This window comes from Eleutherodactylus coqui, chromosome 13 (assembly GCF_035609145.1).
Source record: "Eleutherodactylus coqui strain aEleCoq1 chromosome 13, aEleCoq1.hap1, whole genome shotgun sequence".
NCBI lineage: Eukaryota > Metazoa > Chordata > Amphibia > Anura > Eleutherodactylidae > Eleutherodactylus > Eleutherodactylus coqui.
The window spans coordinates 40523797-40667975 of record NC_089849.1 but is presented as its reverse complement, the minus strand read 5'-3'; the positions used below and the strand labels follow the sequence as shown (position 1 = coordinate 40667975).

The following is a 144179-nucleotide window of genomic DNA, read 5'->3' as shown; positions in this document are numbered from 1 at the left end:
AGTGGGGAGCCTTGTAACGATTGGGAATTGAAAGCCAAAGCCAGAATCCATATGCAGACGACTGTTTCGGGGTGTTTGCCCCTCATTAGTGTGCAGTAGGTTTCTGGCTTGGCTAGCGAGAGGCTTGTGATGTGGGTCCTCACCCCCTAACTCTTCTTTTACACTGGTGGCTTCAGTGTTGAACCATCGGTAAATCCCACGCTGTTTTACTATTTAGGCCGTATTCACTCGCGATGGTTGACGTGCAGTTAAAAACCTTACACGGTTTTGCAGCAGTTTTCTAGGTAGTTACGTTGTTTTACTGAAATCCGATCATAACGGTGGTAAAAATTGATGCGGTTTTGCCTGTGCGGTTGTCACCAAACGCCCCTGTGTGAATACAGGCTGAAGACGTTCACACATGGCAATATGTAGCGTGCCGACAGCAGAAAAAAATGCCTATTTCTAGAGCTGTACATGGGCTGCACGGCACATCTGCCTGTTTATCCCAATGTGAAGGATCCAATTCACTTTCTAATAAGGTCATTTGGGTTCCGGGGAGGCACGTAGTGTTATTCGTTCCCCAATAAATACAAGTAAATCTCTGCTGGAGGGTCTTGCAGAGTCTCCATCCCGGATGTGAAGGTAGCCTTACAGTATATTCAGACGGTGTGGTTGTGTCGTGGTCCCACACTTGGCACAGGTGAAGGTTATTAAAACTGCGGCAGAACCGCGCCGCCTGAATAGACTATATACCCTGACTTGATGGTGTCCCACCTTTTATTGCTGGATTTGCATCACAAAAAGGTAAGTAATAAACCGGAGTCTTGGATTAGTATCCAAATGACTTAGATGTTGGTGGTAATGGCTATGAATTTACAATAAGTGCTTATTTAGTGTAAGTTTCCTTTTTAAAAGGTTATGCCAAGTTCTGAAGTTATCCGCTGTCTACAAGATAGGTGGCGGTCAAACTGCTGGGACCACCATGATCCTGAGATCGGGGGTCTCGACGGTCTGCTCTATTCATTTTAATGGAATTGCCGAAGATTACCAAGTGCTTCTACTCAGCAATTTCTGATGCTCTCATTGAAACTAACGGAGTTTGACTTTGTATGAGGAGACTTTTTGGAACCCCGTTCTTGGGATTGATGGGGGAGTCCCCGCTGATTATAAAGTTATCCCCTATACTGTTGGTTACAGAGAACCTGTCATGTCATATAAGCACCATAAACTAAGTTACAATGTTATTAGGATGGGGGCCGAGGAGTGCAGGTGTGTATTTATACTTACCTTGCTCCCGTTCTTGCGCTTTCACACTGGGAAGTCAGCGCCCGGTCTATCAGTGTGGCCCTTTTCTTCCGTTAGTACGTCTGCACTCCCACTTTTCCCTATGGGTGAGCGCACATATTGACTGAAGAAAGGGGTCACAATGACAGACCGGTCGCCAACTTCGCCGGTTGCGAGAACATGGTAAGTATAATGAGTACACGCTTGCACTTCTTGGCCCCTGTCCTATAAACATCGTAATTTAGTTGCTGGTGCTTATGACACAACGGGGTCTCTGTAAGGTAGTTGGTGGTCAATGATCGGCTATGCAGTTTAGGGTGCTAATATAAATGTGGGAGTCTGTTCCAAACCCTCTCAATCAGTGGCTTGCTGCAGTTTATGTTGGCGAGCATGGCTTTAACTCTTACTTAACATATAATTACCCTTCTTCACAGCTCCACTGTCTAATGTTGTGAATCGCATAGATAATTACGTACATGTATAATCTTGATCTGCCCTGCTGTTTAGTCTGTTGATGAGGTGATACTAGATAGTCTGCAGTGAAACAGCGCCTCTTGTGGCTGAAATAGAAAAAAGCTGGTGGGAATTAAAATACATATTGGGAAGGGTGGTTTCACATCTGCGTTTGATCCTCCGGTTGGAGGTTTTGTCGCAGATACAACACAAAATACCGGAAGAAAGGGTGCTGCATCCAGTGCTGCTGCTTCCGGGTAAAAGCCGGTCACCTGAGCGGGAAGCGAACTGACTCCATTATAGTCAATGGGGTCCTATCAGCACTGTTTATTTCTGTCCCAAGACGAAGACGTTCCGCACGGGGATTCCTCTTTCCTGCTCCCCGAACGAAGCAGGAAACGGGAACCCCCCCCCAACACAGAAGTGAAGCCACCTTTACTCTCTCAGCTCACCTGTGGGACACAATATATGCGTATTCACAAGTCTGTCATGTATGTTATACAGATGTCTCAAACGTTGTCCTTGCATTATTCTTTTCCCAGTCCCTTCATGGAGAGAGCATCCAATAGAACCTCTTCAGGACTTGAACGCATCAGACGTACCAGAGGTAAGATCTATAGGTGTCTGTAAGAGTCAGCTTTGATAATGGGTTACAGCTGTGTTCCCTGCTTTCTGCACATATGTTGCAGGCTTTGCAACAGTTAAAGGGACCGTAACCCAATGTGCTACGCTGTTTGCCTAAAACGGGAGTTACACGAATGGCGTAATGTGCTGCGCTACACTGCTTCGTAACTCCCATTCACTTCAGTGGAAGATACGGAAATGGCGTAAGACTGCTGCGCTGAGCTGTATCCTTTAGCGAGGTGATCGGGAATCCAACCGGGGGTTTCTCCTCTCAGCCAGGAAGTGCAGAACTAGAAATATCCCCTCCATAAACTTGAACCACAAGATGTGGACATGGTGGTGGAAATGACAGCACTATTATTTGTTAATTCGGCACTGGAAAAATCTGATTTTCTTTTCCACAAATCCCATGTGGTATGCAAATACCTGGTGAAGAGTCCAATGGTCGCTTCACCTCTACAGCTCGTTTGGGCTCTTTCCACCCCTTTCTTTTAGTAAACATTTCCATCTTGATTGACATGTCTGGCTCAGGCAGGCGGAGACGCCGTGTATTATAGTTCTTCTGTGCCGCACAGAGAATGGCAAATGATGCCATTTATGACGCGCATGCATGAGAAGAGGTCATCGTACAGGAGCCGTCCTCTGTGTAACACAGGTGCAAAAGATCTGGAACACACGTCGGCTGCCATCAATCAAGATGATAGCGTTTGTCTTATACTGAAAAAGGTGAGAGAGAGCCCAGGCGAGTAGGAGAGGCGACTCGCTCATCGGATGGTTTACCAGGAGTCCACATACCGTGCAGAAAAGAGGATACGTCAGCACAGAGGGAATCTGATAAAATAACGTTACTGCCATTTTCCTTATGTCCCACATCTTATGGTAGAAGTACACTTTGTCAAAAAAAAAAAAACATCCCCTAGAAGGAGTTGTTTTGCTACAAAACTCGGCATGCAGTTCCATCTCAGGCAGACATGCAAAAGATTAGAGTTGTGGTGTGATTAGATGAACTGTCTTGCCACCAGAGGCCCTAAGATGTGTTTCCCCCCCCCCTTGGCCTAGAAGAGGCTCTCAGAGGTTCCTTGTATGTAGTGACCTCTTCTTCCACTTGTGTAGAGCTTGTTGACCACTAGACGCTTCTGCGACGCAGAGAAGAGATTTCGCCCCGTTACCAGAGTCTGGGAGGGGAGCATTTTTTTTTTCTTTCTTCCATTAACTGTTTGGAGTTATTAATGGTTGGCAAGTCCATTTTTATTAGCAGGCACTTTTTAGAAAAAGTGATGTGTGGCATAAATGTTTACCTCATTAAAGGAAATTGGGATTGCTGTGATTAAGATGACATTTGAGAAACCTCCTCCACATCCTGTGCTCTCCCTTCCTAGAATCTGGACGATGCAGTGTTTGCCAAGAGGCATGCCAAGTTAGAGCTAGATGAGAAGAGGAGAAAGAGGTGAGGATTATAGACTTTTGTTCGTGAATTAATGCCAGGGACATCCTGTTGGCCTTCTGTTCATTCTGTCATGCCTCTTCCATTAGGTGGGACATTCAGAGGATTCGTGAGCAGCGAATCTTGCAGCGACTGCAGCTGAGGATGTACAAGAAAAAGGGGAGTCAAGAGAGTGAGCCAGAGGTCACCTCCTTCTTTCCTGAACCCGATGATGGTAGGTCCGGCTTGGCCTGTTAAATTGCTCTGAGTTGGTAAACCTTTAGTCATGCGTTGTGTTCTTAGAAAGCCTAAGGCCGCCTGCACACGTTCGGGTTGGATTCTGCATTCAGGATCCCACCCTGTGTCCGGCTGGCGACCCCCGCGTACCTGTCCGCAGTCTACGTAATCTGTGCTGTGGATGTTCCGGCTGGCTCACATGGGCAGTGCAGATTACACCACGCCGTTGCTAGGCGATGATGCGGATTCCGTGACCTTTCTGCAATGATGATTGCAAAAGGAATCGTGGGACGCAATCTATTTCTACTCTTGTAGAGGAAATTGCATTTTGCCATAGCATGTTATGGGTGGTATTTGCTGCGGAAGCCTGCTCTGGATTCTGCAATGCAAATCTGCCCATGTGCAGGCGCGCTTAGGGTCAGTTGTTGCGAAATGCAGACCAAAATTCTACATCTATGTATAGTATAAGGTAAATTAGTGGGGTTTAAAAAAAAAAAAAAAAAAAAAAAAAAAAAACACCGATGCACTAACAGTAGAAAACTCCAGAGCGGAATTTAGTTATACTGCAGATTTCAAATGCACGGCATAGTTTATCTGTAGCAGAAAAGCAACTGATTTTCATTGCACGTGGATTTGGGTGCAGATTTAATCTAATGTATGATCGTAACCTTAGGTTGCTTTTTTTGGGTCTGATCCCCATAGTCATCAGCAGATCCCCAAGATGAGGATAAATGACTTCTCCCTAAGATGTATCAACTGGTAACTTAAAAGGATATTCTAATTTTATGGAATGTAAACCGAATATTATGTCTGATAGATATGGTCCTGCCTCTGGGACTAACACTTATCTCCAGAATATGGAGGGGGGGGGGGGGTCTTCTGACCTCCTGTCCCACTTCAACCAGGCTGAGAATAGAGAGCAGAGCCTTAAATATGCGCAGCTTTCTCTTTTCACTTCTATGGGAGTAATCTGAGCAAGTGTGTTTAGCTGTTATTCAGTCCATAGAAATGAATGAAGAACCGTGCAGATTTATGGCCAGCCCTCCATACATTCTCTACCTGGAGGCTGCAGCCAGTGTCCACCTCACCAGATGGTAGTGAGTCCAGAGACTCCTGTACCAGGCGTAGCTGTGGTTCCAACTTTTGAGACCTGCATCTGAGACAATTATGGCATATCCTGTGGGCATGTCATACAGGTCTAAGATGGGAATAAGCCTTCAAACATAGCCAAGTGTAATCAAACCTCATCTTTTGCCCCATGTCTTAAAATTGCTCCACAGTGCACTTAACTACATTTTCTTCTCCCCAGTGGAGTCTGTGATGATCACCCCCTACCTCCCTGTTGTGGCATTTGGACGGTCCTTGCCGACAATTACCCCACAGTAAGTATGCAGAGAACTGTATAGACCTATACACACTTTAAGGCCTTTTTACGTGGGATGACTGTCAAGCTCTTCAGCCCCCGACAGTCATCCCAACGATCCTCGCTCTCACACAGGAGCAATAATCGTTGACTGAACACAGGTGGAGTGCGCTGGAGATCTCTTTCGGCCGTCCGCCTCCATTCAGAGTAAACAGGCAGCCGTTTCTAGATGAATGACTGCCTGTTTACACAGACCAAGTATACTGTTTTACAAATATTAGTAACAGAAACATTATTTATGCTGAAGACAAAAATTACATTGAAAATGCCTGATTGGTTCTTGTTTTGAAGTTGGAAGGTGAAAACAAAAAAAAAAATCAAAACACTGAAAATTTAAAAATTGCAGTATTTTGGGGATTTAAACCACTTCTCTCCCCGTATTTATTTAGTGGTACTATAGCAGGACTACACAAATTTCTGTTTTCTCGTCTGTCACGTATACCTTGGGTAAAGTGACTGCCACTGGGAAGTGGACCCTAAGCAAAAAAAAAAAAAGTGTTGGCTCCTCCAACCAGCTATGTGTCTTCTGCAGGCATTAAGCTAAATCCGTTTTAGCATGGTATCCGTAGGAGGCAGACCTCCTGATCTGCAGGTCTACTGTCCTTTTGGTGTATTATTTTACCTTCTTTCTCCTCTAGCCGAGAATGTGATCTAACTTTCTGATTGTCCCTAAGTGGGGAGGGCAAACAGTGCTGCTTAAATAATAATAATTTTAAAAAAAATCTTATTTGGATAGCACCAATTTATTCCACAGCACTTTCAGATAATTTATCTATTACCTCCCAGCAAGCTGGGTACTCATTTTACCGCCCTCAGAAGGATGCTAGGCTGAGTCAACCTTGAACTGAGTACCTGAACCACGTGGAGATTGAACTTGCAACCTTCAGGTCGTGAGTGCTTAGGACTGCATTCTGCTGCCGTAACACTTTGCACCACACGAGGCTCTGAGACGCACTATTACTCCCTCCTTCAAGAAGACAAAGTGGACCAGAGCAGCACTAACTGCTCTGTATTTCGCCACCCATGGAGGTCACCTGAGATTCCTGCCTGCTCCTCCAATTCCAGCGATCTCTCAGCACTAAGTGATGCTAGCTGAGGAGGTGACTATGTGGTGCTCAGGGGGAGCCAAAGAGAAGAGGATGAAAACAAGGTAAGTAGGGCAGCATCATCCCTCACCTCTACACTTTCTTCATCACTCCTTGAATGTACCCCTTCCTCCTCTCTCAGGCCAAAATAACTAGGGGACTCTTCTCTTACCGCCATTTTCTACGGTTACTAGCCTCCCAAACCCCCCTCGCCCTGCAGGCGCCCACCTGTGCTAGGAAAGATAATTCCTGTCTGCCTGGGATGGCTCTGTTCCGGATTAGTGCAGTGCCCAACACCTCTGGATGGACCAGCCCTTCTAATCTAGGTCCTGGTTTCTGGGTCTTCATAGGCTGAAGTTGGAAGGTGGGACTTCCGTCACATTGGACAGAACCAGCTCCTTTTGAGTTTCTTGGCTTCTAGTCTGCTGCGAGAGATGGCACTTCTGGTTGGTGTGCTGCTGGGGGTGGGACTCTCTCTGTTACTGTGTATCACTATAGGCCGTCATCTACCTCCAACCCCTCTTCCGGCCCTAGAACCCTCCCTTCTAATCCACAACTACCTACAGCAGCCCTCCCTCTATGGTAGGATACACAGAAGGATAGATATGTGGTCCAAAATCACCCTATGCAGCCAGCCTCCTTCAGCAGCATCCCAAGTGAACTCCGAGCAGGATTGACTAAGGGCAGCATGGATCTCTACGGTTGTAACCATCACCATTCCTCCTTCCCTCAGCCTACCTTGTTGCCAGGCAATCAACATGGTGCCTACTGCTGAGGGCCACTGGGCTCTCATCCGAAGTGGGCAGGCTACCCCTTTGATGGTATCACACTGCACAAGGTGGCCATGGTCATGCTTGGCATGTTTTCCAAGGTGCTGCACCAGTCTCCTCCTGGTCCCATATATTTTGCAGAAGATGAACCAGGTATACAGATGGAAAATCTCCATCCATCACCCATTCCTCTTTGAGAGACAGAGTTAGCGAGGAAAAACATAAACCGCCCAGGACACAGGTATCTCTGTACACTGTACTTGGCATGGCGGAGGAGCTAACACCTACACTCTGCATTTCTTGTAGTGAATAAACTATGCCCCTAGACCCGTTTTGATGCTCCCCGTGATCCTAGTTGCCTTGGCAGCAGCTGCCTGACACTGGTTGCTTTAGTTAAGCTTATGGTTAATTAAAATCCCCAAGTCCTTTTCCATGTCATTATTACCCAGTGATTTCCCATTTAGTGTGTAATGGTGACATGTATTTCCTCTGCCCATGTGCAGAACATTACATGTATCAGTGTTATACCTTATTTGCCATTTTTCTGCCCAATCCCCCAACTTATCCAGATCCTCTTACAGCTGCCTTGCGTCCGCTCTTGTGGTAATTACTTTACATAGTTTTGTATCATCTGTAAATATTGATATTTTACTGCACAATCCTTCTACCAGGTCATTACTAAGTATATTAAAAAGAACAGGGCCCAGTACTGCCCCCTGTGGTCCCCCACTAGTAACGGTGACCCCTCCAATACTGACCCCTGTGGTACCCCACTAGTAACCCTTGCTATACTGCTCTCTGTGGTACCCGACTAGTAACGGTGACCCAATCAGAGTAGGTACCATTTCCAGTCTAACCCCCCTCTGCTTTCTATCACTGAGCTACCCTTCATGAAGTAGTAGCTGTATTACCTCAGGACATTGTAGGTACATGGTATACAGTACTACCTTCCATAGGAGACGGAACGATGTTGCTGCTAGATTCTGCGTAGTATGACTAACCATCGGAGGAGCTTCAGGTTATATCATCACATTCCATGAAGCATTATGGTATATTGCGAGATTCCCTACTTGGATGTAATTATGCTAAACGGCTAGAGGTGTAACTGCAATTGGGTAGTCTATAATTAACTTGATTATATAATACTCACACACATTGGGCATCCACGTGATGGTTCTTAACCTCAGACATCCCATTTCCTCCTGCCACAGAACAGATATTATGTTGTATTACTAGTTCACGCTGCCATGGTTGCAGCATTGTATCGGCCATCATACTGCTTCATTAACCTCCTCCATAGGGGAGTAATTACTTATGGTTAAACTTTGTACCGTATGTAATTACAGAGCTCCTTTAAGCATGTGCCTTGTCGCGCGCCCCCCCCAAAGATGGAGCAGTTTTGTGATTGCAGATTGCCCTCCTCTTTTGGTGCTAGTAGTTATCGAAAACCTTTCATTCCCTCTATGGACTGCATACCATTCCAGCAACCTGATTGGTGATTGTTGCAGAAGTGGGGAAGAAGATGTTAATATGCCTGCTTGGCGGGGTATAGCTGATAGGAGGAGCTAACTTTTTTGCTTGGTGTCCGCCTCCTGGTGGCAGCAGCTATATCCACAGTCTTGCTGTCCCACTCCAATGAACAAGATGAGAAATGTTTTTTACGGTAAGTAACAAAAATCCTGTGAATGAGACCGTTGTGCTAGAATAAATCATTACAAGGATGACGGGTCTCGGCAATCACTGACACTCAATTCTTCTGGCTTGGTGTATTAATCGCCTATCACACTGGGTAAAGTCATCCTTCCATACCAACTTAGTAAACTTAGACTCCTGAAACTGTGTGTGAAGGCTTTCCGTAGGAACAGTGATACATTAACCTATTTGTGTCGGCTAGTTCTGGGCATAATATCACTGCAGAGACAATCAAGGGGGGATATTTATTGGTCCCCACATCAGACAACTTCAGAACGGCATCTCCTCTATTGCCATTTAGATGCGGTTCACTCAGTGACAATTATAGGTAGCGTCCTCACCGGGATAGCGCAGCCATTGAGCAGTGTTATAAAGGTATATGGTGCCCTGCAAGGTTGGCAGATTACTGGATGATCAGAAGAGACTCTCCAGAGATGGAATACAAGAGGCAAACAAAAAGACGTCGTAGCTAAAGCTCGAACATGCATTTCATTCTAATAGAAAATCTTATTAAACTCGTCATTCTTTCCTATTATTTCCCTCTCTAACGTCCAAACAAGAACCAATCGTGCATTTTCAATGGCATTTTTAGGTTCATCATTCAAAATTTAGGCAAGATTAGTTAATCCTATCGGTCAAAAAACCTGCATTGCACAGTGCTACGAGCAGGTTTTTATGTCCACACTGAATCGTTCAGTTTCGCACGATTAACCGAATGATATACATTCCATGTAAAATGGCCCTTCATGGATCCAGGCAAGGAAAAGCCGGCAGGGAAAGGATCCTTGATGATGATACTTCTCCTTCTTCTCTCGGAAATGAGCAGCAATTCAAAGAAAACTTTGTAATATTAGTGCTTATCTGGATTTCTTGACCGGGGTAACATGAAGCTCTTGAGTTTTCTTTTAGGCCGCTTTCACACGGGCTACAAAATCACACGATGTGACAGGGCTACAGATCGCATGTATGTAAAGGCCATGCGTTCCAATAGGTTCCTTCACATTAGCGATGATATGTTTATTTATTTTTTACATTTTTTTTTACTGATGCTATGTTGCTAAAAAAAAAAATTAAAAAAAATTGCTCTATCTTTCTGTGATGTGCTGTTTTTTTTTTTTGTTTTTTTTTTGTAGCCCACGTTTCCCTATGGAGCTTCCTTGTTTATTGCATCGTATAGCAGAAACTTGCGATTTTCGTGCTACGCGATTCATTTTTAACATTAGAAACGTCTGTTAACAGTCTCGCGATAAAGTTGTGTTAGGAGCGATGCACGATTTTTCACAAGAAAAAGCATCCCTGATGCTACAAAATTGCGCGTACAAAGCTGCGATATCACTGTCACCTGTGTGAACGAGGCCTTAAGCAGATTCGTAAGTAATTATATATTCCTGGAAGAGCAATTTGCTCCTCTGTTCTTTGTATACTGCATCAGAAATATATATATTTTTTAAATTTTTTTTCCCCATTATTGCAAAAATTTCCAAATAAGTAATTCTAATACTGGGGATGTATATTTGTGCACCAATTCCTTAATAATAGAAGTAAAGGTTCACATTGAAATATTTGCCATGAATTCCGTCTTTGTTGCCTTGTTTGCTGACCTTGGATTTCCTCTTCCCTCCAGGAGTTTTGAGCTCCCCTGGCTGGATGAGCGGAGTCGATGTCGTATCGAAATGCAGAAAAAGCAGACTCCACATAGGACACCTCGTAAATAAGCCGGGGACCCCTGTCTTGTGACAACCTATAAATATTGAATAAAATGCACTGCAAGTTGATGTATTCAGAATCCAAGGGGTTTATGCTGCCTTTCTCTTTAACCTCAAGTGTGGCCTCCAATGTGTATCAGACCCCACTGGCTTTGAAGTTGTTCACGCTCAACGGAATCGGATCGCCCTTCTCTTTTAGTGGTGTCTTTGACCAAGTTCCCAACCGAATTCATTCTTCAGTGTGGAGCAGACATGCCGGCGCTGGTTTTTTTTTTTTTTGCTTGAATTTGTCGAGTTCATGGCTTGTTTGTATTGTATGTACTATGTGGTCTATGCAGACTATCATATTTGTTTATCCTCATTTCAACGTCAAGCTTCTCTAACCTTGCATTTCCGCACTTGTTTACATGCTCTGTCTTTCAATTGGCAATAGGAATTCCAAGGACAGAAGAGGGACTCCACATGCTGGGATAGTCAGGCCATTAAAACCTGTAATTGCCTCTTACATGATGCCAAAAGTCATAGTTAAAGGGGTTCTCCTGCCTTTTAAAATTTGATGGCCTATCGATATCTGATCCGTGAAGGTCCTATTGCTTGCACCCATACCAATCGGTTTTTTTTTGAAGGGGCCGCAGTGATCTCGTGGAGTGGAACGGACAACGTGGCAATACTCAGAACAGTACCTATAAAAAGTACAGCATTCTGAGAACGAGCCTGCGGTAGATACAGCTGATTGGCTGGGGGAGAAGGAAGTTGGACCCCACTCATCAGATCTTGATATCCTATCCTAAGGCTATGCCATCAATTGTAATAGATGGGATAACCCTTTTATACGATTTAATTAACTTGGGTGAAGCAACTGTATGAGTTTTGGGTAAAATGTACTTTTATTTCACCCCTTCACGTAAAGAAAAAGTCAGATTAAATAGAGGATCTGACGTGTTCTTTGAGCAGCGGGGTGGGCTACATACCTTTACAACTGCTGGCTTCATCTCCCATTACATACTGAGCCCAACAGTAGTCTTGCCAAGTGTGTGGTTGCCACCGCTCAGTGTCAATCAAACGTGATGTCGTCCATTGACAATGAGTGGTGGAGATGGTCTACGTGACAGAAGACAAGGGTCGGGCATGAACAAATGGGGGCAAAAAAGAAAAGTGGCAATGGTTAATAGGCCAGCGCCTGTAAACCTATGCAGCCTGCCCGGCTCTTCCCGAATATCTCCAACATTTTCTCCGACCTTCTTATTTTGCTGCTATGGCTCCCATTTCATCCCTATTCCTACTCCTAATAAATAGCTCCAGTATAAACAGAAAGACTTCTGTTATTGTGGACCTCCAATATACCCCCCCGTGTGTTACTAATATTTCATAGTAACATGTATGTCCTACCATCCTCAGAATCCGACTGGCATTCCTGTACCTACTTGCACCCATTTGCCCGTCTCTCTGCTCCTTGCAGTAGCTTTTTGTCAGCCTATATTCTCACCTTATAGAATAGCTCCCCCTACCTGTGATCCGTTGCATACGTTACGACAGCTCGTCTACCATGCTTTATAAGTATAGACTAGTGTGAAATGTGTCCCATCTCTGTCTCTTATACAGTTAGTACATTTCCACATTTTGGTTTCCTGCAATTTCAAGTCAAATGAGCTTAGATGGTCTCTAGTGCTTTGCATGTTATGTGCATGTATGTAGGAGAAGCCGCCATCTTGTACTTCTTGGATACAACCCTATTAGCAAGGTCATCAAAAACTAGGACCTTCACCAATGTCAAAATTGAGGAGTTCGATTCCCTAAAACCAGGGAAGCAACTTGTACAAATGCGTACTTATTCTTGGTTGGTTCAGAGTACACAATGGCCGCTTCCATGCCTGACTGTTCAAAGAAAAAAAAATGGCTACCAGCAGAAGAAGTAAGTCTCCTGACCTACAAGCAAAAAGGGTATAAGGTCCGTATACATATTGTCACCTTCAGTATGTAATAGACAAAGGATCTGAAACGATCTTTACCTCATTCAAAGCGAAAAACTGTCTGCTCAAGATGCGCGCCGACCCGGCCCACCGCCCCGTCCGCGAGACGAGCGGCGGGTGTCAGCACTGTGAAAGGAAACGTCCCATACCGTTCTCTGCCAGCGGGGCCTGCATCGCATTGATCTCAAGATATCGGGGTGTTGCCTGAACTCTACGTCCTCACAGTGCAAAAACAGTTTACATTTTCACAAACTCTTCACCTTTCTCACAGTTCGATTATTTTTTGTTTTTCTAATGTGTAAAATATTTTTGTTTCCGTGTAAATATTTTAAGATGAGTAATGTCTTGGGAGAAATTGTCTTTTCTTTTTTTTTTTTTTGTAAATAAAGCTTGGGGAGATTAAAGTGGAGTATTTTCCAGGTTAGATCGGTGTTTACGGGAGGGCTGCGGGATATGTTACAGGCTTGTTATGTTTTTGAGCATTGAGAACCTTCATTTCCTTTTTTTTTTTTTTTTAATTTAATTTTTTTTTTTCTTCCTTTTTTTTTTTTTTGTAACAATAAAACTGGAAAATTTCTTTTGGGGAATATTTCCCTTGTAACCGGTTTGTCTTGTATTATAGTGTTGCAGTTTTTTGTTTCTTTTTAATTTCAGCTCCTGAAGCCTCCTTTTTGGAGTAAGGGTGCGTTCACACATTGCTGATTTTCACCCTTTTAATTAAAATTGAGGGGTGAAATCTGCAGCTAAGCAGCAGCATGAGAATGCACCCTGAAGGAAGGATAGTGGCTGTTGGCCAGCAGGACATTAGTGGGGTCAGGGGGTTCCCTACTTGGGTCCATTGTCTGGGAAGCTCAGCAGAGACCTGTGAAGGGTGGTTTTGATCATCTGCCCGACGAACTAGGAACAGGTCAGCTGATTGGGGACATATTCACATGGCCCAGTGATCAGGTAAGATGAAAGTTATGAATATTCGTTTCCAATTATTGCCCTGTGTAAATAGGGCGTCGATCAGTCAACAAATGAGAAAATACTTGTTTGTTAGTTAATCACAATTTTTGTGCAGGCCAAAATCGGCAGCACATCCCTGTGTAAGGCGAAGGTCACAGTAGGCCTGTGTTCATGTTGGCAACCAAATCTGAGACCTTCAGTTGTCCAATTTGTGCAGAAGCACCACCTTGAGATGCATTGGTATGTCCCATTTCTCATTCTTGAAACAGACCGGAATAGGACATGCCATGAGTTTCTTACATGGACCATGTGTCCTTATGAAAAACGTCATATAGATGTAATGGGGTGGTTTGGTGTCCGTGGATTAGCACAGACTGCACATGGCCCCAAAATAACCTAGTATGTAGGGGGCATCAATTGGATGTGCTACTGTGTTTCCCTAAAAATAAGACCCTGTCTTATTAATGTTTGTATCAAAGTGGTGCTAGGTCTTATTTTTAGGGGATGTCTTACTATACTTACCTAGGAGGCTCAGTCCAGGTCCCTCCTGCTGCTTTGCCGGAATTCCGACGAACTTCTTGCAGTCCTCAGCTGCCCACAGAAGATCCCTTCCTGGTTACGAGATTTATAAATCTCGCCTCTAGAAAGCGATGGCTCTGATTGGTTTTCGAGCACTGCTCGCCCAAGCAATGCAGCGCTCGATGAACCAATCGGCATCGCATTGGTTCATTGAGCACTGCATTGCTTGGCTGAGCAGTGCTTGAGAACAAATCAGCGCGATCGCTTCCTGGAAGTGATCTTCTGTGGGCAGCCCAAGGACTGCAAAAAGGGTTTCGTAGCTCCGTAGAGCAGCAGCTGGGACCTGGATCGAGTCTGCCAGGTACTGCGTATGTATAAATGTGTGTATATATACACATATATAATTTTTTTAATGTAATGCGGGTAGGGCTTATTTTCAGGGTAGGGCTTATATGTAAAACCCCCGAAAAATGTAAAAAAAAAATCAGGAGGTCTTATTTTCGGGGAAAAGGTAATATAACAATCTCTATGCAACCCAAGCGATTGGTCATCCCCATACTGTTGATGGAGGCAGGGTGCAGTCCATATTACCATGGCGTGCGGCCATACAACGGGGCGGATGTAACTGCGGGCATTGTGTACCTCTTGGATGTGATTTCAGTTGGTCAGCGTTAAGCGTGCCTTTGCACAGGGTGGCGCCCGACAGGCGCCCCAAGACTTATCGCTCCAGGACTTTCATATAGAGATGATAGTCGGTCATTGAATAGAGGGCGGAGCAGGCTGAAGATCTCTTCTGGCCATCCACTCCATCATTCAAGGGTAAGCAGCTGTCTGCTCACTCAGAGCACGAATTCGCTCATCTCTTCAGTGGTCAGCTGAAACAAAGTAACTAGCCACTACTGAACAATTTCTCGTTCAGCACGTTTGGGTCCCATGTTTGCACTGGACGACGCTGGCTGAAGATGGCTCGTTTGAGTGATTTTTAAGCCACCCGAGGGTGAGTCTCACTGCACTGCTCTTCCGTCCAACATAATGCAATCTTGTTTTGTGCTGATGCGTATTGGGGACCTTTCACATGTGCGGCTAAAGGCGCAGATTTCTGCTCCGGAGCCCGCAGTGTATACATGTAGATTTTAGGGCAGAATTTTCAGAATCTTTAGCTGTGTCTTGCAAATATTCTGCATGCGTGAAAGGTCCCTTAGGCTTCATTCACACGAGCGCATAAACGGCGACGTTTCTACAGCTGCCCTATATACGCGACCATCTGAGGCATTGGTTTCCAATTCATTCACACAGGCGAATATACGGTGCATAAAAATGTTTGGACTGTCTCAAAAATGACCGAAATACAGCTGACGTATATACGGCGGCTAAAAAGATAGTTCTGGAACTATCTTTTGACCGCTATACAGCGGCAGCTCCCATAGACTCCAATAGGAGCTAAGGGAGGGGGAGGCATTTTAGCAGCGTCCAGCGCTGCGAAAAGCTTACAGGTGCCTCTATATAGGCAGTGGAAGGCATCCCGAGGATTTTAGCAGAGCGAAGGTTTTCTGGGGTGCGGAGTATTTTTTCGCTAAAAACGTCGATCCCAGTTGTGTGAATGGTCGAGAAAATGCTAGCCATGAACGCGGAAAAACATCCGTCTATGCAATTTTGCGGCGCGGTCGAGAGAATGCATGCGCTTGTGTGATAGACCCCTTGGAGTGGTTTCTAAGCCTTCCATATGAGTGTCGAAGCAGTATATGTGTTGCAGTGGGGTACATTCACACACAGTTGGTGTATTTTTGGTCTCTCTTACAATCACAATGGGTGCTAATTAGAGATGAGCGAACGTACTCGGTAAGGCCGATTTCGCAATCGAGCACCGCGATTTTCGAGTACTTCACTACTCGGGTGAAAAGATTCGGAGGGCGGGGCGTGGTGGAGCGGGGGGTAGCGGCGTGGAACAGGTGGGAGCTCTCTCTCTCCCTCTCCCCCCCACTCCCCTCTGCAACCCCCCGCTCACCCACAGCGTCCTCGAGTACTTTTCACCCGAGTAGTGAAGTACTCGAAAATCGCGGTGCTCGATTGTGAAATCGCCCTTACCGAGTACGTTCGCTCATCTCTACTGCTAATCCTTTTGGTATAATGTAAGTTGGGAGGGGTGGGTTAGGGGTAATATTTTCCTGAGGTTGCTCTCACATGAATGCTACAAAGCACCACGATTTGAAACACGGCACCTTGCTACGATTTTACTTTTGCTTTCGTCCGCAACCCCCTGCAGCTGACAGCGTGCTTTAGCACACCCAATCATTGTGATGGGTGATGGGGTGCCCTAAACGGACAAATATAGAACAGACTCTGCTCGAAAATCGCGGCGCTGGAAAGCACCGTCCAGCGCTGCGTTCCAGCGCATGTCTGTGAGGCCCCATTGATTTCAATGAGAGAGTTATACCATGATTAATGCGGCATTCAAAACCGCCTGTGTGACAGAGGCCTTATGGAGAGCACCACAAGGATGTAGGGAGTATTTTAGACCACGCAATGCTCCTTGGGAAAAAGCTATGCAAATGAGCGATGGAATAATGCCTCAACTACTACCTTCCAATAGTTGGTGATGTGGAGGTATTATTCCATCACTCATTCACATAGAATGTGAGAAACACTGGTGGGATCCTTTCCTGTACTGTAGCAAGAAATACAATGGGGGAACATGGACTGTGTGAATATATTTTTAAATGGACAATAACGTGTTCTTATATGATAGTCAGTGTGATATCCAGCAAAACTGCTACTTTACTTACCTAAAATGAAGTTTTTATGTCAAAAAATCACTTAAAAGTGCTCACCTTTACAGGGCTTCAGACTAAACATATTACATAGGAGCCATTGGCTCCCAAACTGAAAAATTGAAAGCGACCATCTGGGCTTGGAGAAACAAAAATGGCTGCACCGTTTCCCAGACTACCTGATGAACACTGTATTACAGTAGTATTTATTGGTAGTCTAAGACACTACATGCTGCTCTGATTGGACAACACTGGTTAAGCATAGCTCTCCGCCTGTCCCGTAGAAGTGAATGGAACGGCAGTTGAGCTGTCAGGGAAATTTCTGCGTACAGCACCAATCAGGCCCACCCCAATGCCCCACTGCCAGCGGTAAAGAAGAGACACCACACACGGAGGTCTGGTATAGTTCCTCACACGGGGACATGACTGCGCACTTTATTACAGATTGCATGGGGTCTTATACCCTTTGGTCACATAACTAGGAATGGTTAATGGTCTCATTGGCTCAAATTCACCGCATAACCATATATGTAAAGTCCAGATTTCCGGCTGAGACAGTGAAAGTTATATACATAGTTGAACAGTCGTTATCTAGATACGGCGCTTCTGGGAAAACAGCCAAGCACGCGGCCTTCGTGTACGGTTCTTCCTTGCGGTGTTTAAGATACATTTTGTCTTCGCCTTGCAAGGCCCTTGGAATATCTGATGTAAGGCGACAGATTAAGTTTTTCTCATTTTTACTTTGAATAGAACTTGCATACAGGTATAAAAGCATAAAAAAACATATGGCAATATATACATATACCCTCACAAACCCCCCTAAAAACTTATATGGAGATCAATCACCAGGCCTTGCACTCTTCCTCGGTCGCCTCTCCCTTGCGTCAGGGTTTCCCCACTGCCCGTAAGTCCCTACTCCTAGGAGGGGGGATCCCTACCTCACCTCAGAAGGAGGCCATGGATTCCCTGGGCTCATTTCCGCGCATCCATACCCTCTATCTGTACAAGTTAACACCCCGCAGAGTGTGCCCTCGCTCGAACCTAAGGTCTTCTGCACTAACCCATGGCAAATGGGAATTCCACTGACAGTCCATCTTATGAGACCGGGGCAGACACAGTACTAGTACATTTCTCCATTCTTCTGGTAACGTATCTGGTTGGCATTATCGGAACTGGCTCTTCATCTTTTTCAAACAAGAGAAATGTTGGTGTCACATTGTCCAGTCCCTCACTCATACTCTTTTTGATCAAAGGGATAATACACGTACAGGAAGTTACACACCCCACCTCTTTCTGCTAAAATCATATCCAGGGCCAGTCTATTTTGGAACGCCATGGATGCAGTGGGCCCTAACTGGTCAGCTAACCCTTGCAAAGCATCTCTGGTGTAGTTTACAAACCTCTGCTGATTGTAATAGATATAATTCATCCAATCTACATTATTATTAACAGTGACAATAGCAAATAAGGACTCAAAACCTGCTTTAACCTGATCTCTAGAATTAAATTAATCTGGCACCCCCCTTGGCACTCCTCTTGCATCTATGTATACATGTGGATCAAAGTTACCACCTGGAGCGTCAACTTCTCTCTTAGCACGATGCGGTGTTGGATTCTCACCCTCAGTGTAGTCTTCATATTGCACATTTGATTGTATCAATTTGTTCTGATCCCTGAAACAGGGGGCTAGTGTACAGTAGTCAATGGTGTGTGTTAGAGGAATTGTACCACGTTATAGCATGTAAAGGATATGCAGGATCATGAGTTCTGTGCTCCGGGACCCAGGGCCTTTTTGCAGTGCGAGGTGTGGATCCAAGTGGGCTTTCCTTCGAGCTTGACTGCAGTTGGGGTGGTGAGCAACATCTGGTAAGGACCTTCAAACCGGGTTTCTCTCTCAAACTTTTTCACATAGACCCTGTCACCTGGTTTCAGATTGTGACGTGGGAGAAAAGCAGAGACTGCAGAATGCGTTATTGACAATTCCTTGGAGAGGCCTATGACAAAATTAACAAGAAAATCATTCCCCAAACTCAACTACTGTGGCATGTATCCTCCTGGAAAAGAACTAATGAAAGACACTCAATTCAAGATTTGCCCGTTTCCTCCATTGGCTTTTGTATCTACTTTCCCCCTACTCCATGGATGGTAGGGTGTGTGAAAAGCCTGGGATATACCCAGAGAAGACATGATGTGTTGCATTATTTCACCTGTGAAGTGTGTACCTTTGTTTGACTCAATTACTTCCGGTACTCCGTATCTGCGGATTACCTCATTCATGAGCTTCTCTGCGGTTACCTGCTTATTTACTTTGGTAACAGGGTAGGTCTCCGACCTGAAAAGAAATCAACAACAACAAGCACATATTCATACTTCCCAACAAGTGGGAGCTGAATGTAGTCAATTTGCAATCCCTGAAATGGGTAGAGTGGCCCCGGCAAGTGTTATGTGGCAAATTTTACTTCTGCCCTGTTGCTTACGGCAAAGATCATGCAAAATTGGACAAATGATGCAGCAGCTACAGAAAACCCAGGAGCAACTCGTCCTCGTTCAAGTGTCGACATCATTGCTGCTTTGGGAGGTGCGTCAGCTGGGCCATCATGGGGCACAGGGACCGTGGTAGGCAAGTTCTGTTGACTGTTCGCCATACACCGCCCCTTTTTAGTCCATTTTTCCTTTTCTTCCTTGCTGGCTTGTAACTGTAAAGTCTTTAGCATATCAAAGTCCAAGTTTTTATCAAAGTCCAAGTTTTTATCAAAGTCCAAAGTTTTTAGTCAAAGTCCAAAGTTATTGTCAAATTCTTCTTTTCTTCTTTTCTTTCACGGCTTCAGGGCCGCTGCCCTTGCTGTGTGGTCTGTGATGGCGTTGCCTCTTGTTTCTCTGGTGTAGGAATTGGTGTGAGCTCTCTACTTTGTCAGGTAGAAGTAGGGCCTCCGTGAGACTCTGCACCGCTGCATCATTCTTCTGCCACTCTACTCGCCTCAGTGAGGGCCTTTAGTTCCGCTTCTTGTACTGAGACATGCGGAGGCATTCTGCTTTTAGGACATCTTGTTGTGTGACCACTGCATATCCAGTGTGGAGTCGTCAATCACCCCTGGTACCATCTATAAAAAACAACTCAAAATATGCATTGTTAGCAAGGGGTTTCAGTGACTTTTTAAAACTTAAATTTTCTTGTTGCATCACTGCTTGACAATCATGCTGATATTCTATTTCAAAAAGATCAGAATCTTGTTGCAAAAAATTTTAAAAATGGCTGATTTGCAATACCTAGATCACCTATGCCTTCTCCTCCCCCCCTTTGAACCAGGGTACTCAATTGGACGAATAGTAGCCGGGTTCAAGGTAGTATAAGATTGGAAAAAGATTTGATGGATGCAGATAAGGCCTGTAAGATGTTAGCACCAATAACAGAGACATGAGTTACATCGGGGCAGAATATTCTACAAACATCCATTAATATTTGAAATGTGATATCCTTTAAGCAAATTCATTATTAATCTGATCCTGCTTGCAATGTCTCATCAAATTTGAGACAGGAGAAAAAAAAAAAAAAAAAAAAAACTTTTACTAGCTGCTCAAGATCCTCACCCCCTCCCTTGTGGACAAGAGGGATGAAACATTACGTCCTTTACATCATCTAGCTCCACCCCCTTGATACTGGTCGCTTGCGTCTTTTTTCACACCTTCATTTAAGCTCCACAGTCTAAGCATCCACATCACAACCAAGTAAAGTCTTATGCATGGGGGGGGGGAACTTTTATCCCCAGTCAATATCTGCATCACACATTTTACATTCATCACAGCCTGAACACTGGGCATTAACTCTCATCCATCCATGCGCTCAAGTCTGCCCCGTCACACCCCATTGAAGGTGTACCAGTACATACAGATGCACAGACAAAAAAAGTGTGACAAACAAACATACATCAGTTGAAAAACTTTGAGGTGAGTGCTATAATGTTATAAAGTACATGATTCTATTGAGATGAGATTGTGAATGAGCGCTATTTTTGATAAATTATGTGAAAAAGTTTGAGTGACTGATATCTTTCTTATTTACTGAAGCTGTTATATGCTATATTAAACGCTGATATATTTTAGAATGCGTGGGTATCTTTCAGCCCCCCTTCCTTTCCTTCTCTGTGACCCTGAGCTTAGAGTGAATCTGAAAGCCCCCACCTTTGCAAAATAACTGTTATCTCTCTACGAATATGAAACACAGACTGAACAGAGTTGTTTTAGTTTAACTATTCCCTGCATTTGAACTCATAAATAACACATATGCTGGGACCTTCTGACAACGCAACATGTTCTTCATTTTCAACCCCTGTATTCTTAAAAGCCCCCTCAGTGGGGTATAACTTTCTTACACCTGTATGAAAGAGACCAAGACGTGTCCATTTGTGACCTCAGAACCCAGTAAGAATATACCTTAGAAATTGCTACATTTCCTGAATTCTAAGACTGTATAATTCATTAGATTAATTTCAAGCTTTCATTCTATTCAAGCAAACAAGGCTACTTTCCAGGGTTAGTATTGCATTCTCTCTCGCTTGGTTATCTCTTGACCTTGAAAACCTAGACACAAGCTGCAGCTTCAAGTAAACAATCCTTCTCCCACTAAAAGCGAGCTCAGTTAACCATTTGCACATATATACGTATACACACACACACACACATATATATATATATCCACCTAGTATTATACACCTTTAAACAAATAATGTGTACATACTTAACTTTCTCTGACTGTCTCTCTCCTTCTCACTTTAGCACTTTCTAGCAACCCTTGGTCTTCCAAGGCGCCCTTCTTGGTCCTAAAGACCTCCTCCCAGTCCCCATATTGTAATCTACCGTGCGGGTCGATGTCACACATTTTCATAAGAGTTTTCTTACAGTTTACAAATTGAGACCCTTGTCTCTCCTCCACCAATTCATCCGCACGGCGGCGGCCCTTGAGGGGCTCCGTCTTCTTTAATAAGATCTTACGCATATTAGAACAACAACAACAATAATAATAACACGCTCCATAGAATGTATCCTTCTTAAACCAAATTGTCAGGCCCTTATATACTGGCAAAACAACCGAAGGTCTCTTCTCCTATGAAACCAGCCTCACAGAATGCATCCCTCTGAAATCAAATCGTTAGCCCCATATATAAGGCAAAACAATCGAGGGTCTCTTCTATGAAGCCTGTCTTACAAAATGCATCCCTCTTAAATCAAATTGTTAGCCCCTTATATACTGGAAAAACAACCGAGGGTCCCTTCTCTTATGAGACTAAATGAAAAGAAAGAGAAAAAAATTCTGCAGATACAACAAACAATCTCCACTATCGTTAAAAACACTATGGACTTCAGCAACAAATAGACTACAGACTAGTTTCTGGGTGAGTGATTGGTGCGCTTATCACGGTCAATGGTCCGTGACGGCAAACCCGAAGCCCACGAGTTACCGTGTAGAACTCTTAACCCAACCCGTCCGGTCACAAAACACAGATAGTCCCTCCCGCTGCAAGACTCTCAGCGTAAAACACAACATAAATATATGCCGGTCTTACCTGGAGTTCTGTGAGTTGATCAGGCTCGGTTTGCAGCAGGACGGCTTCCCCGTGGCGTGGATCCGGGTGGACAGGGCTGCACGGCTCCGGTTTTACCGCCCCACTTTGTTGGGTGCCATTTGTCAGGGAAATTTCTGCGTACAGCACCAATCAGGCCCACCCCAATGCCCCGCTGCCGGCGGTAAAGAAGGGACACCACACACGGAGGTCTGGTATAGTTCCTCACACGGGGACATGACTGCGCACTTTATTACAGATTGCATGGGGTCTTATACCCTTTGGTCACATAACTAGGAATGGTTAATGGTCTCATTGGCTCAAATTCACCGCATAACCATATATGTAAAGTCCGGATTTCCGGCTGAGACAGTGAAAGTTATGTACGTAGTTGAACAGTCGTTATCTAGATACGGCGCTTCTGGGAAAACAGCCAAGCACGCGGCCTTCGTGTACGGTTCTTCCTTGTGGTGTTTAAGATACATTTTGTCTTCGCCTTGCAAGGCCCTTGGAATATCTGATGTAAGGCGACAGATTAAGTTTTTCTCATTTTAACTTTGAATAGAACTTGCATACAGGTATAAAAGCATAAAAAACATATGGCAATATATACATATACCCTCACAGAGCACTACTGCTACATTCTAGGTAGGGTTTCTCAACTCCAGTCCTCAGCGCCCCCCAACAGGTCATGTTTTCAGGATATCCTATAGTAAGAACACCTGTGGCAATATCTGAGGCACCAACAATAATTACATCACCTGTGTAATACTGAGGAAATCCTGAAAACATGGCCTGTTGGGGGTTTGGACCCAGGCCATCAGACATTCATGCTCTATCCTGTAGATAGGAGATAGATGTGTTGAAATCCCTTTAAGGTTTGCCAACAGCTTTCATCAGTCCAATGCAGTTATACCATTGGCTAGCAGCCAAACTGTACTGCGGACAATTATTGATTATAGTAAAAAATATCAACTATTACATATTTCCCATAATGAACACTGCCCAGCCGCAATGACCTTTCTGGCTGCGTACTTCATGGAGAGAGAGGGAGAGAGGGAGAGGGAGAGAGAAATGCCTTTGACAACCCCCGTCGCCTCCATTTGCAGTGGTTGCCCAGCCAATAGAACATGTATGGGACCACCTGGGACACAAAATTTGACAGCCTATGAGTTTGCACACTCTAGAGGCTCAGTTACAGCAAATGTGGAACAAAATGCCGCAGGATGCCATACGGAACCTGTATGCCTCCATGCCTGCCTGTATCACTTCTTGTATCCAAGCTAGAGGCAGTACGACAGGGTACTAGAGCCTCCATGGCTGCCCATATCACATCTTGTATCCAAGCTAGAGGCGGTACAACAGAGTACTAGAGCCTCCATGCCCACCTGTATCACATCTTGTATCCAAGCTAGAGGCGATACAACAGAGTACTAGAGCCTCCATGCCTGCTCGTATCACATCTTGAATTCAAGCTACACAGAGAAAGTCCCATTAGGATGAGTTCAGCTCTAGAAGAGGAAATGCTGCCGGTTTTCTTCTCCTGCCCCACATGTCCCTGGATGTGCTGAACCTTCACGGCAGATATAATCCATCACATAAAATGACAGTTACGCTGCTGTTCTCTAAAATAGAAGCAGCCTGGCGATGTGTGACTCCAAGGGGAGGGGCTCTGTGACCAGATTAGTCGGTGACCTGCACTGTAAGGACATAGTAACAAAGCATGTATATCTGCAGGAGGAGGCACACTAGAAGCACACAGTTTGGGGTGGTTCTTTTTTTGGAAGATAGGTGTAAGCCCCCGTTCACACGAGTGGTTTTAGCGCAGTGTAGGCACGTGAAAAGATCGCGGCTATACTGCACTAAAAATAGCGTGAACGGGCAATGTCCAGCTATTAAATCTCAAGCTTAATTAGCAATGAAATTGCCCATTTACACAATCGGGAGCTGCGTGGTGCGGGTTATCCAGCCATTCCGGGTCATTTGTCCAGCTTTTGTCCTGCTTTCTGGTGACATCTGGGTATCATTGAAGTGATTACCGACCGGGGTGCGGCAGCTTCCGGATAATCACTCTGCAGTGCTGCTGGACGGATGCACACACTGACAGCAGTGTGTGCATCCGCGATCCTTCTCCTCTCACCTCTCCTCTTTGGTTCCGCAAGAGGGGAAGGGAGGAGGCGCTGCTGTGGGCGCGCACACACATTTCAAGTAGCAGTGCTGAGAGGAGCGATGGCGCTGTGAAGACGAGGAAGTATATGGGTCATTATGGGGGTCACTATTATTGCTGGGCTAGTAGAGGGGAGCATTAATACTATGGGGGTCACTTATTGCTTGGCTGGTATAGGGGAGCACTAATACTACAGGGCTACTGTGGGGTGACTATTATAGGGCTACTATTATTGCTTGGCTGGTAGAGGGGAGCACTAATATTATGGGGCTGCTGTGGGGGTCACTATTATTGCTGGGCTGGTAGAGCGAAGCGCTAATACTATGGGGCTACTGTGGTGGTCACTATTATTGCTGGGGCTGGTATAGGGGAGCGCTAATACTATGGGGCTACTGTGGTGGTCACTATTATTGCTGGGGCTGGTATAGGGGAGCGCTAATACTATAGGGCTACTGTGGTGGTCACTATTATTGCTGGGCTGGCATAGGGAGCGCTAATACTATGGGGCTACTGTGGGGGGCACTATTATTGCTGGACTGATATATGGATATGCGTGAAAAGCGGTGTATTTGCGCAGCCACCTGTAAGGACGCTATACAGTTTCTCGCCCTGATAGCGCGCTCGCCTGCGTGAATCTAACCTTCTACATTAATAGCGCCCCTCAGTCCCCCCTCATATAGTAAGGTCAAATTCAGACAAGTGTATGCGTATTTGCACTTCATTTTTGCAGAATGGGCCTTGCGTATTTTCACGCACAAAAAAAAATGCAGTGATGCCACTGAAAGTCCAATTGTTTTCAGGATGTCAAAATGTTCTCTATCGCTGTGCAGGAAAATACAACATGCAGTAAATTTAAATCCGCTTGCGGAAATCGCAATCGCTGCCCGCTCCTTTGAGCGGATATGTGAATGTTCCATTTTTTCGATGTGTGCGGAATACCGCGGATTGTCTGCGTGGGTGATGATCGCAAATCCCGCAATTGAAATCTGGTCATGTGAGACCAGCCTTGGTTAAACATTACAAAGGTTAATCATGACAAAGCTGCATGCTCAGCGTCTGGGGCCCTGTTAGTAAAACTACGTGTCTTTTGCACATGGCACAAATATCATGTAGGCGACATTACTTTTATACATGGCCACTGGCGTAACTATAGGGGATGCGGTTGCACCCGGGCCCAGGAGCCTTAGGGGGCCCATAAGGCCTCTCCTCTCCATATAGGGAGCCCAGTACTATGAATAAAGCATTATAGTTGGGGACCGGTTACAGGTTATTTATTATTTGCGACACGGGTTGACATAAAAGCTGCTCATCTGAATACACCGATTCACTTTAACGGGTCCGCGTGCGGTCTGTATTTAGCCAGCGGAAAATGAAAGCAGCAACCTCATTGGTTGCTATGAACAACTGCGCCACGTTCCCCGGGAGTGTAATATATGTCTCCTCCTTATTAGTTCCATATTAAAAAATAAATAGCCTTTTTTTTTATTTCCACCAAATATCCTCAGACAGAATTTTTTTCTTGTCTGCAGTTTTTATTACACTACAACAACCTACAAAATGGCGCCCCTCACGCCTTCAGACACAGCAACCTTAGCCGTTACCATAGCAACAAAAACGAATGCCCCCAAATAAGATGGAAGCCCTCACCTAGACCGGAGTGACGTCACCACTAGCTACATTCCCCCTCACACAATGCATCATGGGAGCGCCGCTCAGCTAGCGCGTTGTATAGCGAGATATCCTGTCATCGCTGCGCGCGTTGCACGCCGGGAGATGTAGTCCTTTTGCTTCCAGTCGTCTATGGAACGTTCCGTGTAGCGCGCGTTGCACACCGGGAAATGTAGTTCTCCTTCTGCAACCCCGCGGATTCTCTTCTTCACCGACATGGCGGACAGGAGTCGGCGGAGGAGACGTGCGTCCCAGGATAGCGAAGAGGAGGAAGAAGAGTCTGGGAGTGATAGTACTGGCTCTGCAGAGCGGCCAGCACCGCCTGACAGGACCGAAGGCCGGGAAGTGGCCCCTAGGAGAGCGGAGGCGGCGGCGGCCAGAGAGGGGAAGGAGTCCGAGTGTGTGAGTATGGAGGCCGGGAGGGGGCAGGCAGGACGGGGCATCACCTGCATACATGGCTGCTGCGTGCATTATCCTTCTCACCACCAACATTTCGCTCCAGGATTTTTTTTGCACCCTCCAAAAATGCAAATGTTTGCATGCAGGAATCCTGGTGGGCACAGCCGGGGCGTGCCAGGCGGAGCATCCTGAGGTACGTCCGCAGTTGCTCATAATTCCTGGACTGTGCGCCCTGAAACGTGTCGGTGTTGTCACAGGTCTGTATCCGGTCGTCCCGCGGGTCGGAGGTTTCCTGCTGGAGGGTTAGAAAGCGGAGGCGGCAGTGCGTTAGCCGCCGGGGCGCTCGCCTTCACTGCGTCTCGCGTTGTCCTATCCGTTTCTGCGCGGGTTTCGTTCAGACCTTTTTCGCAGTGTGTGGACGGAAATTTCATCCGCTCGCTATTGTGGATGCTGCGTATTTTTCGTTCGGACGTCCGCGATTCCGCCCTGTCCGCGTGAGCGTTGCAATAGGTTGCTGTCGTCAGCGGGTTATTTTCCCCTTTCTCGGGTACAACGTGCTGATCGGGGGGGTCTGACCGCCGGACCCCCACTGACATCAGATTTCAGCCCAGATGCATGGCGGAGATGTGACTGCCCATGTGCGCCAATGCTCCGTTCACTTCAATGGGAGCAGCAAAGTTCAAGCACTTGGCTATCTCCGGCCGTCCATTGAGGTGGATGAAGCATTGGCACACGTGTGCCACCTCCACTTCCCGCGCTTTGGGATGTGCCAGGGCTGCATTCTCTATCTGGGTGGTGGTTCCAGAGGTCAAGTAGAATGCCAACACCCACATGTCCGTTTAGGCTCCTTGTCCACGGCCGTGACCGAATACCGCCAGCGATATTCCTCCGCAGGGGGGAGGGGGCGCTGACGAGAGCATACTGCTGCTAGTGGGGCCTTTGTGGGGTGGGCTTCCACTTGAGAGTAAATGGACTTTTAATAAGTCATAGGGCATTGTCAAACATTTTGATTAGCAGGGGGGTCCGCTGCTGAGACCACCGCTGATCGCTAGGAAGTGGAGGCTGCAGCACTCATCCGAGCGCCGTGACCCTTCACCTGTCTTCGCTGCCTGTGGTTCCTACTGGCAGCTAGAGGCGGACACATAGGGGTGTACAGAAGATGTATGGAGACCTCCAGCTCCAGGTAGGAACCACAGCCAGCGAAGACAAAGGGTCACAGTGCTCAGATAAGTGCTGCAGCCTCCTATTTATAGGGGTCACCGGGGGTCTCGGCAGCAGGAACCCCGCTAATCAAAAGTTCTGGCATGTCAAAAGTTTGTTAAAAGTGCAGCTTTAATAATCGCCTGTAAATGATCTAGAATACTGATGGAAAACCTCTTTTAACCCTTTTTGTTCTTTGACTTTTCAGGAGAGTGAGGACGGTATAGAAGGAGATGGTGAGTGTCCGCAGCACCAGTTTCGGGTCTAACCTGTTTCCATATGATGTCCTGTGATGACATTAGGGCTAGAGATGCACAATTACATGAAACAATGGCGTCGCGTTGTGACCTGTGATCTAACGGGTACAACATAAGCCACAGAAAATCCAGATCAGATGGGTTTTGGTTGCAAGCAGCTTTTCGAACATGAACATTAATGTGAGGCCTCATTCAGGCAGCCGGCGTCCTGCATGAACAGACGCACGCACCACCCGTGATGAAATCGTGAGGTGCCGTCCGGGTGTCATGGCAGCCAGGTGCCTACTGAAAGCTCCCACGACTGCCATGTTTTTAGGCCTATTAAGAAGGGCCTGCAGAAATACCATATACTGCAATATTGGAGTATTGCAGTATGTGCTATAAGTAGTCAAACAATCAAAAGTTCAAGTTACCTTAAGGGACTTTTAAAATAAGTTTTTTTTTTCTTATTTAAAAAAAAAATAAAGATTATTACAAGTTTTTTTTTTTTTTTTTTTTTAAATCCTTATATAATAATGGAAAAAAAAATTGGTATCCCCCCCCCCCCCCCCACCACCACACACAAATGTCCAAACGTTCAAAATTATACATTATTTATCCCACATAGTAAATCTTCTCAGAAAAAAACCATCAGACTTGCCCTATTTTGGTCATTCTATCTCCGAGAAAAGATCCAATCAAAAAGTCTATTGAACTCCGAAATGGTATCAATAGAAACGGGTCGTCCTGCAAAAACCAAGTCCTCACACAACAGCAGCGCCAGAAAGATAAAACCGTAGCGGTGGTCAGGGGACGGGGACAGAACATTAAGCATTTTAGTTTTTAAAAGTAGTACAGCAAAAGAAAAAGATGGTGGAATTGTGTGTTTTCGTTTTTCCATTTTTACAACTTTTTCAGTACTTTATGTTGTACATTAAATATTACAACTAAAAGGAACAACTCATCCCGAAAACTGTTACATTGATGAAAAAAATGAGTTGGGATTTTTTTTTTTTTTGAAAGTGAAGAAAAAAAAGTTGCATCCTTAAGGGTTAAACTGTTGTGTTTTGATTTAACTAATGCATTTTAGAAATGTGGCGGACCCCTTTAATACTCCATGCACCTTTCTTTCATAGCGCCGCTATATATAAACCTAAAGGAGTTCTCTCCTGTTCAGTGAATAAGGGATATGACTTGGGCGAGGGTCTGACCCCTGGGGCTTCTACTACTGTAAACCCTTCCAATCACAAAAATGGGGGTCTTGTATTCCCCATCCCTGAACAAACAGAGCAGCGTCTGAGTATGTAAACTGCCATCCGTTCATCTTTATAAGCCTGCGGGAGAGCGGACGCTGCCGCCGGCTCCTCTTCAGCCGTTCTATAGAGATCAGTGGAATGGCAGCATGCGTGTTCAACCGCTGCGCCCTTCATACGGTACGGGGTGCGGGCGATTACACGGTAGAGCGGTTCTCGTGGTCGGTGGCGAGTTCAGTGGTTGGATCTCTATCAATCAGACACTTATCCACTGTCCTGTGGGTGGGGGGATAAGTTTAAAGCGCTGATCTGCCTGAGCAAATATATGCTTGGACTTTACCGAACATACTTGGTGGAGGAGCTGTAGATGCATTCACTCCAGTCCACAATATCACATCCCTGCTAACACCAATTACAACATGAGGGGACTTGAAATTCCTTGTCCAACAACAACCCCGTTTCTGCTTTTATCTCTGAGACTGGTCATAAAAGTGAGTTAACTATGGGGAGGGGGGTGGTGGTGGGAGGGTGTTCTATGACTTCCAACCATTGCTGAGGATGAGGGGCCAAAAAGTAGGAGAACATGCAACGTTGCTCTTCATAGAGATAAGGGAATCGGCCAAGGGTGCGCTCTCGCCTGTTCCTGACCGGACTCATTCACTTCTATAGAGAGTGGCGGTGCATGCTTAGGATTTTGCCCCCCCCCCCCCTCCCATTCTCTGAGAGGTTAACGGAGGTCAGACCCTAAGGGCTCATGTCCACGGGCAAAATGTGATTTAAAATCCGCAGCGGATCTCCCGCGCGCGGATCCGCACCCCATAGGGATGAATTGACCACCCGCGGGTAGATAAATACCCACGGATCGTCAATAAAAGGCATTTAAAAAAAAATGGAGCATGAAAAAATCTGGACCATGCTCCATTTTCGTGCGGGTCTCCCGCGGGGACGGCTCCCGCGGGCTTCTATTGAAGCCTATGGAAGCCGTCCGGATCCGCGGGAGACCTAAAATAGGAATTTAAAGAATTTACTCACCCGCAGCGGGCGGCGAAGCTCTTCTCTTCCTCACGGCCGCATCTCCCTTGCTTCGGCTCGGCGGATGTGCCCGGCGCATGCGCGCGGCACGTCGACGACGTGCCGGCGATGTGCCGCCGGCGTAAGGAATTCATCCGCCGGACGAAAATGAAGATCCGGCCGTGAGGAAGAGCAGAGTTTCGCCGCCCGCTACGGATAGGTAAATGCTTTTAAATTCTTATTTTCAGCGCTCATGTCCGCGGGGCAGGAGGGACCCGCTGCAGATTCTACATGGAGAATCTGCAGCGGATCTGATTTTCCCCGTGGACATGAGGCCTAAAGCTTCTGAGCGCTCTCATTGAAGCCCTGTAATATTCTGCTGTCACATCTATTAGTGCTGAGCAGATAAAACTTTGTCTGATTATCAGGATTGCCAGACTAAAGGAAATTTGCCTGATCTGTAACTTTCTCTTCCTTTTCTTGCTCCGCTGTTCACTTCGGCTCACCGAGGGGCTCATGATAGAATCGGGCAGTGATTGCATGACTGAACAAGAGTCCATTTATCTTATGTGATTGCCTCTTTGTGTAGAGGGGCTCTGTGTTTCTGCCAGCAAGTCCTGCAGCTGCATTTCTATTGAGGCTCAGCCCAGCATGATCATTAATGATTGGGGCTAGCGAAAACCTGTAGTGATTTTTTAAATGTCCTCCTGCCTTTAGTTTTGCATTACTTATATATCTTTTTATCTCTCTGACTTCCAGCTGTGCTGTCAGACTACGAGAGCGCCGAAGAATCCGAAGTAAGTATCGGATGTGAAATAGAAGGTAGTAGCGGTCTATATCCCAAGGGAGGGGTACTGTGCACATTGTTATCCGTTAACCGAGGTATTGCAGTATATATATATTATATTTTACACCAAACATACAATAATTACCCCATGCCATCAATTTTAGTCTGTTTTACCCCAGCAGCATTTAATTTTATGCCCTGAATTTTAATGGGGTTGTACCAAAATTGACCATAGGATAGATAAGTCTGATCAGTGAGGGTCTCGCCGCAGAGCCCCCACCAATCCTGAACAATGGCCCTGTATTCCCCTTCTCACTATGGGATCACTGCAGTGAGGAGGAGATTGAATGGAGCAGTGGTTCATCTTTAATGGGACTTCTGGAGACGGTGGAGGGCTTGTACTCGGCTGTTTCCATCAGCCCCATTAAAATAAATGCAGCATGCGCTACCACTGCTCTATTTAATATGATGTCACTGCAGGTGAGTGCAGCAGGCCTATAGTAAGGGGAACGGAGACCCATGTTATCCAGATCGACGGATGTCTCCTTGGTGAGACCCCCACAATCGGACTTTTATCACCTATCATGTGAATAGGCCAATTGTGGTACAACCCTTTTAATTATCGTCCATTTACAGAAGCTGCATGTAAAGCTGAGATGCAGTTAATGCTACATACATTTATACGCTAAATGCTCTATATATCCTAGGCATCACTGACATGCATGGGGAAATTAGAGGGTTAATTTCAAAAGTACCTCAGACTACCTTAAAATAAAACATGAAAAAGAATGGAGAAAAAACTAATTTTAAATGATAAGCCCCGTGTACCCCACTTCTCATTTTCCAGCTCTGGTTTCCTAGTACCATCCTCTCACTTTATATGGAAGTCTTGTCACATTTATCAGTAGAAGCAGAAACCGAAAAGCAGCAACAGCACTCAAAATACATTTACTATCAGAGATGTACATGCCTATAGTCAATACTCTAACCACATTAAATAATGCAGGGTTCTTGGTATATGATTTGATCAAATCGTATTGCCCATCTACCAACGTCCAGGTGACCAATCTCTCCGATGGGTCCTAACTAGAGATGAGCGAGCGTACTCGGAAAAGCACTACTCGCTCAAGTAATTGGCTTTATCCGAGTATCGCTGTGCTCGTCCCTGAAGATTCGGGTGCTGGCACGGAGCGGGGAGCTGCAGGGGAGAGCGGGGAGGAACGGAGGGGAGATCTTTCTCTCCTTCTCTCCCGCCCGCTCTCCCCTGCTCCCCGCTGCGACTCACCTGTCAGCCGCAGCGGCACCCGAATCTTTAGCCCCGAGCACAGCGATACTCGGATAAAGCAAATTACTCGAGCGAGTAGTGCTTATCCGAGTACGCTCGCTCATCTCTAGTCCTAACATTAATACCAGGTGGTTTAGTCTTAGCCTGGGAAAGATGGGTTCCTACCTCTCAGAATGCTCCTCTCTTGGGACTAAGCCAGCAAATAAAACCAGGGAGGGTAGGATACCATTCATATGGTCCAGTAGGGGGACAGAAGGTATGTATACTTCTGATAGTAAATGTATTTTGAGTGCTCTTGCTGCATTTTGGTTTCTGCTTCTATTGTATGTTACAGCCATGGTTTAACGTGCGCCTGTATATTTCTATTGGGAAGTGCTGACCTATTTTATCCTTTTTTTCCCGTCACATTTATCAGTAGATATCACCTTTTATTTATATAGCGCATGCATATTACACAGCACGTTCCATCACTTGATGTTGGTAGGTGCCAGTGTGCTGTCCTTGGTCTCTATAGCATAGGAAGCCGCATGTTAAACTTATTTTTATGGAGTTTTCCGTTAAGAAATGCTATACTAAATAGAAATATTGTCAAATGTATATAATATGTATCTTTCTACGCAGGAGGAAGAGGAGGCTCGGTACAGTGAGGATGATGCCCTTAAAGCCACATTGAAGTCAGAAAATAATGCTACTGAGACCCCCGCCCCTAAAGAGGAAAAGCCCAAGTCAAAGGGAGCAGTGACGGGGGAACGGCAAAGTGGGGATGGACAGGTGCGAACATATGTTTTTGTTTATGTGCAAAAAATTTCCATTGTAACGCCTCCTCACATGGGTTCCTATGTTTTATGACACGATTTGTCCACATCCTGTTCCTAGGAGAGCACTGAGCCGGACGAGAATAAGACCACCAAGAAGTCTCAGAAACAGCTGGATGACGATGAGGACAGGAAAAATCCAGCCTATATTCCTCGCAAGGGACTCTTCTTTGAGCATGACCTGCGTGGACACACAAATGACGAGGAAGTCAGGTGAGAGCACACCGATCAGCCATCAGTCTTGTGTAGCCGTGTGAGGAGTATATCGACAATGGTGTGATTTGAGGAAAGGTACTTGGTGAATGTAAACGACCTGTTGAGGAAAGGGGGTCAGAGGAGGAGGTCAGGAGTCATTATTAGAGATGAGCGAGCATACTCGCTAAGGGCAATTACTCGCTCGAGCATTGCCCTTAGCGAGTACCTGCCCGTTCGGAAGAAAAGACTCGGCTGCCGGCGGGGGAGAGCGGGGAGCCGGCAGACGAACCTTTCTTCCGAGCGGGCAGGTACTCGCTAAGGACAATGCTCGATCGAGTAATTGCCCTTAGCGAGTATGCTCGCTCATCTCTAGTCATTATGATGATCAGGCGATGGCAAGTTGCAGCTAAATGCAGCGCTGGTGCCCCAGCTAACATGTCCAAACGCACAACTCATCGTTCCTCAGCGCAGACTATAGGAAACAATCTGATGCTGCATCAATGCTATCTGAGAATCAAAGGTGAGCCTCCAGTGGGCAATGGGTGCAAAAGTTGGATCACGGAGTAGTGAAAAAATGTTGTAAGTCAGATTTCTTGCACCATGCTGTTGGGAGGATCAGAATTGGATGCACACAGCATAAATTTATGACCCCCCCCTAATTGTCAAGTGTTGAGAGCATGTCAGTACCTCTACTGCCCTTGTGGCAACTGTAGGAAACGATCCTGTCCAGTCTATCGGTATTCATGTGGATATTATGCTGTGATGAATTGCTGTGGTTCTGAAGGCCAAAGGAGATTCAGTGCATTACTAGATGGAAGTCTCCATTAGAGTGGCCTAGGTTTACTCAACAAGTCCGCATGCAAAAATCAGTGTTATTGTCCAATGCTAAAATATTATTTGTATTTCAGGCCAAAGGGACGCCACCCTCGCAAACTGTGGAAGGATGAGGGTAGATGGGAGCACGATCGCTTCCGAGAAGACGAGCAAGCTCCAAAGTCTAGAGATGAGCTCATAGCCATGTACGGCTATGACATCCGGTCATGTAAAAATCCGGAGGAGATTCGCCCACGCCGACCAAGAAAGCCAAGGTATGGTAATCCCTTTTTTGACCGATGCAACCCGCTTGGTTGCGTTTGGTCCTCCAACCCAGAGGCTTTATATTAAGGATTGCATTCTTATAAGTCTGTTCAAATATTTTTGCAGGTACAGCAGTCCTCAGAGGGAAGACCAAGAAGAAAAGCCTAGCAGACCTTCAAACCGTTATCAAGAGTCTAATTCTGCCCCTCCACCAAGAACCTACAACAATCGTAGTGCCCCCAATAACAGCAGAGCTCCCCCTAATAGGACCTATACTCGGCCAGGATACAAAGAGAACCGGCCTGCCGCCTACCTTCCAGATAATGGTGCTGCCACACATTCTACTACAGAGAGAAGACAAGACTATGGGGGTTATAGAGGCAGAAGCATAGAGCAGACACAACCACAGCCCAGCGAAAGCTCTGCTGAAGTGCAAAACAAAGCCGAACCAGCAATTGATAAGCAAGCAGAAGATCCATCGCCGCCACCTCCAGATCGACCGGTGGAGAAAAAGTCCTATTCAAGAGCTCGCAGGAGTCGGATTAAAGGGGGAGAATCTGGAAAGAGCATAGATGACACTACATTCCCTGACTTGCCACCTCCTCCTCTTCCTCAAATACCCACTGAAGTGGTCCCAGAGCCCTCCCCTCCCATACCTGTGGTGAAACCTGGTGGCTGGGAGCCTCCTGTAGATGGTGGTGTGACAGGACTGGAACAGGACATGTCACAGGTCAACATTGCAGATCAAAACTGGAGTCCTGGACAGTCGTACATCCCTGCGCGTGGTAAGGGGGGTCTCATTGTAATATTATACAGCTTGGTCATGTCGGCTGTAATATTTATGAAAAAAGAAATGTCAGTCTTGGCAACTCCATTATTTCTTCCTGCACTAGTTCTTAAGTGGGGAACAATTATTTGTTACCAATTAACATGACGCTTCCAAATGTTGTGACTGTTTTTCCATTGGTTTAACCCCTTAAGAACGAAGTGCAGTAAATATACGGTGCGGGTCCTGGGCTTTAATCCCAGCTGATAGTAAAAAAAAAAAAAATACAGCGTGGAATTAGAGCCTCTGCTCCTACAATCAAGCCAAACACAGCCAAGGACCCGGAGGAGAGGGGAGAAGCTGTTTTTAATTGCTTCTGCCTTCTCCTTCCCAGGGTACATAGCGCTCAATGGGCGCTATGCATTAAAGAGTGAAAGTGGAAGAATTACTTGCACTATGTGACCAGGAGATCATCCTCCTTGCCGGATGCCCTCTGTCACAGCAGAGCTGCAGGGTCCTAGCAAACGCTGATCAGCTCTGCTAGTGACCAGTGTCACTGTAGGGGGATGTTTTACCCTATAACTGGGGCTCCTATGGAAAAGTATGAAATAAATTTAAAAAAAATACCGTATGAATGACCCCTAGAGGTCTTACATGACATCATGGAAAACATAGATGGTAAAAAAAAATTGTTACAAAGATAAGTTAAAAAAAAAAAAAAAAAAAGATTACAGAATAAAATGTATACATAAAGAACGCCAAAACCTTTGCCATGTACACCCTCTAATCCAAAACTATACAAATTATATATCAAAACGTCTGAAACAAAATGAGGAACCCATGCCTGTACTTTATTTTAGCATAAACTTATAATTAAAAAAAAAAAAATTTTTAAACTTCATCAGTGTTCACCAGGCGTCTGGTTTTGTTTTCGAGAGGCCTATAATGTGGGTCAGGAGGGGTGTCACTTCTTTCACCCAATAAAAAAAAAAAGAAAAACACCCTGGTCCTTAAGGGGTTAAAGAGGTTGTTCACCTACACTATTGATGATCTATCCTCAGGATAGATCATCAGCAGTTGATTGGTGGGTGTCTGCCACTCAGGTCCTCAGCCAAATAGCTGTTCGTATGTATGGAGCAGGAAGCAGATGGCTCCGTACGTGTGGCAGTGGTCCGGGTTGGTAATGCAGGCTTTGGTCCCATTCATAAATCTTATATTAATCAGTCACATGGCTCTGTCTTAGATGAATAGAATGGAGTTACACTATCAGGCACAGCCTCTATAAAAGATATGGTGCTGTTCCTAGTATTCGGTGAAGAAGCCGCAGTGCTCTCCCAAATGCTGCATCCGCTTCAAACTGCCTGTCGGCGGGGATATTGGGAATTAGACCCCCACCGATCTGTTATTGATGACCTATCCTGAGAGTAGGCAATCAGAATTTTAGTCCTGGAAATGGCAGGGATTAGATCTCTCTACAATCCTTATTGCAGCGTGACTCTGGCAGTCACTTAGAGCTGGCCCCCACTGCAGATAGTGCAGACTCGGCCATCTACATGCCATATGTGTGGCATTTAATGGCATCTCTTTCCTTCTTATGACACTTATGTCATGGGGCGGGAAGGGATTAATGGCTCTCACGCAGCCACTACAGCTCATTGCTCCTTAGGTGCTACTTGCACATTGCTGGAATCTTTTCACGGCAGTCTGCAGTAGAGCAAGATCCCAGAAGGGAATTTCTCTCTGCGTCTCTTAGTGTAAGAAGTTTCTGCTCTATGTGCCTAGTACATTATGTCTTGGAGGAGAGGACAGTAAGTGAAAAATGAGTCTCCAAAACGTTACCTTATAAACTGATTGAGCGTTGTCCTTTAACTCTCTGCCAGGAATTCCGAATCATATTCACATGGCAGGCGGTCCTCCCCAGTACAATCGCATGGACGGAATGGTAAGTCGGGCTTGGCTCACTTAAAGACTTGTTTTACTCTAATCAGTAGAAACCGTATTCTGTTTACAGGAACATATAGCATTAACAAAAAATTCACATATGGCGGATCTAAATGTATTCTTTTATGATGCATCAAACCTGTTCATTATTACTTGATGGGATTACAACATCTAGGTGGATTTGGCTATCCTTTGCATCATATTGCTGGACTTGGGTCCCTTTTAGGGCGTCCTCAGATCAGCATAAGTGCATATACGCTCGCTATCGCGATGCGTTGATATGCTGCGCGGACGATCATGGGCTACTGCTAAAGCATCCAACAGTCATCCCAGCAATAATCACTCCTTTCACACCGGACTGATCATCGCTCAGTGAATGGAGGCGAAGCGGGACAGAGAATTATCGTTAGTCTTTCAGATCACGCAGGCATTTACACTTAGCGATTATCGTTCAGATTCCCGAAATGCAGTAAGAATCTGATCGCTAATTATTCTGTGTGCCCTAAGTCTATGGTAATGGATGTGCTAATGATATAAACTGGTATCGACCCACGACAACTGCAGTGCAACTCCTGGAGGAAGGTAACTTGCTCTACACCTTTCTAGTATCTCTATGTAAGGTCTCTCCTGTACTGGCATCATGGGAAGAACGCAAGAAGAAACCTCGTAGAAGCAATATAGACCACAAATAAAATATTATTGAATCAGGACTGGGGTTTGGCCTTGGGGAAGTGCCCTGTAACTAAATGCAGGGGTAGCCTAGTTCTCAGCATTAGTACTGCCAGGTTTACATGGTGCCATATTATCTGTCTGCTTATCGCTCCCCCCCCCCCCCCCCCTCCTAAATTTTTGGTTCAAAATGTTTTTATTAGGACATAACACGTTATATGCACCAAACATTTCTTGTCGCATTACAGTGGATACCGTTTAGCATACTTTCTAACATTGACTCTCCTGCTCGTTGCATGTTCTGGTATCCTGCTTTTGGATTGTGTTGTCCTTGTATTTTCATTTTATTAAAACCTGTCTACTTAGCTGGTGAAAACTTATAAAAAAGGAAAGTATCAGTTTAGTACTGAGAAGATGTCAGCAGAAAAAGCAGGACAGATGTCAAAACAGAGGGTGGTTGTGGGGGAGGGGGAAGTAGGGGTATGGGTAGGTGACGCGCTGTTGTCATACATCAATATTGGTACTCACATTGCCCTATGTGAGGGCGTGCTGGTGTTTGGTCAGCTTCGCCAGGGGACGGTGTCGCTGTGGGCGCCATATATGGGTGTCTCCCCTTTCCCTCTTTCCTGCTCATGGGATGACCGGCAAAGCCCCCCGGTTTATCCATTCTGCCGCCTCTGGGGACGACCTAAAGTCTAGCCATGGCTGCCAGACCGCGTAGAACTTTTCAACAGTCATGTCTTCCTCTGCTCTCATTTCCTCGTACCTTGCCAGCTCATTGACCGCCTCCGCCCAGTGTCTCCTGGTGGGGTGGTCTGTGGACCGCCAAAACCTTGGTATGACCTGTCTGCCTGCTTGAACGAAGAAGCGAAGCAGACCCTTCTTGGTTTCTGCAATGGACCCCGGAAACATGGATAGCACTGCTATTTCTAGTGTAAGTTGTGTTTCCTTTCTGCAGAGGCGTTTGTGTAACCCAGATACATCTTCCCACAGTGCAGCTATTGGCGGGCATTCCCACCAGACGTGTGACATATTTCCCCTTGTATTTAGGCATCTCCAGCAATTGGGTGTGACCTGGGGGAACATTCTGTGTAGCCGCTCTGGGGTTCTGTACCAGCGTGACGCAATCTTGTAGTTTAATTCCTGTAGTCTGGAGTAGACCGACCCTTTGTGTGTCAGGCTGAGGGCCCTCTCCCAAGCCACCGGTGGGAAGCTTCTGCCCAGCTCCTCCTCCCAGGCCGCTATGTATCCCGGGCGGGCGTCCCCCATCTCCCACCCCAACAGCATCATGTAGAGCAGAGAGATTGTGTGTCTGATTTGTGCCAGTGGACATGCACATTTTTTCGAAGGTTGTGAGTTCTTGTGATGGTTTTGGTCCAGGCGGCAGGGAGTCCAGTGAACCCCTCATCTGCAGGTATTCCATCCACGCCCCCGGGGGAACTCGCCCCTCTGGGAAGAGCTCTATTAGTTGCCTCAGCCCCGTCTGTCCCCACACATCTCTCAGGCGTGGTGATGTATTTGCGGGAGTGATCAGCAGGGATTTACGCTGCTCGAAGGCCTTAAATTGTGGGTTTGCTAACAGTGGGGTGAGTGGGCCCGGGATCGAGACCAGTGGGTATCCCCTCAGCAGGTCTGACCAAGCCTCTGTCAGTTGCCTTAGTAAGGGAGATATGTTAGGGGAACCTCTATTCAGGCCGCCCGGTATCCAAAATGCACCTTGTGCCAAGTTCGGGTCCAGCTCATATTCCATCTCAACCCACAGCTTGAACTCTTTGTGTTTTTGGAGGTTCAGAACACAATTGGCTATGCTGGCCTTATAGTATAATGAGAAGTCTGGGAGTCCCAGCCCTCCTCCCTCCTTAGCTCTAGTCAGCGTGCTGAGTTTTAGTCTGGGTCTACGGCCTCGCCATATGAATTTTGTAAGTAAAGAGCGGATGTGCCTCAGATAGGGCCAGGCTTGCTTAACTGGGAAAGCCTGGCAGATGTATAAAAATTTTGGGAGGGCATCCATCTTGATTGCGTTAATTCTTCCCACCCATGACAGGAATAGTGGGTTCCAATTATTTAGATCTTTTTCTAGATTGGTTACGAGTAGAGATGAGCGAGCGTACTCGGCCACGCCCCTTTTTCACCCGAGCACCGCGATTTTCGAGTACTTCCGTACTCGGGCGAAAAGATTCAGGGGGCGCCATGGGTGAGTGGGGGGTTGCAGCGGGGAGTGGGGGGGGAGAGGGAGAGAGAGAGGGCTCCCCCCTGTTCCCCGCTGCTACCCTCCGCTCCGCCACGCCGCCCCCCGAATCTTTTCACCCGAGTACGGAAGTACTCGAAAATCGCGGTGCTTGATCGAGTAATTACTCGAAACGAGTAGGTTCGCTCATCTCTAGTTACGAGCGGTTTGTAATTCCCTTCCTAAATTTTTATTGCATTCACATAGTAAGCGCAAGCTGATGAATAGTATGTAATCAATATATGCAATGTATTAGTATGAACTGCAGCTGTTCTTGTCTCCTAGGGTGTTCAGAGCGGACGTGTTAAAAGGTATTCCTCTCAGCGTCAGAGATCGGTGCCAGACCCTGCTCCCATGCACATCAGCCTTATGGAAGGACATTACTACGATCCACGTGAGTCTCCTGCTAGGTTGCTACAATATCTTTCTGTATGTTTTATACAGCTTAGATTACATTTTTCTTTTTTTTGTTTGTTTGCAGTCCAATTCCAGGGACCAATATACACTCATGGAGAAAGTCCTTCTTCTCTTCCCCCTCAGGGGATGATTGTACAACAAGAAATGCATCTTCCACACCCGGGTACCTCACATCTCTTAACACTTCAGCTGTTTTTTGTTTCTTGGCTGCGGTTATATTCTGTTGACTGTGACTATAATCACATAAGTGGTGTTGTGAAAAGGTTACATGACTGTATATATGCAGTCATACATATATGCAGTCATACATATATACAGTCAAGGTTAACTTGGCTTTATTCTCTAAACTCTTTGAACTGGCCAAAGGCTTCTTTTGCTGGACAAGAGCTCTGGGGGGCACTATCATCCCTTGGAGATTAGTGTCACATCCCTCACCTAAGCGTTGGTTGTGCAGCAATGCCAGAAGGACTTTGTCCAAATTGAACAACCCCTTATAGTAAAGGGGGTTACAGGATTTTTGACAGTTGAATATTTACAGTATTGGCCCCATTATTATTTCACTGGCTAGTCATAAACTGGGGATTTGCTTAAATGGGTTATTCCATGATTTAAAATTGCTTTACAGCCATTCTCTACTTCCTGGTTGGCTGCAGCAGTCACATGTCCAGGTTAGCAGCAATCACTGGCTATAGAAGGTCACTGCTGTGGCCAGTAATTGGCTGCAGCATTCACATGTGCTGATCAGAAGCAACCAGGAAGTACAAAGTGCTAGTGAAGCAATTTTAGGAAGTGGGGGAAACCCCTTTAATGAAGTAATGGGCAGTTTTTAAACCTGAGTCAGGGACTTGAAATATACAATCTGTTTGGGACAGATTGTGTATATATATATAAAAAAAAGTTCATATTTTGAGAATGCATCCAGTAGTGAAATGTGTCCCATTTTCATCTACCCTCTGGGAATTAATAACTTTTAGAACCTGTTGTCAAAATTAGGTCTTCTGTGTTTTCTTCCTGTATCTTTTTTGTATTAAAGCTTAAAACTTTAACAAGCTTAGTCCTTGCTCTGAATCTATAGGGTCAATTGTTTAACACTTTGCTGCAGAGTATTATGTGAGACGCCTTACCTAATTACAAGGAGCAGTGGCAGTGTGCTAAATTTGCAACCTGAGTGGAAGGGGAGTGTAAAATTGGGTGAGAGAAAATAGATTAACCCATTGCATTCCTACCCACATCACTTGCAGAAAAGTACGTGCGTGACATCTGTGATCTGTGTTTTCAGTGGGGGCTTAAAGGGAGCCTGTCATTGTGTCTTTTGCTGCCTTAACTCCGGACAGCATCCTGGAATAGGTATACATGTTGCCCCAGTGCACGTCTTGTTCTGAAACTCTGCAGCGTTTCAGAATAGACACACTTTGACTCTAGGCTTCTGTTTCAAGTGAAGCTTCAAAGAAGTGGGCCGTGCTAGCCTCTCCCCACCTGCAGCATGTGGACCGACGGCTTCTCCCCCTTCTGTCTATAGAGAGATAGCTGTCAGTCAACATGCCGCAGGCAAAGAGAAGCATGACCCACCTTTTTGACTTTGGGGCTCTGTTTCAAGTAAAAATTTCATAGTGTGTCTTATTCTAAAACGCTGTAGCGTTTAAGAATGAAGCCCCCTGCACACGACCGGGTTTACATTGTGATATCCATGATAATCTCCCGTGCGGACATTCAGCAGCAATTCAAACCAATATAGCATCCTCATGTCCACTCACACAAGTGAATTGCAGCATGCTCCATTTTCGTGTGGGCTCCACACGGATGGCTTCCATTGAAGTCAATGGAAGCCGTCCGACCCGCAACCCTTCTGCAATTGATATTGTGGAAAGCTGGCGGGACCTGCGTCATCACTTAGCGATGATGCGGGAAAGAAACATTTGAAGGAAAAAAAATAAGTCTGTACTGTTCATGTCCGCCGGCTCGCCGGCCGGACCATCCGCAGTACAGAGGAAGACAAGAAATGACAGGTGCACAGGGTCGGATTCCGCTGCTGGCCCCCCTATCTGGATTCCGACCCGTTCGTTTGCAGGTGGCCCAAGGCATACATGGTGGTAATGGGTATGCCCATACTTTGGACAGCATTAACAGTTGAAAGCTTCCCTTTAAGGGAAAGCTGCACTTTATGAAAGCCTTTGTCCAAAATGTGGAAAATGAAGATGTATGCTGTGGTTTTTTTTTTTTTGGTTTTTTTTTCCTGGGGACCATTGGGTAGCAGCAAAAAACTGAGTTCTCTTTGGATGCTTGAAAAGGGATGCAATTATCGTCTGATTGCATCCCTCTCCTTGCTGACTGCAGGTTATGCTCGGATATATATAGGGCAATCAGTTTGGGTTTGGGCGGGTGAATGGAAATCTGAGGTAAGAGCAGCTACAAAAGACCTCTAACAGTTCTGTCTGCCACAGTTTAGCAAATGGTAAAGTTTAAAGAACTCCGTAGCCTCTAAAAACTACCCTAAACTACAGTAATCAGTAAATGTCTTAAGGGGATGTGCCAAATGTAACACTAAAGCCCCATTTACATACAAAGATGATCACTCAAAATTCGTTCAAAAGCTAGGGAGAATGAAAGTTTGAACGATCTGTTTTTCATAAGCTGCTAATGAGTACTAATGCCCATTTTTAGCTTATTAGCTTCATTTGCATGTAAATGAGACCCCCGTTGCTGTATGCAGATAACAGGAGGCGGTCTGTTATATGCATACAGCCCCTTTGTTCTCCCACGGAACAGCAGCTAAAAACAATTTTATCAGCGCTCCTGTGCAGAATTGCAGCGTGTGGTTCCTGCTATCAGCTGCCCGGCTGAACGATGAATTTTAAATTCAACATAAAATCATCGTTCGGCTGAAGAGCAAACAATAGTAGCATTTACACGCAGCGATTATCGCTCAAAAGACATCGTTTGAGTGATAAAGCCCTATTTACATGGGATGATTATCTCCTATCCACTGGATGGGGTTTACATGTCTGACCAGTGATTGGCTGAATGCTTGATCCCCTGCCAGTCACGAGAACAGGGGTGCCATGTATCCCAAATGAATGGAGCAACAGCTGAGCATATGCGTTGTTGCTCCATACATTTCCCCGGGGCTGCTGGAGAAAACTAAGCACTTGTATTCGTTAACTTGGCACAACCCCTTCACAGTATTTACTTATACACTGGAAGTTTATTTTTCTGTCTTTGCTGAAACAGAATATATCGATACAAGAGATGTTTTAGACTTCTTGAGCACATTTCTGCGTGTCGCAAAGTATCATAGTTTTAATATAGCCTGTTATCTATTTCAGGGTTGCACCCGCACCAGCCTGCTGCTCCAATGTCTACTCCAAACCTTTACCCTGGCCCAGTTTCTATTCCCCCTGGACAGCCCCCTCCTCAACAGTTGTTGCCTCCTCCCTACTTTACTGCTCCCCCTAGTGTCATAAATTTTGGGAATCCAACCTACCCTTATGCCCCAGGAGCCCTTCCTCCACCACCACCAACTCATTTATACCCCAATCCACAGGTAAGATGATATAGTAATAGGTTTAATATTTCACAGCAAGTATAAGGCTGGGGTCACACGGGACGGAATTCTCGTGAAATGGCTGAACCGAAAAAACGTGAAAATTCTGCTGGAAAAGCACAGCTTCAAAACCCGCTGACTTTAGCAGTAGGTTTTGGAGTGGTTTTGCCGTTGGCATTCCGCTTTGGCTTTCTCTCCCCACAGAGAGGAGAGAGATCGCTGCAGAAAAGAGAAAATAATTGACATGCTGCGGAATTGAATTCTGCGCCGCATGTCAGTTTTCATGCGGCTTTGCCGCTGCGTGTGGACAAGATTTTTGCAAAATCTCGTCCACTCTGCTGGCAAATCCTGGGAATAGGAGCCGAGGGCGAAATTGCAGTGTGGAAATTCCGTGGCAATTCCACCCCGTGTGAACCCAGCCTAAGATTCATCTGACTTTAAGTAGAATTACTCACTATGTGAGATGTTTTTTTTTCCCCCCCTCTCTAGGCCCAATCCCAGGTGTATGGAGGGGTAACGTATTACAACCCTGTACAACAGCAAGTCCAGCCGAAGCCTTCACCGCCACGGCGCACGTCACAACCAGTCACTATAAAACCACCACCACCGGAGGTAACGTGTCTGAGAGAAGTTTGCCCTTGAATCCCATAATTCTGTCCTATTGTCAGCAAAAACGCGCCTCAGCACTTGTACATGTTTAGTATCTGAATAAAATTTCATGACTGTTACGTTTATTAACTGCATAAGGTGCAAGGATCTTAGTGCATAGAAAGTGCTGACTGAATCGGTTTCTATTCTCCTATTATAAGACTATCCTTTAGGTTCATTAACACTTTCCTGACATCTAACATACATGTACAGTGGATGTCGGGTGTCATGGTATAGAGGGGGCGCCGAGTTCAGCTCTCTACATGGCAGGCGTTGGCTGTCTTTGACAGGCATCAACTGACCGCAACTGCCAAGATTGTAAAACTCTGATTGCTGCAGTTAACACTATAGATGCCACTGTCAGTGTTGAAAGCAGCATTTAACCCTTTGCAATCCAATTTTGGATTCAGGGTTTCCTAGGGGGTTTTCTCTATCTGCCATTAAACAATGGCACCATCTGCTGGCTAGAACCAGTACTACAGTATGGGACATGCTGCAGAGGCCCCCCGACAACAGAGCGGCCAATAATATATAGTAAGAATACCCTGCCAGATGTCTTCCGACATAGGAGCTGTACAGCCTTCAATTAGAATGTCTTTAGACGTCAGACAGTGGATTGGAAAGGGTTAAAGGTTCGACAGAGGAAGGGGGCTCTCTCTGCCATCCAAGCGGCTCGCCTGCAACAAGATCGTGGGCAGTCATTCGGTCGTTATGGCAACCTGGGACCTTGTGAAGGCCCCCAGGGCTGCCATGTTTTTTTGTCTATTGAGCTATGCCTCTGGCAGGGATTTATAGAATTCCGCCTGTAGAAAAACAATATATTGCAAGAATGAAGCAGTATATTGTATCAGGCGATCGCTAGCTCAGGTCTCCTATGGGGAGTGTAAGGAGATAAAAACGAGTAAAAAATAAAGGTCTGTTAATTATTAGTAAAATTAAAAAAATACGTTTTTAAAAGAAAACGTTTTCCAGTCGTCACATAAAAACAATAAATGGGTTGGGATCGTCGTGCGCGTAAAAGTTCAGTTTCTTGAAATATCACATTGTTTATCCCGCTCTGTATACGCCATAAAATATATATATTTGCAGAATTGCGATTTTGTGTGGCCGGCGTCAAGAAAACTCTGAATGGAAACTGCTTAAAAAGCTTTACGAAACCCGAAATAGGATCAAACAAAAAACAAGTTGCCCCTCAAAAAACAAGCCCTCACACAGCCGCATCCATATAAAAATAAAGTTATGAGCCAAAAGAAAGTGACAAAGTAATTTTATTTTTTTAAAAACTGCGGTAGGAAGTGGTTAAAGACGTTTTTAGGACTAAACGAACTATCCTCATGTGGGGTTCACTGCTTGGGCGTCCCCAGCAATCAGCTGTTTTGAAGTGGCCATAGCGTTCAGTTGAGCACCCTGCTGTTTTCAGTCCAGACTAGACACAGAACCTTGTATACCAGCTTTGCCTTGTAGAGCAGCTCAATCCCATCCACTTGACTCGGCTGCTCTCGGGCCATAGTAATAAAGAAAGGGCAGCAATACGAGGTGCACGGTGCAGTTTGTATTACTGCCCTTTCTTCATTAGTATTGTCTAATTCGGCTCTGGGGCAGAACCGACACGGGGCCTGCAACAAGAACCACTCTGCCATCCATGGTGTACGGTGAGTGCTGCTGACATAGCTTTAAATATTGGCTACTCTCAGGTCATGTGACCAATGAACATAATGTATAGGCCTGAGAAAAAGTAGTGGCCTCTTCAAACAGCTGATCAGTGGGGGCCTTGAGTGGCAGACCCCCGCAGGTATGATATTGATAACATATCCTGAAGGTAGGTCACCAGTCAGTCTAAGAAAACCCATTTTGAAGGTATTTTGCTAAGATTGGGTTATCTTTAGAGATGAGCGAGCATACTCGTTAAGGACAAATACTCGAGCGAGTATTGTCCTTTTCGAGTACATGCCCGCTCGTGACAAAAGAGTCGGGTGCCGGCGGGGATGAGCGCTGTGTTGCAGGAGGAAGCGGGGGAGAGAGATCCCTCCCCCGCCGACACCCAAATCTTTTCTCATGAGTGGGCAGGTACTCGAAAAGGACAATACTCGCTCGAGTATTTGTCCTTAACGAGTATGCTCGCTCATCTCTAGTTATCTTCTATTTTAAATTTTGTGTTTGAAAATCAGTGGCAAACTAGGTACAATGTAGGCTTGAAAATCTGCAGCATGCCCTAAGATCTTTTCAGATTTAACCCTTTGCAATCCAATTTTGGATTCAGGGTTTCCTAGGGAGTTTTCTTTTTCTGCCATTATACAATGGCACCACCTGCTGGCTAGAGCCAGTACTGCAGTATTGGACATGCTGGAGAGGCCCCCGACAACAGAGCGGCCAGTCATACACAGTAAGAATACCCTGTCAGACATCTTCCAACTTCGGAAGCTCTACAGCCTTCAATCAGAATGTCTTTAGACGTCAGACAGTGGATTGGAAAGGGTTAAAACTCAGTTCTCCTGTATTGGACTGTACACTATCTTGCCAAAAGTAGTTTGACACCACAATAAGTAGAATGGGTCATGTTGTATTAGCATGTTACATATCCTAAACCATGCTACATAAGATGCAGACCCTTGGAGGTCCCAGCTATAACATGTTACAGAAACTGCACGCTATTGGATTTACGGCATATCACTGCACACAAGCCATCAATCACAAAGCGCAATACATCGTCCCGTCTACAATGGTACAAGGAGCGTCGTCATTGGACCGTTGAGCAATAGAAGAACATTCTATGGAGTGACGAATCGCGATACTTTTCAAATCAGATGGACGTACCTGGGTGTGGAGGACGCCTGGGGAACACCTTGACCTGAGTGTTTTGTGCCAACAGGTAAGTATGGCGCAGGTTCTGTTATGGTCTGGCAATGTGTTACGTAGCATGGTCTCCGTCCATTGGCTTTAGTGGCAAGAACCATAAACACGGCGGTGTACCCTGACATTGTAGGTGATAATGTGCTTCTGACAATGTGCCAATACTCTGGGAATGGTCGGCCATACTTCCAACAAAGCAACGCATCTTGTCACAAATCCAACACTGTTTTACTTTTGTTTGAGGACATGGATGTCCCACGATTGGACCGGCTGCACAGAGTCCAACCTGAACCCTACTGAACAGCTTTAGAATGAACTGGAACGTCAGGTCAGGAAATATGAACAGCAACCATCTTCTTTCAGAGAACTTGTCAGGTGTTTACAGGATGAATTGTGGGAAACGCCAGCTGAAGTGTATCAGACGTTAGAAACTATACCTTGGAGAGTCTCCAATGTCATTAGGCCCAGAGTAGCCCCACTAAGTATTACCAAATGGAAATAAATACGCCTTGTGATTCTTGCGCAGGTGACCGACTTATTTTTGGTAGGATAGTGTACTTCTTTGCAGGTTTTCAGAGCGGCCTTAATGCCAACTCTCGAAAGTTGCATGGAGCATCTTCTGGTATGTACAGAAAATATGAACAATTTCTTTAACCCCCTCTTTCCCATGCCAACAGTTTAGGATGAGCTGTGTTCTTTTGTAGGAAAAGGACATTAACCGTTTAAGACTAGCACTGCTCGTTCTACTCTAAAGGGCCGTAGCTCCAGCTCTATAAGGGCTACAGACATGCTTTTGCTGTCTTTTTAACCCCTTCTCCCTGCAGTCACTTTTGGTGTGACAAGGCCCCATTTTTCAAATCTGATGTCCCTTTTCAAGTGGTAATAATTTTGGAATGCTTTTGCATATGCGAGCAATTCTGTACTTTTGTTAGAAAAACCCCTAGGAAACCCTGAATCCAAAATTGGATTGCAAAGGGTTAAATGCTGCTTTCAACACTGACAGTGGCATCTAGAGTGTTAACTGCAGCAATTGGAGTTTTACAATCTTGGCAGTTGCGGTCAGTTGATGGCTGTCAGACAGCCAACACCCCCCATGTAGTAAGCTGAACTCGGCGCCCCCTATATACCATGACGCCCGACATCCACTTGGCATATTTGCCACATACAGGCTTTTTACCTGTAAAGGAGTGAAATGACAAGGACTTATCTAATCATTCCTCTGCATTCCTTCGCAGATGCTGCAGTCATTGCTGACCGTTGCATCTAGATTTTTTTAAATGAAAAAAATGCGAGAACTTTTTCCCTTTGCACATAATTGGCATCACCACATCTATAACAACCCATACTATAAAATATTACATTTATCAAGCCTGAAAAATTCCATTCAACAAAAAATGTCAAAATAGCGGTTTACTAATCATCTTGTTTCCCCTAAATAGAAATAACTAAAATACGGTGGTGAATTTACAGGATTACAACCTCTTCAGAAGGGACCGTAGGAAAGGGGTTAGGGGTATGTCTTTGTGTTAAATCCTACATAATGCTGACGCTACAAGAAGATATAGGTGTAGGAGATGAACACACAGAATACAGGGAGGGAAAACTAATAAAATCCTGATAGGTTTTTTTTATAGGCCACCTAAAATAACTGAAGAAATGGAAAACAAATAGAAGAGGTGTTAAACTGAAATAAAGTAATTAATATGGGGGACTTGACTTATCCGGATATAATATGGGAAGATGAAAACGGCAAATCTCACAAGGGCGATAAGTTCTTGAACGATGAAAGATAACTAACTTGTGCGGGAGCCAACTAGAGGGAGGGCCATTCTGGACTTATTAATCAACAGACCCGACATAATCACAAGGGTGCAGGTTGAGGGACACTTTGGAAAGAGTGACCACAATAGAATTCATTTCCAGTTGTCATTCAATAGGAAGCCTGATCAGCTCAAAATGACTCTCAGCATCATTAAATGGGACAATGTCCTCAAAAATAACAGCACAGGCAACAAATAAGAGAAGTTCAAAAACATCCTAAATACCTCATGTGAGCAGGTCATACCCTTCAAAAATAAAAGAACTACGAATAAAAGGAAACCAACGTGGCTCAACAAGACTAAGGGGAACAGTAAGTGAAAAAAAAGAAAGCGTGTAAATTACTAAAAGAAGTCGGCAGTGAAGTAGTGCTGAAAACAGAGGGGGGGGGGGGGGGGGGGGAACAAATTTTGTAAGGAAAAGAAGACAGAGATTGATTGTCGAAGAGAACAAAAATAACCCTAAACTATTTTTCAATTCTATAAATGGCAAAAAGATTTTCACTGAAAGCACTGGCCAGTTAACAAATATTGCAGGAGAAACCATAGAAGTTGATAGGGAGGAAAGGCGAATTTATTAGTTTTTTTTTTTTCCCCACATATATTCACGAAAGAAAAAGTGTCACACGAGATGGAAGAAGATAAAATGACCCCCCCCCCCCCCCCCCCCACACACACACACACACTCTCTCTCGCCTTCACACTAAATATCACCTGTGTAATGCAGGAGAAAGTGCAAACCAGGCTAAAAAAGATTAAAATCGACAAATCGCCAGGTCCAGATGGAATATACCCATGGGTTCTCAGGAAACTAAGTGATTTGATAGACCACTATTTCTTATATTTAGGGACTCTATTGAGACCAGAGTTGTACCACTGGATTGGCGAATTGCCAATGTGGTTCCCATATACAAAAAGGGGTCAAGAAGAGAGACTGGTAACTACAGGCCAGTAAGTCTCACTTCAATAATTGGAAAAATATTCAAGAGGTTTCTGAGAGACGCCATCCTGGAATACCTCAAGGGAAAAAACAGAACAGATTCATGAGGGGTCGATCATGTCAGACCAACTTGATCAGCTTCTACAACGAAGTAAGTTCTAGGCTGGACCTGGGAGAGTCTATTGATCTCGTATATCTGGATTTTTCTAAAGCATTTGACACCGTGCCGCGTAATAGGCAGATGTAAAATGAGACAGCTCAGTCTGGGCGAAAACGTGTAGCTGGGTAAAGAACTGGCACTGAGAAAACAGAGGGTAGTAGTAAACGGTTCATACTCTGATTGGGCCACTTATGGGGTGCCACAGGGTTCAGTATTGGGGCCCATTCTGTTCAATATATTTATCAACGACCTGATAGAGGGGCTGCACAGCAAAATATCAATATTTGCAGATGATACGAAATTATATAAGATAATATAATGGAGGACAATGTGTCTGCAAAAGGACCTAGATAAGCTGGGGGCTTGGGCAGAAAAATGGCAAATGAAGTTCAACTTCAATAAATGTAAGGTTCTGCACATGGGCAGGAGAAATGGATGTCACCAATATACACTAAATGGGGTACTGCTAGGGAAAAGTGATATGGAAAAAGACCTAAAGGGTACTAGTTGACTGTAGACTTGACTGGAGCAATCAATGCCAGTCAGCTGCTGCAAAAGTAAATAAAAGTCTTGGTTGCTTTAAAAGAGGTATAGGGGCGAAGGATGAGAACATTATCCTCCCACTATATAAGGCACTAGTCAGGCCCCACATGGAATACTGCGTACAGTTCTGGACACCAGTGCTCAGGAAAGATGTTACAGTGCTTGAAGGGGTTTAAAGAAGGGCAACTAAGTTAATAAATGGAATTGAGGACTGGAATACCCAGAGAGGCTATCCAAATTGGGATTATTCACCCTGGAAAAAATACGGCTAAGAGGTGATCAAATAACTATGTATAAGTACATGAGGGGACAATACAAGGATCTCTCCCATGATCTGTTTATACCCAGGACTGCGACTGCAACAAGAGGGCATCCGCTACGGTTCTAGGAAAAGTTTTCATCACCAACACAGAAGGGGGGGTTTACAGTAAAGGCAGTGAGACTGAAACTCTCTGCCTGAGGATGGGGTAATGGCAAAATCAACCAAAGGAATTTAGAGGGGACTAGACGTCTTTTTAGAACGCTGTGATATTACAGGGTATAGACCTTCAACAACCCTTCTGGTCATTTATCTCAAATGTTGATCCAGGGATTATTCTGACTGCCATTATGGAGTCTCAAAGGATCCTCCCCCCCCCCCCCCCCCCCCCCCCCCCCCACCTCCAGAATCAGGGTAAATTAGCTTCTTTCTCCATGGGTTTTTTTTTTTTTTTTTTTTTGTGCCTTGCTCTTGATCAACAAGGGAGGGTGGAATCGGGCTGAACTGGATGGACATTTGTCTTTTTTTCAGCCTAACTTACTATGTAAAAAAAATTGTGTATATTTCAAAATGATACCAACAAAAAGCACAAGTTGTCCCACAAAAAGCAGGCTTGATAGAGTTCTGCCTGAAAAATTAAATCTACTCTGGTCCTGGAATGTGGTGCTACACAAAAAGTATTTTTATATAAGGCCCCAATGTCCATTGGTGGATTTGAGTTGCAGATGATCCGCAGTTCAAGGCACCCATAGGGAAACATCGGCGCCCGCAACTGAATTAAAGCATGCAGATTTGATTTGCGGACCTTTTTGGGTGCAGAAATCAAATCGCAGCACGCTCCATTTCAGTGCGGTTCCCGCAGGGACGGCCTCCATTGCAGTTAAAGGAAGCCGTCCGATCCGCTGCGGACTCTCTTAGAAAAAAAAAAAGGGTGTTTGGAAAAAAAAGTAGTAAAACATAATAAAACCTCTGGTGGTGGTCTAATTGTAATGACTTGTAGAATAAAGTTAACATAATATTTATACCACACGGAATGCCATAAAAAGTCACAAAAAATAACTTTTATTCCATTGCCCAAGAAAATGGGGGGAAAAATTAACAAAAGCTGTTTTTTATAAATATCATAAAATCTGAAATTGGTTATTATACAAACTAGAACTCATCCTGCAAAATACAAAGTGTCAAACAGCTACATGGATGAAAAAATAAAGTTATGACCACTGGAACACAAAAGATATCATTTACCTGCTCTCAAGGTTAAAATTAGTTGTCACTGAGGGGTTAAAAATGCCCTTAAGGCATCGGAGTTTACATGAGACCTTTAAAATGTACACTAAAAAGTGCTGTTTTTTTAGAGGGTTTTTCCAATTCTAACGTGACCGTTGGGTTAAATCCTATCTTTCAGGAAAACAGACACTTGAAGGCGAAAGAGAAGAGCGGCTCCTGAGCTCACGTTATAACAACCTCCTTTTCCAAGAAGAGGGTTCTGGATTACAGAACAGTATTGTTTTTTGTTTTTTTTTCCTTTTTTCTGAAGGAATCTCTCCCTGCGAGGGATTACTCGGATTTTATAACTTCAAGCTCTTCTCCAGAATATTGCACCGTTCACCAATATAAATATGTAATTTTTTGGGTATGTTGATAGACCATTTAATGTATATTGTTACATGTTTGGATATATGTAAGGAAAGTTTTTTGTTTTTGTTTTTTTTTTTGTTCTTTTGCTGCGTGCCTAAGTTCCTTCTGTCTCTACAGCTTTTTGTTTTTTGGAAAGAGCGCAAGTGAAACTGCTGCTAAGAAGAAAAAAAAAGTATTGCATTCAATGGATCTATTAAAAATCACCTTGAACGTGTTTCCAAGCTATGAAACAAGTTATGAAAAAAAATTCCTTTAGTCAATATTTAACCCCCCCCCCCCCCCCTCCCCCACCTGTAGTTGATGTATACTTTGTTGTGTTAATTTCAATGTCAAATTGAACCTGTGGGCAGCATGAACTAAGTCATGGTATTGGCGGACCAGACTCCGAAGAGTCCGGCAATTGTATTTTTTTTTAATAGTCCTTCCGCCTTGTTTCCATACCGGCCTCCATGGAAGTCTGCACCAGCAGTGATGTGTCTGTTGGGCCGAATTCCATTGGAACGGGCAGTCGATTCTAAAAACCACATTCCTGGACTCCTTGGAATCTACCCTATGGGCACCATAAACTAGTTTATGCTGTTCACAGATGGTGACCGGTTCGCTTTAGAGGGATACCCGGGCATACTTTTTGGCAAGTGCATGGTCTGGGGCTTTCACTATGGTGCTCTTTGAATTCCCATGTCAGGCCCTGTATGAGGGGTACAAAGCTTATTCATTTTGCCCGATTTGCAAGCCTTTAGTGGTTTTATTTCTAGTAAGCAGATTAGTTGTAGTTAACCGGCTGCAGGCGGACTCTACAATACATGAACATCTATTTGCATGCAGGGCTGAAGTTCCTGCTTTACACTTCTAACCCAATTCGGATTCCAGACGGGATGTATAAACTCAATTATTTTTGCACCATATGGCATGCTTGGGACAGAAAGAATGGTCAGGATTAAAAGTGCCAAGTAGCCCTCAGTTCGGGTCTGTGAATTGGCATTATGAAGCTAGGCTGGCAGACTATATACTCACTGTTTATACTTGTAAGTATCCCAGTTCTGACCACTGCCCGTATATCAGTGTCGTAAGAGGATGCCTGTATGACTTTTTTTGTTTGGTTTTTAATATATTGCACATAGCAGGCCAGCCTTTTGTGTACTTTTGCCCATTCTGGGGCCTCGTGCATAAATAAGTTGCAGTGAAGCGGCAATCTGATTACTGTGGGCAGCATTTACTTTGTCTCCTACAGCTGTATACTGAAAAACCTTTTGTTTTGTGGAATAATTAAACCCATTATATACATTAGCTTTTAGGAAAGTGCTGCTTATAACACTCGGCCTCATCCTAGTGATCAGAATCAAGAATAATAGGTTGAGATTATGTTGGCTGCCCCCACATGAAGCTTCTATAGGGATGCTGATGAGGGGAAAGTAGGAGAATAATTGTTGGGGAAAGGTCTTCTGGTCAATCATTGCCATTACACTGCCATGACTGACTATGAAGAGATTTGCTCATGGAGATCTATATAGAAACTTTTATAGAAAAACTATGCACACAAGTAATACACTGTTATACCCAGTGCAGGGTATATGTGCAAGGAGCATGAGACATGCTTACCCCTCAGACCTTGTACTAGGCATAGCACATTGCAAACGTTTTGCATTGGCGTTTCCCTTTTTAAAGGGGTTGTCCCACTTTTGCTGCAGGAAGCGGACAGCTCAGTACATCACTCAGTGGCCCAAGTTGGTACTGCAGGCTGACTCCTATTGAAGTGAATGCAGTACCAACCCTAGCCACTTATTAATGCAGGGAGTTGTCGAATTCCTGCACTAAAACAGTGTGTTTCATACAAACTTTTTGCTCCATTCAGCACATTACTAGCAGCAGTGTCATTATTACCGCAGTGTCCCAAGGCTCGTTGCCATGGAAGTATTTCACGGCTACTTATTTTTTTTACCAAAAGAAAGTTATGGATAATGGAAGGGGAAGGAAAAAAATCCTGGATTCTGTTGCGTCCATAGGTGAAGTGTAGATGCATATTTAGCTTAGTAAAGGTAACCTAGGTTAGTATATCTGGAAGCTGCACCAACGGCACTCTCTGCGAGTAGGAGAGGCCTATCAGTAAGGAAGGAGATTCCTGTAACTCCTGTTGCATATGCTATCTCATCTCCACCAGTAATTGTGTAAGTGGCTGGAGATGTCGCAGACGGCACTCTTGTAAAGGAAATCTCTCCTGCTATAATAGTGTTACAAGAAAAGGTTTCTATCGTCATAGTTGTCTCGTAAACCTTGTTGGCCTTCCCATCTATGTTTCCCATTCTCCCTGTTAAGCATGCGATGGTATACGTGGCCTGGAGATGCATGCTAAAGGGGTTTTAGGGGCAAATCCTATTGATGACCTATATTCCGGATAAGTCATTGAAAGTTAATTGTCCAGGGACCCACCACTTGGGATCGTTGGCGATCCGCTGATTGTGGGGCTGGACATTGTCCTAGAGGGCTTCACTCCCACTGCAATCGTGGGAGCTCCTATTAAACTTCAATACTGGGATCTGTTGTGGCAGTGTAATAGGAGGCAGCGCATCCACTGATTTTAGGCCTATCTCACACGACCAGATAAGAATTGCGGAATCCGCGAGCGTTTGATCAACGGTAATACCCAGATCGATCAAATACATTGAATCATGCAGTTCCGCTCACGTTAGTGGGTCAGAATTGCGGAATCTGCTTGCGGAAAATAGAATGTAGCAAAAAGGTGTTCTGTGCGTGAGACTTGCATTGGATTCCGCATACGGCTGTGTGAGCCCGCCCTTAGTGGGAGTGAAGCCCTCTAACACTTATGCCTCCGACCCCAATAGCGACATCCAGCCCCGCTATACTGACAGCAGGCTAGGTGATCAGGGAAAACTGAGCGTTGGGTTCCCGGTAATTTAACTATTGATGACCTGTCCGGAGGCAATGCCATCAATAGGATTTATCCGGAAAACCCTTTTAAGTTTCAACAGCGTTACTATAACGAGCAGGAGAATTTATAAGGGGCCTCATGTTTAAAAGAACTTTCTAGGGAAAAGTTAGTGTTGCCTAAACCAATCAATGCGATTTTTCAGATTTTTAAAACTGAAGATTTGATCTGTTTGGTTGTTTTGGCAACACTGGAAAATTGTATTCCCCCTCCACCCTGTACCAATAATCATATATTAGTAAATGTTTACTGTGTATGCAGTTCCCTTATATATAAGTGAAGGTTTGAGTATGGCTGACCAAGGCTGGTGCTATACCTTGGCTGGTTGCTCTTGGCACCACTCGTTATTCTTTGCAGTAATGCACCCCCCACTATTATAAGAAATGGTTCAATGATTATTTTTGGTATTGGCCCATCCAGGCTACAGTGGTTTTGTTTCCACGAGAGTTAACTGCTTCATTGCCAGAGTCTTGCAAGCCCAGTGCTTCACCTGAACTGTTGCTCAGAGATATATCACAAATCACTGGATGTGGACAGGTTGTCCCTTTTTATATTCCCCCCCCCCCCCCCCCCCCTTTTTTTTTTTTTGCTTAGTCTTCTTCTTTGATGTTCTTGACCTAAACACACTGTGATGGCTTTATAATTGTTTTTTATCATTTTGTTCTGTGCAGGTGTTTGTTTTTCTTAAAAAAAAAAAAATTGTATTTTTTGTGAACTGAGATTTACTTCTAAGTTAATAAAACATTGTGGAGGTTCTCTCCAAGTTTCATACAGGACTGTTCGCCTCCTTTTTGCACTGCCAAGTATTGCTGTATAATGTTGTCCGTGAGCTTCTGAGGGTGTTTTACAGAAAGATAGCAAAAGCTCCTCTTCTGTGTGTGTGTGGTGTATGGAAGACGACATAGCAGCTAGTCTTCACCCAGCAGCTCGGGGAAACCAGAATTAGAGATGCAAAGAGAAATCTGGTGATAAATTCAGGATATAAGTCATATATAGGTGAGATATAGTGTCATTCCTCATGTACACACACAATACCACTTATTCTAAAGTCTGGTAGGCTTTCAATTTCTGTTCACAATTTAGGATCTAAAGATGTTCTACACTAAACATTACAACTGAACTTATTAACGTGAGTGGAATTTTATATGGTACCGGCATATTTTGCAGCATTTTTACACTTCAAGGGCATGTGAAAACAAATCAACAATTCAAATGAGTATTGAGAGCCCTGCTTGCAAGAGCATACAAGCTTACAGCAGTGGCACAAAGTAGAACAGTATGGGAAGTAAAAGGCCAGGCAAAAAAATACAGCTAATGAATACAATTGAGAACCCTGCTTTTAGAAGTGAAAAAGTAGAAAGATAAATTCAGAAGGCAAGTAGAGGAGAAAGAGACACCGATCACAAACTAAAATGTTTCTACACAAATGCACAGAGCATGGGAAATGAACAAAGGGAAATACCGGTAGAGCTCCTAACAGGAAGAGAAATACGATGTCATAGGCATCACGGAAACTTGGTGGGATGATGCACATGATTGGCATGCAACTTATTTATACGAAACCAACTTAATTAAAGGGGAGGAGATGTTGCATTTTACGTTTAATCTTTTTATTAAATTTTTCAAACATTTCACAAACCTTAAGGAATAGGAATAAAAATTAAGACTGGTCTCGCAGGAACTTCATTTCACATCGTGCAAAAATTAGGCAAATCTTCAACAAATAAAACAAATGCTTCATCTGGCCCAAAAATAGACCCCTAAACCGCCTCCCCTCAGGGATCTATTCTTTTACTATATTGGTGCAAAATTGACTGAGAAATAGAGGTGTGGGGCCTCATATCATAACAGAATATTATAGTTTGGAAAATAAAAAATCCCTTTCATTGGAAAAGGAAAAAGAGAAGAGGGGGGGAAAAAGGGTATAGAAAAAATCTGAGAAAATTAGAAAACAAGTATAACCGAGTAGTAAGGCACTTCAACAATAACACACATATACAAAAACCAGAGGAAAAAAAGGGGAGAGTGGGTGGGGCACCTTAAGTGCATTCCTATCGGTCCCTTATTCTGGCGGACTTGTGTCCCCCCTCAAGGCTCATGGGTAGGTCTATTGAAACAGCCTGGTGAACCCTGTAGGGGACTCGAACATAATCCAAGGTCGCCAGGTTTCTCTATATTTTTCCCTTTGTTTTTCAGGTTCTCGAGAGTGTTCCGCAGATAGCTCCTCCATATGGCTGAGATATGACATTTCTTGTTGCCACTCCTTTATGGAGGGGACCTGTGGTTCACCAGTGGCAAGGGATAACTGCTCTGGCTGCTGCAGATGTTGCATTGTGTGATAGGAAAGCATCTAACTTCAGAGTATGGTACTGTAGAAACTGGGTAAGAAAACAAGGGGAAAACAGAAAGGACACCATTGTAGGCATTTTACTATAGGCCACCTGGACAAGCAAAAGATATAGATAAACTTTTTCTACGTCAGCTGGCCAAGTTCTTAAAAAAGTATTACCTAGTGATCATGGGAGACTTTAACTATCCAGACATTTGTTGGGAATCTCTCTGACAAACGTAATGGTCCCAACAAATTCCTGTCCGCTCTAGCTGACAACTTTATCTTCCAAAAGGTAGAAGAGAAAACAAGAGGATCTGCTATCTTGGGCCTAATTCTTACCAACAGGGAGGGAATGGTTGAGGAAGGAAGGGTGGCTGGGACCTTAGGAGGCAGTGATCATGCTAACCTTGAATTTTGGATAATCCGGGGAGGAAGACTCAGACCTCAAGGTTGGATTTCAGAGAGGCAAATTTTAAAGGACTCCGGAAGAGGATAGGAAGAATCCAATGGTTGGATGTTCTTAAGGACAGAAATGTCCAAGAAGGTTGGGAAATATTGTAAAATGAGATTCTCAAAGCACAATCGTTAACAATCCCTAAAAGAAGGAAGAATGGGAAGCATTTAGGGAGACCAGGATGGATGAATGCAGAACTTGCACACATGATAAAAAGGAAGAAAAATATGTTTATCAAATGGAAAGATGGGAATATCTAAAGAAGAATATAATGTGGTCTGCAGAAACTGTAGGTCAAGTGTCACAATAGCTTAAGCTGATAATTGAGGCTTGCAACAGAATTTTGGGGGTATATCAAAGCTGATCTAGTTTATTTATTGGATGGAAATGGTGAATTGGTTAAGAATGATGTTGAGAAGGCCGAACTTTTAAATTCCTATTTTGTATCTGTTTTCTTACAGAAAGTAGTTGGAACATCAACTGATCTTCCCTGTGCTATTGAGGGAATTAAAGAATGCAGGCTATCTGTAAGCAGAGACATGGTGAAGGAACACTTAGCTAACTTAAATGAATTCAAGTCTCAAGGTCCAGATGAATTACATCCTTGGATACTAAAGGAAGCAGCAGAGGTTAAGAAGAAAAGTGCAGAGGCACGTGAGGAGTGTGATCTAGTTGTTCTTCGTTTCTTTTAAGTTAAACAATAAATCCCCACTAGAATTTGCTCCATGCTTGGCATTGCTGTCTGGTGTACATCTTATACAATGTAAACAGTCCTTGACCAGACAGTCGAGGGTGCATACTGTTGTACGAGATGCAAGTATGTTTTGTGTTTGGAAGTCCAGATCCTGGATCTAAATGAGCGACTTAACATTATGACACACATTAGCAATATGGAAAGGAGTTTGCTGCTCACTTAGCAGGCACTCACTGGAGTAAATGTGGGGGTGGAGGGTAGTTCAGGAGTGCATGATGAGCAAGTCGCTAGCTGACTGACAGATGGGGTAGAGGGAAGAGAACCAGGGCGGCTAGTCCCATGAGTTTGTAACAAACATGTCATGCCATATAAATCTAATTGACTTCAATGACAGAATCACCGACTCGGTTGATCAGGAAAATGTGGTAGATATAGTATATGTTGACTTTACTAAAGCATTTGCCAAAGTATCTCATACCATCCTTATTGAAAAAATGACCAAATATGGGGTTAGGTGGATTCACAACTGTCTGATAGATTGTACTCAGAGTGGTCATAAATGGCTGAACATTCAACTTGAAGAATATCTCGATTGGGTTACCATAAGGCTCTGTCCTTGGCCCAGTGTTCAACATTTTTTTTTAATAAATGATCTACATGAGGAAATTGAGTGGACACTGATCACATTTGCTGACGACGCAAAACTAGAAGGGATAGCTAACACTAAGAGAGGGGATTCAAAAAGATCAAGACAAGCTTGAACAGTGGGCAGAGGCCACAGAATTGTATTTAACAGGGATAAATGCAAAGTCCTACATCTGGGCAAGAAAAAAGGAAAAAAACACATACTGAATGGGAGAAATTGGGCTAAGCAGCAGAACATATGAAAAACGCTTGGGTATACTAATAGATCATAGACTGAACATGCGTCAACAGTGTGATGCAGCAGCAAAAAAGGCAAACGCAATTCTAGGATGTATTAAGAGAAGCATAGAGTCTAGATCACGTGAGGTAATTATCCTCCTCTACTCTTCCTTAGTCAGACCTCATCTGGAAGACTGTGTCCAGTTCTGGGCACCCCAACAAAAAAATACTGACAAACTGGAGCAAGTTCAGAGAAGAGTTATCAAGACGGTGAGCGGTCTGCAAATCATGTCCTATGAGGAATGGCTAAAGGATCTGGGAATGTTTAGCTTGCAAAAAAAAAAGGCTTGGAGGAGACTTAATGTCTGTCTACAAATATCTGAAGGGTTGTCACAGTGTAAAGGGATCAGCCCTATTCTCATTTGCACAAGGAAAGTCTAAACGTAATGTGATGAAACAGAAAGTGAGTAGAGACAGAATACATATTGTAAAAAACTAAATATGACAGTGATGGTGATGAATGAGTGAAACAGGTTGCCACAGGAGGTGTTGAGTTCTCCTTCAATGCACAGACATCTGTCTAAGATGATTTAGTTAATCCTGCATTGAGTAGGGGGTTGGACCCAATGACCCGGTAGGTCCCTTCCAACTCCATCATTCTATAAAAAGGTAAAGGTGCTTGTTTTGTGCAATAGTCTAGTCATGTTTTATAGTAAATGGGGTAATGCTGCATGAGCCGGTCACCAGCTAATATCTGTGTATGTACATATATGAAGTGCATGGAAGATGGGGGATACTGATGATGAATAAGGTGGTAAAAGGACAGGAGTCAGTCTATGGAATGTGATAGGCCTGCCTTAAAGGATGTGTTTATAGTGCGCAGTTAAAACTGTGCATGTTTGGAAGTAATCTAATTGTCTGGGGTTGCGTACTGGTACGGGACAAAAAAAAGTTTTGAGGTTCAGAGGTTCAGCTTATGGGGAATGTTAATCTTGAATGGTTAGCAGAAAATACAGCAAGGGTGCGATCATAGACATAAGGGCGGAGAAATATTGGCAGTGCAGCACTATAGAGAGCTTTATGGATGAGAGCGATCATCATTATCAATTGTATTCTGTAGTGGCGGGCAACTGATGTTAAATGGGAGAGGGAAGAGTTTACCAAGGGGGAGACAGAGTGTGATTTGCAGTAGTCAAAACAAAAATGGTTCAAGTCAACAATATGAGTTTTTGCTGCTTCTAGAGTAAGGGCAGCTTTTGGAGATGTTTTTGAGATTCAGGTGATATGAGCATGCAGGTGATTGAATATAAGATGTAAACATAATCTTTAGGCGGCGGGTGTGCTATGTATGAGTTATGGTAGCACCACACACCAAGATGGAAGTATCAGGATTAGGTTGGGTAGTAGATGGTGGAAACCTACGAAGTTCAGTTTCTGAAAGATTCAGTTTTAGGTAGAGAGAACATTGTGTTAGAAACTACTGATGTTTTGTAGTAGTAAGTGTGTGATGTCACAGGAAGACATATATAACAGTATCAACAGCGTGGAGATAGTCCTAAGGCCAAATCTGCTAATAGTTTGTTCAATAGGGGCTGTTTAATGAGAAAAGAGGAAGGGAACTTTTTTCAAAAAATGTCACTCCGACTATTCTATAGTAAGACGCTGCACTCAGGAAGGTAGTACAGGTGCAGTGGAGGAGACTGTGTGGAATTTCTGGCCCTACACCCCTCTATATGCTGCCATTTTATAGTGAAGAGAAATGTTGGATGGGATAAGGAGGTGGACCAAGCAGGGTAGATGACTTCATACCATACTAAAAATGCTTAATTACATTTATACCTAAAATGGCTAACCCCTTTAAATATTTTAGTTAGGTGAGTTTTAACTGCTGGGGAGAGAGACTGGTTAAGGTGTGAAGGAATAGGATCACTAATGCAAGGAGTAGGGTAAGAAGAAGAGAGGAGCCTGAAGACTTCAGTTATTGGGTCAAATGCTCAAAGTAGAATCATAGAATGGTAGAGTTGGAAGGGACCTCCAGGGTCATCGGGTCCAACCCCCTGCTTAATGCAATGCAGGATCACTAAATCATCCAAGACAGATATATAGAATCATAGAATAGTAGAGTGAACAAGAGGATGTGCAAGAGGGAAAGAACTTGAAACATTTTAATTGCTGACTTTGTCAATTTTAATTTTGAAATAAGTGGCCAGGTCTTTGGCACTGAGATCTGTGTTCGGCCCTTGCATTTTATAACTATGACTTTTTATGACTAGAATCGGCCAATCATTTAATGTGTATGGGGGCTTACTGACTCTCCCAACAGCAGACGTCTGGAAAGTGAAGGATCGGACATTTCAGCATGCCCAGACTTTTTGTTCTTGGGGAGGTAAGCTACTGCAAGAGCAAAATGTCAGTGGTTTATTCCCCTCTCCCCATTCAGAACATGTGCGTGCTCGGTTGAAACAGGTGTTTCTGTTGACAGCAGAAGTCAGGTGATCGCTGCCTGCCAATCAGAGGCTGCAACATCACCGTTCCAGAATGTGAGTGCTGATGCCAGGAGAACAGTGGTGATGCTGCAGCCTCTGATTGGCAGGCAGCGATCACCTGACTTCTGCTATCAACAGAGACTGAGAATCGTGGGGCTGCAGCGCTGGATTGCCAGACTAGGGACCGGTAAGTACGGTTTGTTTTATTGTTTGTTTTCACTCCTTTGGGTCTAATTTTAAACAGTTGATTTGCAACCAGACAACCCCTTTAATAACCTTGTGCCGTCATGTCCCCCACTTCCGACAGTAACGCCTAGAACTGTATTATGGTCGTGAGTAAAGTGACTCGGTGAATAATGGCATTGTGAACTTACGGCGCTAGTGACATTGGATGATGTAATCACATCACCAGCAACCATATTTTTACATACAGGGGTTATGTGGGAGACATCTAGAGATTGACGGCATAGCCGACTTAGAATAAAGACGAGTCGGTAAATGAATGCACTATACATTCCCAGAAAACCGCTGTCATGTGGTGCGGACATAAAGTGTAGAAGAAAAGAAACAAAGTCACTCAGGCACATGCAGGGGTTAATGATTGGTCCACGTTGGGATACCTGACAGGTGTATGGAAGGTACAGTATGGATGGTTGGCTGCTGCCATGGCGTCCCAGACTGCTTCATGTCACCCTCCATCAGTGTCTGCTGGGCTAATAAGGGAGACTGGCTTCCAGGAAGTTTGCCACCTACACTCTCACCCACTCTCCCAAATGCTAGTTTTTCCAGCACATTGCCATGGTAACTGGTTCTTCTGTGCCTGAACCTAGCAGAAGAAAACTTAATAAGTACAATATGAGAGTTCTGTTCTGAACATACCATATAAAAAAACTGCTAGTGCTGCAATTTTTAATACAGTTCTTGACACATGAATCCAAGTAATGTGCATGGACCGACCTAACAGGAATGGATCATCAGGAACACATTAACACGTTAATTCCATAAGGTTTTTATTATAAACTCATTTTTACATTAATTTTTGGTGGGTTTTTTTGGTAATGATTATCCCTTATGAAAAAGAACCAAACCTGAAATATTGTAGTGTTCACACCGGCCATTAGATCACGCACCATAAGCTAACAGTGCCTGTATTCTGCTGCTCATGTGTCAGCTTTGCTGTATAGACTGGGACAGGATGAACAGAGTTGCCTCTTTATTATTAGTGAGTAGTCGATTAAATGAGTTCTCTGTTGTTGTGCTGGAAGGCTATATGCATGTAATAGTCAACAAAGTAAGATCACCTGTCGACACCCTCCATCGTGCAAGCAACATGCAAGGACCTAATCCCAAGCGCAAGGGATCCACAGCAATATAATATAGCCCATTCCTTCCAGTATACTACTGACCATATGCTTTTAACCCTTTGCAATCCAATTTGTATCCTGGTTTTCCTAGTGGGCTTACTCTTTTTCTGCTGTTATACAATGGCGCTATATGTTGGCTAAAGCCAGTACTGCATGAGGTGACACGTTGGATAGGCTCCAACAGCAGAGAGGCTGGCAATATACAGTAAGAGAACCCCGACGGACGTCTTCCAACATCGGAGCTGTACAGCCTTAAAACCATAATGTCTTCAGAGGTCAGACAGTGGATTGGAAAGGGTTAATACTTATTCTCTAAATAAAATAGAAGTTTATATAGTTCTACTTCTCTGTGCCGGATTGCTGCTTCTACATTATATAGCAATACTATAAGTGTGCATGCACATGGGGCAGTTTGTTTGCAGTAAAAGCCGCACAAAAAAATCATTGGCAAAACCACATCTAATTTTGCCACAGTTTTGCTGCGTTTTACTATTTTACTGTTTTTGTTTTTCTTCCTAAACATAAGCATATGGGGGGAAAAAAACACCAGAAAAACACACCAGACCCAAAGTATGCTGTGATTTAGAAAAAAGAATGCCATGGGCCCAAAAACCCCCACCAAAAATGAAAAAAAAAAACACGCAATGTTGAGCTCTTTATACTTTACTTACAGTGAATATCTAGATAAAGAGATTCTGCAGCAAAAATACCAGCATCAAAGTCTACATTTTTGATAAAAACCTACTTGTGACGCACTATTGCAGGGGTGTCAAACTCATTTTCTCCGAGGGCCACATCAGCCTTATTAGGCTGGGTCCACATGGGGTGGATTCCTGACGGAAATCTCGCGGTTCGGCCGCAGCGAAAAACCGCGAGACTTCCGCTGGGAGAACCACTGCTTCAAAACCCGCGGTGGTTTTGAAGCGGCCCAGCCGCTCGCTCTTCCGCTGCGGCTGGCACCCCCATAGAGGAGAGCGCGGCCGCAGCGGGAAAAAAAATGAACATGCTGCGGTCGGCAAATCCGCGCCGCAGCGGCGGCTTCTGCCGGCTTAGCCGCAGCGGATTTACCGTCCTGTGTGGACGAGATTTCTGAGACATCTCGTCCACATGCCTGGCTAATCCCGGGATGCACGGAATTTCCGCAGCAAATCCGCCCCGTGTGAACCCAGCCTTAAAACAAGGGGCAGTGCTCCAAAGATATGTACATGCATAAAATGAAGAACTCCAAAAGAACAGAGGTGACTTATCTGACGTGACAGATCTACCGAGGATATGGGCAGACCGTCACATTTGAAGTCCTGGATAGCTTGTTAGATACTCAGTTGAGATGGCCAAGTGGTTCCCTCGTCACAAGGAAATCCAAAAATGGAGAGCGCCAACGGGATTCCGAAGTGGATTTGGTTTACGTGTGTATGGAGATTAAAATTAATAAATAAAACCCGGCACTCCAGGGGTTACAGCCATATAAAGCAGGAAACCATTAAACTTACTTTAAAGGGGGGTCTCCAATGAGAACTCCCCCTTTATCCTAGTCTGACGGATACCTCAGCAATAGTTTTTAGATGTCCAAATCCACAGTCCACAATGAAGATGTATAGAGGACTGAATCTATTGATACGGTTATAGTAATGCATTACAAAATATAAAACAACAAACAGCGTAGGGTAACACGCGTTTTTGGCAGCCAAAATGAACACAGTGACGGGAATTCATACCACACCCCCAACGGTCTCTATAGCTATATATACATCTGTTCAATAACTATTTTGTCATGTGCTTGAAAAATGAGGCTTCTATTCCTCCGAAATGCGTTGCACCACCATAACTGTTAACCCCCGTTTGTTGTTTTACATTTTGTAATGCATTAATATAACCACATCAATAAATTTAGTCCACTATACACCTCCATTACGAACTGTAGATTTGTACCCCTGAAAACTATTGCTGAGATATCCCGCAGACTAGGATAAAGGGGGTGTTCTTATTAAATACCCCCCTGTAAAGCAGGCATAATGGTTTTCTGCTTTATATGGCTGTTAACTCCTGGAGCACTGGGTTTTATTTATTCATTTTAATCTTTATACACATCAACCTTATGGTTGCCTTCAAAGGGGTGATTAGAATTGTAAGACTGTATAGTAATAGTGTCCCCGGTAATAATAGTGATCCCCATACTTGCCCCAGTAGTAATAGTGTCCCTCATTATAGCCCCAGTAGTACTAGTGACCCCATAGAGGCCCCAGTAATCATAGAGACCCCATAGCAGCCCCAATAGTAATAATGATCCCCCCATAGTGGTCCCAGTATTAATAGGGTCCCCCATAATGGCCCCAGTAGTCATAGTGATCCCCATTGTGGCTCCATTAGTTATAGTGACCTCTATATTGGCCACAGCAGTAATAAGTAACCCCATAGTAGTCCCAGTAGTAATAATGACCCCCCATAGTGGCCTCAGTATTAATAAGTGACCCTATAGTAGTCCCAATAGTAATAGCGACCTCCACCCTATTGGCCTGTGGTGCAGCGAGCGGAAGTTCACAGAAGTGTAGTTCGAGTGGTTGTGCAAATTCTAACTGTGTCTGTAATGGTGGCTCATGCAGTAGGTGGATTGCAATGGAATTTGTGATAATGACGATTAATAGTTCGTGTACTGTCTGATGTGACACCAGTACCTTTGAATGAGTTAGGATAATTAAATAAACAGACAAGTCCAAATAGGTTGCAGTAAAACCGAAGGCACACAGTTTACTGAATTCTTGCAGACTTGGGACAATGTTCACACTTTCTTTGCAACAGGCAATAACTTCCATAACAACTTAGTAGACATAAAGAATGATATAAGTCTCTTCATCCCTTACTGGAGGAGTGTGCTGGTCAGACCAGGCTAAGTGGAAATGAGCTAGGAGGTTATTTGTGGTTGAATGGAGGGAACCAGTGCAGGCTCTCCTGTAGACACCTTGATTTCTGTCTATGCAGGGACAAGTGTAACTCATGATTGCCATAGCTGATTTCCTTCCTGCTGACAAGCAGACCTTCTCTGGCAACTGATCTTTCAGGGCAAGGACACTGAAGAACACTCCCCTCCTGCTGACTCCATGGCTAGGTTTACTCAGTGGCTGGCCTCCAGGCCTAGACCGGGTACTCTGCAGGGCTGGGCTCCCAGACTAGTCTGGACCACAGGTGCCTACATCCTCTCCAGACTGGGCTAGACTCCCACTTTCTCTCTGTCTCTCTCTCTGTCCTGACCCCACCAAGCTCTGACCTTTTATACTAACTAATCCTGTCCTAAGGGGAAACCTTCTACCCAATACCAATCCTACCTTGGGGTGCCTGATGGGTAACAGAGTTGAATAGGGTGCATTCTACACAGTCACACACAAGTTAGTTAGTGAAGACCAGACATGATTTCTTAGTGACCCAGACAAGGCCAATACACATAACAAAACACTAATACACAGACACATATTCACATAGACACTCCACAAGAGGTAGCTAATAAAGTTCTGTGGGACCCCAACTGGGGTATTACAGTTCTCCCCTACTTAAAGAAAGCCGACCTCGGTGCACTCTGTAAACCAGCAGTTATGTCCGAGATGGGAATTACTCAGTGTTCTAACCCATTAGAACATCTCCTAACTTCCCCAGTAGAGTGAATTTAACAGACTACGATAAAGGGGTGCTGGACAATCACTAACAAGTCTGGCGAGGGCATAGCTTACCATACCACTCTCCTCCCCTGCTTGCTTTCGAGATAAACAATCCGCTTTTACAAAACCTTCTTAGTCTCGCTTCCGGTGTCAGTATTGAGACGTGACAACGTGTGGAATAAAAGGACTGGCCTAGTACCTTTTTGAAAATTCTGTTGAGCCAGGCGGAACCTGGGATGCATCAGCATACGCTATGGGGCCTTTACATAATACTTCTTCTCAAAGCCTGAAAGAAAGACAAACACACTGGAACTGACACACAGATAGAAGGAGATGTCTTGATAGGTACTCTTAGGTACTAAGTCTTGATGTGACTTGAGAAAGGTACTAATTGAAACGTACCGAAACGCGTTGTCTACCACTGTGCATGTTTGGTTGTCTGCATGCTACACATTAAAACTTCTTAAACCTACGGTTGGTCTAACGGTCTGGAGAAACTACTGGAGTCATTTCTTCAAGGAGGGGGATTCTGAACATCACACCCCCCTCCTACTAAGTAAGTGTTCAACGGATATCACTCACAAATTTTAATCACCACTTTGAGCACCATCTCTGGTAGCGCAGGGGCGTTTTTTACTAATAGTTTAAAACCTAATGAGGTACTGTTGTGTTCTGTTCCCGGTCGGTTTGCGCTGTACTCACATCCCATTGCATATTGTGTGTGCATTTGTGTACCACCCATAGACGTCTACACACCGTTCCTTTACACTGGAAAATAGAGCATGTACTATATTTTTGTGCACAAAAAATGAAATGAGAACAAACCCCTCAATGTGTTCTATTCTCACCGACTTCACCGCCTCAAATGATGGGGTGAAATCCGCTACGAATCTGCACCAAAATTCACATCTAATACACTTGGATTTTGACGTGGATCCGAGCCAAAATATGCTGTAGATATACCGCTGTTGAGATTTCACCCCCTATGGACGCACCCCTAGGCTCTGTTCATACTGCACTGACATCTGTGTTGGAATCCATGTGCTTTTAGAATCCCATTGCGTTCAGTGAGAATTCATGCCATAGTTCACACGGTGCCCATTGGAAATCTGCATCATGGAAAAAAAACATCGAGACATCAATTGATGCAGAATCCACATTGGAAAATCCGCACACGGATTAGTCCCATTGGAGCAAATCTGTACACAAATTCGTTGCAGAAACCTGACGCTCAGCAGATTTTAGACCGTGTGAACAAAGCTTTAATGTAATATGTTCATAGCTTCATAGAGTCCCTATGGCTTTCATATTATAGCTACTAGGTGCTCCACGTGCCCCCTAAGATGCATACCCATATATACAGTTCTGCTGCTTTAATGAGACATCGTTCATTATTCGGCATCCTGCTATTATGTTTTCAGACACTCGGAACAGAAAAACAATTTAAAAAAAACTAAGCAACAGATCCATCTGTTGCTCATCTTCCATGTGCCACAAGGGAACCAGGAGTCCATGTGTTTTCAGGCTGTATAAACTGGAAGTCAGGATGTGTCTATTACGAAGAATAGTACATACTGTCACAGTTGGCAATTAATATGCAAAATTGATTTTTTTTTTCAGGACTGGCCTAGATGTTCTTGTTTGTACCTTGTTTGCACTTTTATGAAACACTAGAGGGCGCCAGATGTCTGGTTGTTCCTACTGAGCTATGTAATGCATTGTAGCAATAATTGTACAGTCTGACTGCTACCACTAGTAACTTGGCACCAAGCAGAAAACAGGTAGGGCTATATACACAGAACAATCACTGCATTAGGAACACCTCCTCAATATCGGGTTGGTCCACCTCTTTGGGCAATGGCGGCTTTAAATGTTGAGGAACAGATTCCACAAGGTGGTGAATATCCTCCATACTTGACTCGCCCCATGCCCACTGCAGCTGCTCCGTCAGTCGGTGCACATTTTGCGGATGAGTGGGAACAGATCTCACAGCTCTTTCCTGCTTATCCAAAACCTGTTCAATGGGGTTACAGTCTGGTGAGTTTGGGGGTCAAGGCAGGGTGAAGAATTCATTGTCGTGTTCCTCCAACCACTACCTAGTGATCCGAGCTTGGTGACATGAGCGTTGTCCTGTCCTGTTGAAAGACGTCCCTGTGGTCGGGGAAGACTTTCTGAGGATATGGGTACAGATGGTCAGCTAACAGGTGCCTGTAGTGTTCACCATTCAAGGATTGGGTTATGATGACCAACAGTCCTAGAACATGCCAGGAAAATGCTCCTCAGACCATGGCACGGTCACCCCCAGCCTGTTGGACCCCAATGGTACACCCATGGGATACGGCTTCATGCTGTTTACGCCAGATGCCGACTCGGACATCCATATGGTTCAGCAGGAGACGGGACTTATCACGCCAGGCGACCTTCTGCCATGTGTCCAATGTGGTTCAATTACATTTTTCCTGGACCCATATGAGGCGTTAGCGATGACGTAGGGTCATTAGGGCCACCCTTGTCGGTCTTTGGCTATTGAAGCCCAGTTAATATAAGGTACACTGTATGGTCATTGTGGAAATTTGTCCAACTTACTTGCTGTTGTACTAATGGGTCAGTTGGTCCACTGTGGCACATCGTTGCTGAGATACCAAACATGCCGTTGGACGCTTGCCTCTAGGATCAACCACATGGTCTGCCGCTGTGTGATCTTCTGTTTGATGTCTGTCCATGGTTCATCCAGTACCATACAGTCTTGTTCTTGATACTATGGTTCAGGAACAGCCAAAAGTACGACTGTTTCATAAATAATTTCACCAACAATCTGCACTCAAAGTCACACAAGTCACCAGGTTTACCCACGACTGCCAAATGTTGCCTTCTGCTGCGCAGAGGAGAGGTCAGCACATTATCTGAGTGCAGATCAGGATGTGCCCATTACATGGTACTGCGTTACTGATCACAATATGTCACACAGATCTATATTAGAGAAGTGTTCATAATGTAATTGCCTCGTTAAAAGTGAACAAATGCAGCCTATAGTAATAAGCTACAAAACAGGGGGACAAAAACTGTACCCCACATCGGGTGTCACTCTTTAGGCCTCACCTCCTTCTGGGAAGAAAAGTTTGGCAAACTTAGTCTGGTTTTGAGCGCATCTCAACCCTATTTACTTATGAGCTATGTACACCTCTGCAGGCTTTTGTAATCAATGTGTATTTGGAAACGAACACTTTTTGTAATTGATTTTCATTAAAACTTTTTTGATTGCTTGATTTCTCTGAAAGAGGGTACCTGGAGCTAAGCATGACACAGACTAGCTGATCAGTGTTGGAAATGCCCTGGAGCCAGAAACTTGAACATAGGAGAGCTTGCAAATCAAGTATGTGGCTTTCTAAATGCATGGGAAGGAAAACTCAATGCACAAATAGGTAAGGGACTTAAGATATGTGTGTATTGATTTTTCATGCACAAAGGTTCCTAAAGCATTTAAATGAGACCAACTTGCAATATCATATACAACGGATGGGCAAGAGTGGCGCTCTCTCTCTAAAAATATGCATACCATTTCCTTTAATATTCCCTTGGAATGCATAGCAATAGTGATGTGGCCTTCATGAGAAGGTATGTGTCACCTATTTCTTTACTAATTAAAACCAGAGAGTGAATCATTCATTTTTTCTAATTGTTTTTATGTTATGACTGCAGCGAGGCCATAATTAGTGAGATATCTCAATGACCTTAATGTGAATCTCCACCTTTTCACACCATGAAGTAGATTTATGAAAACTGTTTAAAAGGAAAAGTGTGACTCACTTTACAGTATTTACCTAGAATGATGTTTTTGTGCTAGCCACTAGGGGTCTCCTTTACTTTAGCTGTCTAGTGCCAATTGACAAGTAATGGCTCTCTGTAGTAGCAGAGATCCCAAGTGGCAGGCCCCTGACGATACACTATTGATGACCTATCCCTTTAATTGTATGCAGTAAGCTCCATCTAGTAGCAACTGCAGACAGCTGGCATGGTCTGCTTTCAATGTATGTCTATACAGGGACAAAATGAAATCATTGATATCAATGGTTTTATTTTCACTCGCGAAAATAGAGAGGACTTATCTTTCCGCTTTATCTTTTAAACTCACGCGCAATAGCGCAAAGCTTGACTAATAAAAAAAAAAACACCTCGGTTCAAGCGCTAATATGCCCCGTAGCGGCGATCGTATTGGCGCATGTTCCCGTCTGTTTAACCCTTTGCAATTCAATGTTGGATTCAGGGTTTCCTAGGTTTTTTTTCTCTTTCTGCCATTATACAATGGCGCCACCTGCTGGCTAGAGCCAGTACTGCAATATTGAACATGCTGAAGAGGTCCCCGACAACAGAGCAGCCAGTAATATACAGTAAGAATACCCTGCCGGACTTCTTCCGATATTGGAACTTGTACAGCCTTCAATCAAAATGTCTTTAGACGTCAGACAATGGATTGGAAAGGGTTAAGCCCTAACATGAATAATACGGCTCTGTGTACGTGATTCCAACTCTTTACCCAACTTTTCCATAGACATTAAATCTGCCCGACGCCTCCATGATTGCTCATCTCATATAAGACAAAGGGATGCGGGATAAGCGGCTGCCATACCTAAGGGCGCCTCCACATGGCGCGTTTTTGTGCATGCAATATCTACGCGCCCTAGACACAGAGAATACAACCGATTGATTTCAATGGGTTCATTCTCCTAAGCGAGCCTTGAGCGCGCATTTCGTGCATGCTGAAAAAATAGGACTTGCTCTATTTTCCTGCATTTTGCACAGCAAAGGCCCCAAGTCTATGGGAGATGCGCGAATATGCAAGGAAAGGGTGAAACACTATGCTAAATGCAGGAAATTAAAACAATTTGACCTCATTCGCCTTTAATACCGTGTTTCCCCGAAAATAAGACAGTGTCTTATATTAATTTTTGTATAAAAAGGTTTAACTTTTTTACATGTATAGCTACCTGGACACTATTTAAATTGACTTTTTTTAATTAACTGTTAGCAGGGGTTAGCAGGGCTTAATTTTGGAGTAGGGCTTATATTTCAAGCATTTTCAAAAAGCCTGAAAAATCATTTTGCATCCTCAAAAATTCTGGAAAATCATGCTATGTCTTATTTTCAGGGTATGTCTTATTTTCAGGGAAACAGGGTAGCAATTCATTTCCATGGAAAAGGACTGTCACACCACATAGCAGGATGAAAAAAAAAACAATTAAGGGCGCCCACCCACTGGCGTTTTTTTTCCCTGCGAAATTTGCAGCATTTTTTTCTCTGCAGGGGTCTATGGGACTTGTAATGTTAAAATCGCGATCGCGCAAAATCGCAATTTACCGCGAAATCGCAATTTTGCGCGATCGCGATTTTAACATTACAAGTCCCATAGACCCCTGCAGAGAAAAAAATGCTGCGAATTTCGCAGGGAAAAAAAACGCCAGTGGGTGGGCGCCCTAACAGGCGAGATAAGATAGGACTTGCCCTATCTTTCCCCCATGTACGAGAAAGATAGGGCAGGACTTATCCTCCTGGTATTTTCTTCAAACTTCTGTGCTATGGCGCGGAGATTGAATGGCCGTCGAGGGAAAAAAAAAAACCTTGTTCATGTGCAACTATGCTCCATAGTTGCGCATAAGCCCGTGTGTTTTTGCCCTGATGGTGCTTTTAGATGGAACGATTATGTATCTGCCTATCTAAACAGGCTGAACAAGAGCGAACGAGCTTGTGGCGGCACGACTCGCTCGCTCATACGAGAATCGGCTCGTCTAAAAGCACACTAACACGAGACACTAATTTTGCAGAGAACAAAGGATTGAACGGGTTAAATTGAATATGCCCACATTTTTCCGTCTTTAGTCACAGAGCGGTGATTGGGCACGTGCCAAGGTGTGAAGCCCGCATGCTAAATGTATGACATTCCAAAGACGCTTCTAGAAGACAGCAGTAGTGCCGGTAAAGGAGGAGATAAGAGTTGCTCTATGGCGGTTTTCATCTCGAGGAGGACGAGGTGTTAGTTACGCCGCTGGAGCAGGTTGAGACGTGCATTTCCTGATGTGCTGTTACAACACAACATGTTTACCTGGAGTTTGAACCTCTCCTTGTGCGGGCGTTGGCCTATCCGTGAATAGTTATTATAGTGGCGGGAAAGGGAGGGAGAGGTAAGCATGGTTTGTGTATGGAGAGGATCTGGGTGCGTAGGTGTAGGCTGGGTTAACCCAAAACGCACTAGGCCATTGTGTGCCACCACGCTAGAAGTCTAGAAAGGACATTGTAGCTCCCCAGGCTAACGAAGGGTTAACCGGTTTGTGTTCTTGCTCAGATGCAGAACCTTGTGCTTGTTTCAGCTTGTAGAGTGTCTATAGAATACAGAATGTACAGTATGTGTACAATACGCACGCAGCGCTCTTTGTGGCGCCTGACCTTCACCGATATAGTAAACATCTGCGTGCACTATGTGCATCTGGAAGACAAGCGACGCTCCAAGATTACTAGCGTCTCCTCATGTCCCGTAAGCAACATTTCAACAAGGACTCCTTCACACGGGCGTATTTGCACGTAAAACGTACGCACGCAATACGCAGAGGATAGAAAGCATTGTTTTCAATGGGTTCGTTTACATTTCAGTATTTTTTATTTTTTTCCCACGCATTTCGGTGGTGCAAAAAAAAAACGAAAAACACAGCATGCTCTACTTTTCTGTGCATTTGCACACCTAAGGTCCCCGTAGAAGTCAATGGGGGGATGTACAATATGCAAGGGGAAGCGTGATGCGCTGCGGAATTCTTCTGAAAATAGAACACATCTGGGACTCATTAGATATTTCAAGTGGTGCGTCTTGTTTGCTGCGCGCAAATGAACAGATGCTGTGGGCGGTCCAACAAAATACGCCAACACGCGCCAAAAAAATTGTTCATTCTGTAAAAATGCAGCGCTCAGATGCGCGCAAATGGGCATACGCTTATGTGAAGGAGCCCTGGGTTCTAAAAATCTTTAGAAACTGATGATATTTGATTTGTATGAAGATTATAGGTCTGAAGAATTAACATGATTTAACGTTTATGACACAGATACAATAACAGTACAAAGTTTAGTTTATAGATATGGTACCAGAACTGAGGTTTCTATATAGATACAGTATCAAGCCTCCTACATAAATACACTACCATAACCAAATTTTACTGCATATAGGGGTCCAGAACCAAGCTTGCTGTATAGATACAGTACCAGAACCAAGATTGCAACATAGATATGGTACCAAAACTGAGGTTACTACATAACATAGTACGAGAACCAAGCTTACAACATAGGAACAATACCAGAAGCAAGCTTACTGCATATATATATATATATAGTATCAGAACCGAGCTTCTATATAATTACAGTAAAAGACCAAAGCTTACTATTTAAAAAGGGGTACCAAAACCAAATTTACTGCATAGATATGATACCAGAACCAAGCTTACTGCATAGATACATTACTAGAACTGAAATCACCGCTGATGCGGAAAAGGGAAGGGTATGAAGCCCTAATAAATGGAATAAAAGTTACGTTTTAGTTTAGGATTACATTACTAGAACTGAGCTTACTATATAGGTACAGTATGAGTGTCGAACTTATTACATAGGTACAATACCAGATCCAGAACCTGCTTACCATTGTGTTAGAGAAGAAAGCAGCAGTGTGTTCCTCAGAGGTGTGGAAGGAAGGCAGCGGCTGCTCTTGGCTGAGGATGGAACTCAGTGAGGGCTGCCAGCAGGCTATTCATCATGACTGGTATTCCGTCATAAGTCACTATGTGCCACTTCCTGATTGGAAGCAGTGTGCTGCTGTGACACCACATCCGCTCTGATATCACACTTTAAGGCCTCATGTCCACGGGCAAAAGATTATTTTAAATCCGAAGCGGATCACCCGCACGCGGATCCGCATCCCATAGGGATGCATTGACCACCCGTGGGTAGATAAATACCCGCGGATGGTCAATAAAAGTGATTTTTTTTAAAATGGAGCATGAAAAAATCCAGACCATGCTCCATTTTCGTGCGGGTCTCCCGCGGGGACGGCTCCCGCAGGCTTCTATTGAAGCCTATGGAAGCCGTCCGGATCCGCGGGAGACCAAAATCAGAATATACTCACCTGCTCTGGATCTTCCCTTCTTCGCGGCTTCATCTTCTCTCCGTTGTGGCCGGATCTTTTTTCTTCGGGCCGGCGCATGTGCGGCACGCAACTGACGTGCCGTGCACATCCGCCGGGCCGAAGAAAGAAGATCCGGCCGCGACGGAGAGAAGATGAAGCCGCGAAGAAGGAAAGATCCGGAGCATGCGAGAGGTGAGTATATTCTATTTTCAGCGCTCATGTCCGCGGGGCAGGAGGGACCCACTGCGGATTCTCCATGGAAAATCCGTAGGGAGCCTGATTTTCCCCGTGGACATGAGGCCTAAGGACTTATTCACACAACCGTATTTACGCAGGCATTTCGGCGCATACAAATGCACGGAGCATTGGAGCAATGGCTGCATTCAGAAGAGCGTTTTTTTTCCTGCGCAAAATATACACGTGTGAAAAATGAGGACGTGTGATCATTTTTGCTGGTATATTTTATACAATGCGTGAAAAGATCTTCTATGACAGTTGGTAAAAAAGAGGGGAAAGGAGTTACCCTGCGTACAACCCTGGGAGAAGAAGACAGCTCGCCCTAATTAGACATTTTGATGCCATTCCAAGGATTTCTGCCAATCGTTTCTGCCATCTCTCCTGCGGATTTTTTAACATTCACTTAGCAGCGCCCCCTGTGAATGGCTTTAAATAACTAAGATCGGGACTCCATTGTGTAAAAAAGTAATTCATGCAAATATACGTTGCGTACAGGCGAACGTATAAACGCACACGGTCATGTGAAGGAGGCCTAAATGTCTTTCCTTAGCCAATCACATAAACATTGCACTATGGGATGCGAAAAGTGCAAATGACATGATGCATGAGGGGAGAACCCAGTGCAAAGCTCCATAGGATTAGTTATTTATGATTGATTGCTGGGAATATGACTCGCTGAGGCCCCCTAGGAATCATGAGAGCAGTGCACCCAAAGTCCTGGCAGCGAATGGGGCATGCATGACCGCCACACCATTCATTTTCTATATAGATAGCCGAGTGACGTGCTCAGTACCTCCCTCAGTCCCATAGAAGTGATTACGCATGCACACTGGTGCTCCATTTACTAGGGCGACTAGGATGGCGCTGTTTTCGTGATCCCTGGGGTCCAAGCAGTCCACACTCAGCAATCAAACATTTATCACTTATCCTATGGAAAGGTCATAAATGATTTGGGTGGGAAAACCCTTTTATGGTTCAAACTTGAATATGACCTTCATGATTAGTGGGGGCTCCAGACACAAGTCCCCTGCCAATCCCAAGAATGAGGGGTCCCAAAGCCCCCACGTGAATGGAGTGGAGAGTGCATGCGCACTGATGCTCCATTCATTTCACTTTGAGCCCTGGGAACTGGACAAGCACTCAGGTATCTATGGAACTCCCAATGAAATGAATGGCATAGTGGTGGGCTTGAATGACCTCTGATCCATTCATGCAGATACCTTTCAGGACACCTGTTCTCAGGATTTGAGGGGGTCCCAACAGCCAGTGCCCCATCAATCATAAAGTTACCTCCTATCTCATGGATAGGGGATACGTTTACATCTTGGCACAACCCCTTTAATAGGAGACATTGCAATGTGGATGACGTCTCTCCATACTTCACTAAGTTGACTGCAGCAGGTAATGATAACATAAGGACATGTCCAGATATAGGCATACATACAGACACCGCATACATGCTCACATACAGTGATCTGCACAACACTTCTAATGTTTGACAGAACTGGGCTGGAGTTTTTGAGGTTGTGTATGTGGACACTTCTACAGACAGCTCAGTGCTGCACATTACACCCTGCTGCTTGTACTATACAGCTGGCTGGGTCCTATCTCCTCTGCTCCGCAGGGGCGGAGCTTCCAGCCACCAGTAGAGGCACGAGTACAGGCTGACTCAATACTGCCGGTGGCGTATAGAACCTCCTATGAGCAGCACAAGCAAATCACAGGCAGGAATGGAGCTATAGAGCTACTGTCAATGGCAGAAAACTGCCGATCACTGCAGTGAGGACTGTCCTAGATATTGCGTCCTGCAAGAGCTCAATTGTAATGGCTGTGGCACCAAACAAGACCTGCCTCATGCAAAGTGCAACCATTATTTTACCGTAGATAACTCCCCCTATAGCTCCTTCTATTACTCCATATAACCCCCCTATATCTCCTTCTATTACTGCATATAATCTCCTCCTATTACTCCTTATAGCCTCCTACATCTCTTCCTATAACTTCATATAACCTTCTCTATATCTCCTACCATTTCTCCATATAACATTCCCCTATATATCCCCCAATTACTCCATATAACCTTCCCATATGTCTTCTCCTATTACTCTACATAACCTCCCCTATATCTCCTCTCATTACTCCATATACCCTCTCCCTATATCCCCTCCTATTGCTACATATAGTCCCCCTAGATCTCCTCCTATTACTCCATAAAACCTCCCCATATATCTCCTCGTATTACTCCTTATAGCCCCCCCGATATCTCCTCCTATTACCCCATATAACTCCCCTAATACTCCTTTTATTCCTTATAACCTCCACTATATCTCCTCTTGTTACTTCATATAACCTCCCACCATATCTCCTCCTACCACTCAATATAACCTTCCTGAAAACTCCTCCTATTATTCCATATAACTCCCCTATATTTCCTATTACTCCATATAACCTCCCCTATATCTCCTCATATTACTCCATATAACCTCCCTTATATCTCCTATTGCACCATATAACCCCCCTATATCGTCCCCTATTACTCCATATAACCACCTCCTATATCTCCTCCAATTACTCCATATAACCTAGTGCTCCAGATGTGAAGTATACAGAGCACGAGGTTGCGGTTGGGTGTGCAGTATATGGGTGAATCACACCCTGTACCTGGACTTAGGATAGGGGGAGGGGAAGTTGGCAGCAGAGAAGAAGGAAGTTGGGATCCCAGCGATGTATGGAGGTGACCTGGGGAGATAAGTCTGACAATACCCAGTTCTACAGAGGAGGGTTAGTATACAGAACTGGGAAATGGGGAGGGGGCATGTGGAGCACCGCTACAGGCAGTAACCCACCTGTAATCAATGGATTGCCATAGAATAACAACATGATATTTGGGGTTATAGGTGCAAAATGAAAACAATGGTAGCGAGGCGTGCAGGTGGCGACAGGTTGTATGCTGAGTGAGGGGGTGGTTTTGGTGCACATTAGGGAAGCCTGGAGGTGTGAGGTTCAGAGGGCCTCATCATTTATGGAGTGCAGTTTGGATAGTGAAGAGCTGCTGACATGTATAGCAGCGGGTGCATTTTATGAGCTGTGAAGTTGGGGTGCATCTGTTTTTATAGAGGAGGGGTTCATTGTATTAGTAGTATAGAGGAGGTGGTGCATTGCAAGAGGCGTGAGGTTGGCGATGCCGCTGCCTCTGTAGAGGAGGGTGCAGCGTGTGAAGTGCAGAAGAGCAGGTTGAGGAAGAAGAGAAAGAGACAGGTAAATTTTGAGGGAGGGGAGAGATGAGGGCAGCAGGGAGGGGAGGGACACACGCATGCACACAGTGACTGTCCCTGCCTCCCCCCCACACACTCACATCCAGGGACCTCTCATCATTGTGGGACCCTCCTTCCCTGTGCAGGGAGACCCTCCTCATAAGCTAGGGTGCAGCACACACACCCCCACATTGCATCCTCACTACACATAGGATAAGGCGGGAGGGGGCATATAACATTGAAGATCACACGCACATGCCTGCTCTCACACACGGCTTCTGTGCTGTCAGGATCACAGCTTTTAATTAAGCATCCCCCCAGCACCCCCTCCCTCCCTCCGCTTCGCTCCCCTCCCTCCTCTGGGAAGCCAGGGAAGAAGCAAAGAAAAAGCAGTGGGGGAACAAAGGAGGAGGGGGGCAAGGAAAGAGGGGAGACAGTCTGAGGAAGCGGAGAGAGGGGCACTGGGCACAAGGCTGTGGGTGAAGAACTGGGCATCCTCCTTGCTGAGACTACATTGTGCATGGAGCCTGCAAGCTGAGACAGCTGGAGACCAGTGCAGAGACAGCAGCAGAGACAGGTGCTGTCTATCTTCCAGTGCGGAGAGCGTCTGGCACCTGCTGACTGCAGACATGGGCAGTGGGTGAGATAGAGGGGGCACCAATCCCCTGCCTACAACCCTCCAGGGACTAACACTTACACCGCATCACATCCCCATTTTATTTGTTCTCCATCTCATTGCACTCACTTTTTGCATCGGGGTCTTGTACCATTTCATACGGGGCCCACGCGTTGACCATTGCTGGGTCCTGACCTTGCTCTGGTTTTTGGAGGGTATTTAAATCTCGGTTCTATATCCACCCATTTCAGATTTTTCTGTATATTTTTTAATAAGCTAGATATTTTTGGATAATCATCTTTCATTTTTTCGTCAGGATACCCCTGAAATGTACATTGACTTCCCCGAGTGGACATTTTCCCGACACCCAGGATCTTGTTTTTGAGCTCTCGTTTGGCTGATTATAAAAGACACTATTTTTTGCGTGTAGCGTTTTAAGCATATTGATGTTTTTGTTTAGTAGTGCCCGCTAAAGCTTCTGTTTACTAGTGCCTCATATGTTTGGGGGGGCTCTGCCCCCTATCTTCCCATTTTCATCCATTTGCACCCTCAAACCATGAAGCCTTTGGAGAAATTCTTAAAGAAGCAGAGCTCCCATCTGTCAGGTCCTAGACATCTACACCGTAGGCAAAGCGTGTCCAAAATTTTGCCCTCCTTTCTACGGGATACCCCGGGAGATTCCTCTAGTGGGGAAAAAGTTGAAGAAGACCCATCTGGAGCTCCACAACCTTCACATGACTGCTTGGAGCTGCCTGATGGACTACGATCACCGCTCTCCTTCTCCTCTGATGAACTGTCACCTTCAGAGCCTCTGACGCCACCGCCGGGGTCTGTTGGATGGTCCCTTACCCCTCCTGGACCTCTACTTGCCCCGGATAGTCCAGAAGCCCTCTTGGGCAGGGTGCTGGACCAGTTACTGACTGCACCTAGATTGAGCGATGCAGCTGGTAAGTAAAGCAATGTTATATACAATATATGTAGAACTTATGATGGTGGTGCCAAGGAGGCAAGAGCTGGTATTATTTTGGGTAATACAAATGATGCATCATGTCTTGGTCATGAATAATGGAATTTGCAGAACCAGGAACTTAAAGTTTATTGACATCTAGAAGATTACATGTTCTGCATAACATAATAATGTCTTGTTTTTATGAGGTTAGTGACTCAAGTTGTGTCACCAACAGGTATGTGATGTGTTCCATACAAAATAGCAAAGTATGAGACTATCTATATCTTTGTGTAAGATTCAATGTGCTATATACCGTGTTACGCCAATTTAAAAGCAACTTAAGTGATTTTGACATGTGGGAGCATGCACAAGAACATGGAGAACATACAAAGCCTAAGCAGATGTTGACCTGGCCAAACCTATCACATAAAGGTCAGCACTGCAAGATGGTAGTCACCAGGAGCTAACCAATACATCACTGTGTACTGCACTGACATCGTACAGGACCAACGCATGGCATTAACATACTGCATATCTGACGTTAAATGGTTTAAGGAATTTTTTTCGTCTCCCGCAGAACTCCCTGCAACATAAAGTGACCTTGCCTTCTCATGATAATTAGGGTCTACAATAAAATTGCAATCTTAGAGCCTAAAACATTTGTTGCCTATCCACTGGATAGATTCGCTTGACTATTTCCATCAGTCCTGTAGAGTTTGAGTGTAGCATTAGCGCATGTTTGACCGCTGCTCTATTCAAACTCCCCCTCATTGTGATCGTGTGGTTGGAGGAAGGGGAAGGATCCACAGTTTTACCAGTCGATGGGGTCCCAGTGGTCAGCCCCCCACCAATATAACATTTCTCTCCTATCCAGCTGATCAGCGATCAATCTTTCAGGATGGAATACCCCTTTAATTGAGGGATACCACTCAGTCCAAGGAGTCTTACACCTACATGGCTACACTGGTGATGCTTAAGGGCGCATTCATATGAACGGCATTCTTGCGCAAATGTGTGTGATGCGATTCGCACAAAACTTGCAAGAATATGAAATCTATTCTTTTGAATGGACTCATGCACACAAGCGGTGTCTCTGGGAACGCCTTGCCCATTGTTTTCAATCGGACTTTCAAAGACATCGCATCCTGTGCATTCTGCGTGCGACGCAATGTTTCCCATTTAAGTCAATGGAAAACACTTGCGATCCTTTTACCCGCATGAGAATCGCAATTTCACAGAAGCGATGCAATGGGATTTTTAATCATAAACGCTCTGCATCACGGTGAAAAATGCACGTTGGCAAGCGCGATATTGGGCGGAGTTTCTCAGCCCGATATCCTGCTCACCCGTATGAATGTAGCCTAACGGAAAATTCCCATTTCGGACAACGTCTATAGTAGAAGTTTATATAAAATCTTGAGTAAGTTTATTGAAGGGGTTATCCAAGTATTTGAACCTATCCCCTTCCCACGGGATAGGGGTTAAGTGTCTGATTGATGGGGGTCTGACCGCTGGGACCTCCATATGAATGGAGCAGAGGCCGAGCATGCGTGCTACCGTTACATTCGTCTCAATGGCAATGCCGAAGAAAAGTTGAGTGCAGCATTTAGTAATCTCCAGCAGTCCCACAGAGATGAATGGAATAGCAGCACACATACCCGACTGCTTCATCCATACAGGGGGACGCAAGGCCCCTCTATGGGAGTATCCGTCTTACACTTACCTCCTGTCCTGTGGATAGAGAAAAAGTTTTGGGATAACTCCTTTAATATCTGTTTCTATATTGTGCTCGTTATAGATTCTATGGCAGATTTCTCACATTGCAAGTTGCATTTACTAGCAACAAGGCTAGTTTTCTCTTAGGCACTTGATAAATGAGACCTGATTTTTTTCTACGAGATCTTTTTCAAAATGCATCGCCCTCTCGGTGTGGCATGTTTTTCAGGTACTATATTTTACACTATAGAACAGCTTATTGGAGAACTTGTGGAAAAAAGGCCACACCTAGAGCGTGCTGCGCTTTGAAAAAGTTGTCACAGACCTGAAAGAATTTGCACCAAGCCGCATTTACACGTCCAATAGCGACTCGAATCCGAGATTCTCGGGTGTGACTTGCATCGCACAGAAGATGGTCACCACGTGTGTTCCGGGTGATGTGTTTAAGCCCTTAAGGTGATTTTACACTGGATGGCTGTCGGGCGCTTAAACGCCTAACAGTCGTTCCAATGATTAGCGCTACCGTGTTTTCACACAGCAGATCTCTTCCGGTCGCCCACCTCTATTCAGAGTAAATAGGCCTTCGTTCATGGATGGCGGTCACTTGGATTTTAGAGCTGAAAACCAAGCGGCTTGGACAAGTGAGTAATTCTCGCTCAGGTGCCCTTGTCTGGTCTTATATATACATGGACAATAGTCGCCCGTAATCGTTCTTTGGAGCGACTGTCAGCCTGTGTAAAAGTACCCTTAGGCCAAGCTGCAGTACCCACATGGCAACTGGACAGCCATGGCGCTGGGCAGGCACAAATTCAGAAGAAGCCTTAGTTTCACACAGAGCTCCACAGCCCTTTCATTTTAGCAATTGGCGAGGGTCTCAGTCGTCCGACCTCTATCAATTACCAAGATAATGAAGCTATATGGAATAACTTGCTCTGGCTGCCCAAGTGACAGCGGGGTGAAGATAAAATGCCATCTGTTTCCAAGGACAGCCGGCAGAAATGTGACAACTTTTTTGAAAAAGCATTTCGATTCTTAAAAGTAGTCCGACAATAACAACCTTTTTTTCTGTGGATGACATATGGCATACGTAAAGGGTTTATGTTTAATGCATATGCCTGCGTCTGTGTGCACAATTTTACCCTTTAGCCCAAACACTGATTCATATAGTACAATTGGGTTCCATGATTGTTGTTGGCATTTCGATGGGCAGAATGGTCAACATGGTTTTCGATTGGCTTGTCTACATTGATCATTAGTACATTCCAGCAGCCCCATCATACTATATAAATCTCACCTACTTTTTACACTTTTATCAACCTCTAGAGATGAGCGAGTATACTCGCTAAGGCACATTACTCAAGCGAGTAGTGTCTTAGCCGAGTATCTCCCCGCTCATCTCTAAAGATTCGGGGGCCGACGGGGGGCGGGGAGAGCGGGGAGGAACGGAGGGAAGATCTCTCTCTCTCCCTCTCTCCCCTCCGCTCCCCGCTGCAACTCACCTGTCACCTGCGTTGGCCCCCGAATCTTTAGAGACGAGCGGGGAGATACTCGGCTAAGGCACTACTCGCTCGAGTAATGCGCCTTAGCGAGTATACTCGCTCATCTCTATTAACCTCCATAAAGGGTAATAATAAAGTTTCATAGAAAATACATGAGTTTAGACTGTGCTCACACTTGTGCTGCACATGTAGCACTATATGCGCTTCAAAGAGAACAGAAACCCAACACACCTCATTAAAAACAATGGGGTCCATTGGTGACCATTTCGATCCGTTGGAGATCAGATCTGTTATAGCATGTTGGCTTCTATTATGGAACCCACGACAACAGTGTGAACATAGCCATAAGTTGCCTATACACCTTCAACAATTGGTGGCTGTACGATTGTTTTTCCGATAGCGGTTTCTCCCGACTCTCCTAGGCACATGAACGTTCAGCTTGGCCAAGCATTTGTGTTTTTAGGGAGGTAAGCCGCCACTGGACAGCTCTTAGGGTGCTTTATTTCCTAGGGAACAAAAGGATTGCCCAGCCCCACTGGACAAGTGTGTAGCCTTTAGTAGGATGGCCATACTAGAAATGATCACAGTAAAAATGGCCAGTGTATGGCTAAAAGTTGAGGATTCCTCCCTCCGTGGGGCTCCTTTGCCCAAGTAGACGTTGAGATATTATATGATAACTTTTTTCTGGGGGTTTAGTTAATTGTAATTTACAATTATACTCTTCTTTCTGTAATTGAAATCAGTTTCCTGTGAACTTCCTGGTAAACTTATACATAGCCGTCAATCTGAACGGGCAGCGCTGCAATGTAAAGCATGAGGGAGAAACATAATTGTTGGATAGATTATTTCTATGGAGCCGTACTTGCGGTTGCTATCTGTAAAGAGTTGTCTGATAAAATAACCCAAGCTCATGTACTCAGTTATGTCATATGTATGGACCCTGTACAGTGCCACGTGGACCCTCTACCGGTCTGTATTATGGAGCTATAGGCACGCTTTGTGCCACCATATGGCATTTCAGTTAAGGTGCTTTTAGACGGAGTGATTCTTGTTCAAAAAACGTTCAGATGAGCAAAACTGAACAATAACCATTGGGTCTAAATGGGAGCCAATGATAAATGATAATCGTTCACTTTTCATTCATCGTTCATTTTATGCAGGCATAAAAATTATCGTCGGCTCGTTCGCTAAACGTTCGGTTTAAATATGATCATTCAGTCCTTCTCATTCACTTATACAGCGAATGTGAAAGACTGAATGATTCTCATTTGATGATGCCAACAATACATCTGCCAGTCTAGATAGGCGTCACGAGAGTGAATGAGATAGTGGTGACATCACTCACTCATTCAAACAAGAATCGGCTTGTCTAAAAGGACCCTTAGGGTGGCTTCACAGGACTGTATTTGCTTGCATAAAATTTGGAATAGAACCCACTGATTTCAGTGGGATCGTTCGCAATTTCTTGATTTTATGTGCGCATTTTCCATGTGCAAAAAACAGAACCTGCTCTATCTTTCTGCACATTTGCGCACAAAAAGTCCCAATAGAAGTCAATGGGAGGTGCGCAACTGTGTGTACATTACACAAGGTGATGTGTGAAACACTGCGCAATTCAGTGAAAAAAAGAACACATCTGGAAGTCATTAGGCTAAATGGGCATTTAAATCGAAGAGTGTCTGTTTGCCGCACGCAAATAAACATGCCCTGTGTGTGTAAAAAGTACAGCAAAATATGCCCATATGGGTGCAAAAAGCCTCGTACATAATGCAAATGCATTGTGCTGAGGCGTTGCGCAAAAACGCATACACACATGTGAAATTGCCCTTAGGGCTTCTTCACGTGGGCGTGATTTAGTCCCGTTATGCAGAACCATTGATTTCAATCAGGTCTTCTTGCCCGTTAATAGTACCGTCGAGAAAAAATAGGACTTGCCCTATCTTTCTCACACTCAATTAATACTACATGCGTGAAATATAAGGCAGGACCCATCTTCCGACCATTTTTTTCAAACTCGCACACTACAGCGCAGAGTTTGAATGGCTCGAGAAAAAAGACAAAAACCTCTGGTTCATGCTTCATAGTGGTGAGCGGCGTAGTTGCGCATACGCCTGTGTGCTTTTGCCCCCAGGCTCCGGCAAGGCAAGTAGATGTCAGGTTCTCACTGTAACGTCCCTGCGTCCAGCTCTATTGCTTTATATATGCATTATATGTTGCGGTGCTCTACCGCCATCAAATCAATCGGCGTCCGCGAGGTTGTACCCCCCTGCCCAGTGGCAGAAACAGTCCCGGCTCCCTGAGTTCTGCTCTGGAGATAATACTTCTAGGGGAGTAAAGTCGTGTAATACAGCTTGGAGTGGAGCATATGCCAAATGATCAATATGTCAATTCGCATTCATTTCACGAATGCACAACCTTATCCAAGCGTTACAGGCTGTGATCTATAGGCGATACCCCGGCCTCTCAAGCGCTTCCACTTTATACGGAGGGGGGCTAAGTGAGAGCGATATTTTTAGGCCTGATTAAAACACAGATGCTAAGCCTGGTAACTGGACCTGGATAAGTAAGAAGTGATAGGATTGGTGTCGGACGGTGTTAGCTGTGCGTTACGTAATTCTGCTGTTAAAGTATTTCACCTGCTCTAGACGGCACTTTACCGTTTCGGATATGACCAGCAGTCAGACTTATCCCTCATGTACTTCAAGCTACGAGAGGATACAAGATAAGGTTACATAATATATCTGTTTGCACCAAGACAAAAATGTAATGCTGTATTCAAATGGGGCGGTTTGGGTCCGGTAAAAAAAAAAAGGCACGCAAAACAGAACTGGCAAAACCGCTGTGGTTTTCATGCGGGTGCGGTATTATTTTTACTGCAAGTGTATTAAATTAATTGCAAAACTACTTACTTACAATTTTGCCAATTTTTGCGAGCTGAACTCTCTCCCCCTGACCAACAGTTTCCCAGGCTGCTGCATCAGGCTGTCCGAACGGGAGATGAAGCTGCGACTTGGTCAAGGCTGCCTCTCGTTCATGCGATTTTTGCCCGCAATGCAGACAGCTGAAAATCGCAGCACCCATGTGAGAGAGGCCTAAGGGCTGGTCCTTACGAACCCATTCGAGCAGCGTATTGTGCACGCAGAATTTACGCGTGCAATACACAGTGGATAGAACCTATTGATTTCAATAGATTTGTTCACATTAGCGTATTTTGCGTGCTTATTTTAAAAAAAGTTCTTTTTTTTCATGTGCATTGCGCACAAACTTAGCACATCTTAAACTAATTTAACCTAATTGCCCATTGAAATCAATGGGAGAATACTTGGGCTCGCCAATACGCACGATATGTGCGAGCAAAAATTACAGTAGAACACGCACTGGCACACGCAAAAACGCAACGCTCATCGTGCAAATGCGCACGTGTAAAGTTGGCTTTAGTGTCGATTATCACAAGGGCAATTACCTGGCGCTTAACGGTTCATTTAGATGAGACGATTAGAGATGAGCGAGCATACTGGCTAAGGGCAATTGCTCGAGCGAGCATTGTCTTTAGCGAGTACCTGCCCACTCGAGACAAAAGGTTCGTATGTCGGCGCGGGGGAATGGTGAGTAGCGGCATTCAGCAGGGGGGAGTGGTGGGGAGAGAGGGAGAGAGAGATCTCCCCTCCGTTCCTCCCCGCTCTCCCCCGCAGCTCCCTGCCCGCTGCCGGCACCCAAACCTTTTGTCTCGAGCGGGCAGGTACTCGCTAAGGGCAATGCTCGCTCAAGCAATTGCCCTTAGCGAGTATACTCGCTCATCACTAGAGACGATTTGAACGAGCGAATGATGTCAGAGTTCGCTCAGGCAGCCTGTTTAAACAGCAGATACATCGTTGGCTCGTTCAAAATTGTTCAGTCGTTCACATTCGCTGTATAAGTGAACAACTGAACGATCATCATATAAACCGAACGATTAGTGAACGAGCCGGCGAGGATTTTTATACCTGCATAAAATGAACGAAAAGCGAACGATTTATCATTGGCTGCGTTCACACTGAATGAGTATCATTCATTTTTTGATAACTCTGTTAATGAATTGCCTTAATCGTCCCGTGTAAAAGGACCCTTAGATGTTAAGGATCAGTGAGGCTCTCCTCTCCATGCGCCTCTTGTTTGACGCAGGCCTCAGTGAGGAGCGTAGACGGCGAGCCTACACTTATACATTTAGGAAATGACATAGCACCAGCCTAAAGACCACAAAAATGTGGCTTTTCCCCCCCCAAAACACTACATGTGAAACCGCTTTCATGAGGCGGTCAGTATTTTGCATCAGTATTTGTAAGCCAAAACCAGCAGTAGAACCGACCGAGAAAAAGTATAATGGAAAGATTTGCATCTCTTTTGTATTTTGGACCCATTTTTGGTTTTGGCTTACAAATACTGATGCAAAATGCTGTCCAAGATACCGCCATGTGAAGGCGACCTTAAAGGGAACTTGTCGCCAGATAGGTGCGCCATAAACCAAGTTATGGTGCTCACAGGGCAGGCTCCCTTGACTGCTACGGGCATGCGCAGCATGTAGCCACCGGTCCGGCTGCATGGTCCATGCAGAACGTGCGTGTGTTAATAGCACATTAATTTCACTGTGTTTATTCCCATGTGCGATCTTTTGCTAACAGCGATGCTGCGAGATTGTAAATTGCGGCATGTTCTATTTGTGGCGATTCTTTTTAAGAAATCACCCCTTATTTCCTGTAGTATCTTTTTTTTTTTTTTTATCACACTCGCATGCCGTACAATTTGCATGCAATTTTTAATCTTTCGGACTTGTAATCTATTAACGTGCTGGATTTTTTTTAGTAAAAGTGCATCGTGCTTGCATCCAGAATTGCAGGTTTACAGGCGCAATATCAGTGCAAGTTTCTCGGATCCATACTGCACCTGCCTGTGTAAATACAGCCCTACGGTGGGAATCCCTGACCGCCATGTTCTGTCTGGGCGCATATATCACACATGCAGAAAAGTAGAAAATGCTCTATTTTCCTGCGCATTTGCACAGCAAAGGTCCCGATAGAAGTCTATGGGAGGTACGCAAATAGCCTTTAAGATCAGGGTGCGCGGTATGAACAGGCCCTGCATGTGCAAATAAGCACATGGACGTATTTTTTGCTTCCGTATTGCTATTATTTTCTATTGGGCAAATAGGGGTCAGTAGAAAATAAAATCTACAGCTCAAATACTGCTGAAATACAGTTGGAATGTCATCTGTAGCACTTCCGTATTATGGATCTGTTACAATACACGAATCTGAAATCGGCCTTAGGGGGGTTGCGAGAAGATTTTGTGATTGTGCGATGTACGTTTTTTTTTTTTTTTTATCTCCAATGCTTCCCTATGGAATGCTTCCCTCCTTTCTATCACATCGTAATGCAACATTACAAAGTCCTATTGACTTTCACTAAAAATTGTGACAAAAACGCACGAGAAAATCAAGAGCGGCAGCAATGATTTTGTTAAAAAAAAGCAGCGCTGACGCTCAAAAATCGCGATTTTTTCCCTTCGCAACATCACATGAGTGAAAATATTGCAAATGTGAAGGAAACCGTTGTAATTATTGGTTTCATAATTTCGAGTTTTTACTCACTCTCGCATCGCGCAAAAATAGAGCGATTTTATCGCCCGTATGAAACCACCCCCAGGGTAGGTTTATATGGTGTATAATTTTACGGCACAAACCATTCCACCTCAATATCTGCGAGCAATAATATACGTGGATTTGGACGTGCTGCAGAATTGCGTTAGTCAGGCTCTCGGTATTGAGCGGAATCCGCAGGAATTCTACGGCTTTCTGTAACCGCATGTAATACAAGTTGATTGTGTGGCCGATTTGTTATGTGGCGAAAAATTCCACCACCTTAGGCTAACTTCACACGGGCGAGTGCGATATCGGGTCGTGATTCACGGCCTGATATCGGGCTCGCTAATATGCGATTTTGCCGCGGATGCAAGGTGTTTCTATATCAAAACCGCCGGCCCTATTGAAAACAATAGACAATGCGATGCAGGGGCATGCGCAAAGATAGGATGTGCCGCGATTTGTTACCCGCATCACAGTGCGATGCAATGCGGTAAAACATCGCTCATGTGTATGAGCCCATTCAAAAGAATGGGGGTCATATTTGTGCGAGATTTGTGCGTCTCGCAACTCACAAGTCTTGCGCAAGAATCTTGCGTGTGTGAAGCCGGGCCTAAAGGCTTGTTCACATGGCGGAATTTCGCACGCAAAACTGTGTCGAAATCCACACTATTTTAGTATCTAATTGACTACTAATGACACCGATGGCGTCGTTCACATGGCGCCGATTTGTCCACAGATGGACTTCAAACGCGTGTTGTGGAGAAAAAGAGTTGTCAATCCTTTGCATAGGTTCCACGTGAAATCAACATAGAACCCACTTTAGGCCGGGTTCACACAGGGCGGTTTTGCCGCGGCAAATCCGCCTGCGGCCGCTAATCTCAGGATTAGCCAGCCATGTGGACGAGATTTCTCAGAAATCTCGTCCACACGGGACGGCCAATCCGCTGTGGTAAGTCCGGCTATGGGAGCGCCGGCCGCAACGGAAAATCGAGCGTCCGGGCCGCTTCAAAGCCGCTGCGGAAAAAGCCGTGGCGGTTCTCCCGGCGGAAATCTTGCGGTTTTTGCTGCGGCCAAACCGCGGGATTTCCGGCGGGAATACGCCCCGTGTGAACCCAGCCTTAGGTGGCTGCTTTGACAGCAGCTAAATCCGCAGCAGAACTTCGAAGCTCAGGCTGGTACATCAAGGATCTAACAGTTTAAATGCCCATGTGAAGCGAGCCTAAGGTCTTATTTACGCTATTTATCTGCGTCCAAATCGCGACCATCTGAAGCATTGGATTCCAATGTATTCATTCATATGAGCGTTTTTTAGCTGCATAAAAAATCGCGCCGGCAAAAATAGCTCATTTTGTACGCTGCGTCCAAAGATAGGCCTTGCCCTACCTTTTGCAGAGATACGCTGGATGCTCCCATAGACTTCTATGGGAGCTGAAAAAAAGGGAGGGGGAGTGAGTTCACCTATGTCCGACGCTGGGAAAAGAGGACAGATGTTTTGTTAAACATTAGCAGTCATTCCGAGGATTTCTGCTGATTGCGGGATTTCCGCGCTGCAGCGTTTTTTTTTGCCGATACGCTGCAGAAGCCCATGTGAACACCAGAAAATATGCAGCTAAAGATCGGGACTTGATTGCGGCAATTCTTCATTCATGTGGTTTTACAGCACGAACAGGCGACCGTAAAAAAACTAAGGCTAACTTCACACGGGAGAGCCCTATATGGGGTCACGAATCCTGCCCCCATATCGTGCACCCCAGCATGCGAATTCCCCGAGGATTTGCGGTGTCTTCAGATGGTGGGGGCGCTGGCCCCATCAAGAGCTTTGACACTGCGATGTGAGAGCACGCACAAGATAGAACATGCCACCATTTGTTTCCCACATAGCATGGCATCATCACAAACATCGCTCATGTGTATGACTTCATTCAAAAGAATGAGGTTCATATTTGTGCGTCTCGCACAAATCTTGAAGCTGGCCATAGGGTTTGCTCAGACAACTCATGTTCACTGTGGATTTTGCACAGCAGAAAGTTTGCCCCAAATCTGCTGAAAATTTGCAGCACATGGTGCAATTTTTGTTGAAAAGCTGCAGATTTGCAACAGGTATCACCCTTGCATTGCAAAGGTTCGGTTAACACGGGGTAGAATTGCCGCAGAATTTCCGTGCGGACTTTCCTCATGGAAAATCGACTTGCAATCTTAAGCCTGAGACTAAGCAGCAAAGTGGATGAGATTTGCAAAAATCTCGTCCACACACTGCGGACAGTCCGCTGAAGCCAAGCTGCGCTGAAACTGGCAGGCCGCGCGGAATTTAAATCCACAATATGTCAATTGTATCGCCGTTTCTGCTGCGGGTTCTCTTCTCTCTATTGGGAGAGATTCCAGTAGCGGAATACAGGTGGACAAGCCGAGCTGTGCGGGTTTTGAAGCTGTCTTTCCACTACGTAAATCTCACAGAATTCCCGCTACGGACATTCTGCGAAATTTTTCTGCCTTGTGTGAGCCCAGCCTTAATCGTCCATCACACAGGCCAGAAAAAAGCTGTGGAATTTGCTGTGGAAATCCTGCAGCATTTGCAGAATACGCCATGTGAAGGACATTTCAAAAATCTTTTACAATCTGCTTTTCCAGTTTTTCTGCACTGTATTAAAATGTGTTGAAGAGTGTCAGGTATTCCCCTCAGCGCCGCGACAGGCATGTCCTTGATTGGCGAGCACACTGATTTCCTCTCTTTGCTGTATTCCTGTGCAGGCGCCGTAACAAACCCTCCTCGTGCCTGCGCACCTCCGCTCTAATTTACCAGCTGCAATTTCAGCAGTGTACTGCGTATGCGCCTTGAGGATCGGTACTACCACAGTCACCCGACCTCGGACCAGTGGCACTGACGATCCTCAAGGCGCATGCGCAGTACACTGCTGAAGTCACAGCTAGTAAAGAAGAGCTGAGGTGCGCAGGCACGGGCAGGGTTTGTTACAGCTCCTGCGCAGGATTACAGCAAAGAAAGGAAATCAGTATGCGTGCCAATCAAGAACAGGACATGCCTGCCGCAGCGCTGAGGGAGAAATCTGGCAAATTTCTGCAAAATCTGACTCTTTTCAGCTCATTAGAATACAGCACGGTAAAACTTCAAAAGCAGACGGGAACGTATTACAAAACCAAATAGCGGTAAGGAAATCTCATTCGCTGCGTTTATTGCGAACTGCATTGTAAAAATGTGATCCGCGGTTCCAACGGTACCATTTAATAAAATAAAGCCAATCATTCTCCAATAGAAATGCAAAACTGACATAATCTGGCCATGACAAAATACTGGCACATGTCCCCATGCGTCCTTAAATTACGAATGTTCCATGATGAAAAAATATCAATGTTCGTCTCAAATTATTTTTTGCGTTGCCACATGTATGTTGTAGAGCGGCGCTCAGAACAGCTTGCACAGTAGGTGGAAATAAGACTTGAAGTTCCCCTGAATGTCTCCCCCCCCTTCCCAATTCCCACCGCCATCAATCCAATCAGCAAATCAACCGTACTGATTATTCCTATGAAAACTGCGCTCTACTGTACTGAGAATGGCGATATATGCGGTGCTGAAATAGGGCGCTACAACGAGCGAACCCCCCTCCCCCCCATTACTCGCATGAATAAGTTATAGAATTGACAGATTTAGACCGATTTTTTACTAGAATAGAACTGGTAGTTATTGTACAGGTTAAATTATATGGTTTATCCCCATTTTTATGTTGCCGCTTGCAACGTCGAGCTATTATTACGGTCTTTAATGGTGCACAATGTGAGGCAGAGTACTGCGGGCCTGTCCTACTCTCTTACTAACGAGCTGCGTGGGCAGTAAGGACTGTCACTGTGTTTGCTCTCCCACAAACACATGGGAGAAAGACAGATTTAACCTTTTCCATTCAGAACGAAAAAAGGCAAACTGTACAGCAGAAATGTACATCCAGTAATTGCAGAAATGTACATACTGTATTACATCCACGAAGCACGTAAAATACTGCCTGCAGCAAGCCGACCGCGCTCTTCTTCCAGTCAATAAAAGCTGAAGGAGACTAAAAGCAATTCGATTTTTTTAAAAACACGCTGAAATTAACCGGAAAAAACGGATCCGTTTATTTCAGTTTTACATCCGTTTTTCTTCTCCAAAAACGGCGCAGACAGATGGAAACCCTAAACTGTCCCTAACGCAGCTATGGATGAGCCTCAGTGCTCCTTCATACGGCGTATGTGATTTTGCGCGACTCAGTGCAAAGCATTTGCGCCGTGAAGAAAGCACTTTTGCACGCGTATCTACGCATTTTACTGTATTATTAGCACACATAGGGCCAGTTCATATGAACATGCAACCCCCTCCTGCATGATTTAAAAGGCTATTTAGCCTAACTAGATCCAGATGTGTTCTCGCGGTTTTGCGCTATATTTCTCACATCCCCTAACATATTGTGTGCACATTTGCGCGTGCCCCATAGTGGGGACATTTGATGCACAAATGTGCTCAAAATACCACGTTTTATTCATTTTGTGTGTGCAAGAAATGTGTGTAAAAGCACGCACCGACTGAGCGACGAACGAGAACTTGTACGCTTCTTGTTCGCCATTCAGTTTCTGCAAGCAGAAAATTGAGCAAAGAATCATCCTGTGTAAACAGGCAGTTGTTAATTTAGGCACAACTGCCTGTTTAATGTGAATGGAGGCTGACGAGTTTGAATGATCCCCACCCGGCCCGCTCTCCTTCCATTCACCCAGCAATGCTTGTTCCTGTGTAAAACATGATTATCGTTGGGACAAGCTGTCCGGTATCTGCGCCATACAGATCATCCGTGTAAAAGGGCCCTTACTTAGGTATACACTGGCACTTTAAAAACGTGGTCAGGAGCGCGTGTGAGCCCTTTGGGTAAAATTCAAGAAGCGAGCAGAGGAGAAGGATGGAGCTGGTGGCAGGACCCAACGTACCAGAGAGCGAGTTTGGAGGCGAATGGCTGCAGAATTGTGCCATGAAAGTAAGTCACGTGTGACTGCGACATGCCAGTGATTTGGTGTTTTCATCAGACACATTGTAGCCCTGAAACAGTCGCATGACAGCAAGTCGCACAAAGGTTTGCCCGGATATCGCGTGGCACGTGCCACTGTGCCGTCCTCGCCTATAGAAAATGAATATCCTTTGCTCAGAGAAAAAATATTATCAACAAAAGTGATCAGGAATCACGTAACAGCCTGGCGTGGGTGCAGTCATACCGGGCGGTGTGGATGCCGTAAAAACTGCGCCGAAAATATTATTGGCAAAAACATGTGTGTAAAAGAAGCGACATATGTGGTAAAGGCGGATTTGTTGTGGTTTTTAGCACCCCATGTGAATGCACCTTTAGCGCTAGCAGTATCCTGGCCCACGGGCATCACTGGTATACTACAGGCTTCCTTAGACCTCTGGTTGTGTTAATTCTGTATGGTTAACAATGGGTACCACGGGCACAGTGTTCTCTGGTCACAGCTACAGATGCTGGAACGGGGCACCGTATGGGTTCCATTGAGGGCAGAGGCAGAGACTATATTTGGGGCTGCAAAGTGCACAGCATGTGTCAGGTGACCCTGTCAACTACACAAGACTGGATGCAGGTTGCAACCATTGTCCGACCTGGTTTGTGTAAGTGGAGTCGGGTTTATCTAGTGAGCTCGCTTAGATCTGCTGATCTTGTTGGGTGATTGACCTGTGTCAGCTGGGGCCTTGCTTAGGACTATTGGGGTCTGAGTTGAACCCTTTGCCAGCAGTGTCCTTGGACAATTGGGGTGCTTTCAGTCCACTTTTGGGCTCAATAAAGGCTGTGAGAGTGCCAACCCAAGGTACCCATGTATGTTCTGCTCAAGTGTGTTGCCCTGTGATATTAACAAAGACTGTAACCAATATAGTGTGCCCTATAAGAACGACTGTAACATTGTCAATAGTAACTATCAAGCTTAGTACGTAATTGCCCCTGTAACCATTAAGCTTTGTGCCTCCTGCTACAGTAAATTCAACTTTACTGCTGTTGTCTGCCTCCTCACTGCACCAACCTTACGTGGGATTGAGTAATAAGGGTCAATGCCCACATGCAGAACTGACCCTCTTACAGGTTTTTATATAATCTACGGTGATCTCCTGACTGTGGAACATCAGGACGAGATCACATAGCTCTAGGTTTCGATATAATGTCCGGTGATCTCCTGACTGCAAATTACCAGGCATGATCATACAGCGCTGGATTTCTATGTAATGTCTGGTGATCTCCTGACTGCAGATTACTGGGCAGAATCACATAGTGCTAGACAGGATCACATAGCGCTGGGTTTCTAAATAATGTTTAAAGATCTCCTGACTGCAGGTTACTGGGCCGGATAACACAGTGCTGGGTGTCTGTAATGTCCAGTGATCTCCTGACTGCAGTTTACCGGGCAGGATCACACAGCGCTGGTTTTCTAAATAATGTTTGGAGATCTTCTGACTGCAGATTACCGAATAGGATCACACAGTGCTGGGTTTCTGTGTAATGTCATGATCTCTTGACTGCAGATTACCAGGCAGGATCACACAGCGCTGGGTTTCTAAATAATGTTTGGAGATCTCCTGGCTGCAGATTACCGGGCAGGATCACACAGCGCTGGGTTTCTAAATAATGTTTGGAGATCTCCTGGCTGCAGATTACCGGGCAGGATTACGCTGCACTGGGTTTCTATATTGTCTGAAGATCTCCTGACTGCAGATTACCGGGCAGGATCACACAGCGCTAGCTTTCTGTGTAATGTCTGGAGATCTCCTCACTGCAGATTACTGGACAGGATCACACAGTGCTTTGCAGTTATGTGATGTAGCAGTATCAGTCACCGCCATCTCCTGATGTTTATATGCATGGCTGTAGTATTTATAATGATATATCAGGTAGCCGACTTCTGTGCATGTTATCATTGGGTGTGCCGAATTTCGCAGACTATGACATGCCAGGGCACACACTACGGGTACATATTTGTGTTTCATAACTGGTGATCAGACAATGTGATAGATTACAGTATTAGAACAGTGCCAAATATGTGCACATTGATACAAGCTCACATGTTCCTTCTTTTCTCTTTCACCAGAATTGGCGCTGGATGATTTTATACTGACCCACACCTTATTTATACCCACAGAGGAGCTCCTGGTGCAGCTGCAGCAGTAATATCCTTCCAGTGTTTGTCTGTACGTTAGTGCTGTAGCATTGGGGGGGATGTACTAAGATCAGCATTTCTTACGTCATACTTAATGCAAAGTACGCTGGACTAAAACGCAACAGTTTCTGGCGTCAATAATACTATATCTATCGAGCCACGGGAGGCCACGCAATATTGTAACTCTCAACCCTTTTGGAAAAGTAGTGAGACTAACGTAAAATGGGAAAGTTGTAATTTTTTGCGCAAAAGAGGTGTTCGTGAAGCTGCTTTACAAGTAGAGGAGATCCCATTGATGCATAAACACTTCTCTTCCACTTTCCTCTTATGGTTATCATTTTCCTTAATATGAACACTTTCTGCGGCTGTAGTCGACATACCTCTCCAACATGGGAAGGAAGCGATGCTGTACAAAAGAAGCAGGCTGTGCTCTGTGGCCTTCTTCATCTACTGGACACCTACAAGGACTCTCTACAAGAAGAAGAGAAGACTTTCCAGCTTATCAAGGTTAGAGAAGACCACTAAAATGTGCTGATAGAGACGCATTCTCACAAATACATGGGCACAGCCAGTGGCGTACCTACTAGAGAGGTCACCCATGCCTCTGCTGTAGGCCTTGGTGAGAGGAGTAAGAGCTCTGGACTGCTCTGCTTCCCTTCACGTTGACATTGAGTAAAATGATAACATTGAGCTTAGCTGAGGCCACCACCAGAGGGAGCACACTGCAGACAGATGTATACAGTTCCCAATGAGCTTAACAGGGGTATGCCAAGATTATTCCCTAGCCACAGAATTGGCTCTTTTCAGCTCTTCTCGGAGCAGTGTGAGACCATACACAGGTTGTTCGTCACAGTCAAGGAGGCACAGCGTGCAGCTGAGCCTTCGTTTTAGTGATCGGCGGCGGTCTTAGCACTTGGAACGTCACAGATCAAAACTTTCAATGTCATTATGACATGCCAAACGTTTTCTAAAAGTTTAATTACCCTTGAATACATAACACTTATAAGTCATGACTGTTGGTGTGTATATATATATATATATATATATATACATATATATATATATATATATATATATATATACACAGTATACATGGCTAACACTGCGTGAATGTCCTGCTCCCTTTACAATGAGACAGCATGTACACTGCAGGGTTGACGATCTGTGCTGCCCAGGTCTGCACCTACAGCGCATTATGGATCCACGCTCTCTCTTTTGGTGCCTCAGGGATCGTTTACGTCAGCAATTTTGTTTTCCATTCTGCAGAGAAGCAGCAAAATGGGGGGAAAAAAGCAATTCAATTGGATTTTCTAAACTTCAGTTATACATCAGTTCTGCTTTCCGTTTTTTTAAACAGCAAAGAATAGCGCAGACCGCAGACCTTTTTTTCTTCACTAAAAACACAGAAAGCAAACGAAAAGGACCCTTTCTTTTAACATTATAGTTAATGGATGATAGAAGTGAACGGAAAGTTTTTGTTTGGTTCTGGCTTTGTTGTCCGTTTAACGGATCTGTTTTTAAATAAGCAGAAAAAGAATCTGGCCGCCACGGCGGATCCTGTCCGGGAGTAAAGAAGGAAACGTTATTAGGGCGACGCTTTTTTTGTGTCTGGTCGGGGCTTTCCTCAGACCTCTCAGAGCCCTATCACCTCCTGCCTTCCCTGTGATTTCCGAGGTCGGCTTGTCCGTTCCCTCCGGAGGGGCTGCGGCTGCCTTACCGGCTGTCATGTGGGTTGCGCCGTCAGCCTATACAGGTGAACGCTGACCTCATTCATTGGTTACAGAGCCATTTTTCTCTTTTTTACTGTTTGTAAATGAACATGCGCGGAACGGAAGAAAGGCATTAAAAACGGACGTAAACGGAACAAGATGGAAACAAACCGATAGAAATTGTCCGTTTTTTTTTTACAAATCTGTCTACTGAATCTGTTAAGAAAAGCAGAAACTATGGTTTCCGTTCAGTTTCACTTTAATTCCGTTTTGCTATCAGTTTCATTTAAGAAAAACAGATCGGTTAAAAACAGAAAGCAAAACCCTGATGTAAACGACTCCTCAACGCATCAGTATGGAGTCAAATAGCTTGGGCACACTTGTACTCCATTCTCATGCCTCTGGGTGGTCACAGAAGATTAGCCGCCACCACACGCACATGAAAATCTGTCTTTGTTGCCCATAGCAACCAATCACAGCGCAGCTTTCATTTCTTATACTGCTGAGGTAAAATGAAAGCTGCGCTGTGATTGGTTGCTATGACAACAAAGAGACTTTCTTTTAGACAGCTTTTATAAGAAAGTGGTGGCAGCTGCTTTCTGTGGCCCACCATAGGGTGTGTTCACAAGTTGTAGAAATGGTGTGGATTTTCCATAGCGGAAATCCACACCAAAACCGTGTAAAAAAAAAAAAACCCTGTTAAAATTCGCACCATGAGGGCAAAAAGACATGGTCGTATGTGCAACTATGCTTACCGCTACGGCGCATAGTTGCGCATGAACGAGTGTTTTTTGGCCCATCCAAACTCAGCGCCATAGCGCTCAAGTTTGAAAAAGACAGTGGGAAGATAAATCCCGCCCTGCGACAGCCGCAGCAGAGGGAATCCCTTTCATGCCTGGTGGGGTAATCACTTCAGCCCCGGCAGGGGGAATCCGTTCAGCCGTGACAGGGGAAATCCCTTCAACCGCAGCAGGGGGAATCCCTTCTTCCCACCAGGATAAAGGGATTCCCCATAGCGATGCAAGTCTGCTTTCACATGAAAACACCTCGCATCCACAAGGCTTTTACACGGTGGAAATTGCGATTTCGGGTCCGATTTCGCCCTCGTCTGTGTGAAACTAGCCTTATTCTGGATTTTGACCCAGTTTTTGATGCGGTTTCACAGCAGAATTCACCCTTTCAATTTTCTGCTGAAGACCTCCATAGAAATCCGCACCTAAGTTGCAAATTTTGGCGCAGTCATTGATGCGGTTGTATTTCGAATTTCGGTGTCAATGCGGAAAATCCGCCCTATTTCCGCTACGTGTGAACGTACCCATACGGTGATTTTCTAAACCATGGTTATCGTCTCTACATGGCACTGCCCCACAGTAGCGGCATGAAAACTCACTGAGCTATACATTACATTATTTTCCGTGTATTTATGGAAAGATTAAACTAATTTTGCTATTTTTCTACCCACGTCTGAAAAACAACTTCACAATCAGAAGGCAGGCTGTAAAATAATGCATGCGGGGCGCAGATTGGTTCAGAACAATGGGCTCTGTATGGAATTCAGATTCTTCCAAGTGGCAGGCGGCTGTATGCGACGGACAAGACATCAGTTTGACAGAATTGGGTTAAAGGGTCAATCATTTGTGTAATTGAGGTCTCATGGTCAAATGCACCTGAAAGATCCATACATATATACACATGGGATGAGAGGTCAACAGCTCACACGGGATTAGCGCAAGAATGAAGGAAGAATTAGAATTTCGAGAAACATTTCATCCGTTTTCCTCCTCAATAATGCTTTGATTGATGGCAGGATTTCTACGTCCTGGTGATGCGGGATGCTCCGAACATTCCGCAGCTGGAGGGGAATGTCATCAGGTTGCATCGATTGGTGGAGACGGCTGAACTCAGGTAGAATAAATCACTTTTATTCCCGTTTTATAATCGGTGATAACATAATGTCTGAGGGTTTTATGGTCCCTCATTGAGAATACTTGAACGAATTCTCTGACTTTACGCTTCTGTTGCCTATACTTTAAGTTGGAATATCTGCCTAAATCGGCATTCGTACTGCCATCGTATTCTGATGTAAGTCTTCAGATACTGTAGGGAAGTCATATGTAAGCCCTATTTTTGTAGCACCTACTAATGCTTAGCATTTAACAGTAATGGTCCTGGTCCTTATTTCAGAAAGGCTGTAGTTTTTAGTATTTTATACTTTAAGGGGGTTTTCTGGGACTAAGATATTGATGACCTATCTTCAGCATTTTTGGGGGGAGGCTTACGCAGTTTTTGCATCTGAGTCAAACTCAGCTTGTAAGGATGACCCCACTTTTCTGGCATTGTCCTCTTCATCATCAAGCAAGTCTGAACTCCCTGTACCCCCGAGAAGGCGTCCAACAACTGCCACTTTAGAGGACTCCGATTCATCTGATGCTCCACGGATTACCCCAGAAAATTTCAGACCCTAGATCCTTGACTTTACTGGGAACTCAGGGATACAATTTAATACAAAAGGGCTCAGAGGGGTGGACTTTTTAAAGTTTTTTTTTTTCATTTGATTTTATTGCTCACATTGTTAACCAAACTAATTTATATTATGTCTGGAGCTACTAAAGAAGCCAAGAATTAGGGCTTAGTGGAGCGCGGATGTTTTATACCACACCCCAATGTTTTGCATGGGTATGTCAAGAGTGCATTTTGAAGCGGTCATAAAATTCTTCATTATAATGACAATACGCCATGCCCACCCAACGTTGACCCCAATTACGATCGCTTATATAAAATCAGGCCAGGAATAGAGAATTTTAATGTTAAGTTTGCCCAGGCGTGCAAACATGAGAAAAAAATTCTGTTAGTGAGTCCCCGACACATTTCAAAGCGAGGCTTTGATTGCGCCAGTACCTGCCCAGTAAGAGGGCATGATATGGCATGAAAATGTACAAGCTGTGCGAGAGCACATCAGGGTACATCCATAAGTTCCAGAATTGTGAAGAGAAGGACACCAGAACTGAGTCCCCATAATGCCCCCTCATCCTTGCTAGCAATTACAGGAAAAGGTGTATGGGAATTGGTGCCCCCACGACTAGACCAGGGTTACCACCTCTACCTGGATAATTTTTACACCAGTGTTCCCCTATTCTATAGCCTTGCTTCCAGAAAATGGTGGCAAGTGGCACTGTTAGAATCTAACAGAAAAGCTTTGGGCAAATTCTCAGACGGGGTGAAAGCTGGGTACTATGCAGCGACAAAGTATTGTGCGTCAAGTATAAGGACAAGAGGGTTGTCCTTATGTTGAGCACTATATACTGTCATAGCAGTACCCCCTGCCCAGTACAAGGTACCAGTACAGAGACCCCCAAGGCAGACTGCATCCTTGGCTACAATGGGTGCACGGGAGGGGTTGACCTATCAGATCAAGTACTCGGCCCGTACAATGTCATGCGGAAAAAAAGGGTGGTATGAAAAACTGGCCATGCACATATTCTAGGTGGCGCTGTATAATGCCTACATGCTCTAGCGATGTGCCGGCCAGACTTTCTTGAATTCCAGGATAAGGTCATCAAGGCCCTAATATTTGGGGGAAAGGCCAGTACTTCTGGAAGCAAGGCCACACGTATTGTACCAGGGCAACACTTTCCTAGTGAAATTCCTTCCACTAGTAAGAAGCGAAGGACCCAAAAGAGGCGCAGAGTCTATTACAAACGAGGGATAACGAAGGACACTGTTTATCACTGCGAAATGTGCCCTAAACAACCCGGCCTGGCATAAAACCCTGCTTAAAGATATACCACACGTGTCTGGAATTTGAATGTTATTATTGCATTGAACCACCATTATGTTTTACCCTGATGAACTCCGCACAGCTTATACAGTACATAAAGCCACATGCTGGTCCTTCCCTTCTGAGCCCTGCCATGTGCCCAAACAGCAGTTTACATCCACTTATGGGGCATTTTCATACTTGGGAGAAATTGGGTAACACTTTGTGAGGTGCTTCTTCTCCTTTTGCCCCTGGTAGAAATAAAAAAATCTGGTGCTAAATCTACATATTACTGGAAAAAATAGAATTTTTCATTTTCAAATCGAATAATTAAAAAAATCATAAAACACCTGTGAGGCCAAAACACTTACTACACCCTCCCATGAATTCCCTGAGGGGTCCAGTTAATAAAATGGGGTACCTTGGGGTCTGAAAACTATTCCAGCAAAATCTGCATTCCAAAAGCCAAATACAGCTCCTTCGATTCTGGGCCAAACAGCAGTTTACGTCCACATATGCGGTATTTCTAAAAACTGCAGAATCCGGGTAATAAATCCTGAGTTTTGTTTCTCCCGTAACTCCAGATATGTTATAGAAAAAAATGGGTTTAAATAGAAAATCTGCAAAAAAAAAAGACATGTCAGATTTGAAAAATAAGGCTTGGCTCTTAAGACCAAAATAGGCCATGTCTTTAAGGGGTTAATATCACTCCTTTCATACTACGTAAAGGAGACCATATTACCAGAGAGGGCATTCTAAATCAAAGGTTTGTCTAAAATTTGGCCCAAAAATAAAGCTGTATTGAACTATTAAAGGGGCTCTCTAGCATTAGACTACAGTGACAAAGCGCTCAGAATAGACTCATCAGAGCAATAAAAATACATATATGTGTGTATATATATATATACACACACACATACACAAATTTGGTATTGCCACAACCTCACTGATCTGCAGAATAAGGATAACATCAGTTAGGCCTTAGTCAGACGGGCGTTTTTTCACGCGATTTGTGCATGCGCATGCGTCCGGCGATTTTTAAAAACCATTGCTTTGCAATGGTATCGGACACATGAGCGCTTTGTATGCACTCGTCCGATAAATTATAGAACAGAAATCGCAGATCGCACCTATCTGCGATCTGCGATTCCTGTTCTCTTCTCTATATGCGCTCAATGGAGCCGGCGGCAGCAGCGCCGACCCCATTGAGAACATATAGAAGACAAATCATTCTTCTCTGCCATAGCTGTAACAGCTGTGGCAGAGAAGAACGATGTTTGCCCATTGAATTCAATGGAGCCGGCAATACAGCCGCCTCCATTGAAAGCAATGGGCTGCCGGCGAGCGCAGGATGAATTGTCGGGAAGGGCTTAAATATATAAGCCCTTCCCTGCAATTCATCCAGAAATGTGTAAAAAAAATATATATATATATACTTACCTTGTCCCGGCAGACAGAGTTCAGAACGGCTGGCCTGCAGTGGGTGTGAAGGGGGTGTGAGTCAGACTTGCCCCTGATTGGCTCAGTGGGTGTTAAGGGGGTGTGAGTCAGCCCTGCCTCTGATTGGCTCAGCGCTGAGCCAATCAGAGGCAAGTCTGACTCACACCCCCTTCACACCCACTGCAGGCCGACCGCTCTGAACTCCGTCTGCCGGGACAAGGTGAGTATATATATATTTTTTATTTTAACACTTTTCTGGATGAATTGCAGGGAAGGGCTTATATATTTAAGCCCTTCCCGACAATTCATCCTGCGCTCGCCCGCAGCGTATTGCTTTCAATGGAGGCGGCTGTATTGCCGGCTCCATTGAATGCAATGCGCTGGACAGCTCCAGCCCGTTTCTAATGAAACGCGGCTAGGAGCAGATTTTTCGGGCGATTTTTTTGGCCCCGGTCACGCGATTTGCGGATGCGCATCCGTCATGCGATCCGCAAATCGCGCGAAAAAACGCCCGTGTGACTAAGGCCTTATACCGCATTGTGAACAGATTCCAAAAAATAAAAAACAAACAAATGTCAGAATTACGTATTAAAATCCGAAAATTTGAAAGACAGATATTTTCAAATTTAACCTCCAATTTGCTTTAGTTCCTAAAGAGTTGACAGAATTTGTAAGTGCCGTTTTGAAAACTTTGAGGCGTGCACTTTTTAAAATGAGGTGATTTATGGGGATTTCTGATATATAGGCCTCTCAAAGTCACTTAAGGTATAAATTGGTCCCTTAAAAAATAGATTTTGGTAATTTTATCAAAATTAGAAAAATTGCCCAAATACTTACACACTTTCTGACGTACCAAATAAATAAAAGGACACTTTCAAAATGGTTCCAACATACTGCGAATCTATGGCAAATGTTATTTATTAGCTATTTCAAGTGGTATGACTATCTGTCTTACAAGTAGAAAAATCCAAAGTTTGAAAATTGCCAATTTTTGAAAATTTTCTGTAAATTTAGGATAAAAAAAAAAAACAACTAAAAAGCAAAAGCAAAATTGACCACTAACATAAAGTACAATGTGTTATGAAAAACTGCTGTGAGAATCGCTTGCATAAGTAAAAGCATTCCACAGTTATAACCACTTAGTGACACATGTCAGATTCGAATAATGGGGCCTTGTCAGGAAGACCAAAACTGACTGCAGGGGATAAGGGTTAATAAAGTCAGTATCTGTAAAATTGGGAGAGGGCTCTCATGTCACAATGTCTCATCTTCAGGCTCACAGATGGCAGCGCCGCTCCTTGCTCCAAACAAGTCAAGCCTCTTTTCAGACATTTCCGTCGGATTGACTCGTGCTTGCAGCCTCGGGTGGCATTCAGGGGCTCTGATGAGAGTAAGTTTCCTCTTTTTGCACTCTTTGGACAGTGTGGCTAAGACCATGCCTATAAAGCTGGCAGTAGACCCTTAATAGCTCCTCCATAAATATGGATGTCTTGCTCGGGTGAACGCATGTGTTATTTCTAAAGGGGGGAGGAAAAGCAGCTGGCAGATTCCTCTGGGGGAAACACGGGGTCGGAGAGGGAAAATGCAACTTGTTGGATCCTTGTATTGTCTGGAGACTTCTTTTGGATAGATCATGTTGAAATCAGTGGGAACTGCCAACTGTAGTTGAATGTCTATATCTACTTATTGGAACAAGCCGTTAGCCTATGCGGTATAGCATTCCAGGCTTTTTCCTATAAAACCGGGAGTTATGGCCATTTTATTACTCTTTACGTCATCTCGGGGAAGGAAGAGCAGACCGTTTTTATAGGCCTATTAATTCTATGTCCTATGCATTGGCTGCATCAGTACCGTCCTGGCGGATAGCCAGACTCTACTGCAATGGTCATTTATGACCCAAGGAAGACATTATTTCTACTTTTGCATAAATGTCCTCAGTATTCGGGTTACAGTACAAGTTGCAGGTCTGGATGATGGTAGAGGTAAGGATTTAGTTGCAGTAACAGCCTACAGGGGTTGAGTAGATACAGGGTGACAAGTCTAGACTAGAACTACCATCCCCCTCTCATTGTTCTTCAGATTATAGCCGTTTTTCAGTTTACAGGGTGGGATTGAGTATATAAATACTTAGAGGGTACATATATATAAGGGTGCGTCCTGCTTTGTAGTATTTCTATATAAATCGACTAGTCTTCATCTCCAGTAAGGTCAACTCAAGTCCCAGTTCTACATTGTAATACACTTTTACAAATTAGTGTATCTAAAAGCAGAATAAGGTTTTTTTCCATGTCCGGTCTGTTTTTGCAATGGACTGCACATGGGCAGCACATTAACCCATTACAGTCCATAGGGTTATACAGACATGCATTTTTCTACACGAACTGTAGAGGAATTGCAACATGACCTATTCTGGACCAAGTTCTTGGACGACAGTCACCCATTCAAGTCAATGGGTGCACCAATAAAACGGAGCACACTCAGTAGACTTCCATGTGCGTTCCATAGACTTCCACAGCGGAAAATCCACACCAAAATGCGCATCAAAATCTGCACCATTGTTGTGGATTTTGATGCTGATGCTGGTGCAGATCTGCAGCAGAGTTCACGCCTTCTACTGAAAGGGGGAAATCAGCTGTGGATCTGCGCCAACACCACCAATTTTGATGTGTTTTTGGCATGGAAATGATGCAGATTTTGGTGGGAAATCCGCACCATCTCAGCTACGTGTGAACGTACTCTAAGGCCTCACGGGTTGATTTGCATTGCGGAATCCAGAACGGCGTCTGCCTCTCGACTCCGCAGCAAATGCCACCCATAGAATGCAATGGAAAAGGGATTCTTCATGCACACGAGCGAAAAAACCAGTGCAGTTTCCACTCGTGGATGAAAAATCGCAGCATTCTCCATTTCTGTGTGGGCTCTGCACTGACGGCTTCCATTGAAGTCATTGGAAGCCGTCCGACCCCCAGCCTATCCAGAATGTCAATTCCAGATTGGCTGTGGGTACCCGCATGATTGTAGGAAATTCTGTACTGCGCATGTGTGACGGCTGGAACATTCGCAGTACACAAAAAGGAAGAAGACAGGTACGCAGGGTCACCGGCCGCAGTAAGGGCCGGATTCCTATGCGGGATTCCGCAACGGAACTAGAAGGGTGCTCGGAGGCCATGTGCCCCAGGTGCTGGGTGTGAGGGCAGTGTGCCAACAAGCCACTCTGCTTTGGTAAGCGCATTTGGGTACTAAATAAGAACTTTGCCCTGGTGGAAGGAAAGGCAAGCTACAGCAATGTTGGTTTACTGAGAAATGTTGAAGTTCATGGAAACAAGATGTTATAAAAGTGGCCCTCCGGTTCTGGACAAACAAAGATGGAAAAATGGACATACACATTGAACTATGCCCAGATGATGAATGTCCGCAGCAGAACCACTCGGGCCACACAATGCACACACGAGTCTTTAACAGACTATGTGTGGAGTTGGTGGCGATCTATCACCCTAGTCCAGACAAACAGGAAACAATGTAGTAGTATCTTCCTACTGACTTGGGAGTGGTAATATTCTACGGACACTTGCCTGGCACTCACTACTCTACTGTATGTCAGGCACTGATGCCCAGCACGTTTCTTATTGTCTTGTAGTAATCTAATTCTCTCTATTGCCAGTCTTCTGCAGGGTCTACATGCCCGATCATTCATACGTTACCATCCGGAGTCGACTCTCTGCATCCGTTTCTGATATCCTCAGCTCAGTTTCAGAGAAGCTGCAGTATTCGGAAGAACAAGGACAAAGAGAGGAGCCTCTTATCTTGGTCGCTGTTACCAGCGCTGGCGGTAAGTGGTGCTGGCTCTTGTAGACGTGAGATAAAGAATGGAGTGCTTCATGTATGTGCATGTCACCTGTCTGTCTGTGTATCTAGCTATCAAAAGTAATTGGGCACCTGAGCAATAATGAAGAGTAGTTTTTATTTCCATATGTTAATAATTAGTGGGGCTCCTTCAGTCCTCATAACATTGGATACTCTCCAAAACATACTATCTACTAATGTCTGCTATACTTCAGCTGGTATTTCCCTCCATTCATCCTGCAACTGTCTCGTGAATTCTCTCAAAGAAGATGCACACGGTTCATATTTCCTGAGCTGACGTTCCAGTCACTCTAAAAGATGTTCAGTAGGGTTCGGACTTTTTGCAGTCGGTCCAATTGTGGGACATCCATATCCTCAGACTAATGTAATACAGCGCTGGATTTGTGACAAGGTGCGTTGACTTGTTGGAAGTATTGCCAACCATTCCCAGAGTATTACCACATAGAATGTCAGGGTGCACCTCTGTGTTCATGGTTCTTGTCACCACAACCAACGGGACCAAGACCATGCCACGTATAATGCCCACAGACCATAACGGAACCTCCATCGTACTTAACTGTTGGCACAACACACTCAGACAAAAGGCATTCCCCAGGCGTTCTCCACACCCAGGTACAGCCAGCTGATTTGTAGATGGAGTATTGTGATAGAACGTTCTTCTATTACTCAACTGTCCAATCACAATACTCCTTGCACCATTGATGCTTTGAGCTTCATGATGGACGGCTTGTGTGCAACGGTATATCCCGTATATCCAACAGCCTGCAGTTCCTATTACAAACTACGGCTGACACTTCCAAGGATCGGCATCTTATGTAGCGTGGTTTAGGACACATGACATGCTAATAAGACACAGTCCATCATACTGATAGGGGGGTCCAAATATTTTTGTAAGGTAGTCAATCTATCTATCTATCTTTCTATCTCATATCTATCTATCTATCTATCTCTCTCTCTCTCATATCTATCTATCTATCTATCTATCTCATATCTATCTATCTATCTATCTATCTATCTATCTATCTATCTATCTATCCCATATCTATCTATCCATCTATCTCATATCTATCTATCTATCTCATATCTATCTATCTCATATCTATCTATCTATCTATCTATCTATCTATCTATCTATCTCTGTACTGTAGAGATCTTTTCAGCGACCCCATCCAAGAATGGGGTGTTCGGTGCACATGTAATAACACGTAGGAGCTCCTTTGTATTGTTTTGCACATGTGATGAGGACTATAGATGGGAAGGTTCTATATAGTAGATATTATAGAATTCTCTATCTGATTCTCTAATTGGGATTTTAGTAACTAGCTTGTAGTAGAAGTGCGGTAGCTGAGGGATGATCATGGGGGTTGGGAGCATGGCTGGAGTAGGAGTCTGTCGCTTCTAGTGAGATCCTGTCACTATGGGTCCACGTGATTGATTGTGTGTGTGGAGTGATAGGAGGGAGGGGTTGTCACAGCGTGATCATGCATGTTAGCAGCTCAGCGCTGCCTGGGTAGATGCGTGCGGCGGAGGCGGAGGGAGTGCTGCAAAATCCTCAGTTTCTAAGTGGAAACCTGTCAATGCTTGTGATTGTCAATGTGTCACAGAGAGTTGAAGGGGCTGCGGAGTATTCTCTTCAAAAGGGGAGGTTAACTCTTTTGTGTATGACGGAAAATTAGCTGCTGTTACATTAATCAGATAACCCGTACGTATCTGATCGCGTGCCATTCCATCGCCTCCATGATAAAATTACAGGACGTATAGCCGGTGACCACGGCCAATCGCCATCCTTTATCAAGTGACTAGTCAGCGCTTTACTGGTAAATGCTGCCTAAATTCTAGTCCTAAACAGCAATCCTGAGGCTGTATTCACACGAGCGCAAATCTTACACTTTATGAGACGCACAAAACACGTGTGAATATGAACTCCATTCTTTTGAATGGTGCATACTCCTGAACGATGCTGCGAAGGAAAAAAATTGACGACTATTTTTTGCGCCTGCATCGCCCATTGTTTTCAATGGTACAGTCAAACACATCTCATACAATGTAAGGTTTCCCATTGAAATCAATGGGAAGCACTTGCCGATCCTCCGACGTGCGTGAAACAAGCGCCGGAGGATTGCAAATCAACAGAAGTGATGCAAGGTGTTTTTGCACGAAAAACACCTCACAACCGCGGGTAAAACGCACGTTGACAAGCGCGATATCGGGCGGGTTTCTTGGCCCGATATCGCATTCACCAGTGTGAATGTAGCCTAACGTTATGGCAACACAAGGCGGATCTGCTGCAGATTATCCTCAGCGGGAAATCCACTGCAAACCAATGGAGAATCCCCGGTGACTAAAACTCTAGCAGTGCATTTTTTTGGTCGCAACCGTTGCAGCAGCACTACTGTGGACTTGCTGGGGATTTCATTGGGGGGAAAATCTGCAGTAGAAGGGGATATAAATGTGGATGATTGCGAATTTGATTAGTAAAAATCAGTCCTATTTTTCGTATGATTTTCCTGCATTTTAGCAATTTTCATGCGCAATTTTTATATGTTTTCAATGCGTTTTCACACATGTAAATAAAAAATTGCTTCCTGGCTCTGTTTTCATTTATTTATGGTTCTAATGGTTGCATGCGTTAAAAAACGGATTGCACTTGCATCTAAAAACCATTCCAGAAATTAGCTTTTTCAGCTGAAGACATCTTATGTGGTTTTTAGAGGCATAATCCTCTCGGGAAAATCCATGTTGGATTCAACCATCTGAACAAGGCGAGATGCGAGAGTCCGTGAAAGAAGCAGATAATGAAACCAATCATTTTCAATGGTTTCCTTCCAATCTGCAATGTTTTCACACACGCGATGTTGAGAGAACCAAAAATGGCGGCATGCTCTAACTTTCTGCGATGTGAGATTTTTTTTATCTTCCATGTATCCCTATGCAGGCTCCTTTTTATCGCATCGCAAAAAACTTGCAATGCGATGCGATTTTAACATTAGAAAGTCTTATTGACTTTCAATAAAAAATCATGGCAAAATCGTGCAAACAAATCGCGAGCGGCAGCAATCATTTTACGAGAAAAAGAAGCGCTGCCGCTCATAAATCGCGGGGAAAAAAGACACGATTTTGCCGCGATTTTCTCACTGCGAAATTGCAATTTCCCAGGTGAAGCTAGGCTTTGACAGATTAGCTTATTTCACAATATGCTCTATCTCCTGCGCAATATTTTTGTGCAGTGAACAAGTATATCTTGTGCGTATGCTTGCGCAAATACTATATGTATTTGCGAAGGCACCGCTAGTTCACGTGGGCAGGGGAATCACCCTGCCCTGATTTAAAAAGTTAATTAGCTAGTGATCACGGGTATGCCCAGCGTTTAGTGAATACCCGCATGTGCAGATGTGCGTGTTTGCGCACCTCGAATAGACCTCTATGGGGCTCTTTGGTGTGCAAATATACACAAAATAGAGCAGGTCCTATTTTTCGTGCTTGTGAAAACAAAAGGCGCAAAAAAAAGTGAGACGCACCAATTGAAATCAATGGGTTCTATTCTCCGCGCCATGTGTATCAGACTTTCCCACTTGTAAAATCGCGGCGTAGCATGCTCATCTGTTTAAACCCTCACATGTAGACTTTGATGTGGAGTTTGGAGCGGATCCGCACCACAATCCGCAGGCTATATTCACACGGGACATTTTTCCTGCTGTATCTTAATGCACATAATCCCGCTGTACACTGTTGGGGCATTTCTTGGGTGCAATTGTGTTGAAAAGACCTATTTTGCTGACAGCACGCAAAAGGCGACGCTTTATAAATACAAAGAAATTCATGCAAACGAAAATCCTGCGACTTTTCCCATGGATGGGATGTAGCTATGAAAGGTAAGACTTTGCTGGGAAGCGGCACTGGTTTCTTCCACAGGTGCACCATGTTGAGAAATATGGCACACGCTGCGTTTAAATATACGGCCATAACAATAAGCAGTATTAATTAAAATGCTCCAATGCCCCCTACTGGAGAGCTCCTTGGCCCCTACAATACCATGCTATTAGACCCCACTACCCGGCAATGTACATGGCTGCCATATATGACATGTGCTGAGAGCATGTTCGAACATTTGCCATGAGCCTTTTTCCTGCAGGTGAGTGCTAATACTCCATACTAGAAGAGCTTGGATACCCAGCGTTGTCACCCGCCGCCACATCTTTTACTAAAGGCCAATATTATTCTGGCTGCTGCCTAGGAAACAGCCCGGCTATAAAATTATTCATAAGGGAATTGAAAGGCGGCAAGACTCCCTGGTGAATAATTACAATGGGCAGGTCTGCTTTGTACTGCAGTTTTTCTTTATTAAACGTAGATAAAAATCAATGTATATTGTGCGTTGGCGAGGAGGGTTTAGCGTATTCTGCATGTTTATTATTGCACGCTCCGGTTATGGCATTTGGGGAGGGGGGTGTTCCCCGTTAGCTGTAGGGAAAAAATGCATAGAAGGTCCAAAGTTGAGCTTTTATATATAGCAATGCAAGTGTGGTTTGAAGTAGGAACCTATAGGCAAAATAGGAATGATTCCCACAATCAAAGCAAAAACCACATCACTATTACTCTGTGCAAATGAACTTAAAAAACTCACACTACATGGTATGCAATGCGGTAGTTTTGGTCTACAGCACACAGTCTGGTGGAGGTATTACTCACAGCTTGGTACACCGATCAGGTAGTGCGTTGGAGCTCTTTTGGCCTTCAGCAATTCGTCATGGCATCCCTCCACAGGTATCAAGAGGACCCAGGGTGTGGCAAGATAACATTCTCCAGTCCATTACTCCACCTCCACCAGCCTGAACTCTTCACAGCTGACAGGAAGGGTTCATCAATTCATGCTGCTTGCACCAAATTCTGATCTTCCATCAGCTTGGGGAAACAGAAATCTGGATTCATGTTTTTCTACTACTCAGTCATGCAATTTTTGCTCTTCTTTTTCAAGTGCAGTCTCAATTTCTGTACTTCTTGTGGCTCCTCCACATGGACGTATTTGCTTCAGATCATCGATCATCTTGTTCCTGGTTTTCCACCACTCTTTAACCCCTTAGAGACCAGCCTATTTTGTGTCTTAACGACCAAGTAATTTTCATCATCACATTGCAAGAGTCATAACTCATTGACCTAGCGGTATATGGGCTTGTTTTTAGTGGGACGAGTTGTATTTTTTTAATGGCACCACTCTGGGGTACATATAATGCGTTGTATAACTTTTATTACATTTTTTCGGGTGGAGATGGAAAAAACATCCAGAAATTCTATTGTTTTGGCGTTTTGTTTTTACAGCATTCATCATTTGGTAAAAATGGCATGACAACTTTCTTGTCTGGATCAGTGTAATGTTCTCTTCATAAAGCTTTTTCCGGGGTTACATTAATTCAGAGAAACCTCTCATCATGCAATAGATTGTTTGAAATTGGTAGAACTTTCAAAATCGAGCTGAAGTCAAAGTATTAACGACCACTTGTCCATGAGTGAGTGATTTACATGCTCCGCTCCTGATCACATGACTGTGATGTCATCACAGGTCCTTCATCGAATGAGTGAGTTACATGCTCTGCCCCTGATCACATGACGGTGACGTCATCACAGGTCCTTCAATATTTTGACCAACTGCAACTGTCATCACAGGTCCTTCAGTGAGTTACATGTGATGATGTTATTCACTATATTATATTATAAGTGGCGCATTGTGTAACCAGAAACACTGGTACTATAATAAGTAATACAGATAGTCCCCGACTTGCGAACATTCGACTTACGAATTTCGCTAGATACGAACTATCTGTACAGCACAGTATGATGTAATGCTATGGCATTACATCATACTGTGCAGGGACCAGGCAGGCTTCTATCAAGCCTGATAGAAGCCTGTCCGGTCAGATCGCGGCTGCTGGGCAACCGGGGGCCTTCTGAAAGGCCCTAGGGCTGTCTATGCAGAGCGCCTATCAAGCCGTGCGCTTGATAGGCACTCTGCATAGGCAGCCCTGGGGCCTTTCAGGAGGTCCCCGGCTGCCTAGCAACCGCACAGCGTCCCGCGATCTCATCGTGGGACGCTGTACGGGCCCCCTGAACGTCGGGTGCAGGCTGTTTCTTACAGCGGGCACCCGGCGGCAGCAGTTCCGACGAGCCGCGCCGCTCGTCAGAACTGTTAACACTTTAAATACCGCTGTCAGAGCGGTATTTAAAGTGTTAACAGTTCCGACAAGCGCCACGGCTCGTCGGAACTGCTCCCGCCGGGTGCCCGCTGTAAGAACAGCCGGCACCCGACGTTGTATGGAGTGGGATCCACCCGCGATCCCCTCCATACAACCATTTGTTCGACTTGCGAACAAAACGGACTTGCGAACAGGCTCCTGGAATGTAACCTGTTCGCAAGTCGGGGACTAACTGTACTACTAACTAGTCAAAGTACTAATGAACCCTTGTTTGTGAGTGACTGAGTGAGTGAGTTACATGCTCCCCCTGATCACATGACCGCGATGCCATCAAAGGTCCTTCATCAAGAGAATGAGCTACATGCCCCGCCCCTGATCACATGATGCTGATGTCATCATAGATCCTTCATATCAGCCAGATTTCACCTCAGCAAGCAGCTGGAGCTCTGAGCTCTGCCCTTGATCACATGATGGTGACGTCATCACAGGTCCTTCAAAATTTTGACCAACTCCAACGGTCATGACAGGTCCTTCAGTGAGTTACATGTGATGATGTAATTCACTATATTATATTATAAGTGGCATATTGCGCCACTTAAAACACTGGTACTATAAATAATACTAATAACTAGTAACTTTATAAAGATTGGATAATGTTGACCACCATTGGATGGGCTGAAGTTTATGACTCTCCCATTGCTTAGTCTTCTCTTCTGTCTTCCCAGACAAGGTTCTCCTGAAGCCGGACGATGGTTGTATCTTCACCACACTGGGTATAAACAGCCACCTATTTGCATGCAATCGAGAAGAGCTGCGCTCTTTGGTAAGAACATTTTTCAGAACCTGCATTGACATCAGCCCTGGGACTATAGAGATGTTACATAAGAAAGATTGGGCGTCTACCAATGTAGATTATAATAATAATTGTGCTTGGAACATGTTATATAGGATTTACTATGACATTTCGGAATACTCCTCACACGTGACCTGAAAAATAAGGTCCAAGACTTTCTAGTTCTTCGAGTCTTCAAGACTTACAGTATGTACAGTACAGGCTTGAGTTAGGTGTGATGCTGCAAATCTTTGATGACATCCAAAGAAGGAGCAGTCTAGACTTCAATGCTTTTAGTGGTTTCAATGATGACATATCAGAATTCTTCTGTCTTTAGGTTCCTTTACCAGAAGAGGTTCAGTTGCCACCGGAGGATTCTCATATTCATCGGATTGAGGCGGAAGATCTTGCCAATCACCTCAGTGCTTTTCACTGGGAGCTGTTCAGCTGTGTCCATGAGGTGAGACAGTTATATCATTTCCAAATGCTTGGTCCTGCCTGTCACCTCCCTGTCCGTTGCAGCGAGAACCTGACCTTCTAGTCTTGCATATAGGTTCATGCCACCAACTCTTTGATCTAATAGAAATGACAACGTTGTATCTCCACAAGAGCGTGAAGAAACATCACTGTCATCCATGGGTTGTGGCTTCAATTACTAAGCATTGACCCAAACATACTGAAGCTGAGCTTTAAGTTTTTCAAAGGCCTGTTCACGATTACTGGGATCATTGGCATTGGATCATCTTGTTCCTGGTTTCCACCACTCTTAACCCCCTTAGAGACCAGTCTATTTTGTGCCTTAACGACCAAGGGATTTTCATCATCACATTGCAAGAGCCATAACTTGTTGACAGCCATATGAGGGCTTATCTTCAGTGGGACAAGTTATATTTTTTAATGGCCCCACTCTTATTACATTTTTTTTGGGGGGTGGGGGTGATAAAAACAACATGCAGAAATTTTACCATTGTTTTTGAGTTTTGTTTTTACAGCGTTCACCATATGGTAAAAAATAACATGATGATTTTCTCACTTGGATCAGCAGAATTAGGGCTTATTCACATGGGCGTATATCGGCCGGGCTTTCATGCCCCGGCCGATATATGCTCCCCCTCTAATGCATTTGTTTACAATGCATTAGAGGGGCTCCTACGGGAGCCAATGACAGCTGCAGGAGAAGGGACGTGGGAGGGAGTTTAGCAGCGTGACCCCTTCTCTTCTCCTCTCCCCCCTTTGCCGCTGTTTGCAATGGGAGGGTTGGGAGCTCAGCACAATAGCTCCTGCCCCATCCTGCCTCCTCCCCTTGCTAAGAGTCGGCAAGGGGGAGGGAAGGGCTGTCTCCCTCCACCCGACAGCATGTATGCCGCCCCGTGCATCACACGGTAGCGTATATCGGCCGGCCGTGACGCTCGTGTGAATAAGCCTTTACTGCGATACCAAGTTACTATCGGTCTTTTTATTTTGCTACTACTTTTGCACAATAAAAACACATTTTTAAAGAAAAACTGTTGAATCTGCATTGTTGCATTCCTAGATCCATAGCATTTTCATTTTTCCTGTAAAGGAGTTATGCAAGTTCTTGTTTTTTTGCAGGGACCATTTTTTTTTATCGGTACCAGTGTGAGGTACTTGTGAGTTTTGGAATGCTTTTTTTGGATTTTTTGGGAGGCAAACAAAAAAAAAGGAAAAAAAAGTCTGTCCTTACTTTTTTGAATTATTTTTATAATGTTCACCATGCAAGATAAATAACAAAATATTTTGATTGTCTGTGTCGTTACAAATGGGGTAATATTGATTACATATTACTTTTTTTAAAAACATGTTTTGGTATTTAATCCATTTAAAACCTTTTTGTGGGTAAAAAGGAATATTTATTTTTTGTCTTTAAATTAAACTTTATTGATTTTTTTTTAATACAATTTTTTAGTCCTTGAAGGAGACTTGGGGATGCGATTGTTTGATCCCTAGGATAGTACACTGCATTACTTAAATAGTCCTTTCTATGACAGCCTATGACAGCAGCCTATTAGACTCTGCAGGAGGTGGGGCCTAATATACTTCTGGCTGCCATGAGAACCCATTGGTACTTTGCGATATGGGGCGCGCAGCACTGTGGAGAGCTTTATGGATGAGAGTGATGACTATAAATTGTATTCTGTAGTGAATGAGCAACCAATGTAGTGACTAGCACATGGCAGTTGCATCAGTGTAGTGATTGGTATGGGGTGGGGGCATCAGTATAGTGATTGGCACAGGGTGGAGGCACCCGTGTAGTGATTGGCACAAGGTGGAGGCATCGGTGCAGCAACTGTCACAGGCCAGAGGCATCAGTACAGTGATTGGTATGGGGTGGGGGCATCGGTGTATTGACTGGCACAGGGCAAAGGCATCAGTGCAGTGATTAGTGTGGAGTGGGGCATTGGTGTAGTGACTGGCACAGGGCAGAGGTATCAGTGTAGTGATTGATATGGAGTGGGGACATCGGTGTAGTGATTGGCACAGGGTGGAGGCACCAATGTTGTGATTAGTATGTAGTGGGGACATCAGTGTAGTGATTGGTATGGAGTGGGGACATCAATGTAGTGACTGGCACAGGGCAGAGGCATCAGTGTAATGATTAGTATGGAGTGGGGACATCAGTGTAGTGATTGGTATGGAGTGGGGACATCGGTGTAGTGATTGGCACAGGGCAGAGGCATTAGTGTTATGATTAGTATGGAGTGGGGACATGGGTGTAGTGATTGGTATGGAGTGGGGACATAGGTGTAGTGACTGGCACAGGGCAGAGGCATCAGTGTAATGATTGGTATGGAGTGGGGACATCGGTGTAGTGATTGGCACAGGGCGGAGGCATCAGTGTAATGATTTGTTTGGAGTGGGGACATCGGTGTAGCGGCTGGAACAGGGCAAAAGCATCAGTGTATGGGGCAGGACATAGGTGTAGTGACTGGCACAGGGCAGAGGCATCAGTGTAATGATTGGTATGGAGTGGGGACATCGGTGTAGTGATTGGTATGGAGTGGGGACATCGGTGTAGTGATTGGCACAGGGCGGACGCATCAGTGTAATGATTAGTTTGGAGTGGGGACATCAGTGTAGCGGCTGGAACAGGGCAGAAGCATCAGTGTATGGGGCGGGACATCGGTGTTGTTACCATACAGCGCGTCGCGTCGCTCCGGCGGCCTGGAGCCCTGTGTCGAGGTTATCCCAGCAGCTGTGGGCGGCGGCATGGGCGTGTCCGCCCGTAGGGTGCCGCCCGCCCTCCTCCGTTCTTCTTATACAGCAGTGGGCGGAGTTGCCTCCTCCCACTCTCCGCCCCTGGGCGGAACCTTGTGGTTAAAAGACTGGCAGTGAAGTGAGCTCATTGCCAGTTACTGGTTCTGCATGCACCTAGCCAGTCTGTCTGCGGGTCGCCTCAGCCAGTCCCTAGTTGTGGGTCAGCTCCCTCTGGTCCCCTATTATTAAGTCTGTTTTTGTTGGTTCTGTTTGCCTCTAATCTAGTCTGCCCCAGTCAGCACTAGTTGCTATCCAGCACCCTGCCAGGTTGCCTGTGAGTTCCATCTCCAGCCTTGTAAGTTTTGTTGGTCTGATTCATCTGCCTCCCCTGTAGGCACTCTGTTCCCCCCATTAGGTAGGTTCCTGCTTGTCAGCCGCCAGGTCCCTAGCCAGCGCAGGGACCGTCGTCCAGTTGTCCGCCTGGGGTTAGCCAGGGCCGAGGCAAGTAGGCAGGGACAGTGGGGTGCGGGAAGATCAGGGCACCCCACTTGGCGCTCGGGGGGCAGAGTGCCGTAACAGGTGTAGTAACTGGCACAAGGCGAAGGCATTGGTGTAGCAGCTGGACAGAAAGATTAGCCTGGCTGCTGCATTCAGGAGAGATTTGAGAGTAGAGAGTTGAGTGAGGGGAAGGAAGCATTACTTGAATAGCACATATTACTTGGACACTATGTGGTGGGGTTATGTGGGTTCAATTGAATGGGGATGAACTGCAATACCAGATGAAACCCATAGACAAGTATGGCGCTGTTTGTTGAAGAAAGCAGGCATGTTTTTCTAATCTTATGCAATGCGCTTCTGGACAAGAAATTCTCATGCAGCAATGCAGATATATGATATTTCCCATACTCGGAAAATCGTTCTCATGGGTTCACCTACCTTTTTCTGTGTGCCTCTTTATAGAGAATTAGAGGTGAACGGTGTATCGCCAGCTTTTTATAAGGGGAGTAAATAGAGGTAAGACTGAAGCACAGATTATGTGGGCAGGTATTAACATAACCGCTAATAAAGAGTAGGCCGCAGGGAGGTAACTATCTGAGACTGAGGTAGGTGGACCTCAAACCTGGCGGGTTCTGTAGACAGACCCTGGGTGGGGGGAATCCAGGGAACAGCACGCTTCTGACATGGGGAGTGGTAGTGCTATTAATTTGGCTGTGAGTTGTGAAAAGCAGTGACGGGTTCGCGGTTGATACGGTCTCGTGACAAGTCTATTATTGCCTCAGGAGCCAAATCTTTACCTGTCAGATCCTGTAGGGAGCTGAACACATCGCGGGGTTATTTCAGGGGAAGAATTTGTGTGACTGAACACACAAGAAAATCTATACATCTGTCACAGCACAAACAAATTGCCACAGCGGTGGGCTACAACAAACTGTAGGTACCCCCCTCATACAGGCAAAGTACGGCCTGACTTTATTAAGAGTGGCGTTCCATTTGACTCTCTGATGTAAAGCGTGCCGGAAGAAGATGCAGCTAAGTTATTAGAGGGATATTCCGGGCGAAAACTTTTGATGACCTATCCTCAGGATCAATAGTTAATCACCGGGGACCCGCTGCTTGGGAGCCCGATGCTGATCAATTGGGCCCATTGTTATTGCAGCGGGGCTGGAGGTCATGGGGCACAATGGCGGAAGTCCCATTGCGGGCTTCATTCTCATTGAAATCAGGCTATTACAGTTCCGATACTTCCACATCAGACACTGGACCCCGGACACGGAAGCGCCATGAATAGAGATGAGCGAGCATGCTCGGATAAAGCAGTTACTCAAGCGAGCATCGCTCTTCTCGAGTAACTGCTTACTGGTTCGAGCAGGCTCGGGGGTAGCGGGGTGGAGAGAGAGAGAAATCTCTCTCACTCTCCCCCCCCCCCCTCCCCGAGCCTGCTCGGACCAGTAAGCAGTTACTCGAGAAGAGCGATGCTCGCTTGAGTAATTGCTTTATCCGAACATGCTCGCTTATCTATAGCCATGAATAGCTTTTGCCCTGAAAGCCCCTTTAATAGGCACACGTCTCTTAATACATTTGGCACACTTTTTGCCAGTCCATCTGCTGGTGTAGATTTGCGCTATACTTTATGACAGTTTCTGTAGGTGGCATGGGAAGCCACGCCCCTACCATGAAGCCCCACCTACTTTTTGAAATGTGCTGAGCACCGCATAAAATAAGAAACATTGCTCTTTTTGCGCAAGAAAAATTTCAACTTCTATGCAAGAAAAGTTGTCAAGTGTCCGGAGGAATTTCTACATGTCTGTCCGTATGTGAAGAAAGATTGTTTTACAGGTCAAGTAACTCCATAATGACTTCTAATAATTGGGATTATTTATATATGGGGATCCATTATTCCACACAAGTAAGCTGCTGCAGAACTTCTTTTTGAATAGGGGGAACATCATGTCACTCACGACGATATCTCATAAACGCTGCGAAAGAGCAAAGATGGGAGCCATCTACCGCAGCATTTAGCTTCCCTTATTAAAACCCCCTGGTGGTCTGGTTATGGAGTCCTCATAGCGTCGCGTAAGATGTGTTATGGATCAAAGTGTCATCTGGCGCTGATGTATCTTCCCATGACGCAGCTGATGCTCACGGACATTTGCTGCTCCGATCACTGAGCCCCATTACAATCGCCATCAAATCAGGTTCTGTGTATTTCTTCCATACATTCTGTTACATGCAGGCAACTTGGCGATGGTCTATATAATGCACTAACCCAACAAGAGACTATTATACAGGGCGGCCACGGAAAAGTAGTCCGGCCACCACACTCTTATGAGAGATGTCTAAAACAAAACCTTTGTGGTTCATAGCAGCCAATCACAGCGCAGCTTTCATTTCCTATACCGCTAAGGTCAAATGAAAGCTGCGCTGTGATTGGCTGCTATGGGCAACAATGATTTTCTTTTAGACAGTTTTCATAAGATTTGTGACGCTGGGCTATTTTTCCGTGGCCCGTCCTGTATATGATAGTGTTCGCATTCCCACGTTTCAGGTCCGCTGGGGATTTTCTGTGCAGAATTTCTACTTGGAAAATCAGCAGCATTTAGCGCGGCTTCACATGGGCGTATGCATTTTTGCGCACGTCTCAGCACAACATATTTGCTATGTACAAAGTTTTTTGCGCGCATCTTGGTGTATTAGTGTACTTTTTGCCCACGCAGGGCATGTTCATTAGCGCATGTCAGACGAACCCACCCCGATATCAATTGCTATTTAGCCCTTTTTTAAATGGAATTGCGCAATGTTTCACGCATCCTCTGGCATATTGCGTCAAATTTTTTGCACCTCCCGTAGACCTCGAGTAGGTGAAAGAAATCAATGGGTTCTATTCTCTGCATAGTCTGCACGCAAATATTACGTGAGCAGATATACTCACAAATACGCCTGTGTGTAGGTACCCTTACGGTAGCAGTGAAGTGGATGATAGTGACGTCATCTCACGTCCACGCTGCGAAAAAATCTGCCCAAAATCCGCAGTGACATTGATGTGTGGTGCCGATTTTAGGTCCACAGCATGTAAATTTATGCTGTGGATTTTCGATGCAGATTTCTCTGTTTGCAATTGAAAAGGTAACATCTGCGGCAATTCCGCAGCATTTCCCCCACTCAGTCTATGACAAACACTGCGCAATTTTATGCGCAAATTTCTCACAATGCGAGAGTGAGTAAAACACAGAATTATGAAACCAATGATTTTCAATGGCTTCCTTCACATTTCACAGGGTTTTCACTCACGTGATGTTATGATAAAAAAAAAATCGCATGTCCTATTTTTCTGCGTTTTGCAAATTTTTATTTTTTTTTCATCGCCCATGTTTCCTTATGGAGCCTCCTTTTTATCACATCACAGTGCATGAACGTGCAATTTTCATGCGCTGCGTTTGAAACATTTGAACATCCTATTGACTTTTGCACGAGAAAATCGCAAGCGGCGGTGATGTTTTCTCATGGCAAAATCGCGATCGCCATTGTGAAGGGAGCCTTAAGGGTGCATTCACACCAGCGAGAGCGCGTCACGCCTGACATTTTCACGTATGACTCGCATGGCACTGCAGACGAACGTTCCATCCATGTGCTGTGTGATCTGCGGAGGCCGCATATCTACATCTTCTTTTCTCCTGCGAGACTTTCACAAAAATAGAACATGCTGCGATTTCTCAATCTTGCAGCTCGTCGGAACTGCTGCCGCCGGGTGTCCACTGTAAGAAACAGCCTGCACCCGACGTTCAGGGATCCCGTACAGCAGGGTTCCCCAACTCCAGTCCCCGGGGACCGCCAACAGGTCATGTTTTCAGGATTCCCTCAGTGTTGCACAGGTGATGTAATTATTGTCGGTGCCTCACACATTGCCACAGGTGTTCTTACCATAGGATATCCTGAAAACATGACCTGTTGGGGGTCCATGAGGACTGGATTTGGGGACCCCTGCCATACAGTGTCCCGCGCTAAGATCGCGGGACGCTGCGCGGTTGCTAGGCAGCCGGGGGCCTTCTGAAAGGCCCCAGGGCTGCCTATACAGAGTGCCCATCAAGCGCATGGCTTGATAGGCGCTCTGCATAGACAGCCCTAGGGCCTTTCAGGAGGTCCCCGGCTGCCTAGCAGCCGCGATCTGACCGGACAGGCTTGATAGAAGCCTGTCCGGTTCCTGCACAGTATGATGTAATGCCATAGCATGACATCATACTGTGCAGGACAGATTGTTCACATCTTGCGAAATTCGTAACTTGAACGTTCACAAGTAGGGGACTATCTGTATATCCACAATATTAAAAAAAAGACAATCACACAGATTTCTTTATGCAAATGAGAAGCGGGAACAATGCTTCTACAGCCCCACCTATTGGAAGACAGCACTAATAGGTGATGCTGTAGAAGAAAAGTGACTTGTAATAGGTGGCTGTAGAGGCATTGTTCTGTCTTCTCATTTGCATAAATTTCCCAGAACAGCATGTATGGCCCTATAAGTCTTCTCACACCTACTAGCGGCTCTCCCTAAGGACAATCTGTACCCCTTCTGATCATAGAGTTCTTATTCTTAATTCTCTTAATTATGGTGCTGATAGAAAATAATACATTTTATGAAAACTGTTAATATATTTGACTGTTAGGTTTTATTGGCTGTTAAATTACTTTTGATGAAGATGCCATAAGGCAAAAGGGTTACCAAAAGTCTTACCTTGTTTCTTTACTAAACACTTTTGTTTTTCGCATCTTTGATTGCTTAAGAGATCTAGAAGAAAACAAACAATATGGAAAATTAACCATGACCTATAATTTGTGGTTTAGCAGTGCACATAATTCAGATTCCCTGGAGGATGCTGGGAGGGGGCAGCGGTAACTCAGCAGGTTAGAAAATGATTTAGTCAGACACCATATTGTTTCACAGTGGGGAGTGCTGCAGTTATTTCAGTTTGTTGCAAATTAAAAAAACTGTCTCTGAACAGTCATAGATATAAGCTAAAAGCATCCTGCTGCTAATATAAAAAAAAAAAACTCCCAAAAGCTGTGACATCACCATGTGCCAAACTACCTACTCCTTACTGCACCATTAAATGTTAATGCTGCTTAAAGGGGTTCTCTGCTTTGGACAATCCCTTTTTGTTATAAGGGTTCTTTGACAATAAACTGATCACAAAGAGATTGGCTGTAATTTGTTGAGAAATCTTCCAGTAAGTGTTCAATTTCCCTGCAGCACCACCACAGGAGGAATGAAGCATTACACAATACCCATTCGAATCAATGGGCTGTCGCTGTCATGCAGAACAGGATGGGTCCTCCAGATCGAGAGACTCTCTTTGTAACTGGTCTTTATACTGGATAATAGATGAGGATCTTGAATAGAGAATCCCTTTCTTTTAGCTCAGGATTAACCCAAAAGGGTATATGTTAATGTGTTTTCTAAACTGGACAACTCCTTAAGTAGCAGAAGGCTGTATCATGGAATAATCTTGTGTCTACATAGCTGGAGTTTGTGGACTATGTGTTCCATGTGGAGCGAGGGCGCAGGGAGACAGCGAATCTGGAGCTCCTCTTGCAACGGTGTAGTGAGGTGCAGCACTGGGTCAGTACTCAGACTCTACTCTGCGAGGCACCAGCGAGACGCACTCAACTCCTCAAGAAGTTCATCAAAACAGCAGCCATGTGAGTGTTTTATCTGTTGTCAGTAATCCCACACTCCACTTGCCTGAATACAAAATTTCCTTATCACAAGGGCGTGCTGATAAGTCCTTGGCTTGGACTGCAAAAACAAGATTCCAGGAGATTCCATTGTCCCCCTGCTCCTCTAATACACATCCTCACACTTACTGGCTGCGACTTCCAAACACTGAAAGGAGACAAGGAAAAAAATGAATAACTTGCATTATGTGTAATCTAAGAGTTTTAGTCAACCACCAGGTACATTTTTGGAACCGGGTGCATTCACGACCATAATGTATCCATCCCCATTGCTGTGTGATCCCGAGGCCACGAGGAATCACACACCTGCCAGACTAATAATCCTGTACCTATGGTGTTTGATATCATGCTATGAAATATGGTGGCCATATTTTCTGTAAAAATATGGATGAAATATTAGATTAGATTTCCATCCAGAAGATCTGCACATCTACTTAGCCAGCCCTCTTGTGATGTCACAAGGAGGGTGTCAGAATTTTGGCTCAGAGAGCCTTTGAAACTGAAGATCCCCTCCCCATTGTCAGACTCAGGAGTTGCATCAGTTGCAGGACTATCCATCTTTCCGTATGCTCCTCGCAGCTAGGACTATCTGAATCAACCTCATAGATGGATATTTTCTATAATTTTATTCCTTTTTAATTTAATAATTGTTCTTGTGGGTATTTTGCTCTTTTACCCTTTTGTATATTTTTATCTAAGCACTAATATCCTTTGAAAAAATAAAACTTAAAATTCTATTTAGTCGGTCCTTGATGCTTTAAGCAATCCATAACCCCGAAACTAATAAGGCTCGAATCCACACAATGCGCTGAACCAAGGTGGCTGACCTCTCAGAAACAGTCAGTGGTGGCAGCAAAGTGTGTTGGAACGTGCTAGACCTTGTTTAGTGCGATTCAGGATCCATCATGCACAAGTGCAGGATCCATGGAGCTAGAAATAAGTCGACCCTGCGGTCTGCCCCCGGGTTCCATTCGTCACAGGTTGGTGACCATCGGCCCCATATCTGTGACAGCACCCTAAGGCTCCACTATACCAAGGTGACTTCCTTACCAGCTCTCCACTCTTTATGATGACAGTACACTGTATCTGAGCTATATCCACTATAGAAATGAGGTATCCGTGTAAATAAGGTGTTAGCACCAAGCAGACACATTACTGAGTGCCATGGCACTTTATTCTAGGGTGCCACTCCATAGCAGGTTGTGACTGCAGTCTCTACACCCTTTATCACTGCACCCTATTACCTCCATATTCTAGTAATCTCTCTGTATCTTATCATATCGCATTTTCTGACCACCACTTATTATCTCTATCCTGCACTCTCCACAGTTGTAAGCAGAACCAAGACCTCCTTTCCTTCTTTGCCATAGTGATGGGCTTGGACAATGGCGCCGTGAGCCGCCTACGTGTTACCTGGGAGGTAAGATGAACTCTATAGCCTCCTCAGTTGTATGACAGACAAGGTTCAATAAATAAACCTCACAATTTATAGGTCAGGTACCGAAATTTCATGCAATTTTGACAAAATTTTTATGTTGTGAGTTTTCCCTGCAGAGAGATACAAGGGCATGGCTTCATAGAATAAAATGTAGTAGGCACTTGTATATAATACATAGTGCTTCCTTGATCCCAATAACTGATTCTCTTCATGTCTCTTCATTGACAAGTGTCTACCTGCCCAGGAGAGTTAAAAAAAAAAAAAGTAAACTGGAGGAACCCCTTTTGCTATTAGTTATATACCTATATGGACGTTTCTATGTGAGCTAGGGAAGAGCTTGCTTGCCTGGGAAAGAGCAATTTGCTTAGTAAATTACATCTAGAGTTCCTTAAACGGGTTCTCTGGGTCTTTTATGATTCATAACCTATCCTCAGGATAGTTCATCAGTAGTTGATCGGTGAGGGTCCACCGCTCAAGATCCCTGACAATTAGCTGATCCCTTGGCCCACTGTCAATGCACACAGCGATGGAAGCAGATGGTTAACATTGCAGTAGCCTAGTTTGGTACTACAGGCACGACTCCCATTAATGTGAGCTGTAACTGTAGTACCAAACTGGACCATTGCGGTATGCACAGCACAATCTGCTTCCAGTGCTATCTATACTGACACGGGCTCAGGGGCCAACTGATCGGCTGGGATTCCAAGCAGTGGATCATCGCCGATCAACTTTTGATGACCTATCCTGAGTATAGGCCATCAATACTAAAAGTCCCAAAGAACCCCTTTAAGAATGGGATTTACAAAGCTAAAAAGAATAACCAATATATTATCCAACAGGCCTCCTTTTAAGGTACGTCCATACAGGACAGAAAAAGGTGCCAGCAATCACCCTATGGATTTTGCCGCAATTCTACAGTCAAATCTGCATCAAAATCTGCACCTGTGACATGCCTGTGGGTTAGCGGTGGATTTCACCCTTCTACATCAAAAGGGGTGAAATCCAAGCAAGAAATTAACATGCTGCGGATTTTAGAAAAAAAATCTGCAGGATGTGGTTGATATAAGTTCATATTTCATCCACTTGTCTGTTACTGTAATCCTCTGTGGATTTTACCTGTACAAATCCACATGGAAAACCTGCAGCATATTTGTCCCATGTGGACGTCCCCTAATAATATGTTCCTCTTGATGATCATTCACATGAAGCTTAAAGGGGTTGCCTGGTTACTGGACAACCCCACTTCAATAGGGCCCCCTGTATAAGAATAATCAACTGACCTATATTCACCCCTCCGCCTGGATCTAACATTGCACCCGCTTCGGTCCCGGTGTTTCTTGTGACAGATGATGTCACAGGAAATCAGGTGACTGGTGCAACCAATGAGTGGCATCAAAGCTCACATCCTGAGTGCCATGATGTTAGGAGTTCAGAAATGTGACGCTGCATCCTGAGTGCCATGATGTTAGGAGTTCAGAAATGTCATGCTGCAGCTCCTCATTGATTGCAGTGGTCACCTGATTTCCTGTGACATCATCTGTCACAAGAAACACCGGGACCGAAGCGGGTGCAATGCTGGATCCAGGTGGAGGGGTAAATATAGTTCAGTTGATTATTCTTATACAAGGGGCCCTATTGAAGTGGGGTTGTTCGGTAACCAGGCAACCCCTTTAATAAGCACAGGTATCTCAAGAAGATGGGGGAAAGATCAAAAACAACGTCTGGAAAGTATAAGATTTCTCCTTCTTTTACTCTTTAAATCCATGAAGAATTTTCCATGATAAAAATGTTAAATAAATTCCTAATTCTTTCTTTCCTAGAAATTGCCTGGAAAGTTTAAGAATCTCTTCAGGAAGTTTGAAAATTTAACGGTGAGTCACAGACAAGTTTAATGAAGTTTCTAGAAGTCATTTCATTTCTGTTTTTTTTTTTTACATTTGCTACTGCATTGTATCTGCAGGCTTTTGGGTAGAGCGGTGTGGCCACCTGTTGGTATTACAGTAATGCTGGCAGTGCGTCATGTCCAGTAGACAGTGGCTGTCAGCTGTCACCCCCAGCCCTGGAGAGTGTTAGATAACATAATAAGTAACGATTCCCAAAGTTTCAATGATATTATTGTTGTGCGTTACAGTTTTTATACTGGAATAGAGACAAATAACCGCATCTATGACCTATAACCAGCATTACGCATACTTAACCCTTTCCAATCCACTGTCTGACGTCTAAAGACATTCTGATTGAAGGCTGTAGAGCTCCGATGTCGGAAGACGTCCAGCGGGGTATTCTTATTGTAGATTACTGGCCGCTCCATTGTCGGGAGCCTCTCCAGCAAGTCACATACCGCAGTACTGGCTCTAGCCAGCAGATGGCACCATTGTATAATGGCAGAAAGAGAAAGCCCCCTAGGAAACCCTGAATCCAAAAATGGATTGCAAAGGGTTCTGTCAGTACTGCCAATCATACTAAACAGTCTACTGCAGCAGATTACTCAATTCCTCCGGTTTCCAACAATGCTGACAGGTTCTCTTGCATTCACCCCTGTGTTAGGGCTTTTAGCCATAATTCCATCTCTTTTGTTCTGTTTTTTTGGAGCAGAAAATCGGAATTAAATATTTCTGCTTTTTTCCCCATTGCTTTCAATGAGGTTTTAAAAAAAAACAAAAAAAAAACACATTGCTGTCAGTTTGCTTTCATTCTATTATGTTTCTGGTTTTTTTACTGGAACAAATAGCGCAGTCTGCAGCGCCAATTTTCCTGATAAAAAAACAGACATAATGGAATGGAAGAAAACTGTTAGCAATGTGTTTGTTTTTTTTTAAACCTCATTGAAAGCAATGGGAAAAAGAGCAGAAATATTAAATTCCGATTTTCTGCTCCAAAAAAACGGAACAAAAGAGATGGAATTGTGACTAAAAGCCCTAACACAGGGGCGAGTAGGCCCTAAAAGGCTTAAAATAAAGAAAAGATGTATACTGGCCTACTCTAGTGGCCCCCGTCCAGCACTGGAGCCTTGATCCCCACTGCTCGGAAACTGTGACAGCTTTCAGCGGCCATAGTAGAATCACCGCTGCTCCAGCGCTGGACAGGGAGCTGCTGCATAGGTGAGTATCCATTTTTTCTTGATTCGTCCTCATTGTAAGCCTGTAACTTTTTTTTAATGTCCCGGAAAACCCCTTTAATAAACGGTTGGGTTTTTTAACCATTTACTTCCCTGGAAAGCACCTGGCATAACTGATTAGTTATTCCATTAAATTGCACTAAACTTCCTCCTTATAATCATTTACTTAAACTTTTTCCACATTCTAATGATACTCTTATCCTCGTTCTTCAGGACCCCTGCAGGAATCACAAGTCATATCGTGAGATGGTATCTCGTATGCGACCCCCAGTAATCCCATTTATCCCCCTTATCTTGAAAGGTAAGCAAATATTAATGCCACATATTTGGAAGTTACAGATCTGTTATCAGGATGCTTTCACACAGTGCAGAATTATTCTGCAGATGCACCTCAGGCCGAATGCACACAACGGGGACGAATACCGCATGTGGGATCGGGCAGCAAAATTTGAGTCGGTGCCCGGCCGGTGAGCCCTGTGTACCTGTCTGGATGCTTTTCATCTGTGCATGGCGCACATGCGAGTACAGATGTGACCGCACCGTCGCTAGGCAATGATGCGGATCCTGCGGCCTTTCTGCGATGATGATTGCGGAAGGGCCGCGGGACAGACGGCTTCTATTGACTTCAATGGAAGCTGTCTACACGGAATCCGGTGGAAAATAGAGCATGCTGCGGTTTTCTTCCCATGAGCGGAAAATCGCTATTGATTTCCGCTCATGGACATGGAAACCCGCTTTTACATTGCATGCTATGGTCGGTATTTGCTGCGGAATCTGGAGGCGGATGCCTGCTCTGGATTCCGCAATGCAAATCTGGCCCTGTGCATTGGGCCTTAAGATGCAGAAAAGTCTGCACCAAAACCAGCATGTATACATGCGGGCTATGGAGCAGAAATCTGCAGCAGATTAAGCTGCGTCTAGCTAAAGACGCAGCTAAGCATCTTGTGGAATATTTCCGCACTGTGTGAAAGCGCCCTTACAATGTTGTGCCTTCCATTTTAAACAGAAGCCACAATGCTAGGGGGAAGATAGCTTTAAGGGAAGGTGTCATCAGAAATTGAACTCTTATATAAATCAAGTTTTTATGTTAAACAGATTTTTTAAATAATTTTTATTTTTTTGATCATAATCTATATTTTTTTAAAACCTACATTTTTCACTTTGACCACTAAACCTAATAATAGTCTGACATTTCTTGTTCTGTAGAGAACTTTTAGCAGTCTTCTCATTATCATCACAGGCAGGATTACACTAAAAGGTGACACGTATGTATAGATAACAGCTAATCCACTATTACCAATTTATGATGGTCACAGCTCACCTCCTCCTCCTCCCTGCACATTGACCTCTGCACAGGCCACAAGAAGTCAGTGCATCCCCTCTTGTCCATTGTTTCTATGGCTCATGAGGCTGCTGCTATGATGCACAGACACCATACTAAAAAATCCATAATCTGAAAATAAAAATAGAAAACGTTTCAATGTGTGTTGATACCTTCCCTTTAATATCATCGGGTCTTCCTTAGTATTATGCTATATAGTTGTTACTTCGCTCTTTGAATCTTCTTTCTTCTCTCGCAGACCTTACATTTTTACACGAGGGAAGCAAAACGTTCCTTGATGGACTTGTAAACGTGGAGAAAATGGTGAGCGGCAGTAGCCAGCATTTAGTCATTTCCCTGCTAGTACATGTAGTTCAGAGAGCGATCAGCGGTGTGATCTATAGGCACTGAGAACACAGTATTTGCCGTCTGAAGACGAGGACCCCCTGTGAGTCCCTAAAAATATCCTGTTAAAGCAAGATTTCCATTTGCAAAATAGAATGTCTACAAGAAGTAACAGAACATTTGTTTTAATGATTCGGGAGTGCGGGTTGTCATGGTGACTGTTCTCTCTTCACTTCACAGCACGCTATAGCAGAGAAAGTGAGGACCGTGCGGAAATACCGGAGCAGCCAAATGAGTAAGTGCATGAAGGGGATCATACCAAAGGTGTAACGTCATTGTGCACTTGGGTGTCAGAGCCGTATACACACTGATTGGCAGGTTTACGGAGTATAGCAATTGGAATTGTGGTGATTTACCACTTTTGAGAGAAAAAGGTGTGGGGCTTTCTGAGGGGGAGCGGCCGCGCCAGATCAACACATTTAAGTATAATTTGTGCCAGAAACTGGCCAGAGATGTGTGCCGGGACGGATCTGGCGTACATTTTAGTGTAGGCGCACGGAATGTATGAAGAGGCGTGCACCTCTTTATTCATTAAGGGCATCTTGCGCCAAAAGACATCTTATGAAGACCGGCGTTTAAAATACTGGTCTTAATGAGCAGGGCTGCTCATCGTGATCTTCCAGGCAATAAAATCAGGCCAATATTTGCTGTATCGGATTGGATCATCCTGATCAGAAATTTTTAACAAAAATCGCCAAAACATTGGGTCTCTGCTTTGAGCAGTAGGGATCGGAGTGTTGGCTTAGTACCACTGCCTTGCAACACTATGAATCTGACCTTGATGGGCCGCTGCCACCACCTCTAGCTCCACTGTTGTTCAAGGAGGCTAAATTAAAAAACCCAATTTTTACTCCTATTGATTTAGGAGACGTTTACACACGCAGATGATCAGGTGCAAATCTTCACATGCCTGATCATCAGCCCCTCTGAATACGCCGCCCCTCTATGTGCATGGGGACAGTCGTGTTAAAGAGGTTGTTCCAAGAGAGCATTCCCTGTTTATATGCTCTGTTAGGGCACATGAATATTATAGAGTGGGGTCTTCTGCTTGGGACCCCCATCTATGTCCCAGAATGGAGAGCCGCTCAGTGAGAGCATCTCCTGTCCTGGCGGTTCTTCTGCCATCCTGCTATTATAAGGCGACCATTCTTGGGAATAGCTATTCTATAATACTAAATGTGAAGTGTCAGGCTGGCTGCGGATTACTGCAGCAAGACTCGCTGTTTGCTGGCAGTGCCGAGAGCAAGACTCGGGGCGATCAGTTGATTGCCTACGAACTCTGCATTCTCAAAGAGGTTGTGCATCTTGAGACAAGCCCTTTAACCCTTGACGTTAAGTCCTCTGGTGGTGGGGTATCTATACATGGTGGGTGACGGCTGTATTTCATAGCTGATACCCTCCTGCAACAGCTCAATCAGCGTTCACGCTGCTTGCGGCTGTTAACCCTTTTAAGACACTGATCAGAATTCGGAGGTACCAAATAGTCTCCTCTACCACCATGGCGATGAGATTGCAATGCGCTATTTGGTTGTCATCGCAGCCCAGGGCCTTCTGCACTTTTTTGGTCAACCCACCAATAAGAAAAAAAATCAATGAAAAGCAATCAAAAACTCATATGTACTCCAGAATAGAAACCACGGGTCGTCCAACCATAAACGAGCCCTCGCACAATCCCATCGAATGAACGATAAAAAGGTTATGGGGGTCAGAAGTACTACAAAAAAAAGACTATATAAATTTGGTATCATTGTACTCCTGCTGACCTGCAGAATAAAGTTGTCATGTCATTTTTGCAACACTGTGCAGGTCGTTAGAAGAATACCTCCAAAGGTGAAGAAATTGCGCTTTTTTTCCATTTTTTTTACGTTTTGCAGTATATTATGGGGTATATTACATAGTTCTGTTGAAAAATACAACTCATCCTGCAACAAACAAGCTACCAGAATGCTACATCAATGGAGTTATGATTTTTTCAAACATGGGGAGGAGAAAACAAAAATCGGGAAAAAAGACTGCATCCTTAAAGGGGTTAAGGATCGTTCGTCACTGTACTAGTAATCATCTGCCACCTGTGAATAGGAATTATATTATATTGATAACTGCTCGATCGTAGTGATCAAATCCATCAGATTCACATTTTATTTCTAACTCACCAATTAATAGAACTGTTCTTTTGCCCCACCATGTGGTCAAATCTGGAATTACACTTATGTTGCTTTTAATACACATTTGTCAGTAGTCCTTCTTTTACCCGTGCTCCTAATTTTGTTTTTTACTCTACCTTTCTATAGGGCTGGACACGGATGTCTCCCCGACTCACTTGCAGAACAAAGCTTACGTGCGCCAGTTCCAAGTCATCGACAATCAGAACTTGCTTTTTGAGCTGTCCTACAAGCTGGAACCCAATGCACAGTGACCGGAGCACTGTATGCCAATCAGAAAGTGTACGGCACAGGGTGCTGAATACTGATATAGCTATATGAGGATGCATTGTGAGAAATACACTGCTACTGAAGATATTATATAGGTTGTGCTCCATGGGTCTGGTCAGGAATGGACAGAAGTATCCTCCTGTGCTGTTACGCACCAGTAAGAGGGACCGCTAACACCCTACCGAACTGCAAAAATAAGAACATGGGTTATAGACCAGGAGATATTTTTGTAAGAAGATGACATGTACAATCCACTTTGTGCTATTTTCTTATGGGGGGAAACAGAAGGGTAATAATTATATATAAATACATATATATAGGGGGTTGCAGTTCTGCATTTGAAGTTCTGCAGGCTGCAAGTTGATGTACATAAGTATTCAAGGGAAGATCTAAATCTTGCTGTATATAATATGTGTTGTATTTTGGGCGGTGGGTGTATAATGGGGATATTTAAATCATAGAGAGTTGCTGTTCTGTGCAGCTAACATACACACAGAGGTGTGTAATAGAAATATATGTTACAGTACACGAAGACGTGGAACCTGGAGAAGCCAGAAAGTGGACAGAAGTACAGGGAGGGTTCAAGGGTAACTCCACCCAAACATGGAAAATACAGGAAATTTTAAGTAACCCACAATCCCCGATATGAGGTTTATGGTCATGTTCTTATGGGCTTATGGCCTAAACCTCATGCCTGCTGCACATCTCATAATGTGAATATCACGCTATTATTTAACATTACTGTACAATTTAAAGCGTGCCTGCTACTAAGGACCCATTCGGATGGCTGTATTTTCGGGTCAGGTGCTGCCCATGCATTGCACAGACAGCACACGGTCCAGGGGCGTAACTATAGAGGATGCAGGCGATGCGGTTGTACCCGGGCCCAGGATCTTAGGGGGCCCATAATGCCTCTCTTCTCCATATAGGGAACCCAGTACTATGAATAAAGCATTATAGTTGGGTGCCCTGTTACAAGTTTTGCAGGGAGCTTCAAGTTACGCCTCTGACAAAAAATTAATTGCTGCATGTCCGGTTCTTGTCCAAGCATAGGACATGTGGTGTGCAGGGTCGGTGGAGACCTGACAAAACACAGACTGGTGTCCTTACGCTGTCCGATGGCAGCTGTGCCCAAGTTTCTCATGTGCAGCACGCATAGAATTGTGTGAATTGGGCCTTACATAAAACATAGGCGCCAGTTTTGGGCCTTACAGGGAACTACCAAACACTAGGCCAGTAGTCGCTCTCCAGCTGTTGGGACGCTACACTATCCAGCGTGCTCTACCGGGGGCCATAGTTTGCCAAAAATCGGGGCAATAGACAAATGGGCCTAATTCTCAAGGATATTGATTAAAGGACCCTCTGGTTCCAGACAAACCAAGATGGCGATGCCAAATCTCTGATGTCAGACTTTAATAAAAGACACTAACAATTCACGGTGTGCGTCAGGTAGTCATGTGATCGGTGTTATAAACCTGTCCTGCTACCAGAGGGTCACTTTAAGGCTATAATATGACTGGGTAATTATAGGGGCGTAACTATAGGGGATGCGGTTGCACCGGGCCCATGAGCCTTAGGGGGCCCATAAGGCCTCTCATCTCCATAGAGGGAGCCTAGTCCTATAAATAAAGCATTATAGTTGGGGGCCCCGTTACAGGTTTTGCATTGGGGCGCAGGAGCTTCAACGTACACCTCTGGTAGGTAAGATCCAAGTTGGCCATAGACAGATCATTTTGCTTTGCTCTTATGCTGCAAATATACCTTTAATAGCTCTCAGCCAAACATTCATTCACCTGACCGCTATTCCTTCCGACTCAGCCGAGCGTGCATGTGTTCTCAATGGGAAAAGAAGAATAAGCCGCTGCCAGACACCTCTGGCAGCTACTTATCTCCCTTTATATCAAAGCTTTGGGCATGCTGAAATTCAACATGCCCGATCCTTCATTTCGCCCTGAAGCAAGACCCAATACACCTAATTTTGGCAGGTTCAATTAAGTTTAAAAAGTTTACCCTGAGTTCTTATCTTTTGACTTGTGATCGGTGTCAGAAGTCATACATATAATATACATCAAGCAAGGTTATTAAATAAAATGGTGCAATTAGTTACTATGGATAACGCCATCAGTATAGACATAGCAACATTTCATCAGCTCAGCCCTGACGTGTGCATGCATCTAGCTACTGTTATACATAAAGGCCTATACCCATATAGGTGTAATATGTGCAAGTATTCATGTTCATAGAAGTCTATGTAGACACCTGTGCACTTGTGTAGCCCAAAGGTACGTCTGTACCCTTCAAGCTGTATAACGTGATCAGGTTAGAGCTCGTCTGGACGGGTTCATGTGTGATGTTGGAGTTCGGGTAAAGGTTTTTGTACGGAGAGAAACTGTATAAATGTTTTATATCTGTTTATTTTAAAGTTATTATGGCAAGCTGCAGAAAATTAGCACTTAAATGGGCAAAGAGACCCAGGGTAGAAACACTGGAAAGGCCATATAGAGAAAGTTCTCAGCCATTAAACTGCGTTTACAACATGCACTGTGGTCAGTCTGCTTTTATTTCATGTTCACACTTTTTTTTTAATGCTGGGATGTATGAATGAACTTGGTGCATGCATGGTTGGACTACTTCCACTCTATAGGGTGGCATGTTGTGCCAAGTACCCTAGGCGGTAGTAGACAATGGTGCTACAGGGTGGTGCAAATAAGTGATGGAATAACCCTCCATTTATTGGAAGGTAGCTGCCATATGAGTCAATGTCCAACTCGCTTTATTGGACGCACTATAAAAAAATGACAATAATTGCAAATATATATACATAATACATACGTACAGGTCTCAATACTGAATATCACGTGTCCAACATTTGTAAACAGTAAAAGATAGAAAAGCAAACAATATGGCAGGTATAACGTAGCTTTTACATGGGTCAGGAAGGGAATCGTTTCTCCTTGAGGCCTGATGTCCACTGGCGGGTTTGATCAAACCTCCCATAGGGAAACATGGGTGTCCGCAAATGAAATAAAGCATGCAGATTTGATTTGCAGACCTTTTGGTCCGGAAAACAAATGGCAGCATGCTTCATTTCAGTGCAGATCCTTCCGTTGAAGTCAATGGAAGCCGTCCGATTCGCAGCCCATTCGCAATTCAATTGCAGACGGGACACGGATTTCGTGGAAAGCGGGAGTTCAAAAATAAAAATGTACTGCGCATCCGCAGACCAGGAAATAGAAGACTCGGAAAGTCCACAGAAGACCCGGTAATGCAGTATCCTCGTCTGTGGGCTCTCGCATACGGAATCCGATCCGCCCGTAGACATTGGCTTAAGGAGAGCACCTAGAAGGTGTGTAAGGAGACTCATAAGGCCATCCATGCTCCTCTGGGAAATATGCAAATAAGAAAGATGGAACAATACCTCTGCAGTGCCACCTATTGGATGGCAGCATTCCTGCAAGTCAATGTTGGACTCTTTATACAAGCTTATAACAATGACTAGGAATTGCATATTTCCCAGAGGAGCGTGAATGACCTTATAAGTCTCCTCACTCACCTAGGTGCTCTGCTTAAGAAGAAACGATGCCCCTCCCGACTCACCTCATAAGTGTTGTGTCCATGTGATGCACTAAAGCACCACACCTCAGCACGGATGGAAGATGGTGTCCTGATAAAACTGCAACAACTCTCATAATGTTCCATAGACCAATTACACCTCTCTAGGTAAAGATGGAAGGACACCTGTCCCTTACCAATCAGGGAAAGTGGGGAAACCCCGCCTAAAAGCAGGGTGATTGTCCCGATAAGGACAGCCCCATAGTCTTCATCTGGAACCTGGCTATCCCTGATTAGGAACCTGGAGATATGTACAAAACACAGGACACAACACTGTTCACACACACTAAACACAACTGTTCACATGTCTAGCCACCTGCACAGACATAGAGAACACGTCGCTGTCCACACCAACACACTTTGTAATGCCCACCACACAGAACAGGACTGCACATACACCACATGTCTGGCTACTTGCACAGACATACAAAACAAGTGGCTGTTCACACCAACATACAAGGTCATGCATACCACACAGAACCGAAACCCTACCCAAAACCCACATGCATACAAATAGTAAAACATAGCAAGTCCAAGTGTCCTCACACCAAGGGGATAGAGAGTCAGCCACCATGCTGACATAACAGGGAACAGTGTTAGGCATCACCCATCTGACACACACACACGTAAGACATCAGAAGTCAGAAGGCCGCACCTCCAAAGAGATAGGGAGAAACCTGCGGGTGTATGCACCTGTGGGGTCACTATACCACACATTACTCAATGCACGAATCCTAGAACGCAAGGAGGGGAGGGACAACAGGTGTCCAGACCGTCCTCAGGGAAGGTGAGGGAGACACTTCAGACAAGCATGCATAACACCAGCTCTCAATGAGATTAACCCAGAGTAAAGCACTAAAATGACCAGCATCTACTACCAAAAGATGCTGGTCTTTAAGTGCAGCAGATTAGAAGGGATTGGCTGGTGGAGAATACCACACTCAGCCAACTCAATTAACCCTCACCTGTGAAGGTACACTTTCAGCTCAGCATTAGATTGATTTGGTCATGGAACCAGTGGAACGGCCATTTCTCTGAAGTGTTCCTACAGCAGTTTTACAACATGACAATGGCAGTCTGCATGGTGCTCATACAACTGTGAGCAGCTTGCATGGCCTAAACGTGGTACCATGACCTGCAGTGTCTCCAGACCTGTCTCCCATCAAGCACATCTGGAACCTCATTGGTCGGCAATTGCAAATGAAGCTGCCAGCAGCGCATCTTGATGATTTGTGTACCCACGTGCATTCAGCATGCAGAACATTCCTTAGACAACCATTATTAACCTCACTGATAGCGTGCCAAGGCATTTAAGTACCTGTATATATGTGCGTGGTGCTTATACTTGATACTGAATAAATAGAGATGTTTTCAATATTTTGCTTCCAATTTTTATCATTTGCATATCATTAACATGTTATCAATCCTGCGATTTCCATAATTCCATGGCTTTTCCTTCTTGGTGTTGCAATTTCAGTGTTGAGGAGTAGATTTATAATATGATTAAAGTTCGCACCCAGAAAGAAACGTCCCAGATGGTAAGTTGACTTAAGGGTTAAGCTGACCCCAAGAATCGCCAATTCCAAATATGCAATAGTGCAATTACTTTCAAACCCATCTTACCCACATTTCTTGTGTTCATACAAGACCTCTCTAAGAAGGCTTCAAAAGTTCAGTTGGGACCTGAGTGACCCAGAGAAATTGTTATGTGTGCTGCTGGGATCTGTAGTTCTAAGCTTCCTAGCAGCACAGCTCCACAGGAGGTTGAGGGTTAATTGAGCTAGCTGGGTGTGCTGATCTCCTGCTAGCAAATCCCCTTTAGCCTTCAGCACATATAAACCCAGCTCTTATCAGTCTGAAGCTGGTCTTGTATTGTTTGGATGTATCTGTTATGTTCCCACTCAGATCTGTGTTTGCATGTAGGTCTGTTCTGTCTCTCTGCTTTCCTAAAGACGGACACCTGTAGTCCTGGTCTGCATTACATGCAGCTCCTTTTTCCTTTCCCCTTTACAGGTGCAGCCTCCAAACGTCTTATGTCTTGCTCTGTGTGTCAGTTGCTGGATCCCTGACACAGTTCCCTATGTCAGCTCCATGGCTGACTGTCTATCCCCCCTGTATGAGGACACATAGACTTGCTGTGAGTTTCATCTGTGTGAAGTGTGCGCTTGTTCATGTCCATTTGTATGTTTATTTTGTGTCAGCTTGCTGTGTGACCTCTGATCTGTGTCCTGTCCTGTGCAGCTTGCTCTGTTCTGTCCTGTTGCAGCTGGACTCCTGGTTAGTGTAGGGACTAGCAGTATAACCAGGAGACGTAAAGTGGCCCGCTAGCTTCCATGTCTTGTACAAAATGTCAACTAATACCTGGTATTCATATATAGCTTATCATCTGCTATTAATGTTTGCATTCTGACTGCTGTATGCTGTGTTCTCTGCTCTGTGTGTCTTGTTGTTCGGTCCCTGTCATGTGGTATTTGTATGTATCCTGTTCTGGTGCGTAGTTCCTAGTTTCAACTAGGGCCCAGTTCCGAAGACCGCTGGGCTGCGCTTTATTGGGGCAATGTCCCCGCTTAGGTAGGGCCATGTCATCCTCCATGTAGCATAGGGTCAGTTATGTGAAACCTATGCATACCCGTCTCTCTCTTGGTCGCGATCGTGTGGGCCCCGTGCTTAGTTTTCCCACGCGATCGTAACAGAAATATTATGTTAGTGGCACGTTACACCAGACATCCCAGATCTTGTGGAACTTCAAGTTTTTATAAACTATCTCGTAAGGTACCGCTGCATTTATGAGTTTCTTCCATTGACTGAGGGACGGAAATTTATCTCCCATCCATCGGAGGGCAATTGCTTTTATTGCTAAGAATAAAATCTCTCTTGGGTAAGATACAGTAATGATGGGACCGTAGGGATTCATCAAGTATACACACCTCAGGGGACTGTGGCACCAGTGCATCCAATATAGCAGTCAACGTCTGTAACACTTTCACACAGAAGGTCTGTATATAGACACATTTCCGTGCCGTGTGCCAAGAACAGCAAGTCTATGACATGTCAATATAAGGCCCTTTTACATGCTACGACCTGTTGGGCACAGATTCCTGACAGGTCATCCCATCAATAATTGTTTCTGTGCTTTTACGCAGGAACAATCATCACCAGTAAATGGAGGCAGAGTGGGCCGGGGATCATTCCAGCCCACCTCCATTCACAGTAAACAAGCAGTCGTTCATAAATGATCGACAGCCTATTTATATGGGCCGATCAATTGTTCAGTTTCCTGCATACATTTACACTGAACGCTGTTTTTTTATTGGTAGTATTGATGATGTGTTGGCCTTTTATTTATTAATAAGATCACAGATTATTTGAGCTACATACTCTCCAGTTATATACACACTTAACGTTCCATCGCTCATATTTCCATAATAAGATTTCCTGTTATGTGTGCCTCGGCCTGCGACGTCGACCATGTGATTGGAGTCATATGACCTTGTCCCGTTCAGCCCATATTATAGTTATTACATCTACTGGATATATGTACTTTCAGGGCCAGGATGCCAATCATGGGAGGTATGTTACGTGGTCCTTGATCATGTGACTGCAGTCATGTGATCTGTCCTGACTGGCCCAGGTCCTATTAATTACATAGAAATAAATGGATGTTCCCTTGTGGCCGGGATGCCGATCATGAGACGCCCGTCAGATGACTTTAGCCCCGCCCATTCATGCACCTTGGGCTGGGGTGCCGATCATATGACGTCTGTCACGTGACTTTGGCCCCGCACCCTCTACGTCACCATAATGGCGCCATGCATTGTAAGTACACAGGTGACGCTCGTCGTGTGACCTTGGCTCCGCCCCCTCCACGTCATAGCAATGGCGCCCTACATTGCAAATACATGCGTACCTCTAGACCAAGACATCGAGCATGTGACCATGGTCATGTGATATTTAGTTCCGCCCCGTCCATATCAGAGTAATGGCGCCGCCCATCACATGGAACTCATTGGAGGGTTTATGTATTAGATGGTTATATATACTGTTTATTGTATTTGTATTGTATACTTGAAAAAGGCTTGTTCTGCCGAAACGCATTGTATGTACATAGGACTCCCCAGGTGGAGAGTCCTTCTGTTATCTCTTCAATGAACTGAGTCATTCTGACCGCACGGAGTGCCTGTGGACCTGGTTATACCTGGCATAGGACGCAGGACCTACAGTATTATTATGCAAGGCCTTCCTGGACCAAGAGAGGGGGAGTTATATACCCAGTGTACACTGGGTTTCTCCCCTCTCCCGAGTGAGTACAACCCATTTCACTATTGCTTGGAGTGCAATAGAACTCTTCCTTATATTCATTGAACAAGAAGTGAACAAATTCTCGTTTGTTGTTCAGTCGGGTCATGCATTTACACTGAACGATAATCGTTCAGGTTACTGCTGGATGGTCTCTGACTGCTATTTCTTATATTTAGGGACACTATTGGGACCGGGGTTGTACCACTGGATTGGGGCATTGCCAATGTGGTTTCAATACACAAAAAGGGGTCAAGAAGGGAGCCTGGTAACTACAGGCCGGTAAGTCTCACTTCAATATAGTATTACACGAATAGCCAATCAGATGAATGGCTGTCCTTGTAATGCTTTGTCTGCCATAACTCATAGAAGAGGGTTTCACAGGGCATATGACCAGAAGTTGTTTTCTTGGGATAACCCTTTTAATTTCTATGACCAGAAGAAAAACAAAGGTGCATTTAAAAAAAACGTTGGGGGCCTCTTTATTCTAGCAATGTTTGGGGTCCCAGTTCATGGACCCCCAAAAATATTACTGTCTGAAAAATCAGAAAGGCTCTTTTTACTATTACTGGATCCAAAAGAGATATGATGGATCTATAGTTCATTTTTTTCATTGTTGGACAAAATTGTACAGCAGACCACTCAATTCTGCCCTTCGGGACCAATGGAACCATGACACCACTGAACCTAATAAGCGGTAGGTGGAAGTAGTTCCACTAGTCACAGTCACCACAAGGATAACTTGATCCAGGACTGTAATAACAGTAATTGTGAATCAAATATAAAAGATAAAAGATATTTTTAAAAAGCCTGGAAAACACCTTTACTATCAAACATCCTCATGGGGTGATCCAAAGAGATGTAGGCGTTTTCCTGAAAATGCAGCCAAGATCTCATAATGGAAGTTTAGCAGTTCTACAATCTCGCATTTATTTTTATATTATCCCCTGTCCCCTCTATACACAGAAAGTATTCACTCTTATCAGTTCCTGCCCCCAGGTTCCCTCAGTATCCCATTTCACTATCTTGAGCACACAGAATGTATGAATGCTAATGAGCAAGCAAACAATGTATATGGTTTTGTATGAGGAAATCAGAGTCTCTGAAGTAGACCCACACACATGAGAAGGGTATATAAACTCCATAAAGATGCTGAACTGAGTTCAGGGTCGAAGAAGGCCACAAGGAGATCCCCTGATGGGTCCAGATCCTAAAATAGTAATGAGGTCCTTAAAAAACCCGACCGGGCTTGGACAAACATAAATGGCCGCACCAGCCATTCTGACTACCTGTTGCACACTGGTGCATTAATATGTCTAAGACACTACATGCTGCTGTCACATTGTTATCCAGGGATCTGTAGTAGTATGGGTTTCCAGGAGCACACTGTTGCAGGTTTGGGTTAATTTGGCTGGTTGATAGTGTGGATTGCTCCAGCCAGCCAATCACCATGGGTCTGTACATATAAATACCAGCCCCTCTTACTAGATGGTGTTGGTCATTATCCATTTCTCATTATTCACTTGCAGAACTCTAGTGTTTGGAGTCATGCATACTGCCTTGTTGTTAGGGTTTGTTTTAGTTGTTCTCCTACACTCTCCCTGAAGATGGTCTGGACACCTCAGTCCCCCTTTTGCCTGTTCTGTCAGCCCCTGCTCCCTTACCCTTTTGTCAGGTATGGTTTCAAACATTGGATGTCCATTACTCTGTCAGATGGGTGATATCTGACACCTTATTCCATTTTCTGGCAGATGGGTGTTGTCTGATGCTCTGCCCATTATGTGTGGGTGTGAACATTCAAACTATGTCTGTTTCAGTGTAAGTATGCATTCATGAGGTTCTGGGTGGGATTTCTCCGTGTCTGTAGATGCGCAGACACTTGGTGAGAACAATGACCTGTCCAGTGTCTTTAGGTGTGCATACACCTGATGTGAACAATGACTTGTCCAGTGTCTGTAGGTGTGCATACACCTGATGTGAACAATGACTTGTCCAGTGTCTGTAGGTGTGCATACACCTGGTGTGAACAATGACCTGTCCAGTGTCTTTAGGTGTGCATACACCTGGTGTGAACAATGACTTGTCCAGTGTCTGTAGGTGTGCATACACCTGATGTGAACAATGACTTGTCCAGTGTCTGTAGGTGTGCATACACCTGGTGTGAACAATGACCTGTCCAGTGTCTTTAGGTGTGCATACACCTGGTGTGAACAATGACTTGTCCAGTGTCTGTAGGTGTGCAGATACCTGGTGTGAACAATGACTTGTCTAGTGTCTGTCTGTAGGTGTGCAGATACCTGGTGTGAACAAGGATTTGTCTAGTGTCTGTCTGTAGGTGTGCAGATACCTGGTTTGCCAGATGATCAGAAGTTCAAAGATCACTGGATGCCTCTCCCAGTCACCAGTGCAAATCCAATTCCTGCAAACCTTTTTTTAACGATCAATCCGAAATGGACTTGATGTTCCTAAGTTGTATTTCCAACACAGATAATAGTGGACACATGAACAGAGGGATTTGCAGTTTTTGGAGTATTCTGTGGATCCTTTGCTGTTCCCCTTGGGCTCTTTTAAGGTTGTCTATTACACTTTTGGAATGATCTAAGGGTGCCTCCACACTTGCGATCGCGATATTGCTGCTTTTTAAATATGAATGTCAATAGAACTTTGTAATGTTAAAAAAGCATTACACAAAAATCACAAGTTTGTGCTTTGCAATTTTTGTGCAATGCGTTTTTTAACATTAGAAAGTCATATTGACATTTGCTTTAAAAAAATGCAGCAATATCGTGATCGCAAGTGGGAAGGCACCCTTAATAGGATTCCCACTCCTAGGGGGATTAGCAGCACTTGTAAAGGAGGCACATGCATTACATAGGATATGTTTATGGAACTGTTGCTTTAACCCTTAGTGACCAGCTATACGTGTTTTCACGTCCTGGCTGTCTGGGCTTTATTCCATAGGGCCGTAAAAAAACGCTGGCCTTGTGGATTAAAGCTGTGGGTTCTGTGAGTGTGACAGCTGCAGAGGTAGCCAACAACCTGGAGCTGTCATGAGGAGCCGTGAAATCCGCCCCCCAGTCATGCGATCACCGTTATTCAATGAATAACGATGATCACATGAAAGTAAATAACAAGTCAAACAAAGTTTCAGCTCCCCTCATGGATTGGATCCATGACGGGGGCTGAAACTACTCACCTCCATCCTCTGTGATGTCCCGTGGCGATCTGGCCCTGAAAGGCCTTTCCGCCGTCTTCTGTGCATGTTAACCAAAGGAAAAATGATGACGCATGCGCAGAAGATAGGATCGACTCGGGAGATTTGAAATCTCCTTACTAGCATGAGTAGCCGAGAACAG

At 44.7% G+C, this 144179-nt stretch overlaps 3 protein-coding genes across 5 annotated transcripts in view; all 3 read left to right on the top strand.

Annotated features, from left to right (window-relative positions):
- The window catches only part of MSL1 (MSL complex subunit 1), a 22652-nt gene extending 9402 nt beyond the window's left edge, over positions 1 to 13250 (top strand). The window contains exons 4-8 of the mRNA XM_066587825.1: positions 2262 to 2326; positions 3723 to 3790; positions 3877 to 4001; positions 5313 to 5385; positions 10598 to 13250. Of these exons, the coding sequence (XP_066443922.1) occupies positions 2262 to 2326; positions 3723 to 3790; positions 3877 to 4001; positions 5313 to 5385; positions 10598 to 10688 (422 nt within the window). The 3' untranslated portion in view covers positions 10689 to 13250. The remainder of the gene's footprint in view (positions 1 to 2261; positions 2327 to 3722; positions 3791 to 3876; positions 4002 to 5312; positions 5386 to 10597) is intronic.
- Positions 13251 to 26407: 13157 nt separating this feature from the next.
- CASC3 (CASC3 exon junction complex subunit) lies at positions 26408 to 56664 on the top strand. Its single transcript, XM_066587431.1, has 13 exons — positions 26408 to 26679; positions 28085 to 28112; positions 31136 to 31173; positions 33070 to 33219; positions 33325 to 33476; positions 34367 to 34546; positions 34662 to 35320; positions 37182 to 37243; positions 40424 to 40532; positions 40620 to 40718; positions 43879 to 44096; positions 44586 to 44708; positions 52719 to 56664. The coding sequence occupies exons 1-13, from the start codon at positions 26494 to 26496 to the stop codon at positions 52758 to 52760; spliced, it is 2046 nt and encodes a 681-aa protein (XP_066443528.1). The 5' UTR covers positions 26408 to 26493; the 3' UTR covers positions 52761 to 56664.
- Positions 56665 to 78828: 22164 nt separating this feature from the next.
- RAPGEFL1 (Rap guanine nucleotide exchange factor like 1) lies at positions 78829 to 135452 on the top strand. 3 transcript variants are annotated; one of them, XM_066587563.1, is made up of 16 exons: positions 78829 to 78909; positions 80315 to 80945; positions 96896 to 96974; positions 97321 to 97471; positions 100481 to 100578; positions 105145 to 105260; positions 107532 to 107699; positions 114648 to 114745; positions 115092 to 115214; positions 123987 to 124165; positions 125531 to 125621; positions 127460 to 127510; positions 128971 to 129058; positions 130338 to 130402; positions 130664 to 130718; positions 132775 to 135452. In XM_066587563.1, the coding sequence occupies exons 2-16, from the start codon at positions 80555 to 80557 to the stop codon at positions 132897 to 132899; spliced, it is 1878 nt and encodes a 625-aa protein (XP_066443660.1). In that variant the 5' UTR covers positions 78829 to 78909; positions 80315 to 80554; the 3' UTR covers positions 132900 to 135452. The 3 variants fall into 3 exon arrangements, with proteins under 3 accessions (XP_066443660.1, XP_066443661.1, XP_066443662.1); XM_066587564.1 differs by lacking the exon at positions 78829 to 78909 and adding an exon at positions 79033 to 79386; XM_066587565.1 differs by lacking the exon at positions 78829 to 78909 and having other exon boundaries at positions 79426 to 80945; positions 96947 to 96974.
- Positions 135453 to 144179: the final 8727 nt, after the last annotated feature.

Coding starts and splice junctions, on each gene's coding strand:
- CASC3 (XM_066587431.1), top strand. CDS start 26,494: ATGGCGGACAGGAGTCGGCGGAGGAGACGTGCGTCCCAGGATAGCGAA. Junction 31,174..33,069: donor AGAGCGCCGAAGAATCCGAA/GTAAGTATCGGA, acceptor CTTTCTACGCAG/GAGGAAGAGGAGGCTCGGTA. Junction 40,533..40,619: donor AGGACATTACTACGATCCAC/GTGAGTCTCCTG, acceptor GTTTGTTTGCAG/TCCAATTCCAGGGACCAATA.
- RAPGEFL1 (XM_066587563.1), top strand. CDS start 80,555: ATGAAGCCTTTGGAGAAATTCTTAAAGAAGCAGAGCTCCCATCTGTCA. Junction 100,579..105,144: donor GTGGAGACGGCTGAACTCAG/GTAGAATAAATC, acceptor TCTCATCTTCAG/GCTCACAGATGGCAGCGCCG. Junction 130,403..130,663: donor TTGTAAACGTGGAGAAAATG/GTGAGCGGCAGT, acceptor TTCACTTCACAG/CACGCTATAGCAGAGAAAGT.